Source organism: Pinus tabuliformis, chromosome 2_1, assembly GCF_031772625.1.
Source record: "Pinus tabuliformis cultivar Carrire ecotype Pingquan chromosome 2_1, CPIR1, whole genome shotgun sequence".
In the NCBI taxonomy this organism is placed as follows: domain Eukaryota; kingdom Viridiplantae; phylum Streptophyta; class Pinopsida; order Pinales; family Pinaceae; genus Pinus; species Pinus tabuliformis.
The window spans coordinates 554,092,131-554,236,309 of NC_142299.1; the positions used below are offsets into that span (position 1 = coordinate 554,092,131).

Consider the following 144,179-nt stretch of genomic DNA (forward strand, 5'->3'; position numbering starts at 1 on the left):
ACCCTCAGATTCATGATCCACCTGTTTAAGTTTCGAACCTCTTAAAATTTTTGTTATTTCAATGTGTCAATGGTGTGTCGGCGTAAAATCTTGGAGTGGGAGCACAGACGAGGTTCTTGAACCAGTATTGGGATTCTAATTCTCATTCTTGAATTCCTCTTGATTGTGTCAGTGGCGTGTCAGCGTAAAAGCAGGGAGAGGGAGGGGGTTGATGGCTCTAAATGTGCATATTCAGGTTATGAAAGGAGGGATTCGGGAGAGAGAGGGTTAGTGGCTTTCACTTATGCCAATCGACCTCTGCACATGCTCATAATGCACAAATTTTTAATGCTCATACTGAGGTTGTGGTGCGGTTGAATGTGTAATTTGTTAGTTCTTGTATCGATGTTGCGGAAATGAAAGTGAGGAGAATAAATTCCTCAATTGGTCTTGCGATTCAAACTCTGGCTATTGCTGTGAAAATCTAATGCGTAAAGACAATGAACTTGCGTTGTTGCATATATGATTTCTGATGCAAGTGAAGGAGGGAGGTGATGCTTTGTATTGATGACAGTCTTGATGGATGTATCATCCATGAAAACAATGGTGGCCTTGAAATTATTTACTTAGTGCATTGTACCATCCAGAAGAACCCTCCACGAAGATGTCGCGTCAGTGAACGGTAGAAGTGCTTCTTGAATTGCGGTTTAGATTCTAATTATATTCGTAAATTCCAAATGAAATGTGATTGAAACTCTAATTTGTGAATTCAAAATGAAATGCAGTATGTGATAGCTTGTTGAGGGATTGGATAATTTTTATGGTAGAGATGGGTAAAATAGATAGGCCACCAAGGTTAATATAGTTGTTTATCTGACCATTATCCTTCTCTTTCTTGATTTTCTCTAAATTAATCAGCTACCAAACAATTGTCTTAAAATTTTTAATTATCTCTTGGATATAAGCATACAATACCATTTCTAACATATGAAATGCGTGTGGACTACATGGAACTTAAAGGGTAGTAAACAAATTTGGGTGGAAAATAAGGCTTTTGAAAAGATAATTCTCATGCAAACTAAAGAGATTTCTATAAAACCCTCAAGAAGTAAAGAACGGTTCATCAATATGGAAATTATTAAAATCATCAATTTCGCTTATACAATCTAAATTGTATTAGTTTCTAGGAAATGGGTAACAAATTGGCAGTTATTTAGGTAGATAATGGGCAAGCCAATGATGGATAACTACCAGGAGCTTCACCCGTTAAGAGATTGGATGGTAAGAAAAAATATTAAAAACTGTTGCTAATATCTCCTCATTGGATGACAAATAAGGTTAGTGGAAAGATTGGAATATACAGTTGCATTATCCACATTTTCATAATTTATTTCCTAACTATTGTTTTCCTTTTAAGTATGTGCATTAAGAGAGAAATCTATTTCAGATTGAAGATCCTTGGGGTATTGCTGATTATAGTTTCAAACAAGGTTATATCTCTTGGATACAAAACCTAACACTACCACCAAAATCCACTGTTTGGAGGATGATTTGGCATACAAATGGAATTTCAAAGGTAAATAGATTTTTCTAGCTCCTAGTTCATGAAAAATTATTAAACTAAAAATATCCTTAAGCAAAGGCGTTAGGCCCTGCTAGATGTGCCTTGTTTCAAGAACATGAATCAATTCATCATGTCTTTCTTGAGTGTGACTATTCCATTAGAGTTTGTGAAGCGACATTTAAAGGTTTAAATGACATAATAAGTATGTCAAATTCTTGGAAAACAATGTTCACAACATGAAGTAGATCCTACAAAGGAGCATTCAAGAATAAAAAAATTATTCAAAAACTTTCTGTTTAGATTTAGCAAAATACCTATGCCTAGAAATGGATTATGCCATTTCTCATTACGAGCTAAATATCCCATTACGATAATGAAATCGAAGAGTGTGTTAGTTGAATATCATTCCAAAGGAAAATATGTCAAACTCTCATAAATGTTTCAATATAGATGAAGATGAATGGTTTGGGAAATTTCAAATTTAAGGTAAAAATCTATCCAAAGTAGTTTTTAGATCATATTGGTAACTTATGTTAGGATATTCCGACACATAGGATATAGTTAAGTTCAACTTGGTCTAGCATAGAGTTAGGTTAGAGTTAGGTAAAGTGTGTTTCTTTACCGTTGTACATTTTGTAACTTAGAATCCGACGGTCACGATATGTAGTGATCCGACGGTTCACTCTCACCTCGGTATTACCGACACTTGATCCGTGGCTTGACACCCGATTGGTCCATGAGTTCTATTTAAAGCGCATGGAGGGTCATTGTTTGGGTAATCCGTGCATGAGAGAAGCTTATGTAAATTTTCATTCTTTGATTAATAAATTGCCTGTAGTACCCACGTTGGGACAGGCCGTGGACTGTTTCCCTCCTTGCACTCTGAGGGTTTTAACCACGTCAAAAATACTGGTGTATTGATTTGAGATCTGGTTGTGAGAGGTGTCCTTTTGGTATTCTTTCTGTGGAACTTACCCTGTAAATTCCTACATGGTATCAGAGCTATTTGAGGGCCGCGTCCTTGGTGATCCAAATCTGAAGCCGGTAGAACTGCATGCGGCTGTCGTTTCCTAGATCTGTTGTTTCTGACTGCTTTCGGGCCGAGAAGACTGCTCTGTTGCATTCGGAGCATCTGTTCCAGTGAGGAACCCCTTTCGTTTCATGCGAAAAGGTTTCCGGTAGCCCTAGCTGCGTCATTTTTCAGATCGGGAGGTATACAGTGTTTTTTTTTGCAGTTTACTGTTAATTTCTCTCTGCTTATTTCGGTCTCAGTTTATTTAAACCGGATCTATACCTTTCATTTCTGCGTATGCTCTTTGCCCTGCGACTCTGTGCGATCTGGGCAAATCAGAAACAGAAAGGAAGGATTTTTCTCATGCGCATGCTCTTTTCCCTGCACCTTAGTGTGATCTCGGAAAATCAGAAACATTGAGAAAAATATTTAGTTTTTCGGCTAAAGCTAACCTTGAGATTTTTTTTAAAAATTTCTAGTTTTTTGGCTAAAGCTAACTTCGAGCCGCAAGGTTCGTTTTTTTTTTGCATATTCGTGTTGGGTTTTGTGTTTTGTGTTTTGTAGGGAAAAAGAGCTTTCTCAAGGCAAGCACGCAAACCGAGGCCCCCCCCCTCTCTCTCTCTCTCTCTCAAATTTTTTGTATAAATCAATTGGTTCAAAGCTATTTTTAGAGTGTAGAGGTCTTGGGTTCAAGTCTCCATTTTGTGGGGGCGGATTTTTTCATTCCCGCACATTCGCGCACTTTGCCGGCAACGTCAACAAGTTTTTTTTCAAAAAGCCATAACTTCTTCATCCGGAAGCCTTTTTCAGAGCTGTTTTTTTTAAAACCGCCTATTTTTTCGAGATCTATCCGTTGGTACACTTACTTTCAGCATCTTCAGCTTCAGTTTTTTTTTTTTAAATGGAAAGTTCATGCCAAGTCATTCTTGACAGCACTAACTATTTCCAATGGGTAGAATACATGGAAGATTTACTTAGAAGTAAAGGTCTCTTCAGAATAGCCACAAACCAAGAGAAGAAACCAACAGATGAAGACAAGGCGGCAAAATGGGAAAATAGACAAGATCAAGCACGTGGTTTGATAGGGATGTCTATTTCTCCTGATCTTAGATTCCACATTGCAGGACTTGAGACTCCTCATGAAGCATTAGAAAAACTTGCTAAAGTTTTTGGGATTAAAAATGAAATTAGATCCCATCAACTTGAAAATGACCTGCTTACTTTGGATCCTAATAAGCCAGCCCCTTCTCCCTTTCAGTCTCGAGTCAAACTTTCAGTCTCTTGTACTTCTCCTGAAGTTGATGCTACCTTATACCGTCAACTTGTCGGCAAACTCTTGTATTTAACCCATACTCGTCCTGATCTTTCCTTTGTTGTTGGCCTTGTTGCTCGTTTTATGCAAAACCCCCGTGAAAGTCATTGGAAAGCAGCTAAAAGAATACTTCGTTATGTTCGAGGTACAGTACAGTTTGGGATTCATTACATTGGGCTGGTGACCTTGATGATCGGAAGTCTACTGCCGGTTATGTCTTCACTCTTGGTTCAGGACCTATTACATGGGCTTGTAAGAAACAGGCTGCCATTTCTCTTTCGTCAGCAGAAGCAGAGTATCGTGGTGCCGTGGAAGCTAGTAAGGAAGCCTTGTGGCTTCGTCAGATCCTATCAGAGTTTGGCTTTGAGCAGCAGCATCCAACCACACTTTGGTGTGATAATCAAAGTGCCATTCAGCTATGCAAAGATCCAGTCCAGCATCAGCGCAGCAAACACATTGAACTACACATGCACTTCATCAGAAAGCTCATTCATGACCATGTTCTTGAAGTGCAATATTGTCCAACAGATGATCAGGTTGCAGACATCTTCACAAAGGCTCTCACAGAGGCGAAGTTCACTAAACTTCGATATATGCTTGGAGTTCAGGAAGTTGTCACTAAGGGGGGATAGGCTCTAGTGCCTCCTTCCTTCTCCTATTGTGTCATATTTGTAAATCCTTCAATCCTATCCCAAGTTGTTCTTAAGGGGGATGTTAGGATATTCCGACACATAGGATATAGTTAAGTTCAACTTGGTCTAGCATAGAGTTAGGTTAGAGTTAGGTAAAGTGTGTTTCTTTACCGTTGTACATTTTGTAACTTACAATCCGACGGTCACGATATGTAGTGATCCGACGGTTCACTCTCACCTCGGTATTACCGACACTTGATCCGTGGCTTGACACCCGATTGGTCCATGAGTTCTATTTAAAGCGCATGGAGGGTCATTGTTCGGGTAATCCGTGCATGAGAGAAGCTTATGTAAATTTTCATTCTTTGATTAATAAATTGCCTGTAGTACCCACGTTGGGACAGGCCGTGGACTGTTTCCCTCCTTGCACTCTGAGGGTTTTAACCACGTCAAAAATGCTGGTGTATTGATTTGAGATCTGGTTGTGAGCGGTGTCCTTTTGGTATTCTTTCTGTGGAACTTACCCTGTAAATTCCTACAACTTAAGTAAACTATATTTGAATTTGAAAATTGGATGAAGGCTTAGCTTTCTCATTTTATATTTTTTGATGGAACATCAAAGGGGAATCCTAAGGTGGCATGTCTATGTGGGTGGGGGAGAGGGGGAGTGTCATATTAACCCTAGAGAGATGATAAGATCTTGTTTCACTTAGGGATTAGGCATCACTTCCAATAATAAAGCATAGGAATATGCTCATTGGAAAGGGTTTAAAATCGCTAAAAGAATAAGAATGCATTCAATTATCATGATTTGTGACTCTAGTAGCATTATTAATCATATGAACAAATAACTAGTACCCCTAGGAAACTTTCTAATATCAATCTAGATTGATGTAGACAATTAGAAGGCATAAAAGTTCAATACTACCATGTCTTTTCCAAAAACATAATCAAGAGGAAAATTGATGGGAAAATTCCAATTCATAACAAAATTAGGGGATATTAAGGTTAATGTTGCATTATCCCACCAATTTATCCCCTAATTATTGTCAGTATGTTGATACATATTTTGTTGTTACTTCGACATATGGTTATTACCAATGGATTTTTGGTACACCACATGGCATGTAATCTCAGAAAAAACATCAAACACTTGAACATTAATGATAAGCAATAAGACTCTTGTGTCTACATACCATCAACATTGCTCTTGCATATTCTTATTTTTCCTCCCCACATAAATTTGGCTTGTCTTGGGATGTTCACATTTAAGTTTCAAGGTTGTGGAAAGTTTACACACATCTTAAGTTGTGTAAATGTTGTGACTGCCTTTCTTCTATTCTGCAATTTGTTTCTTTGTGCTCAAGACTTGTTAGGCGAGTTGCCTCCCTCGTAGAGAATTCAACTTTTGGATTCTAGGGGGGACTTAGGTTGATTTAGTGGTTATTGGGAAGTGTTTAATTGGGACATTGAGAGGTGCCTCTTGTTCCATTTTAGTGCTAGGGAAGGCACCAAGGTGTGTAGGAGTTGTGGAACACATAGGTTCTTATTCACAAGGCTCACAAATTATTGATAGCATACAACTATTATTTAGGGAAACATTTTGACTCTAGAGACCTTCAAGAATTTCAGAGAGCTTTACAAAGCCATAAAGAGCATATTAATTTGCAACTGAGCATCTCTCTTTAATCTAGAAACAAAAATTCATGAACTTGAGAGCCCAATTACAACAAACGTAGTATAAATCATATCATGGGGTCTTTAGTGGCTTTAAAAAAAAAATACCCGGCACTGGTAGTAGTCAAAAGTAGTTGCCTTTGGAATTTGACAATTAATTGTTCAAAAATGCAATTAGTTAATGGTATCAAATCCATGAATCTCAAAAATCTTTCCTAGAGAAGGGATCAAAGAGGAAGAAATCGTGTACTAGTTCAATTAAGAAAGGGAGCTTTTGAGCTAGGAGGTTGATACCAAAACGTGTAGGCTTGGAGGATGTTGATAGTCATTATGCAAATTGTTGAATTAAATATTTTTTAAGACTTTTATGAAGTAGGAATTTACTATAGAATACATATAGGGAAAATTTTAAGCATGGAAATTTATCTTAAAATTTAGAAATATTGGCGAATGTTATTAATCCCTAACATGCAAATTGTAAAATGTTTAGTGATATTTTTCTAAAAATATTCAAATTTCCAAAGATTCATTATATTGTCTCTATAAATATTTTGCGATTTAGAAGGTAAAATAATTTTATACTATAAAATTTAGGCGATTTTTTTTTAGAAAAAATGAAAATTGGCGAATATTTTTTTTGAAAAAAACATGGAAAATTAGCCCACCTACTAATATTAGTCCTTAAAATTTTCCTTGAATACATATAGTGTAAACAAGTATTGGGTGATTTTGGGTTAGGACAAGGTCTTTTTTGTTTTTGGCATGTAATAAGATCTTGTTTAGGCTACTTAACTAATCTTTTAGATATATATATGAATTTTATGAGGATGTAACCTATGTTGTAGTCTTTTATTTATACAAATTTGTTGAGTTACTCTTAAAAGATGATTATTTAAATAGTTAGTTATCATAAGATTAATCTATTAAGAATTAATAGCCAATAGTTAATTTAGAACAATAAAATTAAATTCATTGTATAACATGTAAACATGACTAAGTGCGGAAGGATTTGTTCATGGATAGATATAGTAGCTTAAAATAAAGTCATCAATAATCTATTTGTCAAATAATTCAAGAATAAATAACTTATATGCCTCTTTATAACTAACTGTTAGGAGTATATTTATGATGTAAATCGTAGCTTGAAGTGTAGTGTCCCCAAGGGAAATTCACTAACACAATTGTGTTCACACGCAACCATTACGATTACATAATAATTAACATTTAAAAATCATTAAATTAAAGAGTTAAAATTAATCATTATATTTGTGATAAAAATTTAGAACCACCATATTTATTGAACATTAAAGAGATATAATGAATATATATTTTTTTAACCTAATTATTATAAACTTCAAATCCCTTATAAACAATGATCACCAACATCAAAATCCATAATAAAAAAAGCATTCAAAAATTATTAAAAAAAAAAAACAAAAATTATATTTTGTTAAAATTAAAAAATCAAAATTTATACTCCTAAAATTTAGAATCAATCTTTTTACTAAATAATAAAAAGATATTATTATTATTATTATTATTATTTTTTCCAAAGTGGAAAAACCTACCAACTCAGGTGTCAAATCAACAATGAGGACAGCCATCTCTGGCTACTATCCGTGATTGCTGAATTTGACTCATCACCTGTAATAACCCGCTGCTATGCGTGATTGCTGAATTTGACTCATCACCTGTAATAACCCGCTGGTGGTCCGTAAGGGAGCAGGCTTCCACTCCTGCTAGATGCCTCTGGGTCTTGGACCGTTAACCTGTTTCTTTACGTCCAAGGAAGACAAGCAGAAGCAATTTTAGGGCATACTCCAGGCCAATAAATTGAAACTTAAAACTTTATATATAATAATTTAAAATATTAAAAACCATAAGAAAATAATTTAAAATATTAAAAGATAATAAATTGAAACTTAAAACTTTATATATATATAATAATTTAAAATATTAAAAACCATATAATTTTATAATCTCATTTTGACATCACGACATAATAAAGTCCATAATTTTAGAAACATTTTATTAATATTAATTAAAAAAATAAATTCTTATTCATATTCGCACTTATTTTTTCTTAATACTTAGTTTATTATCTTTTAAATAAAAGATTTAACGTGTTAATTTAGAAATCACTTTTTTAATGTATCTCTTTATTGGTTAGAAGGGACTTGTACAACTCCGAGAGAGCGTGAACGACACTATGTAGGATACTATAACCATCGAGAGATTATAAAAACTATATTTACTAGTTGTTTCGGATCGATCCTAAACCCTTCTCACGATTTTAAAATTTTGAATTGAGCCATACCCTACAGTATCATTATGCTTTTCTCAAAAGCGTATTCACTGCAAAAAAGCTTGACACTAGAGAGCCACGTAGGATTTGATAAAAGCTGGCCGTTAGGAAAAGCTAGAAAAGATGGCATGGTTCCCTATATATATCTCATGCCCCAATTTCATTGAGTTTATCTCGTTTTTCTCATGATTGAATGTGTAGCGCTCCCATTTTCCTTTCTTTGTGTGGGTATGCATGTCCGTTCCTTTTTCTGTGTGTGGGTATGCCTGTGTTTTTGTGCTGTATGTCATCTTTATTGTTGTGTTTATCTGTGGATTGTGTGTGAAATCAACGTCTGCGAGTGAGAACCAGAGAGAGCGCAGAAGAGGGGAAAAAGTTCTTCCACAAGATCCCTGGGCAGAGGTATTTCTAGGTTGTTCGATCGCTGAACCAAACCGGCCAAGACAATCTCCTTTCCTCTTCTGGTTGGATGGATGAGGTGAGGGATATCTGTGTCCGTTTGTAATTTGGTTTGATTTCTTAATAGCAATTGCCATACCTAATTCTCTCGTTTTTGTTTTGATGACCTTTCAGACTTTCTCGGTTAATGGTGCTTATGCATGGTGTGTGTGAGGCAAATTAACGTTTGTGAGTTAGAGCCAGAGACAGCCAGAGCAGAGAGGAAAAGGTCCCGAGGGAGAGTTACTGTTGGGTCACTAGATCGATGAACTGAAGAGGCCAAGACAATCTACATTCCTCTTCTGGTTGGATGGATGAGCTAAGGGAGATTTGGGTTTATTTGTTTAAATTTAATTTGATTTCTTAATATCAATAGCAGTTGCGATACCTAATTATTTGCAGAGTTTCTAGGTTAGGTGTGTTTTCTTGTTTATTTATTTTCTGATGGTGCTTTATTTGTTTATTTCTCTCTGCTATCAGATTATTTGGTAACATATAGAGACTGTGCAACCCGCAGAGTGAGCGTCACGGCTATGGAGCAATATCCCTAAGGTAACCTGCGTTTCCTTTTGAATATCTTTTTGCTTGTATTGTTACAGTTCATAACATTTACGGTATAAATTTGGGTGTGTTGCATTTTGGGCGTTTTTACAATCTTCAAATTCTGCTTGATTCGAAACCCATTAATTGCATTTTGGATATCTTCAAATAAAATTTATTCGCGTAAATTGGAACTGGGTTTACGAACATTTTATATGTAAGACGGGAGTAGGGTTTGCGATATTCCTCCACAAGTCACTTCCTCTATTAAATTATGGAATCTGAATGAGAAAGCTAAAGCGTAAAGCCAAAACGGAGAAGACTCAAACGTAGAAGATTTTCAAATCTATGAATAAATTAGAGCAGAGCATTGGTATTACGTTTACACTTTTCTTTTCTTTCTACAGCGTTTTCTACCTAGCCTTTTCAATTTTATCTCCGAATCCTTGGCTTCCTCAGACATGGCCGCACCGCCATTGTCTACACTGTTTTTATGCAAATCTAGAACAGTATTATCCCTCCATCGGAAGAGCCATGGCTTCGGGAATTGAACTTGAGACCTTTAACTCTCTTAAAAACCATTGTCTACACTATTTTTATGCAAATCTAGAACAGTATTATCGCTCCATCGAAGGAGCCAGGGAATTGAACCTGAGACCTTTAGCTCTCTAAAAAAACCACACTCGATTCGTGGAAACCACTCTCCATTCTGTTTATTCGTTTTAGCTGACGTGTACGGTGGACGGACATACGTGGCCGCACTGCCATCGTCTACACTGTTTTTATGCAAATCTAGAACAGCATTATCCCTCTATCGGAAGAAACATGGCGTTGGGAATTGAACTTGAGACCTTTAGCTCTCTTAAAAACCATTGTATATGCTTTTTTATGCAAATCTAGAACAGTATTATCCCTCCATCGGAGGAGCCAGGGAATTGAACCTATCGGAAGAAACATGGCGTTGGGAATTGAACTTGAGACCTTTAGCTCTCTTAAAAACCATTGTATACGCTTTTTTATGCAAATTTAGAACAGTATTATCCCTCCATCGGAGGAGCCAGGGAATTGAACCTGAGACCTTTAACTCTCTAAAAAAACCCACACTAGATTCATGGAAACCACTCTCCATTCTGTTTATTCATTTTAGTACGGCGGGCGGAAATACGTGGTACGGGTGAGTACGATGTGTTGGTTTATCTGCTTAATATTTGCCTGCCCATATTAATTAGTTCTGCAAGCCTGTTAGTTATCCTCATCTGGCAGCATTACTCCATCCAAAAAAACGGATCCGAATTGAACTCCTTGTTGGAATGTAAACCGTTTGTTCTCCCGTTGGTTGGATCTCTGGCCCCTTCCTTTAGTGCACTTTGGGTTTGACAAAAGGTAAACTGTATACTCTCAATCCGGTGGACAACATGCTGGAACAACGTGGTCATATTTCGGAATTTGTCGCTCCCTGTGGTTAATCTTTAATGCGTCCCTTCCTGGTGGTGTGTCCATATAATATAATATTAAAACTCCGTTTTAGCTGACTGTACCGTGTAGCATGGGTGCGTACAGTGTGTTGGTGTATTTTTATGTACGCTGACGTGTGCGGTAGGACCCAGGTCACACCATGTTTTTAATCGACTTAACTCTGGCATCAATGAAGAAGGTGTAGCGCACATGTTCAGACCTGTCCACTAGATTTTTAGTACCTGTCCACTAGATTTTTAGTAGTAGCTTTAAAATGAGTTGTTTTTAGTGTGATTTTTTGGATTTTCAGATGTTAGAATTTGTAGAAAAATTTGAGGTGAAATTTTAATTTATGTTATTTAAACTGATTTCTTGACTGTATATATGTATTTAGCACCCTCATAAACCCGTAAAGCACTTTAATTTTGCAAGGATTACCATCAAGCTTGCTATTCCAATAAATTCTTGCAAGATTTTAGAAAACTTAGACTGGAAAACCCACGAAAATAATTCCAAAAAATTACATTAAAAACCTTAAAAACACAAGTTATATTTTAAAATTTTAATTTCTTAAAAACACAAGTTATATTTTAAAATTTTAATTTCTTATAATCAGATTCATATGGTTAACTCATGCATTAATGTAGTGTATGTTCGTTAATTACTTACTTTTTCATTGAAAATAAATTACAAGTTATATTTTTAAGAATTAATTCTTTGTTAAGGCAATAATATCCCTGATTCTTATCATATTTATTTTTTATTAAAAATAAATTATTAATTATAATAGAAATTAATTTATATTAATATACAAAAAATTAATTATAATATATTATATATATATATATATATATATATATATATATGCACATATTAAAATGGAGAATATAGAGTAGCAATGTCATCTCTAATATAACATGATATAAAAATAAAGACCTGATTAATATAAATGAGAATTTAAATTGTAAAAAAAAAAATTAAAATGTATAAAGTAGTTAGATATGAAACTTTTAAATTAAATTGGATTAAAAAATTTTAAATAGTTTATATATATATATATATAATAGGTATAGAGTAATGTTAAAATCATTTTGAATTGAAGAAACTATAATAATAATAAACAGATTAAAACAATTATAAAATTATTCTGAATTAAAAATAAATATAATAATAATACAATTTTTTTTTTTTATAGAGAAATCTAAGTATTTTATAGATATGTTTTATAACTACACATTTAAAAAAGAGAAGTTAGAAAATGGAAAAGTATAAATATTTAAAAAAAATTATAAAAAAAAAAAATTATTATGACTTATAATATTTGAGTTTTCTAGATAAAAGTTATTTTTAAATTTTTTTTAGACAATGTTCAATTTTTTATTTTTTTAAGAAGTTATCAATTATAAAAGTAAATATATAATAAAATGTCATTTAAATCTATAATTTTAAATATATAGAATTTCTCTTTATCCATTATTTTTTAATTATCATCAAATTTAATAAAAAAAATAAGATTATCAATTTTGAAATAATATATATTTTAATAAATTAGGGATTAAGATTCTTAATTAATTGAAATTTGATTTCCCTCAGCACCAATTGGCATATTGATGTCGATATCCAAATACATTGTTTCTTTGTTTCTTTAAAAAAATAAGATCATCAATTTTGAAATAATATATACTTTAATAAATTAGGGATTAAGATTCTTAATTCTGAAATAAAAGAAAAATAATTAATAGATTTAATTTTTATCTATACATTTATAAAAGAAAACATAATTAATAAATTTAATTTTTATCTATACATTTATAAAAGAAAAATAATTAATAGATTTAATTTTTATCTTTAAATACATTGTTTCTTTAAATATTTGTTCCTTTCCTTCGATTATATAGATATCCAAATACATTGTTTCTTTAAATATTTGTTTCTTTAATCTTTCCTTAAAAAAATAAGATTATCAATTTTGAAATAATATATACTTTAATAAATTAGGGATTAAGATTCTTAATTCTCAAATAAAAGAAAAATAATCAATAGATTTAATTTTTATCTATACATTTATAAATATAACTAATTTTTATTTTTTTATTAATAAATATATTTATTATAATATTAATAAATAAATTATAATTTTTTCCCTTTTAATTAATTATCAATCATTTAATTATTAAATTACAGCCATATAAAAACAACTTTGACATCATGGTCTACTTTGGCTAATCAATTATAAACACTTCACATTTAATCATATATATATATATATATATATATATATATATATATATATATATATATATATATATATATATATATATATATATATATATATATATATATATATATATATTCCATTACTATTTTGTTTCCTTATCTTATCTTAGTCACTTCTATAGCTGTCTAGAATGTTTTTAGAGCACTTTTCCCATAATGTTGGGATGGTGTCTTAATTTATATATTTGAAATCAATGATTTTACATCTTCTTTCTAGAATGTTTTTCGAGCACTTTTCCCATAATGTTGGGATGGTGTCTTAATTTATATATTTGAAATCAATGATTTTACATCTTCTTTCTAGAATGTTTTTTGAGCACTTTTCCCATAATGGTGAGATGGTTTCTTAATTTATATATTTGAAATCAATGATTTTACATTTTTTTTAAATTAATAAATAATTAGTGATTAATGATTAAAAAATTAAAAATATAATTAAAAAATTAAGATAAATAATATTTGATAGTTTATTTATATAGTTAATTATTTATAATATATTATAATAATATTTTTATATTCCTTAATATAGATTAAGATATTATGATTATATTGACCTATTTAGGTGCATCTATAATTCGTTATAATAATTTGTATAAGAAAAATGCTAGTCCATAGTTATGTAATTCTATATAATAATTTGGTACAACAAAAATGTTGTCAAACTTGCAGTAAAGACAACCATCTCTAATTGTTATATATCAACATCATTAATAATAATAACTATCCATAATTATATTTTATATTAAATATTTCTTATTACAATATTATATATGGTTAGCAATTATTAATAATATATATTATTTTAAATTTCTATATTGATATTATTAATAATTACAATGAATAAATTAATGATTAAGTAAATTTAATATGTTAATTAAATTTATATTAAATAATTGATAAAAAAAAAATATTTTCTTTATTTCATTTTAATTTCTACGCATGTTATAAATTGAAATTAAAAAAAATATGTATTTCAATTAATAAAATAATTATGAATATAAAATACTTTTATACATTTATAAAATATTAATCACAACACACAAAATACATATAAAATAATAAAAAATATATATTATTAGTACTTAAAAATAAAATTATAATATCCAAACATGACACGAACGTAGCACAAAATATCATACAAACTTACCTTAGACCTATGACCTTTTCCATCAAGGATATGCACACCAAAACATAAGAGAAACTCCTCCACATCTTGTGCCAAATTCAACCTCCTTGCTAGCTACCTCAAGTTCATTATCTATCTCAAAGGTATACCTAATTTTATCTGCAATTTGGATGTGCTCTAAACCTCCAACATTTAACTCGTATTTATATGCACACACGTGGCTCCATGAATCTTTTCTTCAAGTATACTTTAGCCTAGGTTGACTTCTAATTCACTCCGTGTGAGTAACAAAAAAATTTTAGAATATAATTTTTTCAAGATAAAACCTCATCCAATCAAACTAATACCCAAGAAGTGCGATACAAGAATACTATGTCGTAAGATATATTAAAGGAAATTCTAGGGAAAATTAATTTGAAAATAGATGTTACCTCAACCTCACCTACAATTAATGAACAATTTCCTCTAGTAGATTCAACTACACCCAACACTTGAGCTCCATAAATAAAGAAAGGTTAAAATAAACACCTAGTAAGAAACCTAACCTAAGGCACGCTTGAGATAAACAAATATTTGAAGCCCTATGAAATTTTATGAGAGCAACCAAGAAAAAATTTAAAAGAAGGATGTTGGATTGTAGCAAGATTTAGCAGAGAGAACAATAACAAAGGGAGATTTAGTTAGAATGTTAGAACCAGAAAATAGGAAAACTTAATATCAACTATCCAAGTAGAATTTATGATCAACTTATTGCAATCCAATAGTTTGTACAATAATTGGTTGACCAGAGTGAGCAAATAACCACTCATGTAAATAAATTTCAAGATAAAATAATAGTTCAAGGGAATGGAAATATATCCAGTATAATTCCTAAGGCTCACAAAGAATTTTCCCAAGAAGAGGAAGAGTTACAACAAACATTATATCACATTGCCTGATATTTTTAATATTTTTCCAATATATTTATTATCCACATGCAGTCACATATAAACTCAATAATTTATAATTTGAGAATTCTTCTCCCAACAGGTAACTCAACCTTGAGAAAAGTATACCCATGATAATTAGGTTTTATAAGAGAAAAGTCTTAATCCCAACTACAATAGGTGGAGAGAGAGTGGCTTAGAGAAGGGAAGAGAGTAAAAGTAGAGTGTACCAATTTTATTGATTATTTCCATGGAATTGTTAATAAAGTGTAGCAATTAGAACATCAATTACTAGTTGATAAACAATTGTCATGGGACATATCACTCACTGACAAGGTACAATATTTGAAATATTTAAAATAATTTGATGCCCATGAAATTATATTCGTATGAAAATGGTCTATATTTGATCAACATATTCAAGTGATTGCACCAACTACTTATCAACCAACATTCAATTTGACTTCAATACCAACACCTGCAATAGCACAATCATATCAATCATCTTTCTCACACCATAAATTCAATTTCTTTGAGCTAAGCTTTTAGGATGTGGTATCTCCTTGGAACAACAACATTACAATTAGGAAATTGAAGCTGAATGTTACAACTAGTGGCCTAGGGAAGGGAATAGAAGAGGAATTCATATTTTAAATATTTCAGATGTAATTCGAGAAGTTCTCATTGCCCATGATACTAGATCTGCTAATTAGCCAACCATCCTTATGGAAAAACTTTGATTTCACTATAAGCATTTACATATTATTATTTATGGTGTATCAAATTTTTTACAATTTTTGTAAGACTCCAAATCTTCCCTTATTTGTCACAAAGAAGGAATTAAGGGTAGGGGAGATGTTGGAGGGGCTAGTAGACTTAGTTGACCATCCAAAATAATTCCAGAATTGATATTATAAAGTCGGTCACCTCTCTAGTCGAGTCAATAGTCTAAGTTAGATAGGCTGAATTGGTTTTGACAATTAAATATAAAGTGACACTTTGTTGGTTCTCTACTACATCATTTCTCTTCTATTCATCTGTTCCTTATCTTCATGTGATTACTTGTTTTCCTTTCTACTGCTAACCAATGATCATTGTCTAGTCTACATCATTTTATGGAATATTTTACTAAATTATAAAATGTTGTAAAATATTGGTGGTTCTTTTAATGAATTTTAAAATCTTGTAAAATATTAGTGAATCATTCAGTTAATTATAAAATCTTGTAAATTATTGGTGAATCTGTCATTCAATCATTACATCAAGTCATTTTTCCTTCTTATGGATTGATTCTCTAAAAGAAAAATAGTTATCCAATTACTTCGCTTCAAATAAACCAACATCTTTAGGACTTGGTGGTTCATTTCCATCTATATGTTATTCAACTACTTGGTGTGTAACTATTATAGTAACTATTGTGTTTTCTTCTTCAACCAAAATTCTAATAATTGTTAATCAATACACAATTTTTTGAAATTACACAAAAATCTCGATGAGATTGGCTAAAAGAGAAAATATGCAATTAAAGTTAATTTCCTACTTGATAAGAAAATCAATTAAAAAAACTCATATAAAGCCACAATTTTTTAGTTCAAAAAGACAACCCACAAAGAAAAATGTTCATTACTTAGTATAACATTTTACAAAATAAGCATCATCAAAGGATTTCAACTTCAAAAATGATAATACACTAAACAGTCTCTCAATCTCCACTAATTACATGTATTGATCCTTTAGCCTTTCCCTCAAAAGATAATTTCATTCAAGGAATGTTGTTCCCATGACAATAGATCCCCTACAATGAGCACATAGGAAGCTAGAGCATAGGTCATTTTTCCATACAAATATCCAAGTAGATATGCAAGACGCCTTCCATGTGATTTGCAAGTGAATGGTAATACAATATAAAAAATATATTTTTTGATCTTATTGACAAATTAATAAATATATTTTAGGAAAAACATTAAAATAAATTGAAATATAATAAAATAGATAAACTTGGATAAACTTGGACATGCATAAAAAACTTTAACGAAATAAAAGAAGAGTACAATGTTTCTTTGACAAAATTATAATATAATTACATTTATGCATCCTAAATTGTCCTTCATCTTTTCAAATAACAAGGTATCATCAAATGTACACACCCTTAGCATTGAGGATTTTCATGAGTACTCTGTCACAAAACCTCACAACATGCAAACATTAAATGACCCACAACTTTATTCCTTCTTAGTTATTCCCCATATGTTAGGTTTATTCAATAATACCTCATGTCATGTTCTCTTTTAGTCAGTCAATTATTTTGTATATTTTTCACAACTATGACATGTTTTATCTTTCTTCTCAAAGGGTTGTATCTAGTAGCAAAACTTTCAAGGATGGAAATTTATTTTAAAGCTTATAAACCTTGCCTAACATGAGTACTCCCTAATATCCATAATGTTAAATGTTTAATGATATTTTCGTAAAAATATTGAGAGTTCTAATTATTTTTAATTTAAAATAATTTTAAAGTATAAACTTTGAGCAAATAAATTAAAAAAATGTCAAAATTGACAACTATTTTTTATTTTTTATTTTGAAAAACCTTGGAATATTACCCCCAATAAATTTCTCTACTACATGGAAAATTATTAGTATTATTTACATTGGAACATTGTTTATTCTACCAAGATCTCATAGACTATCCGTCAATATTATCTCATTTTTCGATTTACTTAGTCATGTCCCTTCCTCGTCAAGGGTGATTTAACTCCCAGAGGACGATAACTCAACACGTTCCTTTTGTTATGCCTAACCATTTTAAGCATTAAATATGTTAATCGAGTACCCTACTAAATATATGTGGGATTTTACACTTTCTTAATTATATGGGTCTATAGCTATGCATAATCCTTTGCCATTTTCTCCTTGTTCACAATCACTAGCAAGGCCCTTTCATTCATGTAGAAAATTTCGACATATATATTTTGGTTTGTGTGGTCCTATGCATTTTAATTATGATAATGAAAATAAATGTACAGAATATAATGTTGATGATTACACCAGAATGCGTTGGTTGTACTTACTAAAAGGTAAATCTCAAGCTTTTAAAACGTTTAATAATTTTCATGTATGGATTGGATATGAAGCATAATCGCACATTGGCTCTCTTCATACCATTAATGGAATATAATGTAATCTAATGAATATGAAAAATATATCTGCAAGCACAGGATTCAACATAAGAGCATAGTTCCATACAATTCTCAACAAAACTAAGTAGTTGAAAGAATGAACAATACTCTATTGAATATAGTTCTCTCAATGAGGTTTTTTCAAAAACATAACATTGATGTTTTGGGATTATGTGATTCTATGTGCAATGTATGTGAAAAAATTATGTCCATCTCACACTCTTAGAAAAAGAGTCCTTGTAGAATATGGTATGGATGAAATCCTTTGGTAAGCCAGCACAATGTCTTCGGTTCCTCTATATTCGCTTACGTTTGTTATAGTATAACCATTCTTGCATATTGGGTATATTATTGTAAGTTTTTACTTCTTACTTTATGGTTGTGATGTATCATTAGTTAGTTATGGTTTCCTCAAAGGATTTCATGGTAATTTCTGCTTTTCAAAATGATTTCAAAATGAACTACCCTTCATAGATGGAGTTCCTTACGATATTGTACAATCTTTCTAGAATTTTCACTCTATGATTAAACCGTAACTTGATTCTCATCTCGATATTTTTTTTCTTTATACAAGCATATATGTACAATACTAATGTTATTTCGTTTACAAACAAGCATCGGTTTGAAGGGTGTCATCTATATTACTAAGGTTAGACTCTAGTTATCTCAAAACCTTCTATAATGTTCTTTGCCTAATTAATTCAAAGTGATTCCAATTCAAACAAAGGAATTCCTTTCTTGTGTGTGTAGGTTAGTCTATGACCAACTTGGGTTATCTTGTGACATTTTTTTGGGGTAAAAATTCATGCAAGTTTTTCCACGTATGCTCTAGCCTTCAAGTACTTATCAAAAGCTTCCTCTTTATAGGGTTGTGATTTCGGTTTCCATTTTCACTTGATGTTGGCTACAAGGAAATTTGATGTTGTTTGAGTTTAAATAAAACCCTTATATAGAGAGTTCTTTTCCCAAAATGTACGACACTCAAAAAAATGCATGTATATCGATTTCAATTCAATGAATTTACCCTCTCTTCGTTAATAAAAATATTTAATTTTGATAAAATAGTTTTGGTTGTCTTATGACCCCAATAGTGTAATTATTTCTTTTTATTCATTAGGACAATTTATACAATGTATTTACTTCTTATTATGTTTAATGAAGTGATTCCATCAAAATTTTACAATACTATAATGTATGTTTTATTTATATTATATGAGTACACATTAGATATTCATGTCAACTCTATATGATTACACAAAATATGTGGAATATAAAAAAATAAACAAACCCATATATGATTCCCAATATACTATGTTTCTCAAGTAAACATATAAGAAGAAGAAAATAAGGCTTCTTATTCAGGAAACAACATTAAATTTAACCCAATGCTTTTAAAATCAATGATAATTAGATGAAACTAGTCATTCTCAAACAAATGGTTCATTGAACAATAAAACTAGAACTATAAGAGTTTAACAGACAAACAAAAGTTTTAAGCAAAATAAACGCAAGATTTTTATCTTTAAAAATGCTTCAAATTCTTGGCCAAGGTATCAGATCTAAACAGAAGAGAAATTTCATCAACTTGAATGACTATATTTCTGAATAGAGGAAATATTTCTAAATGAATTACTTATCATTTAATGGTAGGATATTATGTATGTGAAGAGATAAGTTCTGGATTCATGAAATTGTAGCTTTGATTTCCAATAGTGGAGAAGAGAGTGAAAATTTAATATTTGAATATAAGAAATCAATATTAAATTAACTTCCATATCTCAACCTCCACCTCCACCTCCATCATCTAATCGCCCACATCCACCTCCTCATCATCATCATCGAAATCCTCCTCCTCCTCCTCCTCCAATTCCACCTTTTTCTACTCCTCCTCCTCCTCATCCACCACCACCTCCAACTCCTCCCCCACCTCCTCCAACCCCTCCTCCTCGTCCTCCTTCTCCTCCTCCACCTCCACCTCCACCTCCTCCACCACCTCCTCCTCCTCCTCTACTTCCTCCTCCTCCTTCTCCAGCTAACCCTCCACCTCCAACTTCACCTCCTCCTCCACCTCAACCTACACCTCCACCTTCACCTCATCCTCCACTCATCCTCCACCTCCACCTCCACCTCCACTTCCACATCCTCCTCCTATTCCTCCTCTTTGACCTCATCCGCCTCCTCTACACCCTTGTCATCCTCCTCCTTCACCTCTTCCTCCTCCACCTCCACCTATACCTCCACCACCTCCTACTCCACAACCACCTCCACCAACAACCCCTCATCCACCACCTCCTCCTCCTCCACCTACACTTTTTCCTCCCCCTTATCCACCTCCAACAACTCCTCCTCCTCCTCTGCTTCATCCTCCTCCTCCTCCTCCATCTTCATGTCCACCTCCTCCTCCTCGATCTCCACGTCCACCTCCTCCTCCACCATCTCCTCCTCCTTTTCCTCCACCTCCTCCACCACCTCAACGTCCACCTCCTCCTACTCCTCCTCCTCCACCTCCACATCCTCATCCACCACCACCTATGCCTCCTCATCCGAAAACTCAACACCCACCACCTTCTCCACCAACAACATGACCTCATCCTCTTCCTTCTCCTCCTTTAGCTCCACCACACCCTCCACCTCCTTCTCCTTCTCCACCTCCACCACCACTTGCACCTCCTCCTCCTCCTCTCCCTCCTCCTCCTCCTCTGTGTCCACCAACACCACCACCACCACCACCTCCCTCCCCTTCTCCTCCTCCTCCACCTCGACCTCCTCCTCATCCTTCATTAACAATGCCACCACCACTTCCACTGCCTCTTCCTCCACCTCTTCCTTCTCATCCTCCTCTTGTACATCCTCCACTACTAGCACCTCCTTCCATGCCTCCTCCTACTCCATCTCCTCCTCCACCTCCTCCTCTACCTTCTACCTCGCCTTCATTGCCACCGCCACCACCTTCGCTAAGAGGGAGCTTGGATTACATCACCCCTTATTAAAAAGGGGTGACAGTTGTGTTTTTCTATTTCATGTGTCATGCACTAGACCAAGACTAAATATAGTAAGTCTAGGTGAAGGCCATGAAGACACATATAAGCACAAAATTCTTGTATTTACTTTGGAAGAAATAACAGAGGATTGGGTAATCATCTGGCATCCCAGGCTCTTTGAGGATTTGTATGGAATCCAACTTGATAGTAGGAAAGAGGACCTATATTATTTTAGGCCTCGGAGCCAAAGATAAGAATATTCCTATAAGGTCATACTCAGTGAACACTTGGGTGGGTATGTACCTTGAGAGACAATGATTAACATGTCTATAATCATTGGTATTTCCAACATTGTGCTCTGAAATAATGAGAGATAGAGTTGTCAGTCAAGGACTTACTGTGGAAATAATTTTCATTACTATGATGCTATACATATGGGTTACCAATCTGATTCTTCTTATGATAAATTGTTCAGATTGAGAATGACCAAGTACCATTATAAATACCTTCGTAGTTAAGCAGGACTGTTGAAGAAAATGTAACTAGGTTCAGTATTTACAAAAGTAATTTGGATCTTTGTAGTTATCATGAGGTTTTAGTGTTTAGGGTTTAGGGTTTATAACACTTTGGTAAATGATTTTAATAAACACTTAAATAAAAGTTGCAAAAAGTTTTTTAAAATGTTATAAAATGCTTAGGATTCAGGCTTTAGGCTTCATGGTTTAGGGTTTATAACACCTCAGTAAATGCTTTTAATAAAATGCTTAGGATTCAGGATTTAGGATTTAGGGTTTAGGGTTTATAACACCTCAGTAAATGCTTTAAAATGTTGTAAAATACTTGGTGTTTATGGTTTAGAGTTAATGGTTTGAGGTTTATTATTTGGGGTTTAGGGTTTAGGATTTTGAATTTAGGGTTTATAACACTTTTGTAAAAGTTTTTAATAAACACTTAAATAAAATTTACAAAACACTTTTTAAAATGTTATAAAATGCTTAGCATTTATGGTTTAGGGTTTTTGGGTTTTTGGTTTAGGGTTTAGGGCTTGGGTTTGAGTGTGTAGGCTTTAGGGTTTGGGGTTTAGGGTTTGGGGTTGAGTGTGTAGGCTTTAGGGTTTGGGGTTTAGGGTTTAGGGTTTATGGTTTAGATTTTAAGGTTTATAACACTTTAGTAAATGCTTTTAATAAACACTTAAGTGAAAGTTACAAAACACTTTTTAAAATGTTATAAAATTATTAGGGTATAGGGTTTATGTTTTATGGTTTATAACACTTTAGTAAATTCTTTTAATAAACACTTAAATAAAAGTGAAAAAACCATTTTTAAATTGCTATAAAATGTTGAGGGTTTAGGGTTTGGGTTTTAGGGTTTCGGGTTTATGGTTTTAAGACTAGGGTTTAGGGTTTAGTGTTTAGGGTTTAGGGATTACAAAAATTTAGTAAATGATTTTACTAAACATTTAAATAAAATTTACAAAACACATTTTAAAATGGTCTAAAATACTTAGAGTTTAGGGCTTACAGTTTGGTGTTTAGGGTCATGGGTTTATGGTTTAGAGTTTAGGGATTAGGGTTTATAGCACTTTCATAAATGTTTTTAGTAAGTACTTAAATAAAAGTTACAAAACGTTTTTAAAATTGCTATAAAACGCATAGGGTTTAGGGTTTAGTGTTTAGATTTTAGGGTTTAGAATTTGGGGTTTTGGATTTAGGGTTTCGGGTTTAGGGTATAGCGTTTAGGGTTACACGGTTGCGGTTTAGGCTTTAGGGATTATGGTTTATAAAACTTTAGATGAAAGTTACAACACACTTTTCAAAATCTTATAAAATGCTTAGGGTTTAGTGTTTAGGATTTGGGGTTTAGGGTTTATGGTTTACGGTGTAGGGATGAACCACCCCACATAAGGAGGTATCCGATACTACTTATTACACATAATGCATTCATTCTATGGAGCCTCGAGGAGTTATGAAGAAAAATAAATGAAAGGAAAAACGTTTATGAAGAAGGGTATCTCATGTACCACATTTTTCTCCCTTCTACACTCACATACCTAGGTGTCGTCTTCCATTATTATAGATACTCGTAAAATTGTTAGGGTTTATTATTTAGGGATTAGGGTTTGGGGTTTGGGGTTCATTATTTAGGGATTATAACATTTTAGTAATTTCTTTTAATAAACACTTAAATAAAAGTTACAAATAGTTTTTAAAATGTTATAAAATTATTATTCTTTAGTGTTTAGGGTTTAGGGTTTATAACACTTTAGTAAATGTTTTTAACATACACATAAATAAAAGTTAAAAAACACTTTTGAAAGTGTTATAAATTTCTTAGGGTTTAGGCTTTATGGTTTATGGTTTGGGGTTTATGGTTTAGAGTTTAGAGTTTAGTTGGTAACACTTTAGTAAATTATTTTAATAAATACTTAAATAGAAGTTACAATATATGTCTTAAAATGTTATAAAATTGTTAGGGTTTAGCATTTAGGGTTTATGGTTTATGGTTTATAGTTTAGGGTTAACACTATAGTAAATTATTTTAATAAGCACTTAAATAAAAATTACAATTTTTTTTAAATGCTATAAAATGCTTAGGGTTTAGGTTTTAATGTTCATGGTTTAGGGTTTAGGGTTTAAGGTTTGGGGTTTAGGGTTTATGATTTAGGGTTAAGGTTTGGGGTTTAGAGGTTAGTGTTTAGGGTTTATAAGACCCTCGTAAATGCTTTCAATAAAAACTTAAATAGAAGTTTCAAAATAATTTTTAAAATGTTATAAAATGATTAGGGTTTAGGGTTTAGGGTTTGGAATTTAGGGTTTAGGGTTTAAATTTTGGGTTTCGGGTTAAGGTTTTGGGTTTAATGTTTAGGGTCTACAACATTTTGGTAAATTCTTTTAATAATCAGTTAAATGAAAGTTACAAAACAAGTTTTAAAATGTTATAAAATAGTTGGGTTTTAGGGTTTACAGTTTAGGGTTTAGGGTTTGGTGTTTGGGGTTTAGGGTTTATGGTTTAGGTTTTGGGGTTTAGGGTTTATGTTTTTGTGTTTAGAATTTAGGGTTTTGTGTTTATGGTTTATATTTTATAACACTTCACTAAATTCTTTTAATAAACACTTAAATCAAAGTTACAAAATCCTTCTTAAATTGTTATAAAATTCTTAGGCTTTATGGTTTAGGGTTTCGGGCTTGGGGTTTAGGTTTTGGGGTTTAGGTTTTAGGGTGTATGGTTTAAGGTTTATAAAATAAACAATTAACTAAACGTTACAAAATGCTTTTAAAAATGTTATAAAATGCCTATGGATTAGGGTTTAGGGTTTAGGGTTTATGTTTTATAACACCTTAGCAAATTATTTTAATAAACACATAAATAAAGGTTACAAAATTATTTTTATAGATCATAAAATGCTTAGTTTCTAGGGTTTAGGGTTTTGGGTTTTGGGTTTAGGGTTTAATGTTTAGGGTTTAGGGTTAATGGCTTATAACACCTTAGTAAATTATTTTAATAAAAACTTAAGTAAACAATTTAGGGTTATAACAATTTATTAAATGTTTTTAATAAGAACATAAAAAAAGTTACAAAACACTTGTTAAAATGTTATAAAATTATTAGGCTTTAGGGTTTAGGATTTAGAATTCTATAAAATGCTCATGGTTTAGGATTTAGGGTTTACAACAATTTAGTAAATGCTTTTATTAAACACTTTTAGAAAAGTAAGAAAACGCTTGTGCAAATGTTATAAAATACTTAGGGTTTAGGTTTTAGGGTTTAGGTTTTTGGGTTTAAAATGTTGTAAAACACTTACGGTTTAGGATTTAGGGTTTATAACATTCTAGTAAATTCTTTTAATATACAGTTGAAAAAAGTTACAAAAAGCTAGATAAAATGTCATTGAATTCTAGGGTTTAGGTTTAGGGTTTAAAATGTTATAAAATTCTTAAGGTTTAGGATTTAGGGTTCACAAGGCTTTAGGAAATTCTTTTTATAAACACTTACAAAAAGTTACAAAACTCTTTAGAAATGTTATAAATGCTTAGTGTTAAGGGTTTAGGGTTTAGGGTTTAGGTCTTATAACACTTCAATAAATTATTTTAATAAACGCTTAAAAAAAGTTACAAAACACTTTTTAAAATGTTACAAAATGCTCAACGTTTAGGGTTTAGGGTTTAGGGTTTATAAAAATTTAGTAAATCCTTTTAATAAACACATGGAAAAGAGTTACAAAACACTTGCTAAAAAGCTATAAAATTCTTAGGGTTTAGGTTTGAGGGATCCTTTAGTAAATTCTTTTAAGAAACACTTTAAAAAAGGTTACAAACTCTTGTTAAATTTTATAAAATTCTTAGGGTGTAGGTTTTAGGGTTTAGGGTTTATAACACTTTAGTAAATTCTTTTAACAAGCACTTAAAAAAAGTTACAAAACGCTTATTAAAATTATATAAAATGTTTAGGGTTTTAAAATGTTACAAAAGACATTCTAAATTCTAATAAAATGCTTAGGGTTTAGATTTTATAACAATTTAGTAAATTATTTAAATAAACACTTAAGAACAAGTTACAAACGCTTCTTAAAAAGTTGTAAAATACTTAGGGTTTAGGGTTTGGGGTTTAAAATGTTATAAAGTTTTAATGGTTTATGGTTTAGGTTGGGGGTGTGGGTATTAGGGTTCAGGGTTTTTTAGGGTTTAGGGTTTGGTGTGTAAGGTTAACGGTTTAGGGATTATGGGTTTGGGTTTATAGAAATTTAGTAAATGCTTTTAGTAAACACTTAATTAAAAGTTACAAAACACTTTTTAAAATGTTATAAAATCCTTAGGTTTTAGGGTTTGGGGTTTAGGGCTTAGGGTTTAGGTTTTGGGGTTTAAGGTTTAGAGTTTATAAGACCTTAGTAAATGCTTTCAAGATTTAGGGTTTAGAGTTTACAATTTATAAGACCTTAGTAAATGATTTTAGGGTTTATCCTTTAGGATTTAAGCGTTAGGATATAGGGTTTGGGGTTTGGGGTTTAGGTTTTATAACACTTTGGTAAATTCTTTTAATAAACACTTAAATAAAAGTTACCGAACACTTTCTGAAATGTTATAAAATTCTTAGTGTTTAGGGTTTATCGTTTGGGGTTTAGTATTTGGGATTTAGGGTTACAGGTTAAGGGTTTGGGTTTGAGCGTTTATGGTTTAGGGCTTATGGTTTATGATTTAGAACACTAATGTTACAAAATGATTTTTAAAATATAAAAAAAATAACATTTAGGGTTTAGGGTTTAGGTTTTAGGATTTATAACACTTTAGTAAATTATTTTAATAAACATCCAAATAAAAGTTCAAAATGATTTTTAAAATGTTATAAAATGATTAGGGTTTAGGTTTTAGTGTTTGAGGGATTAGGATTTCAGGTTTATGGTTTAAGGTTAATAAAATAAAAGTTATAGTTAAATAAAATTTACAAAACACTCTTTAAAATGTTATAAATTAATTAGGGTTTAGGTTTTAGGGATTAGGGTTTAATGTTACAAAACTCTTTTTAAAATGTTATGAAATGCTTAGGGTTTAGGTTTTAGGGTATAAAGTATAGGGTTTAGAGTTTGGGGTTTAGTGTTTAGGGTTTAAGGTTTATAACACTTTAGTAAATTGTTTTAATAAACACTTAAATAAAAGTTACAAAACACTTTTTGAAATGTTATAAAAGGCTTAGGGTTTAGCGTTTAGGGTTTAGGTTTTTCAGTTTAGGGTTTATAGTTTAGGGTTTAGCTTTTATGGTTTAGTGTTTATAGCACCTTAGTAAATTATTTTGATAAAAACTTAAATGAAAGTTACAAAAGTCTTTCTAGAATGCTATAAAATGCTTAGGGTTTAGGGTTTATAAAACTTTATTAAATTCTTATAAAAACACTTAAATAAAAGTTAAAAAACACTTTTTAAAATGTTATAAATTGCTTAGGGTTTAGGGTTAAGAGTCTAGGATTTATAAGGATTTAGTAAATCCTCTTAATAAACACTTAAATAAAAGTTAATTTTTTTTAAGATGTTATAAAATGCTTAGAGTTTAGGGTTTGGGGTTATGGTTTGGAATTTGGTGTTTAGGGTTTAGGGTTTAGGATTTAGGATTTATAACACTTTAGTAAATGATTTTAATAAACACTTAAATAGAAGTTACAATATGCTTTTTAAAATGTTATAAGATTATTAGGGTTTAGCGTTTAGGGTTTAGGGTTTATAGTTTAGGGCTTATGGTTTAGGGTTTAGAGTTTAGTGTTTAGCATTTAGGTTTTAGGGTTTAGGGTTTAGGGTTTAGGGTTTGTGGTTTATAGTTTAGGGTGCAGGGTTTTTAACACTTTAGTAAATTCTTTTAATACACACTTAAATAAAAATTACAAGATTCTTCTTAAAAGTTATAAAATCCTTACGGTTTAGGGTTTAATGTTCACGGTTCGGGGTTTAGGGTTTTGGGGCTATGGTTTGGGGTTTAGGGTTTGGGGTTTAGAGTCTAGGGTTTAGGGTTTATAAGACTTTATTAAATGCTTTTAATAAACACTTAAATAAAAGTTTCAAAATTATTTTTAAAATGTTATAAAATTACTAAGTTTTAGGGTTCATGGTTTGGGATTTAGGGTTTAGGGTTTAGGGTTTAAAGTTTAGGATTTTGGGCTTAGGTTTAGGGTTAAGTGTTTAGGGTCTACAAAATTTTGGTAAATGCTTTTAATAAACACTTAAATAATAATTACAAAACAGATTTTAAAATGTTATAAAAACTTTAGGGTTTAAGGTGTATGGTTTAGGGTATATTGTTTAAAGTTTATAACAATTTAGTAAATTGTTTTAATAAACACTTAAATAAAAGTTACAAAACGATTTTAAAAATGTTATAAAATGCATATGGTTTAGGGTTTAGTTTATAGGGTTTATGTTTTATTGTTTACGGTTTAGGTTTGGGGTTTAGGGTTTATAACACTAGTAAATTATTTTAATAAGTACTTAAATAAAAGTTACGAAACTCTTGTTAAAATGTTATAAAATTCTTTGGGTTTAGGGTTTAGGGCTTATAAAATATTATAAAATGTATTTTAAAACATTATAAAATTGTTAGTGTTTAGGGACAGGGTTTACGGTTAGGGTTTGGGATTTATAACACTTTGATAAATTCTTTTAATAAGAACATAAAAAAAAGTTACAAAACACTTGTTAAAATGTTATAAAATGATTAGCCTTTAGGGATTAAGACTTAAAATTCTATAAAATGCTCATGGTTTAGGGTTTAGGGTTTATAACACTTTAGTAAATGCTTTTAATAAAGACTTTAAAAAAAAGTAATAAAACACTTGTTCAAATGTTATAAAATACTTACGGTTTACAATTTAAGCTTTAGGATTTAGGGTTTTGAGTTTAAAATGTTATAAAATGCTTAAGACTTAGGGTTTAGTGTTTATAACATTTTAGTAAATTATTTTAATAAACCCTTCAAAAAAAATTACAAAAATCTTGTTAAAATGTCACTGAATGCTTATGGTTTAGGTTCGGGTTTTGGGGTTTAGGGTTTATGGTTTAAGTTTTGGGGTTTTGGGTTTAGTGTTTAGGGTTTAGGGTTTTGTGTTTATGGTTTAGGGTTTAGGGTTTAAGGTTTGGGTTTTGGGGTTTAGGGTTTATGGTTTAGGTTTTGGCATTTAGGGTTTATGATTTTGTGTTTAGGGTTTCAGGTTTTGTGTTTTTGGTTTAGGGTTTATAACAGTTTAGTAAATTATTTTAACAACACTTAAATAGAAGTTACAAAATTTCTCTTAAACTGTTATAAAATTCTTAGGGTTTACGACTTAGGGCTTAGGGTTTAGGGTTTAGGTTTTGGGGATTAGGTTTTAGGGTATATGGTTTAAGGTTTATAACAATTTAGTAAATTATTTTATTAAACACTTAAATAAACATTATGAAACACTTTTTAAAATGTTATAAAATGCCTATGCGTTAGGGTTTAGTTTATAGGGTTTAGGGTTTAGGGCTTAAGGTTTGGGGTTTTCGGCTTAGGGTCTACAACATTTTGGTAAATGCTTTTAATAAAAACTTAAATAAAACTTTCATTCTTTTCTTAAATGTTATAAAATGGCTAGGGTTTAGGGTTTAGGCTTTGGGGTTTTGGGTTTAGGGTGTAGTGTTTAGGTTTTTGGGTTTAGGGTTTATGTTTTTGTGTTTAGGGTTTAAGGTTCTGTGTTTATGGTTTATGGTCTATAACACTTTAGTAAATTCTTTTAATAAATGCATAAGTAAAACTTACAAACTTATTCTTAAAGTGTTATAAAATTCTTAGGGTTTATGGTTTAGGGTTTAGGGCTTGGGGTTTAGGATTTAGGGTTTATAACATTTTAGTAAATGCTTATAATAAGCACTTTAAAAAAAGTTACAAAAATATTGTTAAAATGTCATCCAATGTTTAGGGTTTAAATTTGGCGTTTGGGGTTTGGCATTTACAATTTACGTTTTGGGGTTTAGGGTTTATGTTTTCATGTTTAGGGTTTAGGGTTTTGTGTTTATGGTTTAGGGTTTATAACACTTTAGTAAATTATTTTAATAAAAACTTAAATAAAATTTACAAAATTCTTCTTAAACTGTTATAAAATTCTTAGGGTTTATGGTTTAGGGTTTAAGGCTTGAGGTTTAGGGTTTAGAGTTTACGTTTTGGGGTTTAGTTTTTAGGGTGTATGGTTTAAAATTTATACCAATTTAGTAAATTCTTTTAATAAACACTTAAATAAAAGTTACAAAGTTCTTTTAAAATTGTTATATAATGCTTGGTGTTTAGGGTTTAGTTTATAGGGTTTAGGGTCGATTGTTTAGGGTTAATGGTTTGTGGTTTAGGGTTTAGTGTTTATAAAAAATTATTAAGAGCTTTTAATAAACACTTAAAAAAGGTTACAAAACACTTGTTAAAAAGGTATTAAATGATTAGGGTTTAGGGTTTAGGTTTTATAACACCTTAGTGAATTATTTTAGTATACACTTAAATAAAAGTTACAAAGTTATTTTCAATAGATCATAAAATGTTTAGGTTTTAGGTTTTAGGGTTTGGGGTTTGGGGTTTGGGGTTTAGGGTTTTTTGTTTATAACATTTTAGTAAATTATTTTAACCAACACTTAAATAAAAGTTACAAAAATCGTGTTAAAATGTTATAAAATTCTTAGGGTTTAGGATTTAGGGTTATAACACTTTATTAAATGCTTTTCATAAACACTTAAATAAAAGATACAAAATTCTTCTTAAACTATTATAAAATTCTTAAGGTTTAGGGCTTGGGGTTTAGGGTATAGGTTTTGGGGATTAGGTTTTAGGGTATATGGTTTAAGGTTTATAACAATTTAGTAAATTATTTTAATAAACACTTAATTAAAACTTATCATTATCAAGGATATGATAATGAAAGTTTTTTGTGTGTTCTGGAATTCATAGACATAGAAACACAAATAAGAGCAAAGACAAACAAGTAAATACATTAGATAAAATAAAAACACAAACATTTAAAACCCTATCATCATGAAACATCCATTGTAACTAATTATAAATATATATTATTTAAAAATACTTACAAAATAATTTGATTCTCAAAGATGCATCGAATAATGACACTTACAAAAAAAAACCATGGTCATTTGCAAAAATAAATGAAATTTTGTTAAACTAAATGCTAATTCATATATAGTTTAATACACTCTCAATTAATTGGAAGTGTAATTCTTGGATATATATTTTATGTGTGTAAAATCATGATAAATGTGACTTGTATCAAGTCAATAGTCAATTTGGGCAATGACCATCCATACGACATATTCTAATGAAAGTCTTTCTAGTGTTCTAAAGTTTATACACAAAAAAGAACATAAACAATCAAACACATACATTACATAAAATGAAAACACAAACATTTAAAATTCTATTATCATAAAAATTCTATCTAATTATAAAAAATGGTTAATTAGAAAACAATGTTTATTGAATAGTCTCACAAAAATTAAAATTCATTCATGATGTTGTTGTCATTTGTAGGAAAAATAACATTTTATTAAATTCAACTACAAATTAAATGTCAACACTCTAGTATACAAATTCTACACATTGGAAAAATAATTATTGTATATGATATTGCATATGTGTGAAAATATTATACACATAAAATCATAAGAAACAACCAAAGGTGAACAGAGCACAACAAAAAAAAATACATAGCATAAACAAAAAGCACATAAATTTAAAATTATATGATCATAAACATCAATTTGTAAATTAATTTCTAAATTCTATGTTTATTTTTTTTGTATTTTATCAACATCACGAGCCACTTTTGATATATTTTTAAATGTTCATTGAATGATTGTGGTTTTAAAAAAATCATGGGCATAGTCACTTGTGATGTTGTGATTATTTGTATTGTTAAAAAGTATATATTGATTAAAAGCAATCACGAAAACATGTGATTTTCAATCTTACAAAAAATTGTGATGATGCTTACAAAGAAAATCCATAGCCATATATTTTTGGGATATTATAACAAGTTATAATTATGTACCATAAAAAATAAATTAACTAATTAATTAATTTATTTTTTTATTTGATGATATTAGGTTGATAGCTTCGTGTAATGTCTTTTGTTTGTAGATTTTATATTTGAGTTTAAATTTTAGTAAAAGGGTTAAAGAAATTTAGTACTCTCTTTAAATTTTATTTAAGTTTATTTCAAAATTTTTAAATTTTTGTTATTTATATTTCAATTTAATATCTCTATAAATATTAGGTGAAAGTCATTTTAATTCTTCTCGTTGCATATAATAATGTGATATAATTTTATTTTTATTCTTTTCCCCATTTTATTGTAAATTATTTTTCAAAATTTTAACAATGTAATTATTTTCTCTATATCTTAATACTAATACCTATTTTATATTATATTTTTGCACGGAGATGGAGATGAAGATTCAGAATTATAATTTCTTATTTTTTGTTTATTTATATGTAAATTATATTATTATTTCTAAGCAATAACAATTTTTATTAATAAGATTTCTATATTATTTTGAGGAGTGCCTTTTCCCTCTCTCTAAGACCTCAAGATAGCTATGGCTATGACTAACTGTGAGGAATTTCTAGTGTGATTATGGTTATTTTGTTATTATTTTTTTCTGCCTTCTTAAAGAAATTTACAAAAAAAATTGTGGAATGTAGTAAAAAATTATAAAATGGTGACAATTTGTCTAAATAAATTTATATTGGTAATGAATGAACAATGAAACTTTAAAGAAAATAAATAAATAATTAAATTGAACTTCCTTATCCCACAATGAAATTGGGTTGTACAACTTCTCTTCCTCATTGATCAAACCTTAAGCTCCTTTAATCTATGCCTCATGTAACAGTCGCCGTAGTACTTCAATGGTGATGTATTTAGGGCCAACTTGGTCCAATATCATGCTTCCCTCCAATAGTCAACATGTCTCCAATACTAAAATTTGCAACCTGGACCTCGGATTCAACTAGAAAATCAGCATCAATAGGAGGATACACATGCCTTTCTTTCCACCACATTCCTTTTCCTCTTGTCCTCAAGACCTAAGCTTCTTGAGATCTAGTTAGGGCACACCAACAACCCTAAATGGCTATTCCCAACTATGTTTACCTTCTCCAAACACATGCTCTTCTTTGAATTCCTTTCTAGACTTTTAGAACATTAGTTTGGGCATAAGGAACCTCCTAAAAATACCCTACAATTCTCTGTCTCACAACAAAAAGTGATCTGAGTTCTCTAGAAGGGAAGACACGAGTGTTTAGCTAAGTTTCTTCATGGAGTAACTATGGCTAAGCTAGAGATATTTTACAAGCCCTCTCAAACCTCCAAATTATGTCTGTAGATTGATGTTGTAGCAACACTTCCCTATGGCCTGAATAGAGATCCAAACACAACACAAACATAGCACAAAAAATCACTGAAACTTACCTTAGAACTTCAACATTGTTCATCAAGGATATCAACGCCGAAGCATAAGGGAAAATTCTCCACGTCTTGTCCCAAAGTCATCTTACTTTGTAGCTTGCGAGTTGCCTCAAGTTCACTATCTATCTGAAAGGTATACCTAATTTAATTTTCACTTTGGATGTGCTCAAAACCTCCAACAATTAACTTCCATTTATATGCACAAATGTGGCTCCACAAATTTTTCGTTGGGACATACTTTAGGCCAACAAGACAAATCAACCACCAACCACATATAAAAATTAATATCTCGTATTAGAGACCTCTATTTTGAGTGATTTTCACTATCGTTTTCTCCTCTAAGTGTCATATAACACCTCCAAGTATCAAATCAGTCAAACTCCAAGTGTTTTTTCCCACTTCATTTACTTGAAAAGCCCCTAGCTTGGGTTCCAATTCCACATCAATTTTTTTGTGCTTCTTCATCCAAACACCCATCACTAGGGCTTCAAGTACTTCCCAAGCTACTAAATCTCAACAAAATCTTTAGATATAGATCCACAAGAGATTTCCTATTAGACTACAATTGACCATATGTTTATGGAACTAAGTCAATAGGCTAACAAAATATTCCCAATTCCACCACAAGCTTGAGAAGGGTCGGGGGATATAATTTTACCCTTTTCAGACACTGAAAAATAAGAAGAAATGAAAGAAAAATTATGCACAAGACCATTTAAATTTTACATATAATTACCTACCATAGAATCTCCTAAGGAGATTGCAAGTTAAGACTCACAGTGTTCAAAACCGATTCAGGCATCAACATATAATACTTATTGACAAAAAATTATGATGGGTATTTAAGTACAAGGCCCACAATACCTATAGAAGTTAGACTCAATTTCGTGAGAAGTGTTGGAGCATACCCAAGAAAAGGGCAAAATAGTAAAGAAGCATAGAATTGCAACAATTTCTAGCATCATCTATTGGACGAGACACCTTGTAGTAACTTTGACATGTCAAAGATGTATTCATTGAAATAAAAAGATATAAAATGATGGTAGATCAGAAAATATAGGAACATCAACTATTCACTTCAACGAAAGTTAGCATAGAAAATGGAAGTTCGACACAAACATAGAACTGACGACAATTGAGTGAATGCAATGAGATAAAAAAATGAGCGCTAGACATCAAATTGACTTCTAATTCACCCTTTATGACTACCACAACAATTGAAGAATAAAATGATTATGAAGGTAAAAGGTCATCCAAGCAAGCTGATACTCAGGAAGTCCCATACAAGAATACTATGTCAGAAGATATATTAAAGGAAATTCTTGAGAAAATTAATTTATAAATAGATGTTACCTTAACCTCACCTGACAAACAAGTTCCTCTAGTAGAGTTAACTATAGGTAACACTTGAGCTCCATAAATAAAGAAAGGATAAAAGAAACATCTAGTAAGAAACTTGACCTAAGGCATGCTTGATATAAACAAATATCAAGCACTCCTTGAGACCGTTGTATCTATGAAGGAGAGATGATGGAGCACTCCTTGTGGCAAATGTACATGGGAAATTTTTCATTAGATGGAAAAGCCATGAAAGCTATTGATTTAGAACCAATTACCTATGTATGAGGATATGATGCAGTGATACATCGAGGATGGTGTAAAATATAAGGGGTGGTGTATGTAACACCCCTCCATTCTGTACTACATTATTGTAAACCTCAGACAAGTTCAAGCTAGGTATAATATCCTCCCTTGTGTGTTAAAGGTTTGTAGACCTAAGATGAGGAAAGCTAGGTTTGATACCCTCCTTTGTGGTTAAATAAATCCACACCTAAGCTGAGGAATTCTATGTAATATGTAATATGAAAAGAAAATGTATTATCAAATATTTCAATAAAATAAATCACTTGGAGGGTGGAGCACCAAGAGAGAAGAGATGCTTGCCAAATCCCATAAGGAATGGGATAGAGATGAATCTTTCATGATAAGCTTCGAGACATGATTCTATATAAGCTTCAATCGATTGGATATCCATCAGATGGATGGGAGATAAGTATTCATTGGACATAAAATCTTTGGGGGAGATAAAGCAATCTTTTATGCGGAAAAGCGTCGTGGGAGATAAAGACAAGCTTTTCTGGATCAGATCTAGAAATTAAAAAATCCATAAAGTGGGATGTTTTTAATGGTAACTAAATCATGAAAGAGGGTATTAATTACCGAGTGCATCGATCAATTGAGATAGTTAATCCTTGGCAAGATCTTTGGCTCGGGGGAATTAGAGGTGATTCATGGCTGGGTGGTGGTGATCCTCCCTCCAAGTGAGATCTAGTTGGTTTCATTTGCATGGAATGGTTGTATGTCACTCACTTTCCCTTCATGTGATTACTTTATTTGGTTAAATATCGGATATGTTATTAATCTTGGTTTATTTTATTTTCTATGCACATGAATGGGTATGATACAGAATGAATCTAATGGAAATATTCTTATGTCAGTGAAGGAGATTTTATTGTTATATAAAGCCTCTAGCTAACATGGAAGATAGTGGTAGATGATCATAGATTATCAAGTATAATGTAGGTAAGAGTAATATTTATGATGGAAATGATGGATTCTTACTATGCATGTGTTCTTAATGAATCCTTATGTAGCAGAAGGGCCTATTAAATGGATGAAAACACTTTTGAACAATCTGATTAAAGAGTAGATGTGAGGAAAGTGTTACATGTTATTATCTGAGTTAATTTATAAAGTTTTTGCACGCATTATAGTAACTAGGATTTATTATTGTGGAGACAAGTTATTGGCATAGAGGCATGCAGAGCAAGTACGAAGTAAATTATAATCGTATATCTAAGGGTAGAGGATATTGATACCATGCGGGGCTTGATGCTTGCATGCTAGGGTTCCTTTTTTTTTCCAACTGTTGTTGTATTTATCAAATCATTTGATGAAGAGGAATTAATGGGTCTATGGTATAAGGTTATCTCTTGAATGTGATGTGACCGTCCAACTAGAAGAAGAGGACAGGGAATATTAATTATAACTAAGGATTTTTTTTAAATTATGTGGAATTAGGGGTTATTTCCTGGTAGGCCATGGAGGTATGTTACATAAAAAAAAATTGCATGCATATTTCAAAAACAACAAAAAATCTTTGTGGAAAATTCTAGCAGTGAAATATGTCAATATTACTATGAATGTTCCAACATATTCCATGGCATTTAGATATACTCTATCAACCTAATCGTTAACTTATAACTATGGAAATGAGCATAATTATAGGCATATATAACGTGTGGTCGACCGACTTATGTACTAATTATTGCACTGCAAAAGGTGGATCATTAATTCTTATTGGAATTTTTATATTATGTTGTTCTATTTCATAGTTATAACATTCCAACCAAATCTCCATTTCATGTTCTTCTCTCTATTACCTGGTCCTATGCCTAAGATGAGCTTCTTTCAATGTTGAGTTTGTTTGGAGTCGATTTTTTATGTTGTTGTTTTTTATGAACTACCATCATTTTCTATAGTTTTGTTTCAATGAATACATATTCTCCATGTCCAAGAAATTGCAAGACGTCAAGCCCAAAACATTATTCTAGAAATTGTTCTAATTTTCTAGGCTTATTTTCTTTTCTACCCTTTATACGATATCCTCCAAAAAGTTTCATGCAATTGAGCATATATCCTATTGTTGTTGTGTGTCTTCTAGTTGAGTACCTAGAAATATTCCATTTCCATTTATTGTATATGTTTACGTCCCTATTATTTTCCAACTTCGTGAGTCTTTGCTTGCTATACTCTTATGAGATTATGTCACAAGTACTAAAAGGTCAGACTTAAATGGTTGTGTATAATTATGCTTCCCTTTCTTCTTCTTTTTCATCATCTAGAAGGACAAAAATTATATCCCCTTGTTCTTTTAAAGCTTGTGCTGGAATTTGGAATATTATGTTAGATTATTAACTGATCCTATATATATTTGGTTAATTGTAGGCTTATAAAAAATCCCTTGCAGGTCTACATCTAAAGAGTCAACATACCAAACTTGAATTATTTCTAGGGACAATTGAATGTGTGATGAGGGAGGATTCATTTTTTGTATGTGTTGAGGTACTTTCCATCTGTTGGAAGATTTTTAAAGATTTATGGAGGACTAACTAGGGCTTACTAGAAATTTCGCATTCATACCGGTTCATATTCAGCATTTCACCAATGTGTTTTTCCTAGTTCTATATTTTTCCCATCATGATCATTTGACCAATTTATTGTAGGATAGTGAGTTTAGTGTTAGAGACTCCCCTTACAAATAGGTCACATAACATAGGTCACTTTTCCATACAAATAGCCAAGTAGAACATATTTCTGTTTCCTAATAAATATTTTGAAATAAAATACAAATAGGTGAAAGCTATAACATAGGTCACTTTTCCATACAAATATCCAAGTAGAACATATTTCTGTTTCCTAATAAATATTTTGAAATAAAATACAAGATAAATAGTGGATTCGCTAAAAAGTGAAGAATCTCAAGTTATGCTAGAAAGTGAACTGGAAATTAAACTTTTTCTGTAAACCATTAGATATATAAAAAATTAATAATAATTACACAAAAGATGTGGAATACCCAAATAATAAACAAATCCATATATGATTCCTAATATCCTATGTTTCTCAAGTAAACTTAAAAAAAGAACATAAGGCTTCTTATTAAAGAAACAACGTTAAATTTAACCAAACACTTTTTAAATCAATGATAATTAGATGAAACCAATCATTCCCAAACAAATGGTTCCTTAAACAATAAAACGAGAACTAATATTGTTTAAGGGGCTAATAAAAAAAAAAAAAGAATCTTTTATTCTTAAAAAATGCTTCATATTCTTGGCCAAGATATTAATTATCATTTAATATTACGATATTATGTATGCGAAGAGATCTATTCTAGATTCACGAGATTTTAGCTTTCATTTCCACTAGTGGAGAATAGAGTGAAAATTTAATATTGGAATTTAAGAACAATAATTTTAGAAGACGAGAAAGGATTTCATTAGAATATCTCGTATGGATGGTCATTGTCCAAGTTTAACTAACCTTCATGGCCTATTTTTATCATAGGGTGAACTAAGGAATTTTTCATTGTACATATATAATAGAAAATGATCATTTTTAGTAGAAGAGTTGCAATAGGAGGTGATGTAGGTGTTACCTATCCTGAACAATGTGTGTTATTGAACAATTATCACCTTGTTAATGAAAATTATTATCTTTTCCATTGATTGTATATCTATTTTAGTATATTTTCTTATATTTTATTGCTTTCCTAAAATATATTTATTAATTTATCAATAACCATCAAAAAATTATATTTTGATGTTATAATATTATTCTCTTCCAAATCACGTGGAAGGTGTCTTGCGCATCTCGCCTTCATTCAAACGGATGCTTTCATTTTTAATGAGGTTAGCGAAACATTAATATGTGTATAATGGTTTCATTATATTTTTATTTGTATTCTTCAGATTATACTTCTAAAGAAATAAACGGGAATGCATTCAATATTTGCATAACATCAGTAAAATTCATTAAGACAAACTAGGAAAGCTACATAAATTAAATGAATCAAAGGGAAAATAAATTTGAATACATGATAACCATCAAAAAGGTTACCCCTTTATTTCTATTACATTTCATAGACTAAAAAAAAATAGACATTAATTAAATTATAACTTTATTTAAAATTATATTGTGATTATTTATAAAAAAAAAAGTGCATGCATATTTCAACAGCAACAACAAAAAATATTAGTGTAAAAGTTAAGCACTTAAATATGTCAATATGACTATGACTGTTCAAATAGATTCCATGGGGTTTAAATATATGTTATCAACTTAATAACTAAATTATAACTATGGAAGATCTATTCTTCTGATTAGCATAATTGTAGGCATATCTATTTTGCAATTTATAATCAATTTAAGTTAAAATAAAATATTAACATTAAATTAACAAACTAGGGAAGCCATATAAATTAAATGGATCCATATAAATTAAATGGATCGAAGTGAAAATAAAATCCAATCCATGATAATTATGAAAGGAGTACCCCATTATATCTATCACATTTTATAGATTAAAAGAAACATAAAAATTAACTAAATTATACTTTTATTACAAGTTATATTGTGATTATTTACAATAATATTTGTTTACATGCATATTTCAACAAAAAATAATCTTAGTGGAAAATTTTAGCAGTGAAATTTAGCCCTTGGATGAAATTAAATGGTTGAAATTTTGACTGAAATACTTGTTTGTATCATTGTGAATTATTAATAGTAGGCAAAAAATTATTTTATAAGAAACTTAGGTATGGAGGTCAGCAATGCCTTATTTTAAGGGAGACTTGGAAAAAATAAAATATCTCCTAAAATTAGGAGCTACTAATTTCCATTTACCCCAATTTTCAAGGACAAGGATTTATGGTAGCCATTTCCCCCCTCTCATTTGGTTTAAAATGGGCTCTTTATTTCAGTGACCCTTATATCATGGTATTGAGATTAATTTGTAGAGAACAACCCACATTTAAGTATTCAATAATCTTCTTTCCATTTTTTAAGTTTTCATACTAGGCTTGTGTATTTGCTTTACATTCCAATACCTAGAGCATGCTCTCCTTTCCCTCTTGAATTTTTTGTTTAATTTTTGGGAACTATAATAATTTTGGTGTTGGGATTTAAAAATTACACTCACGTTATTACAATTTTTGTATCTAATTGTTGGAGAAAAATATCTTTTATTTTTTAATTTTTAGGAGCCATGTGGGTGGGGTTGTCTTTAAGTTCATTGAATCAACCTCCAATGCTTTCATTTTTTTCTTGAAGTCTAACCTTTTCTAGAAAACCTTTCTCTTTTGTATTACTCTTGGAATTCATTTATAGTCTTCATTAATGCATATAAAACTTTAGGGGAGATTTTTTTTTTTCAGAAAGTTGAAATTTGAGGGTTCGAAACATTGGGTGTTGAATTTTTATCCAAACAGTAACTAAGGATGATTATCCAAAATATTAAGTTAGTTTTTTTATATTTTTTACCATTAGGTCCCCATAAAATAAAGAATAAATTCATAGAAGCAAGACTTCCCATCCTTATATAATGACCAAACAATCAATTAACGTTGACATTTACAGTCCATAATTTTTGTAAGTGATTTGCCTTAATTTCTAAAACAAGGTTGTTATTTAAACTAATTTCCTTGCACCTCATAAAATTAGGGTTTTATGGAAATGGTTTCACACATGTGTTTCGCTCATGGAACTATTTTTCAATCTCCCATAAAATTTCAATTTCTCCAATATACTTTCTTCTGATTTTTTAGGAAAAAATCACAATCAACTATTACATGAATAGTAAACTAAGATAGTGGTTTTTTTTGAATTTTTTTTGGTTTTGAAAATTTTTTGTTATTGCTTTTTCAATTGGTCTCTTTAAATTTCTCCAAAAAAAATGAAGCATTATGCTTAAGAGAAAATAGATGAAGAATATGATATGAATTAAAAAATTTAAAACCCATATGCCAATGGATAGAATATTCCTTCATCAATCCAACATGATCGGGTCCACCACCTAAGGACAAATTTTTGCCTAATTTCACTAGGGTACAAAGGCTATTGTAGAATAATTTTGCATAAGGGGTACTGAAAATGTGTATTTTAAGACTTTGAAAGCTCAATGGAATGCCTAAATTTTGAATTTAAATATATTGATAAATCTATTTTCTTAGGGCTTAAGAAACTTGATCCACCACTTACAAATGTATTGATTGGGCGTTAAATTGTTTGATCTAGTGCTCTTTTTGTTTACCTGAACACTCCCTCTCTGGTTGAAATATGAAACCAAGATCCATGCTAGCATCCATATGTATATATATATATATATATATATATATATATATATATATATATATATATATATATATATATATATATATAGAGAGAGAGAGAGAGAGAGAGAGAGATTAAAATTCTTATTCATCAGTGGTACATCATAGAATCCTTTCTCCATTGATGGTACATGATCATAATGGAAAAGCATTCAATGGAATCCATTGCTCTGAGTTACTGATTAAAAAAATTGGTAATGGCATGCATGATGGTGTTTATAAAGAGGATAATGCAAAGGCATATAGACAATAACATATAAAAATTATTTCTACTCTATTTTATCATATCAACGTAGGTATGGATAGAATATTAAATTAGCAATTATTGCTAAAGTTAGAAAAAATTGAAAATGCAAAAAATAAATATCCTTGAAAAATTCATATTAGAGGTTTTCTTTTCTTTTTTCTCATGTAGCCTAACAGACAAAAAAATCGCCTTTTTCTCATAATTCTTTCTAGCTAATTTGAGTCAATGAAAGATCACAATATTTCTTGAAATTGTATTGGTGGAGTGTAATGAAAAGGCCAATTCCTCCATAAGTAATATTGTACATTTATTTGCAAATAATATTTATATAATATTTATTCTATTAGAAATAATATTATTTATATCTAGTGTTTTATTTTTAATGATGGTCCCTGTGAAATATTGTAGTTCTTCAATATTCCTTTTCTTTGTTAAGGGTGATTCATAATACAATAATATTAAATTATAAATTAGATTCCCTAAATACAAAATGGTATATAATATATTTATATTAACAATATAAATTATTATTATAATCTTATTGATAATTAATATTAAAAAAATATTTTTGATTTATTATTGTCCTAAAATATTTATTAATTAGCGTAGCTAATTATTATAACATTCCGAGAATCATGATATCATGTATAAAAATATTATGCACAATATTTTATATTTTGTTAATATACCATGTAATAATAGAGTTTCTCTAATAATTTGAAAAAGGATTTGGTTATGCAAGATAATGATAATTTCAAGGATTGTTCCACTATGGACATGTCTAGGAATAAATTGAAGATAAGTAATCATTTCTAGGTTAGAGAAAAAAATAAGTGATTCACACCTCCATAGTAATGCTTGAGAACAACAAATTTTGGAGATTAGTTGGTCCATATTAGGAATTATAATTATTGAAACAAGAATATAATTTGAAGTAACAAAAAATTATGTTTGTTTCAATTTTCTTGGATTTTGTAATAGTGTGATACCTTTTTAGTTATAATGGAGTAATCACATTTGCTTTATCCTACAAAATCTCACACAAAAGTATGCTAAGAGTCATGTAAATTGTTTTTCTATTACATATTCAATTCAAAGTTTAACTAATTGGTACCAACTAAACCCTTTAACTTCATAAATTTGGTTCTCATATTCAACGAACAAAGTATCTCCATTGACAACATATACCAAAATCTAAAGGTGTCAAAAAGGAAAATTTAAATACTCTTATTGAAGTCTACTATCCATATTCAAGAAAGCCATAAAGTTATTGAGAACAAAGTGTTGTATGCACAATATAGGGTTATGTGTCATGTAGATTTGATTGAATTTATTGTTCCTCCACATTTGAGGTATGTTCTAAATTATTTATTATAACAAGGTTACTATATGCCAATTTCAAGCTAAAATTTAGGTAGAAATGGGTTCTATATTTTATGTTTTATGTTGAAACTACCAATTTTTTACTTTACAAGCAAATAAATATTATTTTAAAATTTAACTTTTAATTTTTTTTGCTTTCTCATCAACCATTCAGCCTTTATAACTTTGAAATTGTCAATCTTTTACCTCAAAAGAAATTAACTTTTGTTTTTAAATTTAACTTTTAATTTCTTACTTTGCATATTTTAAAATTTAAAGGTTAATTATTTTCGTTTTTTTATTTAAAGTTACTTTTCTTTTTGTTTTTAAATTTAACTTTTAATTTTTTACTTTGCATTTTAAAATTTTAGGGTTAATTATTTGGTTTTTTTTTTTTTTTAATTTAATGTTACTTTTCTTTTTGTGTGTAGACCTTTAACGAATCTAATTAATATTCCCTATTCTATATTTAGGTAATTTTTGCTTTTTGGGTAACTTTTTGCCTTTTTGGGCTGTTGTAATTAGTATTTCTTGGATTGAACCATAGCATTTAGTTAAGGGAGTTCTAGCACTTTCCACGGGGATCCGAGGAATCCGAATTCGAGCCGTTTATTCATAGCCGTTTCATCATTGTTCAACGCGGATTTCAAAATGGCAATCTGTCGCCAATTTTTTCAAGATGTGTTCAATTGTTTCAAGACGTGTTACATGAATCTGTTCGACCATAAGTCAGATTGAATATAAGTCAGATGATATATATGAAGGTCGTGTGTTCGACTCACAATGTTGTTGCCTCTGTATCTGTATCTTTGTTGGGAGAGCCTCATGTGTTGGATCCACAATGTTGTTGCCTCTGTATCTTTGTTTGGTCAGAATGAATATATAAAGGTCCTCCTCTGTTCGATCAACGCTTTTCTATATCTTTGTCGGGTCCTGTGTTCGATCCAAGCTCCTCTTTATCTTTGTTGGGAGAGCGGCTCTGTATCTTTGTTTGGAGAGCGTGTTCTGTCCATTCAATTTATCTTAACATTCTTGACGCATGCGTCTTCTTCTTCGATCTTTGTTTTACTTCTTCTTCGATCTGTGTTATTTTGTTTTAAAGTCTTGATTATAAAAAATTCCCTCAACTATGGATTTGGTTTATTGATAATTTTGTTTGCGGAATCCTTGTTTTAAAGTGTTGTTAATAGAAAAATTCAGCAACTATGCATATCGTTTTGGAAAATTTTGTTTGTACATTTTAAACCATACTTTGTTTTAAACTAGGGTTTATAATTTTTTCCGGCAACTATGGATAATTTTGTTTGCAAATTTGAAATCAGGCCTCTTTTTCCAGGGTTGTTTTAAAGTAAGGTTTATAATTCTTTTGTGCAACTATAGATATCGTTTGTGAATAATTCTGTTTGTAGACTTGAAACCATGCAACTATAGTTTGTGAATAATTGTCTTTGTACATTTGAAACTATGCATCTTCTTTGAAAATAAAGTAAGGTGTATATTTTCCTACAAATATGCATAGAGTTTATGGATAATTTTGTTTGCACATTTGAAATGTTGATCACTTGTTTATAATTTTTTTTCTGCAACTATAAGAAATACTTATTGATATTTTTGGTGTTCTATTATAGATTTGTTAACACATTGAAAACTTTCGTCATCAAGATTCAGCCTCAAGTACTATATAGGCTCAATTACTATATCAGGCCAAAGTGTGGACTGAATTTTTGGATTATGGTTAACAAGGCATCAATCATAGATACTTGTAGGCACAAAATCATGATCTGAAAATGGAGATTACAACCTTGACTTCATATAAATTCTTGTAAACATGCATCTCTTTGGGGGTTTGTCAAACTATAGATTCGAAAAGTTTTTTGGGTGGGTGATACACTTTGATGTCTTTTTTTTTAACTATATCTTAATATGAAAATGGATTCAACTTTTTTTTATTGGAATTGGAATTTGGTGCTAAAATTATATATTTTTGAAATTTTTAATATACAAATAAATTTAACTTTGTAAATTATATTTTGAAATATATTTTTAATATTTTCAAATATAAACATGTAGAAATAATGTAAGAATTTGAATTTGACACTTATATCATATATTTTTGAAATTTTTAATACACAAATAAATTTAAAATAGTTAGAATTTTTTTTATTTTTTTTTAAATATAAGAGGAAAATGTTGTGAGGTGTGTTTAATTTCTTTTAATGTTCACAGGTCTTTCAACTTTGATATTGAAAATCATAACTTCTGTTTTGTTATAATAGTTGAAATAGTTGAAATAGAATGAAGGTATCAAAATACATCTTAGTGTGCCAATACATTAGAAATACACAAATGCATTAGACGTACATCTTAGTTTGGTTGTGTTTTGTATCTGTAAGTATACTTAGGGGTTTCGAGAATTTATGTCTATGGCGATTGAGTTTTTACTTGATTTTATTTTTTTTATTATTCTATATAATTAATATATTGATTTTAAATAGTTTTGGAAATTACAATATGAGTTGTGTTACTTTTCTATAAAAATTTTACAAAAAAAATAAAAAATAATTAAATTGTTGTTTTCATAATTACTTATTTATATTGTAAATTGTTATACATGTTACTTGTTATGTTGTCATATATATATTGATATATATTATCACTATAAAGAATGAATCAATAAGTATCATAAATGAAGGGAATGAAATGATATGTAATTTTGATTTCTTTCTTAGGTTTTCTGAGGAGGCCAAGGGGGAGGTGGAGGTGGAGGTGTTGGACGAGGAGAGGTGAAGGTTTGTGGAGAGGTGGAGGTGGTTGTGGAGGAGGTGGAGGTGGAGCAGGAGGATATGGTGGAGGAGGAGGTGTAGGTGAAGAGGTGGTAGTGATGGTGGAGGTGGAGGAGGAGGGTGAGGTTGAGTGGTGGAAGTTAAGGAGTTGAGGAGCTGGAGGTGGAGGAGGAGAGGTGGCAAAGGTGGTGGAGGTATAGGAGAGGAGCGAAGTGTTTCGAGGAGGTGAGGTGGATGGAGGAGAGGAGGAGGAGAGAAGTGTGTGGTGGGTGAAGTGGTGGAAGAAGAGGAGAGGGTGGCAGAATCAGAGGTAACAGAGGATGGGGAGTGGAGGTGGAGGCAGAGGCAAAGGAGCAGGTGTGGAGGAGGTGGAGGAAAGGAGGTGGTGTGGTGAAGGTGGAGGTGGTTGAGGAGGAGGAGAGGAGGTGTTATTGGTGGTCAAGGTGGAGGTGGAGGTGGAGGAGGTGGAGGGGGAGGATGAGGTGGAGGATGAGGAGGATGTAGAGGTTCTGGAGGAGGTGGAGTTGGACATGGAGGAAGAGGAGGTAGTGAAGGGAGTTGTGGAGGTGGATGTGGAGGTGGTGGAGGAGGAGTAGGAGGAGGTGTAGAGGAGGGGGAGGAGGAGGAGGGTGAGGTGGAGGTGTACGGTGAGGTGGAGGTGTACGAGGAAAAGGAGAAGGAGGTGGTGGTGTAGGAGTTGAAGCTAGAGGGGAGGTGGAGATGGAGGTGGATAGAGGAGGTGGTGGTGGAGGTGGAGGAGCAGGAGGAGGTGGAGGTGGATTTGGTAGACGCGTGTAGTGGAGTCAGTAATGTGAAAGTGAAGGTGGAGGTGGAGGTAGAGGAAATGGTGGTGGATGTTAAGGAGGTGGAGGAGGTCGTTGGGGAGGTGGTGGAGGAGGTAGATTAGAAAGAGGAGGCAAAGGGGAGGCATAAGTGGTGGAATGGTTGAGGTGTAGGTGGAGGAAAAGGAGGCGGAGAGGTGGAGGTGGAGGTGGCAGGAAAGAGGTGGTTGAGGAGGAGGTGGAGGTGGAGGAGAAAAGAGAGTTGACAATAGAGTGTAGGGGGAGGGGGAGGCGTTGGAGGTGGTAGAGGAGGTGGAGGTGGAGGTGGTGGAGGAGGAGTGGTGTGGATGTGTAGGTGGTGGAGGAGAGGTGGTGGGTGAGGTGGAGGTGGAAGAGGTGGTAGTGATGGTGGAGGTGAGATGAGGTGGTGGAGGTTGAGGTGATGAAGAGTGGTGGAGGTTAAGGTGTGGAAGAGGAAGAGGTGGCAAAGGTGGTGGAGGTAGGAGGAGGAGGAGGACGGAGGCGGTGGAGGAGGTGGTGGAGGAGGAGGCGGAGGAGAGGGGGATGAGGCGGTGGGTGGAGGTGGAGGTGAGGGGGAGTATGAGGAGGAGTGTAGGTGGATGTGGATGTGGAGGATGAGGAGGAGGGGTGGAGGAGGAGGAGGAGAAGGAGGAGGTGGTGGTGGTGGAGGAGTTGAAGCTAGAGCTAGAGGAGGAGGTGTTGGATGGTGGAGGTGGAGGAGGAGGAGGTATAGGAGGTGGATATGGTGGAGGAGGAGGTGGAGGTGGAGGTGGAGGTAAAGGAGGTGGTGGTGGAGATGGAGGAGGAGGAGGAGTGGAGATGGTGGTGGTGGAGCAATAGTTTGAACATGGAGTGGAGGTGGAGGTAAAGGATGTGGTGGTGGGGTGGAGGTAGAGGAAGTAATGGTGGATGTGGAGGAGGTGGAGGAGTTGTTGGGGACAGTGGTGGAGGAGAAGGTAGATTCAGAGGACGAGGAAGAGGGGGAGGCATAGGTGGTGGAGGTGGTTGAGGTGTAGGTAGAGGATAATGAGGCAGAGAAGGTGGAGGTGGAGGTGGGGAAGAGGAGGTGGTGGAGGAGAGGTGAGGTGAGGAGGAGAAAGAGGAGTTGATGATGGAGGTGGAGGGGCAGGGGAGTAGTTGGAGGTGGTGGAGGAGTGGAGGTGGAGGTGGTTGAGGAGGATGTGGTTGGGATGTGTAGGTGTGGAGGAGAGGTGGTGGTGGAGGAGGTGGAGTGGTGGAAGATTTCGTGGGATGTGTAGGTGGTGGAGGAGGAGAAGGAGGAGAAAGTGGTGGAGGTGGAGGTGGTGGAGGAGGAGAAGGTGGTGGAGATGGACGTGGTTGAGGAGGTGGAGGTGAAGGAGAGGAGGTGGTGGATTAGGATGAGGAAGAGGAGGAGGAGGTGGAGGTATGCAACCTAATTTATGATTCATGTCTTAAATTCAACTGATTGATGTCTTAGGGGCATCAAATTATTTTAAACATTACAAATGTTGTACATTGTCGGCTAGTGATATGTAGCCTGACAATTTTTGACATACTCATAGTTGATGTTCTAATTGTTGCACTTTAATAACAATTCCATGAAAATAATCAATAACATTGACATCTTCTACTTTTACTCTCCTTCCTTCTCTAAACCACTATCATTCCTCCTAATGTAGTTTGCATTAATATTTTTCTCTTTTAAAACCTAATTCTCATGGGTAGACTTTTCTCGAGGTTGAGTTACCTGTCGTGAGAACGATTCTCAATTTACAAATTATTGAGTTTATATCTGATTGCATGTCGATGATAAACATATTGGGAAAATATTAAAAATATTGGGCTCTGTGATATAATGTTTGTTCTAACTCTTTCTTTTCTCTGGAAAATTCTTCGTGAGCCTTTTTAATTATAGTGGATATATTTTCATTCCCTTGAACTATGAGTTTATCTTGAAATTTATTATCACATCAGCAGTAATTTTTCTCACTCTGGTCGACCAATTGTTGTACAAACTATTGGATTGCAATAAGGGATCACTAATTCCACTTGGATTGTTGTTATTAAGTTTGTCTATAACATTCTAACTAAATCTCCATTTTTTAATTGTTGTCTCTGCTAAACTTGCTACAATCCAACATCCAATTTTCTAAGTATCATTATTCAATGCATCTTTAAGAATCAAATTATTTTATAATCATTTATAATCATTATATATTGATAATTAGTTACAAATACATGTTTTATGATGGTAGAACTTTAAATATTTGTGTTTTTATTTTATGTAATGTATTGGTTTGTTTGTTTGTGTTTGTATGTCTATAAATTATTGAACACAAAAAAACAATTAGACTAACTTTATACCAATAAATTATGTGATGATTTTAAGCATGCATAGTATCCAATGCAAGAATTACACTTCAAATGAATTGAATGCTTGCATAACTTATCTATGTTAAATTTAATAAAAGTTCACTTATTTTAGTAAATGACCATGACATCATGAATGACACTGTATTCTTTTTTGTAACCACCACTATTCAATGTGTGTATTTTAAAATGACAACTATTTATAATTAATATATTCTTGTTATTAATTACAATTTTATGTTTTATGGTAGAATTTCAAATTCTTTTGATTATAGTTTATCTTGTGTATATGTTATATAATTGTTTTAACCAAACATAAATATCATATATAGCAATTACACTTTAAATGAGTTGAATTTGGGCATTAACTTATTTTATGTGAAAATTGATATTCAACTTAATAACATCCATTTATTTCTACAAATGATCATAACTTCTATTAATTAACAAACATTTCAATAATAAAAATAACTATAATATCGCAAATGATTATGATGATAAAATTTTTGCAAGCACAATTACTCAATACATTTAAAATATATAACACAATACATTAAAAAATATATCGAGAAACGTTTATCATAATCTGCCAAAAATTTACACTTTATAAATTAATTAGCTGGAAATTGATGCTTTATAGGGATAGAATTTTCAAATGTGTTTTTTATTCTTTTATTATGGGTTTATTTTTGTGTTCTTTCTTTCCTTTTTCTGTAATGATTTTACACATAAATTTGAATCCACTATTTTTTAACTATCAGAAATACAAATTGGAGTTGAGTTCTTATCCTTTGATTTATATTTGTTTTAATTTAATAAATTAATTTTCAAAGAAAACGTATAATTCGTTTAAAAGATACACAACTATCTTTTTTAAACATGCTAAATATGTACTTTTCAAGGTTCTTATGTTTCCTCTAATTGCAAAAGTGAATTGTAATAAGCCTTGGCAAATTTCTATTAGTACCCTTTTAAATGAAGATGCTTCTAACAAGTAAAATTTGGTCAAATGATGTATCATAGCTGTGGCATATGACAGTGTAAATATTTATTTTTAGTAATATAAAGAAAATTGGTTTTTTGTGTTCTCATTCTTGAAAACTTATTAAAGGCTTACATTTGAGATTAGACTTATAATTCACAAGGAAAGAGTTATGTCCAAGAAGAGGCAAGATAAAAATGTAAAAAAATAAAGGTTCTCTTTTTGCTTGAGTTGAATTGTTGATTTTGTAGATGACCAAGGAAACACATCTCTCAAAATAAAAATTTCATGAGTGAAACTAACTTAAAAGGTTTTTTGGAGATAAAACGTGTTGGATAGAATATAAAAGGGATATTTGGAAAGAATTATTTTATCATACCCCAAATGTAGCAAGATGTTGTTAACGGTCAAGGAAAGGTAAATTGGAAAAGGACTACTATTTTTCTCCTAGGAAGTAGGAGTTACATCTTTGGGGGAACTACCTGGAATCATAGTTCTTTGTTGGGAGAAATGCAATAACCTTTAAACTATTTCCAGCAAGAAAATCTTAGATAATCTTGAATAAGTAATTTTAGTCTATGTGGGTTTCCCAACAAAAAAAAAGAATACACTTAATGTGTGCAATGATGCAAAAGTTATATAATAAATTAAAGAAGCTTGTTTGGATGAATATATATAAACACACACAGTAACCCTTATTCACCTGTAAAAATATAGTTTGTTGTAATATACTATAGAAAAGAGTTATTGTAGGTAAGAAAAATAAATTTATACATAGTTTAAATTGTAGAAAATTAAATGTATCCCTAGTTAGCTTGCTATATGCCAAAGGACAGGAATCATGCCAATTGGCCATGGAACAAGCAGTCTTCGGTAAATTAATAATAACACTAAAGTACAACCTTTCCAAACTCCCATGACAAGGGTCAACACAGCTCTTGCCTAATTTTTGTATTCTCTTCTTCAAATAAAATTATAGTAATAGTAAATTATATACAATCGTTATGTAGAAACAAAACATATAGAGTTGACAAGAATATCTAATGTGTACTCATAAAATATAAATAGAACAAATATTATAGTATTGTAAAAATTTGATGGAATCACTTCATTACACGTAGTAACAAGCAAATAAATTGCATGAATTTTTCTTAGGAATAAAAAGAAAGATTTACATTGTACTATTTCCTCATAATTAAATATTTTCATTAACAAAGAGATGGTAAATCCCTTGAATTTAAAATTGATATACATGGCTTGTTTTGAGTGTGGGCCCCTTTGGGAAAAGCCCTAGCTAGATAAGGGTTTTTATTTACACTCGAACAACATCAAATTTCCTGCAGCCAATAAGACCTTAGTAATTGTTTTAATAACACTTAAATAAAAGTTACAAACAATTTTTAAAATGTTATAAAATTCTTAGGGCTTAGTGTTTAGTATTTGGGCTTTAGGGCTTATGGATTAGTGTTTGGGTTTACGGTTAAGGTTTACGGTTTAGGGATGAACAACCCCACCTAGGGGGTTATCCACTACTACATATTACACATAATGCATTCATCCTGTGGAGCCTCAAGGAGTTATGAAGAAAAATAAAAAAAAAATAGGTTTATGAATAAGGATGGAAAAACAAAGGTCGAGGCATCTCATGTACCACAATTTTCTCCCTCCTACGCTCACATACCCAGGTGTGGTCTTCCCTTATTATAGATACTCATAGAATTCCAAAGGTTTATGGTTTAGGGATTAGGTTTGGGGTTTAGGGTTATAAAATTTTAGTAAATTATTTTATATTCATAATAAAATATAAAAGGAAAATCTAGCAAAAAATTACTTTTTACAAATTAGAGTTACCCTCAACCTCACCTCTACAACTACGAACAAGTTCCTCTATTAGAGTCAACTACACCCAACACTTGAGCTCCATAAATAAAGAAAGGGTAAAAAAACACCTAGTAAAAAATTTGACTTAAGGCATGCTTGAGATATACAAATATTGAGATGCCCAAAAATTTAATGAGATCAACCAAGAAAATCATTTAAAGAAGGGTGTTGGATAGTAGCAAGATTTATCAAAGACAACAATAACAAAGGGATATTTAGTTAGAATTGTTAGAACGAGTAAATAGAAACAACTTAATATCAATAATCCAACAAAAATATGAATATCCACTTATTGCAATATAATATTTGGTACAACAATTGGTTGACCAAAGTGAGCAAATAATTTCTCATGTAAATAAATTTCATGATAAAGTGATAGTTCAAGGGAGTGAAAATATATCCACTCAAATTGAAAAGGCTCACCAAGAATTTTTCCAAGAACAGGAAGAGATAGAAAAAAAATTATATCACAGAGCCTAATATTTTTAATATTTTCCCAATATATTTATCATCCACGTGCAATCAGATATAAACTAAATAATTTCTAATTTGAGAATTGTTCTCCCGACAAGTAGCTCAACCTCAAGAAAGGTCTACCCATGAGAATTAGGTTTTATGGGAGAAAAATATTAATCCCAACTACAATAGGAGAGAGATAGTGGTTTAGAGAAGGGAAGAGAGTAAAAGTATAATCTTCCAATTCCGTTAATTATTTTAATGGAATTGTTAATAAAGTGCAACAATTAGAACATCAATTAGTACTTCATCAACAATTGTCAGGGTACATATCACTAGCCAACAAGGTACAATATTTGAAATATTTCATATAATTTGATGCCCATGAAAGTATACTTGTATGAAAATGGTATATATTGGATCAACATCTTCAATTTCTTGCACCAACTTATCAACCAACATTCCATATGACTTCAACACCAGCACCTGCAATAGGATAATCATCTCGGTCATCTTTCTGACAACATAAATTCAATTTCTTTGAGGCAAGATTTTAGGATGTGGTCTCTCTTCCTAACAACATCACGCTCAGGAATTTGAAGTTGAATGTTCCAATAGGTCACCTAGGGAAGGGAAAATAAGAGGAGTTAACATTTTAAATACTGTAGATGTAATTCAAAAGGGTCTCACTGACCATGAAACTAGACTTGCTAATTAGCAAACCACCCTTATGGCCGAAAATTTATTTCATTTTAAGAATTTACATTTTTTAATTTATAGTGTGTGAAATTTTGTACAAATTTTGTAAGACTTCAAATCTTTCTTCCTTGTCACAAAGAAAGAATTAAGGGTAGGGCAGATGTTAGAGGGGCTAGTCAACTTAGTTGACCATCCCAAATAATTCAAGAATTGATATTAAAAATTCGACCAACTCTCTAGTCGAGTCAACAGTCTAAGTTAAATAGGCTAAATTGGTTTTGAAAATTAAATATAAAGTGACACTTTGTTGGTTCTTTGCTACATTGTTTCTCTTCTATTCCTATGTTCCTTATATTCATGTTATTTCTTGTTTTCCTTTCTACTAGTAACCAATGGTCATTGTGTAGTATATATCATTTTTTTTGAATATCTTACTAAAATATAAAATGTTGTAAAAATATTGGTGGTTCTTTCAATGAATTGTAAAATCTTGTAAAATATTAGTGAATCACTCAATTGATTATAAAATCATGTAAGTTATTGGTGAACCCTTCATTTAATATTTACATCAAGTTATTTTCCTTCTTATGGATTTATTCTCTAATAGAAAAATAGCTATCCAATTACTTCACTTGAAATAAACCAACATATGTAGGATTTGGTGGTTCATCACAATCTATAAGTTTTCAACTCCTTGATGTGTAACTATTATAGTAATTGTTTCGTTTTCTTCTTCAACCAATACACAATTTTTTGAAATTACACAAAAATGCTCAATCAGATTGAGCTAAAAACAAAATATGTAATGAGAGTTAATTTCCCATATGATAAAAAAATAAATTAACAGAAACTCATTTAAAGCCACAATTTTCGAATTCAAAAATACAACCCACAAAGAAAAATGTTCATTACTTAGTATAACATGTTACAAAACAAGTATCATCAAAGGATTTCAACTTCAAAAATGACAATGCACTAAACAGTCTCTCATCCTCCTCTAATTACATGTATTTCTCCTTTAGCCTTTCGCTCAAAAGTATAATTTGATTAAAGGGATATTTTTCCATGACAATAGATCCCGTACGATGATCACATAGAAAGCTATAACATAGGTCATTTTTCCATACAAATAGCCAAGTAGAACATATTTCTATTTCCTAATAAAAATTTTGAAATAAAATACAAGATAAACAATGGATTCTCTAAAAAGTGAAGAATCTTAGGTTATGCTAGAAAGTGAACTGGAAATTAAACTTTTCAGTAAACCATTAGATATATAAAAAATTAATAATAATTACACAAAAGATGTGGAATACCCAAATAATAAACAAATCCATATATGATTCCCAATATCCTATGTTTCTCATGTAAACCTAAAAAAAGAACATAAGGCTTCTTATTAAAGAAACAACGTTAACTTTAACCAAACACTTTTTAAATCAATGATGCTTGGATGAAACCAATCATTCCCAAACAAATGGTTCCTTAAACAATAAAATGAGAACTACAAATGTTTAAGGGACTAATAAAATTAAAAAAAATAAACACAATCTTTTATTCTTAAAAAATTATTCATATTCTTGGCCAAGATATTAATTATCATTTAATAGTAGGATATTATGTATGTGAAGAGATCTATTCTAGTTCACGAGATTTTAGCTTTCATTTCCACTAGTGGAGAATAGAGTGAAAATTTAATATTGGAATTTAAGAACAATAATCTTAGAAGACGAGAAAGGCTTTCATTAGAATATCTCTTATGTATGGTCATTGTCCAAATTTATTTACCCTTCATGGCCTATTTTTATCATAGGGAGAACTAAGGACCTTTTCATTGTACATATATAATAAAAATATGATCATTTTTAGTAGAAGAGTTGCAATAGGAGGTGATGTAGGTGTTACCTATCCTGAACAATGTGTGTTATTGAAAAATTATCTCCTTGTTAATGAAAATTATTATCTTTTCCATTGATTGTATATCTATTTTATTATATTTTATTGTTTTCCTAAAATATATTTATTAATTTATCAATAACCATCAAAAAATTATATTTTTATGTTATAATATTATTCTCTTCCAAATCACTTGGAAGGGGGGCTTTCAGTATTAGTGAGGTTAGTGAAACATTAATATGTGTATAATGGTTTCATTATATTTTTATTTGTATCCTTTAAAATATACTTCTAAAGAAATAAATGGGAATGCATTCAATATTTGCATAATATCAATAAAAGTCATTAAGACAAACTAGGAAAGCTATATAAATTAAATGAATCAAACAACAAATAAATTTGAATACATGATAACCATCAAAATGGTTACTCCTTTATTCCTATTAAATTTCATAGATTAAAAAAAAAATTGACATTAATTAAATTATAACTTTATTTAAAATTATATTGTGATTATTTATAAAAGTATTTTTTTGCATGCATACTTCAACAACAACAACAAAAAATCTTAGTGGAAAAGTTAAGTAGTTAAATATGTCAATATGACTATGAATGTTCAAATAGATTCCATGGGGTTTAAATATATGTCATCAACCTAATAACTAAATTATAACTATGGAAGATCTATTCTTCTGATTAGCATAATTGCAGGCATGTCTATTTTGGAATTTATAATCAATTTAAGTTAAAATAAAATATTAACATTAAATTAACAAACTAGGGAAGCAATGTAAATTAAATGGATCGAAGTGAAAATAAAATCCAATCCATGATAATCATGAAACGAGTACCCCATTATACCTATCACATTTTATAGATTAAAAGAAACATAAAAATTAACTAAATTATAATTTTATTACAAGTTATATTGTGATTATTTATAATTATATTTGTTTATATGCATATTTCAACAAAAAATAATCTTAGTGGAAACTTTTAGCAGTGAAATTTAGCCCTTGGATGAAATTAAATGGTTTCAAATTTTCATTGAAATACTTGTTTGTATCATAATGAATTATTAATAGTAGACACAAAATTATTTTATAAGAAACTTAGTTATGGAGGTTAGTACTACCTTATTTTAAGGGAGAAAAAGAAAAAATAAAACGGCTCCTAAAATTAGGTGCCACTAATTTCCATTTACCCCAATTTTCAAGGACAAGGATTTATGGTAGCCATTTATCCCCTCTCATTTGGTTTAAAATGGGCTCTTTATTTCAGTGACCCTTATATCATGGTATTGTGATTAATTTGCAAAGAACAACCCACATTTAAGTATTCAATAATCTTCTTTCCATTTTTTAAGTTTTCATACTAGGCTTGTGTATTTGATTTACATTCCAATACCTACGGCGTGCTCTCCTTTCCCTCTTGAATTTTTTGTTTAATTTTTGGGAACTATAATAATTTTTTTTTTTGAAAATCCCCAAAAATTGGTCTTTTTGTATTTAATTCTTGGAGAAAAATATCGTTTAGTTTTTAATTTGTAGCAGCCATGTGGGTGGGGTTGTCGTTAAGTTCGTTGAATCAACCTCCAATGCTTTCATTTTTTCTTGAAGTCCTTGAAAAATTGATAATAGAGGTTTTCTTTTCTTTTTTTCTCATGTAGCCTAACTGATAGAAAAAATGGCCTTTTTCTCATAATTCTTTCTAGCTGATTTGAGTCAATGAAAGATCACAATATTTGTCGAAATTGTATTGCTGGATTCTAATGAAAAGGCCAATTCCTCCATAAGTAAGACTGTACATTTATTTGCAAATAATATTTATATAATCTTTATTCTATTAGAAATAATATTATTTATATTTATTGTTTTATTCTTAATGATGGTCACTCCGAAATATTGTATTTCTTCAATATTCCTTTTCTTTGTTAGGGTGATTCATAATACAATAATATTAAATTATAAATTATATTCCCTAAATACAAAATGGTATATAATATATTTATATTAACTAATATAAAATATTATTATAATCTTATTGATAATTAATATTAAAAAAATTTTTTTAATTTATTATTGTGGTAAAATATTTATTAATTAGCGTAGCTAATTATTATAACATTTCAAGAATGAGGATATCATGTATAAAAATATTATGCACAATATTTTATATTTTGTTAATATACCATGTAATAATAGAGTTTCTCTAATAATTTGAAATAGGATTTGGTTATGCAAGATAATGATATTTTCAAGGATTGTTTCACTATGGACATGTCTAGGAATAAATTGAAGATAAGTAATCATTTCTAGGTTAGAGAAAGAAATAAGTGATTCACACCTCCATAGTAATGCTTGAGAACAACAAATTTTGGAGATTAGTTGGTCCATCTTAAGGATTATAATTATTGAAACAAGAATATAATTTGAAGTAACAAAAGATTGTGTTTGTTTCAATTTTCTTGGATTTTGTAATAGTGTGATACCTTTTGAGTTATAATGGAGTAATCACCTTTGTTTTATCATAGAAAATCTCACACAAAAGTGTGCTAAGAGTCATGTAAATTATTTTTCTATTACTTATTTAATTTAACTAATTGGTACTAAATTACTAATTTGTAACTAATTGGTACCAACTAAACCCGTTAACTTCATAAATTTGGTTCTCATATTCAACCAACGAAGTATCTCCATTGAAAACATATACCAAAATCTAAAAGTGTCAAAAGGAAAAATTTAAATACTCTTATTGAAGTCTACTATCCATATTCAAGAAAGTCATAAAGTTATTGAGAACAAAGTGTTGTATGCACAACTAGTTTATAGGGTTATATGTCAAGTAGATTTGATTGAATTTACTCTTCCTCCACATTTAAGGTATGTTCTAAATTATTTAGTATAAGAAGGTTACTATATGCCAATTTCAAGCTAAAATTTAGGTAGAAATGGATTCTATATTTTATGTTTTATGTTGAAACTACCAGTTTTTTACTTTAAAAGTAGATAAATATTATTTTAAAATTTAACTTTTAATTTTTTTTTGTTTTGCCATCAACCATTCAGTCTTTATAACTTTGAAATTGTCAATCTTTTACCTCAAAAAAAATTAACTTTTGTTTTTAAATTTAACTTTTAATTTCTTACTTTGATTTTTTTATTTAAAGTTACTTTTCTTTTCGTTTTTAAATTTAACTTTTAATTTTTTACTTTGCATTTTAAAATTTTAGAGTTAATTATTTTGCTTTGTTTTTTTAAGTTAACGTTAATTTTATTTTTGTGTAGAACTTTAACGAATCTAATTAATATTACATATTCTATATTTAGGTAACTTTTTATTAACTTTTTTCTTTTTGGTAACTCTTTGCCTTTTTGGGCTGTTGTAATTAGTATTTCTTAGATTCAACCATAGCATTTAGTTAAGGGAGTTCGAGCAGTTTCCAGGCGGATCTGAAGAATTCGAATTCGAGCCGTTTATTCATAACCGTTTCATCATTGTTGAAGACGGATTTCAAAATGGAAATCTGTGGCAAATTTTTTCAAGATGTGGTCAATTGTTTCAAGACGTGTTACATGAATCTATTCGACGATAAGTGAGATTGAATATAAGTCAGATGGAATATATGAAGGTGTGTGTTCCACTCACAATGTTGTTGCCTCTGTATGTGTATCTTTGTTGGGAGAGCCTCATGTGTTCGATCCACAATGTTGTTGCCTCTGTATCTTTGTTGAGAGGGCGTAGTGAATATATGAAGGTCGTGTGTTCCATCCACTTTCCTCTGTATCTTTGTTGGGTCAGACTGAATATATAAAGGTTCTCTGTTCGATCAACGCTTCTCTGTATCTTTGTCGGGTCCTGTATTCGATCCAAGCTCCTCTTTATCTTTGTTGCCAGAGCGGCTCTATATCTTTGTTTGGAGAGCGTGAGACTGCCTCAGACCGAATTTACGAAGGTCGTGTGTTCGATCCACGCTCAACGCAGCTAGCACTTCATAATTCCACTTCAAATCACGTTGGAGCTAAGGTAAGGAGGCCATTTCTGTCAATTCAATTTATCCTAATATTCTTGACGCATGCCTCTTCTTCCTCGATCTTTGTTTTAATTCATCTTCGATCTCTGTTATTTTTGTTTTAAATTCTTGATTATAAACAATTGGGGATATCCTTTATGGATAGTTTTGTTTCCACATTTGAAGCCATGTTTTATTCTGCAACTATGGATTTGGTTTATTGATAATTTTGTTTGCGGAATCCTCGTTTTAAATTGTTGTTAATAAAAAAAATTCAGCAACTATGCTTATCGTTTTGGAAAATTTTGTTTGCGCATTTAAAACCATGCATCTTTTTGGAGCCTTGTTTTAAACTAGGGTTTATAATTTCTTCCCGCAACTATAGATAACGAAATCATGACTCTTTTTCGAGCGGTGTTTTAAAGTAGGGTTTATAATTTTTTTGTGCAATTATAGATATCATTTGTGAATAATTCTATTTGTACATTTGAAACCATGCAACTATGGATATGGTTTGTGAATAATTCTCTTTGTACATTTGAAACTATGCATCTTCTTTGAGTTTTAAAGTAACGTGTATGATTTTTTAGTACAAATATGCATATGGATAATTTTGTTTGCACATTTGAAATGTTGACTACTTGTTTATAATACTTATTCATATTTTTCATGTTCTATTATACATTTGTTAACACATCGAAAAATGTGAGCACTTCGTCACTTCGTCATCAAGATTCGGTTAGGCACAAAATTATGATCTAAAAACTGAGATTACAACCTTGACTTCATAGAAATTCTTGGAAACATGCATTTCTTTGGGGTTTGTCAAACGAAGGATTCAAAAGTTTTTTGGGTGGGTGGGTGATATACTTTGATGTCTTTGTTTTTTTTTTACTATAATGAAAATGGATTCAACTTTTTTTTGGAATTGGAATTTGGTACTAAAATTCTATATTTTTGAAATTTTTAATATACAAATAAATTTAACTTTGCAAATTATATTTTTAAATATAAAAATGTATTTTTAATATTTTCAAATATAAACATGTAGAAATAATGTAAGAATTTGAATTCGACAGTGATATCATATATTTTTGAAATTTTTAATACACAAATAAATTTGAAATAGTTAGAATAGTTTTAAATTTTTTTAAATATAAGAGGAAAATGTTGTGAGGTGTGTTTAATTTTTTAATGTTCACAGCTCTCTTCAACTTTGATATTGAAAATCATAGCTTCTGTTTTGTTATAATAGTTGAAATAGAATGAACATATCAAAATACATCATAGTGTGCCAATACATTAGAAATACACCAATGCATTAGATGTACATCTTTGCAGCCAAGTTATTGAAGGAATACCAACAATAATCTTGTGTTTCAACCACCTTAATGTCATTTGGTCCAATGACTAGGAAGATATTTGTAGTTCCATTTGAGTCCACATAAGTGAGATTATAATATCATTATTATTGGTGTTCCACCTTACTTAGTGGAGGTTTTACCAAGCTTGGTTGTGTTTTGATTTTACTAAGTTTGGTTGTGTTTTGTGTCCCTAAGTTACTTAGGGGAGAATTTATGTCTATTGGTATTGAGTTTTTACTTGATTTTATTTTTTTAATATTTTTTATAATTAGTATATTGATCTTAAATAGTTTTGGAAATTAAGAATATGAGTTGTGTTACTTTTCTATAAAAATTTTACAAAAAAAATAAAAAATAATTAAATTGTTGTTTTCATAATTACTTATTTATATTGTAAATTGTTATACATGTTACTTGCTATGTTATTGTATATATATTGATATCTATTATCACTATAAAGAATGAATCAATAACTATCATAAATGAAGGGAATGAAATGATATGTAATTTTGATTTCTTTCTTAGGTTTTATGAGGAGGCCAAGGGGAGGTGGAGGTGGAGGTGTTGGACGAGGAGGAGGTGAAGGTGGTTGTGGAGGAGGTGGAGGTGGAGCAACAGGACATGGTGGAGGAGGAGGTGTAGGTGGAAGAGGTGGTAGTGATGGTGGAGGTGGAGGAGGAGGTGGTGGAGGTTGAGGTGGTGGAGGTTAAGGTGGTGGAGGAGCTGGAGGTGGAGGAGAGAGAAGGTGGTGGAGGTAGAGGAGGAGGGGGTGGAGGCGGTCGAGGAGGTGTGGAGGAGGGGGTAGAGGGAGGAGGAGGTGTGGAGGAGGAGGAGGGGGGTGTAGGTTGGGGAGGTGGAGGTGGAGGAGGAGGAGGAGGAGGAGGAGCAGGTGGTGGTGGTGGTGTTGGTGATGGTGGTGGAGGAAGAGGAGGAGGTGGCAGAAGCAGAGGTGACAGAGGAATGGGAGGTGCAGGTGGAGTTGGAGGCAAAGGTACAGGTGGTGGAGGAGGTGGAGGAAGAGGAAGTGGTGGTGGTGAAGGTGGAGGTGGAGTTGGAGGATAGGTGTTCGAGGAGGAGGAGGAGGAGGTGGTGTTCGTGGTCATGGTGGAGGTGGAGGTGGAGGTGGAGGTGGAGGTGGAGGAGGTGAGGGGAGGATGAGGTGGAGGATGAGGAGGATGTAGAGGTTCTGGAGGAGGTGGAGTTGGACATGGAGGAAGAGGAGGGTGTGAAGGAGAGCTGGTGGTGGAGGTGGAGGTGGTGGAGGAAGAGTAGGAGGAGGTGTAGGAGGAGGTGGAGGGGGAGGAGGAGGGGGAGGAGGAGGTTGAGGTGGAGGAGGATGAGGAGGAGGTGGAGGAGGAGTAGGAGAAGGAGAAGGAGGTGGTGGCGGAGGAGTTGAAACTAGAGCTAGAGGAGGAGGGGTGGATGGTGGAGGTGGAGGAGAGAAGGTATATGACGTGGATATGTTGGAGGGGGAGGTGGAGGTGGAGGTATAGGTAGAGGAGGTGGTGGTGGAGGTGGAGGAGAAGGAGGAGGTGGAGGTGGATTTGGTGGAGGTGGTGGTAGTGGATCAATAGTGTGAAATTGGAGTTGGAGGTGGAGGTAGAGGGTGTGGTGGTGGAGGTGGATGTAGAGGAAGTTGTGGCAGATGTTGAGGAGGTGGAGAGGTCATCGGGGAGGTGGTGGTGGAGGAGGAAGAGGGGGAGGCATTGGTGGTGAGGTGGTTGAGGTGTAGGTGGAGGAAAAGGAGGTGGAGGTGGAGGTGGCGGGAGAGGAGGTGGTTGAGGAGGAGCTGGAGGTGGAGGAGGAGAAAGAGGAGTTGGCAATGGACGTGGAGGGGAGGGGGAGGAGTTGGAGGTGGTAGAGGAGGTGGAGGTGGAGGTGGTGGAGGAGGCGGTGGTGTCGGATGTGTAGGTGGTGGAGGAGGAGGTGGTGGTGGTGGAGGTGGAGGTGAAGAGGTGGTAGTGATGGTGGAGGTGGAGGTTGAGGTGGTGGAAGTTGAGGTGGTGGAGGTTGAGGTGGTGGAAGAGGTGGTGGACGAGGAGGAGGAAGAGATGGCAAAGGTGGTGGAGGTGGCGGAGGCAGTGGAGGAGGTGATGGAGGAGGAAACGGAGGTGGTGGAGGAGGCTGTGGAGGAGGAGGAGGGTGTAGGTTTGGGAGGTGGTGGAGGAGGGGGTGGTGGTGGTGGAGGAGGAGGAGGAGGAGGAGTAGGTGGTGGTGGTGGTGATGATGGTGGTGGAGGAAGAGGAGGAGGTGGCAAAAGTAAAGGTGACAGAGAGGGGAGGTGCGGGTGGAGGCAAATGAAAAGGTGCAGGTGATGGAGGAGGTGGAGGAAGAGGAGGTGGTGGTGGTGAAGGTGGAGGTGGAGTTGGAGGATGAGGTGCTCGAGAGAGGAGGAGGAGGAGGTGGTGTTGGTGGTTGAGGTGAAGGTGGAGGTGGAGGTGGAGGTGGAGGAGGGGGAGGATGAGGAGGATGCAAAGTTTCTAGAGGAGGTGGAGTTGGACATGGAGGAAGAGGAGGTGGTGAAGGGTGTGTTGGAGGTGGAGGTGGAGGTGGTGGGGGAGGAGGAGGAGGAGGAGAGGTGGAGGAGGATGGGACGAGGAGGGGGTGGGATGGAGTGGAGGTGGAGGAGGACGAGGAGGGCGAGGAGGAGGTGTAGGTGGAGGTGGAGGTGGAGGAGGATGGGGAGAGATGGAGGAGGAGGAGGAGAAGGAGGTGGTGGTGGTGGAGGAGTTGAAGCTAGAGCTAGAAGAGGAGGGGTTGGATGGTGGAGGAGGATGAGGAGGAGGTATAGGAGGTGGATATTGTGGAGGAGGAGGTGGAGGTCGAGGTGGAGGTAAAGGAGGTGGTGGTGTGGAGGAGGAGGAGGAGGAGGAGGTGGAGGTGAGGTAGTGGTGGTGAGTCAATTTTGAAGGTGTAGGTGGAGGTAGAGGATGTGGTGGTGGAGGTGGAGGTAGAGAAGTAGTGGTGGATGTGGAGGAGGTGGAGGAGGTTGTTTGGGGAGGTGGTGGAGGAGGAGAAGGCAAATTTAGAAGAGGAGGCAGAGGGTAGGCAATAGGTTGGAATGATAAATATATTGGGAAAATATTAGAAATATTGAGCTCTGTGATATAATGTTTTTTCAAACTCTTTCTTTTCTTGGGAAAATTCTTCGTGAGCCTTTTGAATTATAGTGGATATATTTTCATTCCCTTGAACTATGAGTCTATCTTCAAATTTATTTTCATGAGTAGTTACTTTCTCACTCTGGTTGACCAATTGTTGTACAAACTTGGATTGTTGTTATTAAGTTTGTCTATTTCCTAGTTCTAACATTCTAACTAAATCTCCATTTATTAATTGTTGTCTCTACTAAAGTTTCCACAATCCAACATCCAATTTTGTAAGTGTCATTATTCAATGCATCTTTAAGAATCAAATTATTTTAAAATCATTTTTAATCATTATATATTGATAATTAGTTACAAATACATGTTTTATGATGGTAGAACTTTAGATATTTTTGTTTTTATTTTATGTAATGTATTGGTTTGTTTGTTTGTGTTTGTATGTCTATAAATTATTGAACACAAAAAAACAATTAGACTAACTTTATAACAATAAATTATGTGATGATTTTAAGCATGCATAGTATCCAATGCAAGAATTACACTTCAAATGAATTGAATTCTTGCATAACTTATCTATGTTAAATTTAATAAAAATTCACTTATTTTAGTAAATGGCCATGACATCATGAATGATAATGTATTCTTTTTTGTAATCACCACTATTCAATGTGTCTATTTTAAAATGACAAATATTTCTAATTAATATAATCTTATTATTAATTACAATTTTATGTTTTATGGTAGAATTTCAAATTCTTTTTTATTATATTTTTTTTTGTGTATGTTATATAATGGTTTTAACCAAACATAAATATCATATATAGCAATTACACTTTAAATGATATTCAACTTAATAACATCCCATTTATTTCTACAAATGATGATAACTTCTATTAATTAACACACATTTCAATAATAAAAAAACTATAATATCACAAATGATTATGATGATAAAATTTTTGCAAGCACAATTACTCAATACATTTAAAATATATACCACAATACATTTAAAAAATATACCAAGAAACTTTTATCATAATCTGCTAGAAATTTTATACTTTATAAATTAATTAGCTGGAAATTGATGCTTTATAGTGATAGAATTTTCAAATGTGTTTTTTATTCTTTTATTATGGGTTTATTTTTGTGTTCTTTATTTCCTTTTTCTGTAATGATTTTACACCACACATAATATCAATCTAACGACAAGAAAAGTTTGAATCCTCTATTTTAACTAACTTATGTTCATTTAATTTGTTTATTATTATTTTAATCAAAATATATTTCAGAAATACAAATGTGGAGTTGAGTTTTTATCCTTTTATTTATATTTGTGTTTAATTTAATAAATTAATTTTCAAAGAAAACGTATAATTCATTTAAAAGATATACAACTATCTTTTTTAAAAATGCTAAAAGATGTACTTTTCAAGGTTCTTATGTTCCTCTAATTGCAAAAGTGAATTGTAATAAGCCTTCACAAATTTCTATTAGTACCCTTTTAATTGAAGATGTTGCTAACAAGTCAAATAGGGTGAAATTATTACATGTGAGATTAGACTTATAATTCACAAGGAAAGAGTTATGTCCAAGAAGAGGCAAGATAAAAATGCAAAAAAATAAAGATTCTCTTTTTTGCTTCAGTTGAATTGTTGGTTTTGTATATGACCAAGAAAACACATCTCTCAAAATAAAAATTTCATGAGTGCAACTCACTTAAAAGGTTTTTTGGAGATAAAACGTGTTGGATAAAATATAAAGTGATATTGGGAAATAATTATTGTTATCATACCCCGAATGTAGCAAGATGCTGTTAAGGGTCAAGGAAAGGTAAATTGGAAAATGACTACTATTTGTTCTCCTAGGAAGTAGGAGTTATATCTTTGGGGGAACTACATGGAATCATAGTTCTTTGTTGGGAGAAATGCAATAACCTTCAAACTATTTCCAGCAAGAAAATCTTAGATAAGTATATTTTAGTCTATGTGGGTTCCCAACAAAAAAAGGAATACACTTGAATATGTGCAGTGATGCAAAAGGATATTATATAATAAATTAAAGAAGCTTGTTTGGATGAATATATATAAACACACACAGTAACCCTTATTCACCAGTAAAAATATAGTTTGTTGTAAGTTACTATAGAAAAGAATTATTGTAAGTAAGAAAAATAAATTTATACATAGTTTAACTTGTAGAAAAATAAATGTATCGCTAGTTTAGCTTGCTATAGGCCAAAGGACTGGAATCATGCCAATTGTCCATGGAACAAGAAGTCTTGGGTAAATTAATAATAACACCTAAAGTACAACCTTTCCAAACTCCCATGACAAGGGTTCAACACAGCTCTTGCCTAATTTATGTATTCTCTTCTTCAAATAAAATGATAGTAATAGGAAATTATATAAAATCGTTATGTAGAAACAAAATATATAGAGCCCACATGAATATCTAATGTGTACTCATAGATATAAATAGAAAAGATAGTATAGTATTGCAAGATTTTGATGGAATCACTTCATTACAGGTAGTAAAAAGTAAATAAATTGCATGATTGTTCTTAGGAATAAAAAGAAAGATTTACATTGTACTATTTCCTCATAATTAAATATTTTCATTAACAAAGAGATGGTAAATCCCTTGAATTTAAATTGATATACATGGCTTGTTTTGAGTGCGGGCCCTTTTGGGAAAAGCCCTAGCTAGATAAGGGTTTATTTACACTCGAACAACATCAAATTTCCTCGCAGCCAATAAGACCTTAGTAATTGTTTTAATAAACACTTAAATAAAAGCTACAAACACTTTTTGAAATGTTATAAAATTCTTAGGGTTTAGTGTTTAGTATTTGGGGTTTAGGGCTTATGGATTAGTGTTTGGGGTTTGCGGTTAAGGGTTTAGGGTTTAGGGATGAACAACCTAGCCTAGGGGGTGTATCCACTACTACATATTACATAATGCATTCATCCCGTGGAGCCCCAAGGAGTTATGAAGAAAAATAAATAAATGGAAATAGGTTTATGAAGAAGGATGGAAAAACAAATGTCAAGGCATCTCATGTACCACAATTTTCTCCCTCCTACACTCACATACCTAGGTGTGGTCTTCCCTTATTATAGATACTCATAGAATTCTTAGGGTTTATGGTTTAGTGATTAGGGTTTGGGGTTTAGGGTTTATAAAATTTTAGTAAATTATTTTAAGAAGCATTTAATAAAAGTTCCAAATAGTTTTTAAAATGTTATAAAATTCTTAGGTCTTAGGCTTTAGTGTGTACGGTTTAGGGTTTATAACACTTTAGTAAATGTTTTTAATATAAACTTAAATAACAGTTACAAAAAACTCTTTAAAATGTTATAAATGGAAGTTCAAAAGAGACATAGAACTGATGAGAGTTGAGTGAATGCAACAAAAAATAATGAAAACAAGTGTTAGACATCATATTGAATTACCAAGCAGATTGATATTCAAAAGGTCCCATACAAGAATACTATGTCATAATATATATTAAAGGAAATTCTAGCAAAAAATAATTTTACAAATAGACGTTACCTCAACCTCACCTACAACTAGCGAAGAAGTTCCTCTAGTAGAGTCAACTACACCCAACACTTGAGCTCCATAAATAAAGAAATGGTAAAAGAAACACCTAGTAAAAAGGTTGACTTAGGGTATGCTTGAGATACACAAATATTTGAAGCCCTAGAAAATTTTATGTGATCAACAAAGAAAAATTTTTAAAGAACGGTGTTGGATAGTAGCAAGATTTAGAAAAGACAACAATAACAAAGGGATATTTGGTTAGAATGTTAGAACGAGTAAATATAAAAACTTAATATCAATAATCCAAGTAGAATTAAATATCCACTTATTGCAATATAATATTTTGTACAACATTTGGTCGACCAGAGTGAGCAAATAATTTCTCATGTAAATAAATTTCAAGATAAAGTGATAGTTGAAGGGAGTGAAAATATATCCACTCAAATTGGAAGGGCTCACCAAGAATTTTTCCAAGAACAGGAAGAGCTAGAACAAAAATTATATCACAGAGCCTAATGTTTTCACTATTTTCCCAATATATTTATCATCCACATGCAATGAGATATAAACTAAATAATTTCTAATTTGAGAATTGTTCTCTCGACAGGTAGCTCAACCTCAAGAAAGTTCTACCCATGAGAATTAGGTTTTATGGGAGACAAATCTTAATCCCAACTACAACAGGATGAGAGATAATGGTTTAGAGAAGGGAAGAGAGTAAAAGTATAATCTTCCAATGCCATTAATTATTTTAATGGAATTGTTAATAAAGTGCAACAATTAGAACATCAATTAGTACTTCATCAACAATTGAGGTACATATCACTAGCCAGCAAGGTACAATATTTGAAATATTTCATATAATTTGATCCCCATGAAAGTATACTTGTATGAAAATGGTATATATTTGATGAACATCTTCAAGTTCTTGCACCAACCACTTATCAAACAACATTCCATATGACTTCAACACCAACACCTGCAATAGGATAATCATCTCGGTCATCTTTCTGACAACATAAATTCAATTTCTTCGATGCAAGATTTTAGGATGTGGTCTCTCCTCCGAACAACATTACGCTCGGGAATTTGAAGTTGAATGTTCCAATAGGTCACCTAGGGAAGGGAAAATAAGAGGAATTAACATTTTAAATATTTCAGATGTAATTCAGGAATTAACAAACAATACTTAAATATTTCATAGAGGACTATACTTAATGTTAGTTACATAAACAATACTTCAGAAAATGATCAGCATCAAGTATCCAACTAGACCAAGTGTCATGTTGGTGTTCACTCTCTTATATTTGTGATGGATAGTTGGATAACCCTATTATGTGTTTCTACCCTCAAGGGGAAGTTGTAGGTCCCATTCCAGCCCATTAGTCCATGTGTACAACTGTAGATGGTGGTAAATTTTATGGTTTAGGATTTAGGGTTTAGGGTTTTAGGTTTAATAAATTTATGGTTACTAAATTTTTATAAACCCTAAAACGTAAACCCTAAACCCCAAACCCTAAACCCTAAACCATAGGCATTTTATAAAATTTTTAAAAGCATTATGTAACTTTTATTTAAGTGTTTATTAATGGAATTTACCAAATTGTTATCAACCTTAAACCAAAAACCCTAAAACCTAAACTCCAAAAACTAAACCCTAAACCCGAAACACCAAGCCCTAAACCATAAACCTTAAGAATTTTATAACAGTTTATGAAGAATTTAGTAACTTTTATATAAGTGTTTATTGAAAGAATTTACTAAAGTTTTATAAACCTTAAACTATAAACACAAAATCCTAAACCCTAAAAACAAAAACATAAACCCTAGAACCCAAATCTTAAACCCTAAACCATAAACCCCAAACCCCAAACCCTGAACCCTAAACCATAAACCCTAATCCCTAACCATTTTGAAACATTTTAAAATTATTTGTAACTTTTATTTAATTATTTTAAAAACATTGACCAAAATATTGTAGACCCTAAACCTAAACCCAAAACCCCAAAACTTAAACCCTAAACCCTAAACCCTAATCATTTAATAACATTTTAAAAAGTATTGTGAAACTTCTATTTAAGTGTTTATTAAAAACATTTACTAAAGTCTTATAAACCCTAAACCCTAACCTCCAAACCCAAAACCCTAAACCCTAAACCCTAAACCCTAAACCTTAAACCCTAAACCCTAAACCGTGAACATTAAACCCTAAACCCTAAGAATTTTATAACATTTTAAAAAGCATTTTGTAATTTTTATTTAGGTTTTTTTTTAAGAATTCACTAAAGAGGTATAAACCTTCAACCCTAAAATGTAAACTAGAATTCCTAAACCCTAAACCCTAAACTCTAAACCCTAAACCCTAAACCCTAAACCCTAAACTCTAAACCCTAAACCCTAAACCATAAACCATAAATGCTAAACCCTAATAATTTTAAAAAAATTTAAAAAACATATTGCAACTTCTATTTAAGTGTTTATTAAAATCATTTAGTAGAGTGTTATAAACCCTAAACCCTAAACTCTAAACACCAAACACCAAACCATAAACCCTAAACCCTAAGCATTTTATAACATCTTAAATTTTTTTTAACTTTTATTTGATTGTTTATTAAGAGGATTTACTAATTTCTTATAAACCCTAGACTCTTAACCCTAAATAATCAGAAATTTATAACATTTTAAATGTGTTTTTTAGCTTTTATTTAAGTCTTTATTATAAGAAATTACTAAAGCCTTATATTCCCTAAACCCTAAGCATTTTATAGCATTCTAAAAATAGTTTTATAAATTTTACTTAAGTTTTTATCAAAACAATTTACTAAGGTGTTATAAGCCCTAAACCATAAAAACTAAACCCTAAACTAGAAATCTTAAATTGGAAAACCTAAACCCTAAATTCTAAACCTTAAGCCTTTTATAGCATTTCAAAAAGTGTTTTCTAACTTTTATTTAAGTGTTTATTAAAACAATTTACTAAAGTGTTATAAACCCTAAACCCTAAACACTATATCTTATACCATATAAACTTAACCCTAAGAATTTCATAACATTTTAAAAAGTGTTTTGTAACTTATTTTACATGTTTATTAAAAGAATTTACTAAAGTATATAAACTTTAAACCCTAATCCCTAAAACCTAAAATATGTCAACTCTATATGATTACACAAAATATGTGGAATATAAAAAAATAAACAAACCCATATATGATTCCCAATATACTATGTTTCTCAAGTAAACATATAAGAAGAAGAAAATAAGGCTTCTTATTCAGGAAACAGCATTAAATTTAACCCAATGCTTTTAAAATCAATGATAATTAGATGAAACTAGTCATTCTCAAACAAATGGTTCATTGAACAATAAAACTAGAACTATAAGAGTTTAACAGACAAACAAAAGTTTTAAGCAAAATAAACGCAAGATTTTTATCTTTAAAAATGCTTCAAATTCTTGGCCAAGGTATCAGATCTAAACAGAAGAGAAATTTCATCAACTTGAATGACTATATTTCTGAATAGAGGAAATATTTCTAAATGAATTACTTATCATTTAATGGTAGGATATTATGTATGTGAAGAGGTAAGTTCTAGATTCATGAAATTGTAGCTTTGATTTCCAATAGTGGAGAAGAGAGTGAAAATTTAATATTTGAATATAAGAAATCAATATTAAATTAACTTCCATATCTCAACCTCCACCTCCACCTCCATCATCTAATCGCCCACATCCACCTCCTCATCATCATCATCGAAATCCTCCTCCTCCTCCTCCTCCAATTCCACCTTTTTCTACTCCTCCTCCTCCTCATCCACCACCACCTCCAACTCATCCCCCACCTCCTCCAACCCCTCCTCCTCGTCCTCCTTCTCCTCCTCCACCTCCACCTCCACCTCCTCCACCACCTCCTCCTCCTCCTCTACTTCCTCCTCCTCCTTCTCCAGCTAACCCTCCACCTCCAACTTCACCTCCTCCTCCACCTCAACCTACACCTCCACCTTCACCTCATCCTCCACTCATCCTCCACCTCCACCTCCACCTCCACTTCCACATCCTCCTCCTATTCCTCCTCTTTGACCTCATCCGCCTCCTCTACACCCTTGTCATCCTCCTCCTTCACCTCTTCCTCCTCCACCTCCACCTATACCTCCACCACCTCCTACTCCACAACCACCTCCACCAACAACCCCTCATCCACCACCTCCTCCTCCTCCACCTACACTTTTTCCTCCCCCTTATCCACCTCCAACAACTCCTCCTCCTCCTCTGCTTCATCCTCCTCCTCCTCCTCCATCTTCATGTCCACCTCCTCCTCCTCGATCTCCACATCCACCTCCTCCTCCACCATCTCCTCCTCCTTTTCCTCCACCTCCTCCACCACCTCAACGTCCACCTCCTCCTACTCCTCCTCCTCCACCTCCACATCCTCATCCACCACCACCTATGCCTCCTCATCCGAAAACTCAACACCCACCACCTTCTCCACCAACAACATGACCTCATCCTCTTCCTTCTCCTCCTTTAGCTCCACCACACCCTCCACCTCCTTCTCCTTCTCCACCTCCACCACCACTTGCACCTCCTCCTCCTCCTCTCCCTCCTCCTCCTCCTCTGTGTCCACCAACACCACCACCACCACCACCTCCCTCCCCTTCTCCTCCTCCTCCACCTCGACCTCCTCCTCATCCTTCATTAACAATGCCACCACCACTTCCACTGCCTCTTCCTCCACCTCTTCCTTCTCATCCTCCTCTTGTACATCCTCCACTACTAGCACCTCCTTCCATGCCTCCTCCTACTCCATCTCCTCCTCCACCTCCTCCTCTACCTTCTACCTCGCCTTCATTGCCACCGCCACCACCTTCGCTAAGAGGGAGCTTGGATTACATCACCCCTTATTAAAAAGGGGTGACAGTTGTGTTTTTCTATTTCATGTGTCATGCACTAGACCAAGACTAAATATAGTAAGTCTAGGTGAAGGCCATGAAGACACATATAAGCACAAAATTCTTGTATTTACTTTGGAAGAAATAACAGAGGATTGGGTAATCATCTGGCATCCCAGGCTCTTTGAGGATTTGTATGGAATCCAACTTGATAGTAGGAAAGAGGACCTATATTATTTTAGGCCTCGGAGCCAAAGATAAGAATATTCCTATAAGGTCATACTCAGTGAACACTTGGGTGGGTATGTACCTTGAGAGACAATGATTAACATGTCTATAATCATTGGTCTTTCCAACATTGTGCTCTGAAATAATGAGAGATAGAGTTGTCAGTCAAGGACTTACTGTGGAAATAATTTTCATTACTATGATGCTATACATATGGGTTACCAATCTGATTCTTCTTATGATAAATTGTTCAGATTGAGAATGACCAAGTACCATTATAAATACCTTCGTAGTTAAGCAGGACTGTTGAAGAAAATGTAACTAGGTTCAGTATTTACAAAAGTAATTTGGATCTTTGTAGTTATCATGAGGTTTTAGTGTTTAGGGTTTATAACACTTTGGTAAATGATTTTAATAAACACTTAAATAAAAGTTGCAAAAAGTTTTTTAAAATGTTATAAAATGCTTAGGATTCAGGCTTTAGGCTTCATGGTTTACGGTTTATAACACCTCAGTAAATGCTTTTAATAAAATGCTTAGGATTCAGGATTTAGGATTTAGGGTTTAGGGTTTATAACACCTCAGTAAATGCTTTAAAATGTTGTAAAATACTTGGTGTTTATGGTTTAGAGTTAATGGTTTGAGGTTTATTATTTGGGGTTTAGGGTTTAGGATTTTGAATTTAGGGTTTGTAACACTTTTGTAAAAGTTTTTAATAAACACTTAAATAAAATTTACAAAACACTTTTTAAAATGTTATAAAATGCTTAGCATTTATGGTTTAGGGTTTTTGGGTTTTTGGTTTAGGGTTTAGGGCTTGGGTTTGAGTGTGTAGGCTTTAGGGTTTGGGGTTTAGGGTTTGGGGTTGAGTGTGTAGGCTTTAGGGTTTGGGGTTTAGGGTTTAGGGTTTATGGTTTAGATTTTAAGGTTTATAACACTTTAGTAAATGCTTTTAATAAACACTTAAGTGAAAGTTACAAAACACTTTTTAAAATGTTATAAAATTATTAGGGTATAGTGTTTATGTTTTATGGTTTATAACACTTTAGTAAATTGTTTTAATAAACACTTAAATAAAAGTGAAAAAACCATTTTTAAATTGCTATAAAATGTTGAGGGTTTAGGGTTTGGGTTTTAGGGTTTCGGGTTTATGGTTTTAAGACTAGGGTTTAGGGTTTAGTGTTTAGGGTTTAGGGATTACAAAAATTTAGTAAATGATTTTACTAAACATTTAAATAAAATTTACAAAACACATTTTAAAATGGTCTAAAATACTTAGAGTTTAGGGCTTACAGTTTGGTGTTTAGGGTCATGGGTTTATGGTTTAGAGTTTAGGGATTAGGGTTTATAGCACTTTCATAAATGTTTTTAGTAAGTACTTAAATAAAAGTTACAAAACGTTTTTAAAATTGCTATAAAACGCATAGGGTTTAGGGTTTAGTGTTTAGATTTTAGGGTTTAGAATTTGGGGTTTTGGATTTAGGGTTTCGGGTTTAGGGTATAGCGTTTAGGGTTACACGGTTGCGGTTTAGGCTTTAGGGATTATGGTTTATAAAACTTTAGATGAAAGTTACAACACACTTTTCAAAATCTTATAAAATGCTTAGGGTTTAGTGTTTAGGATTTGGGGTTTAGGGTTTATGGTTTACGGTGTAGGGATGAACCACCCCACATAAGGAGGTATCCGATACTACTTATTACACATAATGCATTCATTCTATGGAGCCTCGAGGAGTTATGAAGAAAAATAAATGAAAGGAAAAACGTTTATGAAGAAGGGTATCTCATGTACCACATTTTTCTCCCTTCTACACTCACATACCTAGGTGTCGTCTTCCATTATTATAGATACTCGTAAAATTGTTAGGGTTTATTATTTAGGGATTAGGGTTTGGGGTTTGGGGTTCATTATTTAGGGATTATAACATTTTAGTAATTTCTTTTAATAAACACTTAAATAAAAGTTACAAATAGTTTTTAAAATGTTATAAAATTATTATTCTTTAGTGTTTAGGGTTTAGGGTTTATAACACTTTAGTAAATGTTTTTAACATACACATAAATAAAAGTTAAAAAACACTTTTGAAAGTGTTATAAATTTCTTAGGGTTTAGGCTTTATGGTTTATGGTTTGGGGTTTATGGTTTAGAGTTTAGAGTTTAGGGTTGGTAACACTTTAGTAAATTATTTTAATAAATACTTACATAGAAGTTACAATATATGTCTTAAAATGTTATAAAATTGTTAGGGTTTAGCATTTAGGGTTTATGGTTTATGGTTTATAGTTTAGGGTTAACACTATAGTAAATTATTTTAATAAGCACTTAAATAAAAATTACAATTTTTTTTAAATGCTATAAAATGCTTAGGGTTTAGGTTTTAATGTTCATGGTTTAGGGTTTAGGGTTTAAGGTTTGGGGTTTAGGGTTTATGATTTAGGGTTAAGGTTTGGGGTTTAGAGGTTAGTGTTTAGGGTTTATAAGACCCTCGTAAATGCTTTCAATAAAAACTTAAATAGAAGTTTCAAAATAATTTTTAAAATGTTATAAAATGATTAGGGTTTAGGGTTTAGGGTTTGGAATTTAGGGTTTAGGGTTTAAATTTTGGGTTTCGGGTTAAGGTTTTGGGTTTAATGTTTAGGGTCTACAACATTTTGGTAAATTCTTTTAATAATCAGTTAAATGAAAGTTACAAAACAAGTTTTAAAATGTTATAAAATAGTTGGGTTTTAGGGTTTACAGTTTAGGGTTTAGGGTTTGGTGTTTGGGGTTTAGGGTTTATGGTTTAGGTTTTGGGGTTTAGGATTTATGTTTTTGTGTTTAGAATTTAGGGTTTTGTGTTTATGGTTTATATTTTATAACACTTCACTAAATTCTTTTAATAAACACTTAAATCAAAGTTACAAAATCCTTCTTAAATTGTTATAAAATTCTTAGGCTTTATGGTTTAGGGTTTCGGGCTTGGGGTTTAGGTTTTAGGGTGTATGGTTTAAGGTTTATAAAATAAACAATTAACTAAACGTTACAAAATGCTTTTAAAAATGTTATAAAATGCCTATGGATTAGGGTTTAGGGTTTAGGGTTTATGTTTTATAACACCTTAGCAAATTATTTTAATAAACACATAAATAAAGGTTACAAAATTATTTTTATAGATCATAAAATGCTTAGTTTCTAGGGTTTAGGGTTTTGGGTTTTGGGTTTAGGGTTTAATGTTTAGGGTTTAGGGTTAATGGCTTATAACACCTTAGTAAATTATTTTAATAAAAACTTAAGTAAACAATTTAGGGTTATAACAATTTATTAAATGTTTTTAATAAGAACATAAAAAAAGTTACAAAACACTTGTTAAAATGTTATAAAATTATTAGGCTTTAGGGCTTAGGATTTAGAATTCTATAAAATGCTCATGGTTTAGGATTTAGGGTTTACAACAATTTAGTAAATGCTTTTATTAAACACTTTTAGAAAAGTAAGAAAACGCTTGTGCAAATGTTATAAAATACTTAGGGTTTAGGTTTTTGGGTTTAAAATGTTGTAAAACACTTACGGTTTAGGATTTAGGGTTTATAACATTCTAGTAAATTCTTTTAATATACAGTTGAAAAAAGTTACAAAAAGCTAGATAAAATGTCATTGAATTCTAGGGTTTAGGTTTAGGGTTTAAAATGTTATAAAATTCTTAAGGTTTAGGATTTAGGGTTCACAAGGCTTTAGGAAATTCTTTTTATAAACACTTACAAAAAGTTACAAAACTCTTTAGAAATGTTATAAATGCTTAGTGTTAAGGGTTTAGGGTTTAGGGTTTAGGTCTTATAACACTTCAATAAATTATTTTAATAAACGCTTAAAAAAAGTTACAAAACACTTTTTAAAATGTTACAAAATGCTCAACGTTTAGGGTTTAGGGTTTAGGGTTTATAAAAATTTAGTAAATCCTTTTAATAAACACATGGAAAAGAGTTACAAAACACTTGCTAAAAAGCTATAAAATTCTTAGGGTTTAGGTTTGAGGGATCCTTTAGTAAATTCTTTTAAGAAACACTTTAAAAAAGGTTACAAACTCTTGTTAAATTTTATAAAATTCTTAGGGTGTAGGTTTTAGGGTTTAGGGTTTATAACACTTTAGTAAATTCTTTTAACAAGCACTTAAAAAAAGTTACAAAACGCTTATTAAAATTATATAAAATGTTTAGGGTTTTAAAATGTTACAAAAGACATTCTAAATTCTAATAAAATGCTTAGGGTTTAGATTTTATAACAATTTAGTAAATTATTTAAATAAACACTTAAGAACAAGTTACAAACGCTTCTTAAAAAGTTGTAAAATACTTAGGGTTTAGGGTTTGGGGTTTAAAATGTTATAAAGTTTTAATGGTTTATGGTTTAGGTTGGGGGTGTGGGTATTAGGGTTCAGGGTTTTTTAGGGTTTAGGGTTTGGTGTGTAAGGTTAACAGTTTAGGGATTATGGGTTTGGGTTTATAGAAATTTAGTAAATGCTTTTAGTAAACACTTAATTAAAAGTTACAAAACACTTTTTAAAATGTTATAAAATCCTTAGGTTTTAGGGTTTGGGGTTTAGGGCTTAGGGTTTAGGTTTAGAGTTTATAAGACCTTAGTAAATGCTTTCAAGATTTAGGGTTTAGAGTTTACAATTTATAACACCTTAGTAAATGATTTTAGGGTTTATCCTTTAGGATTTAAGCGTTAGGATATAGGGTTTGGGGTTTGGGGTTTAGGTTTTATAACACTTTGGTAAATTCTTTTAATAAACACTTAAATAAAAGTTACTGAACACTTTCTGAAATGTTATAAAATTCTTAGTGTTTAGGGTTTATCGTTTGGGGTTTAGTATTTGGGATTTAGGGTTACAGGTTAAGGGTTTGGGTTTGAGCGTTTATGGTTTAGGGCTTATGGTTTATGATTTAGAACACTAATGTTACAAAATGATTTTTAAAATATAAAAAAAATAACATTTAGGGTTTAGGGTTTAGGTTTTAGGATTTATAACACTTTAGTAAATTATTTTAATAAACATCCAAATAAAAGTTCAAAATGATTTTTAAAATGTTATAAAATGATTAGGGTTTAGGTTTTAGTGTTTGAGGGATTAGGATTTCAGGTTTATGGTTTAAGGTTAATAAAATAAAAGTTATAGTTAAATAAAATTTACAAAACACTCTTTAAAATGTTATAAATTAATTAGGGTTTAGGTTTTAGGGATTAGGGTTTAATGTTACAAAACTCTTTTTAAAATGTTATGAAATGCTTAGGGTTTAGGTTTTAGGGTATAAAGTATAGGGTTTAGAGTTTGGGGTTTAGTGTTTAGGGTTTAAGGTTTATAACACTTTAGTAAATTGTTTTAATAAACACTTAAATAAAAGTTACAAAACACTTTTTGAAATGTTATAAAAGACTTAGGGTTTAGCGTTTAGGGTTTAGGTTTTTCAGTTTAGGGTTTATAGTTTAGGGTTTAGCTTTTATGTTTTAGTGTTTATAGCACCTTAGTAAATTATTTTGATAAAAACTTAAATGAAAGTTACAAAAGTCTTTCTAGAATGCTATAAAATGCTTAGGGTTTAGGGTTTATAAAACTTTATTAAATTCTTATAATAAACACTTAAATAAAAGTTAAAAACACTTTTTAAAATGTTATAAATTGCTTAGGGTTTAGGGTTAAGAGTCTAGGATTTATAAGGATTTAGTAAATCCTCTTAATAAACACTTAAATAAAAGTTAATTTTTTTTAAGATGTTATAAAATGCTTAGAGTTTAGGGTTTGGGGTTATGGTTTGGAATATGGTGTTTAGGGTTTAGGGTTTAGGATTTAGGATTTATAACACTTTAGTAAATGATTTTAATAAACACTTAAATAGAAGTTACAATATGCTTTTTAAAATGTTTTAAGATTATTAGGGTTTAGCGTTTAGGGTTTAGGGTTTATAGTTTAGGGCTTATGGTTTAGGGTTTAGAGTTTAGTGTTTAGCATTTAGGTTTTAGGGTTTAGGGTTTAGGGTTTAGGGTTTGTGGTTTATAGTTTAGGGTGCAGGGTTTTTAACACTTTAGTAAATTCTTTTAATACACACTTAAATAAAAATTACAAGATTCTTCTTAAAAGTTATAAAATCCTTACGGTTTAGGTTTAATGTTCACGGTTCGGGGTTTAGGGTTTAAGGTTTAGGGTTTTGGGGCTATGGTTTGGGGTTTAGGGTTTGGGGTTTAGAGTCTAGGGTTTAGGGTTTATAAGACTTTATTAAATGATTTTAATAAACACTTAAATAAAAGTTTCAAAATTATTTTTAAAATGTTATAAAATTACTAAGTTTTAGGGTTCATGGTTTGGGATTTAGGGTTTAGGGTTTAGGGTTTAAAGTTTAGGATTTTGGGCTTAGGTTTAGGGTTAAGTGTTTAGGGTCTACAAAATTTTGGTAAATGCTTTTAATAAACACTTAAATAATAATTACAAAATAGATTTTAAAATGTTATAAAAACTTTAGGGTTTAAGGTGTATGGTTTAGGGTATATTGTTTAAAGTTTATAACAATTTAGTAAATTGTTTTAATAAACACTTAAATAAAAGTTACAAAACGATTTTAAAAATGTTATAAAATGCATATGGTTTAGGGTTTAGTTTATAGGGTTTATGTTTTATTGTTTACGGTTTAGGTTTGGGGTTTAGGGTTTATAACACTAGTAAATTATTTTAATAAGTACTTAAATAAAAGTTACGAAACTCTTGTTAAAATGTTATAAAATTCTTTGGGTTTAGGGTTTAGGGCTTATAAAATATTATAAAATGTATTTTAAAACATTATAAAATTGTTAGTGTTTAGGGACAGGGTTTACGGTTAGGGTTTGGGATTTATAACACTTTGATAAATTCTTTTAATAAGAACATAAAAAAAAGTTACAAAACACTTGTTAAAATGTTATAAAATGATTAGCCTTTAGGGATTAAGACTTAAAATTCTATAAAATGCTCATGGTTTAGGGTTTAGGGTTTATAACACTTTAGTAAATGCTTTTAATAAAGACTTTAAAAAAAAGTAATAGAACACTTATTCAAATGTTATAAAATACTTACGGTTTACAATTTAAGCTTTAGGATTTAGGGTTTTGAGTTTAAAATGTTATAAAATGCTTAAGACTTAGGGTTTAGTGTTTATAACATTTTAGTAAATTATTTTAATAAACCCTTCAAAAAAAATTACAAAAATCTTGTTAAAATGTCACTGAATGCTGATGGTTTAGGTTCGGGTTTTGGGGTTTAGGGTTTATGGTTTAAGTTTTGGGGTTTTGGGTTTAGTGTTTAGGGTTTAGGGTTTTGTGTTTATGGTTTAGGGTTTAGGGTTTAAGGTTTGAGTTTTGGGGTTTAGGGTTTATTGTTTAGGTTTTGGCATTTAGGGTTTATGATTTTGTGTTTAGGGTTTCAGGTTTTGTGTTTTTGGTTTAGGGTTTATAACAGTTTAGTAAATTATTTTAACAACACTTAAATAGAAGTTACAAAATTTCTCTTAAACTGTTATAAAATTCTTAGGGTTTACGACTTAGGGCTTAGGGTTTAGGGTTTAGGTTTTGGGGATTAGGTTTTAGGGTATATGGTTTAAGGTTTATAACAATTTAGTAAATTATTTTATTAAACACTTAAATAAACATTATGAAACACTTTTTAAAATGTTATAAAATGCCTATGCGTTAGGGTTTAGTTTATAGGGTTTAGGGTTTAGGGCTTAAGGTTTGGGGTTTTCGGCTTAGGGTCTACAACATTTTGGTAAATGCTTTTAATAAAAACTTAAATAAAACTTTCATTCTTTTCTTAAATGTTATAAAATGGCTAGGGTTTAGGGTTTAGGCTTTGGGGTTTTGGGTTTAGGGTGTAGTGTTTAGGTTTTTGGGTTTAGGGTTTATGTTTTTGTGTTTAGGGTTTAAGGTTCTGTGTTTATGGTTTATGGTCTATAACACTTTAGTAAATTCTTTTAATAAATGCATAAGTAAAACTTACAAACTTATTCTTAAAGTGTTATAAAATTCTTAGGGTTTATGGTTTAGGGTTTAGGGCTTGGGGTTTAGGATTTAGGGTTTATAACATTTTAGTAAATGCTTATAATAAGCACTTTAAAAAAAGTTACAAAAATATTGTTAAAATGTCATCCAATGTTTAGGGTTTAAATTTGGCGTTTGGGGTTTGGCATTTACAATTTACGTTTTGGGGTTTAGGGTTTATGTTTTCATGTTTAGGGTTTATGGTTTTGTGTTTATGGTTTAGGGTTTATAACACTTTAGTAAATTATTTTAATAAAAACTTAAATAAAATTTACAAAATTCTTCTTAAACTGTTATAAAATTCTTAGGGTTTATGGTTTAGGGTTTAAGGCTTGAGGTTTAGGGTTTAGAGTTTAGGTTTTGGGGTTTAGGTTTTAGGGTGTATGGTTTAAGATTTATAACAATTTAGTAAATTCTTTTAATAAACACTTAAATAAAAGTTACAAAGTTCTTTTAAAATTGTTATATAATGCTTGGTGTTTAGGGTTTAGTTTATAGGGTTTAGGGTCGATTGTTTAGGGTTAATGGTTTGTGGTTTAGGGTTTAGTGTTTATAAAAATTATTAAGAGCTTTTAATAAACACTTAAAAAAGGTTACAAAACACTTGTTAAAAAGGTATTAAATGATTAGGGTTTAGGGTTTAGGGTTTAGGTTTTATAACACCTTAGTGAATTATTTTAGTATACACTTAAATAAAAGTTACAAAGTTATTTTCAATAGATCATAAAATGTTTAGGTTTTAGGTTTTAGGGTTTGGGGTTTGGGGTTTGGGGTTTAGGGTTTTTTGTTTATAACATATTAGTAAATTATTTTAACCAACACTTAAATAAAAGTTACAAAAATCGTGTTAAAATGTTATAAAATTCTTAGGGTTTAGGATTTAGGGTTATAACACTTTATTAAATGCTTTTCATAAACACTTAAATAAAAGATACAAAATTCTTCTTAAACTATTATAAAATTCTTAAGGTTTAGGGCTTGGGGTTTAGGGTATAGGTTTTGGGGATTAGGTTTTAGGGTATATGGTTTAAGGTTTATAACAATTTAGTAAATTATTTTAATAAACACTTAATTAAAACTTATCATTATCAAGGATATGATAATGAAAGTTTTTTGTGTGTTCTGGAATTCATAGACATAGAAACACAAATAAGAGCAAAGACAAACAAGTAAATACATTAGATAAAATAAAAACACAAACATTTAAAACCCTATCATAATGAAACATCCATTGTAACTAATTATAAATATATATTATTTAAAAATACTTACAAAATAATTTGATTCTCAAAGATGCATCGAATAATGACACTTACAAAAAAAAACCATGGTCATTTGCAAAAATAAATGAAATTTTGTTAAACTAAATGCTAATTCATATATAGTTTAATACACTCTCAATTAATTGGAAGTGTAATTCTTGGATATATATTTTATGTGTGTAAAATCATGATAAATGTGACTTGTATCAAGTCAATAGTCAATTTGGGCAATGACCATCCATACGACATATTCTAATGAAAGTCTTTCTAGTGTTCTAAAGTTTATACACAAAAAAGAACATAAACAATCAAACACATACATTACATAAAATGAAAACACAAACATTTAAAATTCTATTATCATAAAAATTCTATCTAATTATAAAAAATGGTTAATTAGAAAACAATGTTTATTGAATAGCCTCACAAAAATTAAAATTCATTCATGATGTTGTTGTCATTTGTAGGAAAAATAACATTTTATTAAATTCAACTACAAATTAAATGTCAACACTCTAGTATACAAATTCTACACATTGGAAAAATAATTATTGTATATGATATTGCATATGTGTGAAAATATTATACACATAAAATCATAAGAAACAACCAAAGGTGAACAGAGCACAACAAAAAAAAATACATAGCATAAACAAAAAGCACATAAATTTAAAATTATATGATCATAAACATCAATTTGTAAATTAATTTCTAAATTCTATGTTTATTTTTTTTGTATTTTATCAACATCACGAGCCACTTTTGATATATTTTTAAATGTTCATTGAATGATTGTGGTTTTAAAAAAATCATGGGCATAGTCACTTGTGATGTTGTGATTATTTGTATTGTTAAAAAGTATATATTTTACAAGCCCTCTCAAACCTCCAAATTATGTATGTAGATTGATGTTGTAGCAACACTTCCCTATGGCCTGAATAGAGATCCAAACACAACACAAACATAGCACAAAAAATCAGTGAAACTTACCTTAGAACTTCAACATTGTTAATCAAGGATATCAACGCCGAAGCATAAGGGAAAATTCTCCACGTCTTGTCCCAAAGTCATCTTACTTTGTAGCTTGCGAGTTGCCTCAAGTTCACTATCTATCTGAAAGGTATACCTAATTTAATTTTCACTTTGGATGTGCTCAAAACCTCCAACAATTAACTTCCATTTATATGCACAAATGTGGCTCCACAAATTTTTCGTTGGGACATACTTTAGGCCAACAAGACAAATCAACCACCAACCACATATAAAAATTAATATCTCGTATTAGAGACCTCTATTTTGAGTGATTTTCACTATCGTTTTCTCCTCTAAGTGTCATATAACACCTCCAAGTATCAAATCAGTCAAACTCCAAGTGTTTTTCCCACTTCATTTACTTGAAAAGCCCCTAGCTTGGGTTCCAATTCCACATGAATTTTTTTGTGCTTCTCCATCCAAATACCAATTACTAGGGCTTCAAGTACTTCCCTAGCTACTAAATCTCAACAAACTCTTTATATATAGATCCACAAGATATTTGCTATTAGACTACAATTGACCATATGTTTATAGAACTAAGTCAATAGGCTAACAAAATATTCCCAATTCCACCACAAGTTTGCGAAGTGTCGGGGGATATAATTTTACCCTTTTTAGACACTGAAAAAGAAGAAGAAAGGAAAGCAAAATTATACACAAAGCCATTTACATTTTACATATAAGTACCTATCATAGAATCTCCTAAGCAAATTGCAAGTTAAGACTCACAGTGTTTGAAACAGATTCAGACATCAACATATAAAACCAATTGGCAAGAAATTCTGATGGTATTTAATTAAAACCCCACAATACCTATAAAAGTTAGACTCAATTTCGTGAGAAGTGTTGGAGCATACCCAAGAAAAGGGTAAAATAGAAAATAAGCATATTATTGCAACAATTTATAGCATCATCTATTGGACGAGACACCTTGTAGTAAGTTGTACATGTCAAATATGTATTCATTGAAATAAAAAGATGGTAGATCAGAAAATATAGGAACATCAACTATTCACTTCAACGAAAGTTAACATAGAAAATGGAAGTTCGACACAAACATAGAACTGACGACAATTGAGTGAATGCAATGAGATAAAAAAATGAGCGCTAGACATCAAATTGACTTCTAATTCACCCTTTATGACTACCACAACAATTGCAGAATAAAATGATTATGAAGGTAAAAGGTCATCCAAGCAAGCTGATACTCAGGAAGTCCCATACAAGAATACTATGTCAGAAGATATATTAAAGGAAATTCTTGAGAAAATTAATTTATAAATAGATGTTACCTTAACCTCACCTAGAACTGACAAACAAGTTCCTCTAGTAGAGTTAACTATAGGTAACACTTGAGCTCCATAAATAAAGAAAGGATAAAAGAAACATCTAGTAAGAAACTTGACCTAAGGCATGCTTGATATAAACAAATATTTGAAGACCCAGAAAATTCTATGAGACCAACCAAGAAAAAATTTAAAAGAAGGATGTTGGATAGTAGCCAGATTTCGTAGAGACAACAACAATAAAGGTAGATTTAGTTAGAATGTTACAAACAAGAAATAGAAAAACTTAATATCAAAAATCGAAGAAGAATTGATGATTCACACATGTAAATAAATTTCAGGATAATGCGATAGTTCAAGGGAATGAAAATATCCACTATAATTCGAAAGGCCCACCAAGAATTTTCCTAAGAAAAGGAAGAGTTAGAAGAGACATTATATCACAGAGCCCAATGTTTTTAATATTTTCCCAAAATATTTATCACAAAAATGTGATCAAATATAAACTCATTAATTTCTAATTTTAGAATTGTACTCCCGACAAGTAACTCAACCTTGAGCAAAGTCTACCCATGAGAATTACGTTTTATAGGAGAAAAATATTAATCCCAAGTACAACACGAGTAGAGACAATGGTTTAGAGAAGGAATTGTTAATAAAGTGCAACTATATTGATTATTTTCATGGACTTAGTAATAAAGAGCAACTATTAGGACATCAAATACTAGTTGATCAATAATTGTTAAAACACATATCACTAGCCAACAAGGTACAATGTTTGAAATATTTAAAAGCATTTGGTGCCCTTGAAAGTATAGTTGTATGGAAATTGTAAGGTGTCTAGACAACATAAGGAAATGTTGCGTGATCCAAACAAGAATTCATAAATAGATAACTCAACTTTGGTAAAGGGTTATTTAATGTTAAGAATGAACTAACACGTCAATACCTTGAGATCATAAACACTTACAACTACAAGGAGTGTAGGATCGTAAGTAGTAAATTTTCCTTATGTATAACTATAGGGAATTATGTATGGTCAACTCATTTTTGAGGCATAAATAATGCAAGAGTAAAATATACGAGGCGAACTAATGATATCATGAATATTAAACTTCAACAACTACAGGTTAATAATCTACTTTAGAACATTAATAAGAAGGTATGATTGATATGAAAATATGCATGAATCCAATAAAATTCATCTAATATTGTAACCAAATGACATCTGGAATTGACTTACACATGACATAAAAAAGTCCTTAATTACATAGATGAACCATGAAAAATGAATGTTGGTATGATAGTAACATGGTGGAGAAATATGTTGATAAAGTTTATGTCATGTAGGTGATACCATAAGGATGGTATTATAGGCTGTACCACACCTAGACTATGTACAATAGTACATATGCGACCGTATGACTACATATGCTACAAGGTTTTAAAATGAAATGTGTATTGGTATGTATAGCATACCTTGTGTGTAGGGTATACAATAGTAATTGTATGGATGTATGGCTGGGTAAAGAAACCTCAAGATTACCTAGAAAAAGGAAAGTAAGTCTGGTATAAGTAACTATGGTTAATCGCAGTTTGGCGTACATACAATTATGATGAATATATATTATGATGTGAAATAATATGTTATAACTTTGCAGGCACATTAATGTGGAAAATATGCTAATTGATGTATTGTATGTAGAGAGACAAGCAATAGCCGCTTTAATAATAACAAATTATCATATTTATCATAGTTAAACTTTGCATCGATAAATTCTCACAAATGGTTTGAAAAGAATGTGTGACAGGTAGCTATGGAAGGAGAGATGTTGGGAGCACTCCTTGAGACAATTGTATCTATGGAAGGAGAGATGATGGGAGCACTCCTTGTGGCAAATGTACATGGGAAATTTTTCATTAGATGGAAAAGCCATGAAAGCTATTGATTTAGAAACCAATTACCTATGTATGAGGATATGATGCAGTGATACATCGAGGATGGTGTAAAATATAAGGGGTGGTGTATGTAACACCCCTCCATTCTATACTAAATTATTGTAAACCTCAGACAAGTTCAAGCTAGGTATAATATCCTCCCTTGTGTGTTAAAGGTTGTAGACCTAAGATGAGGAAAGCTAGGTTTGATACCCTCCTTTGTGGGTTAAATAATTCCACACCTAAGCTGAGGAATTCTATGTAATATGTAATATGAAAAGCAAATGTATTATCAAATATTTCAATAAAATAAATCACTTGGAGGGTGGAGCACCAAGAGAGAAGAGATGCTTGCCAAATCCCATAAGGAATGGGATAGAGATGAATCTTTCATGATAAGCTTCGAGATATGATTCTAGATAAGCTTCAATCGATTGGATATCAATCGGATTGATGGGAGATAAATATTCATTGGACATAAAATCTTTGGGGGAGATAAAGGCAATCTTTTATGCGGAAAAGCGTCGTGGGAGATAAAGACAAGCTTTTCTGGATCAGATCTAGAAAATCAAAAAATCCATAAAGTGGGATGTTTTTAATGGTAACTAAATCATGAAAGAGGGTATTAATTACCGAGTGCATCGATCAATTGAGATAGTTAATCCTTGGCAAGATCTTCGGCTCGGGGGGAATTAGAGGTGATTCATGGCTGGGTGGTGGTGATCCTCCCTCCAAGTGAGATCTAGTTGGTTTCATTTGCATGGAATGGTTGTATGTCACTCACTTTCCCTTCATGTGATTACTTTATTTGGTTAAATATCATATATGTTATTAATCTTGGTTTATTTTATTTTCTATGCACATGAATGGGTATGATACAGAATGAATCTAATGGAAATATTCTTATGTCAGTGAAGGAGATTTTATTGTTATATAAAGCCTCTAGCTAACATGGAAGATAGTGGTAGATGATCATAGATTATCATAGTATAATGTAGGTAAGAGTAATATTTATGATGGAAATGATGGATTCTTACGATGCATGTGTTCTTAATGAATCCTTATGTAGCAGAAGGGCCTATTAAATGGATGAAAACACTTTTGAACAATCTGATTAAAGAGTAGATGTGAGGAAAGTGTTACATGTTATTATCTGAGTTAATTTATAAAGTTTTTGCACGCATTATAGTAACTAGGATTTATTATTGTGGAGACAAGTTATTGGCATAGAGGCATGCAGAGCAAGTACGAAGTAAATTATAATCGTATATCTAAGGGTCGAGGATATTGATACCATGCGGGGCTTGATGCTTGCATGCTAGGGTTCCTTTTTTTTTCCAACTGTTGTTGTATTTATCAAATCATTTGATGAAGAGGAATTAATGGGTCTATGGTATAAGGTTATCTCTTGAATGTGATGTGACCGTCCAACTAGAAGAAGAGGACAGGGAATATTAATTATAACTAAGGATTTTTTTTAAATTATGTGGAATTAGGGGTTATTTCCTGGTAGGCCATGGAGGTATGTTACATAAAAAAAAATTGCATGCATATTTCAAAAACAACAAAAAATCTTTGTTGAAAATTCTAGCAGTGAAATATGTCAATATTACTATGAATGTTCCAACATATTCCATGGCATTTAGATATACTCTATCAACCTAATAGTTAACTTATAACTATGGAAATGAGCATAATTATAGGCATATATAACGTGTGGTCGACCGACTTATGTACTAATTATTGCACTGCAAAAGGTGGATCATTAATTCTTATTGGAATTTTTATATTATGTTGTTCTATTTCATAGTTATAACATTCCAACCAAATCTCCATTTCATGTTCTTCTCTCTATTACCTGGTCCTATGCCTAAGATGAGCTTCTTTCAATGTTGAGTTTGTTTGGAGTCGATTTTTTATGTTGTTGTTTTTTATGAACTACCATCATTTTCTATAGTTTTGTTTCAATGAATACATATTCTCCATGTCCAAGCAATTGCAAGACGTCAAGCCCAAAACATTATTCTAGAAATTGTTGTAATTTTCTAGGCTTATTTTCTTTTCTACCCTTTATACGATATCCTCCAAAAAGTTTCATGCAATTGAGCATATATCCTATTGTTGTTGTGTGTCTTCTAGTTGAGTACCTAGAAATATTCCATTTCCATTTATTGTATATGTTTACGTCCCTATTATTTTCCAACTTCGTGAGTCTTTGCTTGCTATACTGTTATGAGATTATGTCACAAGTCCTAAAAGGTCAGACTTAAATGGTTGTGTATAATTATGCTTCCCTTTCTTCTTCTTTTTCATCATCTAGAAGGACAAAAATTATATCCCCTTGTTCTTTTCAAGCTTGTGCTGGAATTTGGAATATTATGTTAGATTATTAACTGATCCTATATATATTTGGTTAATTGTAGGCTTATAAAAAATCCCTTGCAGGTCTACATCTAAAGAGTCAACATACCAAACTTGAATTATTTCTAGGGACAATTGAATGTGTGATGAGGGAGGATTCATTTTTTGTATGTGTTGAGGTACTTTCCATCTGTTGGAAGATTTTTAAAGATTTATGGAGGACTAACTAGGACTTACTATAAATTTCGCATTCATACCGGTTCATATTCAGCATGTCACCAATGTGTTTTTCCTAGTTCTATATTTTTCCCATCATGATCATTTGACCAATTTATTGTAGGATAGTGAGTTTAGTGTTAGAGACTCCCCTTACAAATAGGTCACAAATAAGTAGAACATATTTCTGTTTCCTAATAAATATTTTGAAATAAAATACAAATAGGTGAAAGCTATAACATAGGTCACTTTTCCATACAAATATCCAAGTAGAACATATTTCTGTTTCCTAATAAATATTTTGAAATAAAATACAAGATAAATAGTGGATTCGCTAAAAAGTGAAGAATCTCAAGTTATGCTAGAAAGTGAACTGGAAATTAAACTTTTTCTGTAAACCATTAGATATATAAAAAATTAATAATAATTACACAAAAGATGTGGAATACCCAAATAATAAACAAATCCATATATGATTCCTAATATCCTATGTTTCTCAAGTAAACTTAAAAAAAGAACATAAGGCTTCTTATTAAAGAAACAACGTTAAATTTAACCAAACACTTTTTAAATCAATGATAATTAGATGAAACCAATCATTCCCAAACAAATGGTTCCTTAAACAATAAAACGAGAACTAATATTGTTTAAGGGGCTAATAAAAAAAAAAAACAGAATCTTTTATTCTTAAAAAATGCTTCATATTCTTGGCCAAGATATTAATTATCATTTAATATTACGATATTATGTATGCGAAGAGATCTATTCTAGATTCACGAGATTTTAGCTTTCATTTCCACTAGTGGAGAATAGAGTGAAAATTTAATATTGGAATTTAAGAACAATAATTTTAGAAGACGAGAAAGGATTTCATTAGAATATCTCGTATGGATGGTCATTGTCCAAGTTTAACTAACCTTCATGGCCTATTTTTATCATAGGGTGAACTAAGGAATTTTTCATTGTACATATATAATAGAAAATGATCATTTTTAGTAGAAGAGTTGCAATAGGAGGTGATGTAGGTGTTACCTATCCTAAACAATGTGTGTTATTGAACAATTATCACCTTGTTAATGAAAATTATTATCTTTTCCATTGATTGTATATCTATTTTAGTATATTTTCTTATATTTTATTGCTTTCCTAAAATATATTTATTAATTTATCAATAACCATCAAAAAATTATATTTTGATGTTATAATATTATTCTCTTCCAAATCACGTGGAAGGTGTCTTGCGCATCTCGCCTTCATTCAAACGGATGCTTTCATTATTAATGAGGTTAGTGAAACATTAATATGTGTATAATGGTTTCATTATATTTTTATTTGTATTCTTCATATTATACTTCTAAAGAAATAAACGGGAATGCATTCAATATTTGCATAACATCAGTAAAATTCATTAAGACAAACTAGGAAAGCTACATAAATTAAATGAATCAAAGGGAAAATAAATTTGAATACATGATAACCATCAAAAAGGTTACCCCTTTATTTCTATTACATTTCATAGACTAAAAAAAAATAGACATTAATTAAATTATAACTTTATTTAAAATTATATTGTGATTATTTATAAAAAAAAAATTGCATGCATATTTCAACAGCAACAAAAAAAATATTAGTGTAAAAGTTAAGCAGTTAAATATGTCAATATGACTATGACTGTTCAAATAGATTCCATGGGGTTTAAATATATGTTATCAACTTAATAACTAAATTATAACTATGGAAGATCTATTCTTATGATTAGCATAATTGTAGGCATATCTATTTTGCAATTTATAATCAATTTAAGTTAAAATAAAATATTAACATTAAATTAACAAACTAGGGAAGCCATATAAATTAAATGGATCCATATAAATTAAATGGATCCAAGTGAAAATAAAATCCAATCCATGATAATTATGAAAGGAGTACCCCATTATATCTATCACATTTTATAGATTAAAAGAAACATAAAAATTAACTAAATTATACTTTTATTACAAGTTATATTGTGATTATTTACAATAATATTTCTTTACATGCATATTTCAACAAAAAATAATCTTAGTGGAAAATTTTAGCAGTGAAATTTAGCCCTTGGATGAAATTAAATGGTTTGAAATTTTGACTGAAATACTTGTTTGTATCATAGTGAATTATTAATAGTAGGCAAAAAATTATTTTATAAGAAACTTAGGTATGGAGGTTAGCAATGCCTTATTTTAAGGGAGACTTGGAAAAAATAAAATATCTCCTAAAATTAGGAGCTACTAATTTCCATTTACCCCAATTTTCAAGGACAAGGATTTATGGTAGCCATTTCTCCCCTCTCATTTGGTTTAAAATGGGCTCTTTATTTCAGTGACCCTTATATCATGGTATTGAGATTAATTTGCAGAGAACAACCCACATTTAAGTATTCAATAATCTTCTTTCCATTTTTTAAGTTTTCATACTAGGCTTGTGTATTTGCTTTACATTCCAATACCTAGAGCATGCTCTCCTTTCCCTCTTGAATTTTTTGTTTAATTTTTGGGAACTATAATAATTTTGGTGTTGGGATTTAAAAATTATACTCACGTTATTACAATTTTTGTATCTAATTGTTGGAGAAAAATATCTTTTATTTTTTAATTTTTAGGAGCCATGTGGGTGGGGTTGTCTTTAAGTTCATTGAATCAACCTCCATTGCTTTCATTTTTTTCTTGAAGTCTAACCTTTTCTAGAACACCTTTCTCTTTTGTATTACTCTTGGAATTCATTTATAGTCTTCATTAATGCATATAAAACTTTAGGGGAGATTTTTTTTTTCAAAAAGTTGAAATTTGAGGGTTCGAAACATTGGGTGTTGAATTTTTATCCAAACAGTAACTAAGGATGATTATCCAAAATATTAAGTTAGTTTTTTTATATTTTTTACCATTAGGTCCCCATAAAATAAAGAATAAATTCATAGAAGCAAGACTTCCCATCCTTATATAATGACCAAACAATCAATTAACCTTGACATTTACAGTCCATAATTTTTGTAAGTGATTTGCCTTAATTTCTAAAACAAGGTTGTTATTTAAACTAATTTCCTTGCACCTCATAAAATTAGGGTTTTATGGAAATGGTTTCACACATGTGTTTCGCTCATGGAACTATTTTTCAATCTCCCATAAAATTTCAATTTCTCCAATATACTTTCTTCTGATTTTGTAGGAAAAAATCACGGAGATTAATATTCATGGTTTTATGGTTATTTATGTACTAAATGTAACTTCAGTAAACTTTATATCCACAACTTTCCATTAATTAGATCGGTTCTAAAGGGTTATGCTATTGACTAATCAACTATTACATGAATAGTAAACTAAGATAGTGGTTTTTTTTGAATTTTTTTTGGTTTTGAAAATTTTTTGTTATTGCTTTTTCAATTGGTCTCTTTAAATTTCTCCAAAAAAAATGAAGCATTATGCTTAAGAGAAAATAGATGAAGAATATGATATGAATTAAAAAATTTAAAACCCATATGCCAATGGATAGAATATTCCTTCATCAATCCAACATGATCGGGTCCACCACCTAAGGACAAATTTTTGCCTAATTTCACTAGGGTACAAAGGCTATTGTAGAATAATTTTGCATAAGGGGTACTGAAAATGTGTATTTTAAGACTTTGAAAGCTCAATGGAATGCCTAAATTTTGAATTTAAATATATTGATAAATCTATTTTCTTAGGGCTTAAGAAACTTGATCCACCACTTACAAATGTATTGATTGGGCGTTAAATTGTTTGATCTAGTGCTCTTTTTGTTTACCTGAACACTCCCTCTCTGGTTGAAATATGAAACTAAGATCCATGCTAGCATCCATATGTATATGTATATATATATATATATATATATATATATATATATATATATATAGAGAGAGAGAGAGAGAGAGAGAGAGAGAGAGATTAAAATTCTTATTCATCAGTGGTACATCATAGAATCCTTTCTCCATTGATGGTACATGATCATAATGGAAAAGCATTCAATGGAATCCATTGGCATGCATGATGGTGTTTATAAAGAGGATAATACAAAGGCATATAGACAATAACATATAAAAATTATTTCTACTCTATTTTATCATATCAACGTAGGTATGGATAGAATATTAAATTAGCAATTATTGCTAAAGTTAGAAAAAATTGAAAATGCAAAAAATAAATATCCTTGAAAAATTGATATTAGAGGTTTTCTTTTCTTTTTTCTCATGTAGCCTAACAGACAAAAAAATCGCTTTTTTCTCATAATTCTTTCTGGCTAATTTGAGTCAATGAAAGATCACAATATTTCTTGAAATTGTATTGGTGGAGTGTAATGAAAAGGCCAATTCCTCCATAAGTAATATTGTACATTTATTTGCAAATAATATTTATATAATATTTATTCTATTAGAAATAATATTATTTATATCTAGTGTTTTATTTTTAATGATGGTCCCTGTGAAATATTGTAGTTCTTCAATATTCCTTTTCTTTGTTAAGGGTGATTCATAATACAATAATATTAAATTATAAATTAGATTCCCTAAATACAAAATGGTATATAATATATTTATATTAACTAATATAAATTATTATTATAATCTTATTGATAATTAATATTAAAAAAATATTTTTGATTTATTATTGTCCTAAAATATTTATTAATTAGCGTAGCTAATTATTATAACATTCCAAGAATCATGATATCATGTATAAAAATATTATGCACAATATTTTATATTTTGTTAATATACCATGTAATAATAGAGTTTCTCTAATAATTTGAAAAAGGATTTGGTTATGCAAGATAATGATAATTTCAAGGATTGTTCCACTATGGACATGTCTAGGAATAAATTGAAGATAAGTAATCATTTCTAGGTTAGAGAAAAAAATAAGTGATTCACACCTCCATAGTAATGCTTGAGAACAACAAATTTTGGAGATTAGTTGGTCCATATTAGGAATTATAATTATTGAAACAAGAATATAATTTGAAGTAACAAAAAATTATGTTTGTTTCAATTTTCTTGGATTTTGTAATAGTGTGATACCTTTTTAGTTATAATGGAGTAATCACATTTGCTTTATCCTACAAAATCTCACACAAAAGTATGCTAAGAGTCATGTAAATTGTTTTTCTATTACATATTCAATTCAAAGTTTAACTAATTGGTACCAACTAAACCCTTTAACTTCATAAATTTGGTTCTCATATTCAACGAACGAAGTATCTCCATTGACAACATATACCAAAATCTAAAGGTGTCAAAAGGAAAATTTAAATACTCTTATTGAAGTCTACTATCCATATTCAAGAAAGCCATAAAGTTATTGAGAACAAAGTGTTGTATGCACAATATAGGGTTATGTGTCATGTAGATTTGATTGAATTTATTGTTCCTCCACATTTGAGGTATGTTCTAAATTATTTATTATAACAAGGTTACTATATGCCAATTTCAAGCTAAAATTTAGGTAGAAATGGGTTCTATATTTTATGTTTTATGTTGAAACTACCAATTTTTTACTTTACAAGCAAATAAATATTATTTTAAAATTTAACTTTTAATTTTTTTTGCTTTGTCATCAACCATTCAGCCTTTATAACTTTGAAATTGTAAATCTCTTACCTCAAAAGAAATTAACTTTTGTTTTTAAATTTAACTTTTAATTTCTTACTTTGCATATTTTAAAATTTAAAGGTTAATTATTTTCGTTTTTTTATTTAAAGTTACTTTTATTTTTGTTTTTAAATTTAACTTTTAATTTTTTACTTTGCATTTTAAAATTTTAGGGTTAATTATTTGGTTTTTTTTTTTTTTTAATTTAATGTTACTTTTCTTTTTGTGTGTAGACCTTTAATGAATCTAATTAATATTCCCTATTCTATATTTAGGTAATTTTTGCTTTTTGGGTAACTTTTTGCCTTTTTGAGCTGTTGTAATTAGTATTTCTTGGATTGAACCATAGCATTTAGTTAAGGGAGTTATAGCTTTCCACGGGGATTCGAGGGGATCCGAGGAATCCGAATTCGAGCCGTTTATTCATAGCCGTTTCATCATTGTTCAACGCGGATTTCAAAATGGCAATCTGTCGCCAATTTTTTCAAGATGTGTTCAATTGTTTCAAGACGTGTTACATGAATCTGTTCGACCATAGGTCAGATTGAATATAAGTCAGATGATATATATGAAGGTCGTGTGTTCGACTCACAATGTTGTTGCCTCTGTATCTGTATCTTTGTTGTATCTGTATCTTTGTTGGGAGAGCCTCATGTGTTGGATCCACAATGTTGTTGCCTCTGTATCTTTGTTTGGTCAGAATGAATATATAAAGGTCCTCTGTTCGATCAACGCTTTTCTATATCTTTGTCGGGTCCTGTGTTCGATCCAAGCTCCTCTTTCTCTTTGTTGGGAGAGCGGCTCTGTATCTTTGTTTGGAGAGCGTGAGACTGCCTCAGACCGAATATATGAAGATCGTGTGTTCGATCCACATGAAGATCGTGTGTTCGATCCACGCTCACCACAGCTAGCACTTCATAATTCCACTTCAAATCACGTTGGAGGTAAGGAGGCCATTTCTGTCCATTCAATTTATCTTAACATTCTTGACGCATGCGTCTTCTTCTTCGATCTTTGTTTTACTTCTTCTTCGATCTGTGTTATTTTTGTTTTAAAGTCTTGATTATAAAAAATTCCCTCAACTATGGATTTGGTTTATTGATAATTTTGTTTGCGGAATCCTTGTTTTAAAGTGTTGTTAATAGAAAAATTCAGCAACTATGCATATCGTTTTGGAAAATTTTGTTTGTACATTTTAAACCATACTTTGTTTTAAACTAGGGTTTATAATTTTTTCCGGCAACTATGGATAACTTTGTTTGCAAATTTGAAATCAGGCCTCTTTTTCCAGGGTTGTTTTAAAGTAAGGTTTATAATTCTTTTGTGGCACTATAGATATCGTTTGTGAATAATTCTGTTTGTAGACTTGAAACCATGCAACTATAGTTTGTGAATAATTCTCTTTGTACATTTGAAACTATGCATCTTCTTTGAAAATAAAGTAAGGTGTATATTTTCCTACAAATATGCATAGAGTTTATGGATAATTTTGTTTGCACATTTGAAATGTTGATCACTTGTTTATAATTTTTTTTCTGCAACTATAAGAAATACTTATTGATATTTTTGGTGTTCTATTATAGATTTGTTAACACATTGAAAACTGTGAGCACTTCGTCATCAAGATTCAGCCTCAAGTACTATATAGGCTCAATTACTATATCAGGCCAACAGTGTGGACTGAATTTTTGGATTATGGTTAACAAGGCATCAATCATAGATACTTGTAGGCACAAAATCATGATCTGAAAACGGAGATTACAACCTTGACTTCATATAAATTCTTGTAAACATGCATCTCTTTGGGGGTTTGTCAAACTATAGATTCGAAAAGTTTTTTGGGTGGGTGATACACTTTGATGTCTTTTTTTTTTAACTATATCTTAATATGAAAATGGATTCAACTTTTTTTTATTGGAATTGGAATTTGGTGCTAAAATTATATATTTTTGAAATTTTTAATATACAAATAAATTTAACTTTGTAAATTATATTTTGAAATGTATTTTTAATATTTTCAAATATAAACATGTAGAAATAATGTAAGAATTTGAATTTGACACTTATATCATATATTTTTGAAATTTTTAATACACAAATAAATTTAAAATAGTTAGAATTATTTTTATTTTTTTTAAATATAAGAGGAAAATGTTGTGAGGTGTGTTTAATTTCTTTTAATGTTCACAGGTCTTTCAACTTTGATATTGAAAATCATAACTTCTGTTTTGTTATAATAGTTGAAATAGTTGAAATAGAATGAAGGTATCAAAATACATCTTAGTGTGCCAATACATTAGAAATACACAAATGCATTAGACGTACATCTTAGCGGCCAAGGTATTGAAGGAATACCAACAGTAATCTTGTGTTTCAACCACCTTAACATCATTTGGTCCAATGACTAGGAAGATATTTGTAATTCCATTTGAGTCCACATATGTGAGATTATAATATCATTATTATTGGTGTTCCACCTTACTTAGTGGAGGTTTTACGAAGATTGGTTGTGTTTGGTTTTACGAAGTTTGGTTGTGTTTTGTATCTGTAAGTTACTTAGGGGTTTCGAGAATTTATGTCTATGGGGATTGAGTTTTTACTTGATTTTATTTTTTTAATATTCTATATAATTAATATATTGATTTTAAATAGTTTTGTAAATTAAGAATATGAGTTGTGTTAGTTTTCTATAAAAATTTTACAAAAAAAATAAAAAATAATTAAATTGTTGTTTTCATAATTACTTATTTATATTGTAAATTGTTATACATGTTACTTGTTATGTTGTCATATATATATTGATATATATTATCACTATAAAGAATGAATCAATAAGTATCATAAATGAAGGGAATGAAATGATATGTAATTTTGATTTCTTTCTTAGGTTTTCTGAGGAGGCCAAGGGGGAGGTGGAGGTGGAGGTGTTGGACGAGGAGGAGGTGAAGGTGGTTGTGGAGGAGAGGAGGTGGTTATGGAGGAGGTGGAGGTGGAGCAGGAGGATATGGTGGAGGAGGAGGTGTAGGTGGAAGAGGTGGTAGTGATGGTGGAGGTGGAGGAGGAGGTGGTGGAGGTTGAAGTGGTGGAAGTTAAGGTGGTGGAGGAGCTGGAGGTGGAGGAGGAGGAGGTGGCAAAGGTGGTGGAGGTAGAGGAGGAGGACGCGAAGGTGTTCGAGGAGGTGGTGGAGGAGGAGACAGAGGTGGTGGAGGAGGTTGTGGAGGAGGAAGAGGTGGTGTACATTGGGGAGATGGTGGAGGAGGAGGAGGAGGAGGAGCAGGTGGTGGTGGTGGTGATCGTGGTGGAAGAAGAGGAGGAGGTGGCAGAATCAGAGGTAACAGAGGATGGGGAGGTGGAGGTGGAGGCAGAGGCAAAGGAGCAAGTGGTGGAGGAGGTGGAGGAAGAGGAGGTGGTGGTGGTGAAGGTGGAGGTGGAGTTGGAGGATGAGGTGTTCGAGGAGGAGGAGGAGGAGGAGGTGTTGTTGGTGGTCAAGGTGGAGGTGGAGGTGGAGGAGGTGGAAGGGGAGGATGAGGTGGAGGATGAGGAGGATGTAGAGGTTCTGGAGGAGGTGGAGTTGGACATGGAGGAAGAGGAGGTAGTGAAGGGAGTTGTGGAGGTGGATGTGGAGGTGGTGGAGGAGGTGTAGGAGGAGGGGGAGGAGGAGGAGGAGGTGGAGGTGGAGGTGTACGGTGGAGGTGGAGGTGTACGAGGAGAAGGAGAAGGAGGTGGTGGTGTAGGAGTTGAAGCTAGAGGGGGAGGTGGAGATGGAGGTGGAGGTAGAGGAGGTGGTGGTGGAGGTGGAGGAGCAGGAGGAGGTGGAGGTGGATTTGGTAGACGCGGTGGTAGTGGAGTCAATAATGTGAAAGTGAAGGTGGAGGTGGAGGTAGAGGAAATGGTGGTGGATGTTAAGGAGGTGGAGGAGGTCGTTGGGGAGGTGGTGGTGGTGGTGGAGGAGGTAGATTAGAAAGAGGAGGCAAAGGGGGAGGCATAAGTGGTGGAGGTGGTTGAGGTGTAGGTGGAGGAAAAGGAGGCGGAGGAGGTGGAGGTGGAGGTGGAGGTGGAGGAGGAGAAAGAGGAGTTGACAATAGAGGTGTAGGGGGAGGGGGAGGCGTTGGAGGTGGTAGAGGAGGTGGAGGTGGAGGTGGTGGAGGAGGAGGTGGTGTGGGATGTGTAGGTGGTGGAGGAGGAGGTGGTGGTGGTGGAGGTGGAGGTGGAAGAGGTGGTAGTGATGGTGGAGGTGGAGGATGAGGTGGTGGAGGTTGAGGTGATGGAAGAGGTGGTGGAGGTTAAGGTGGTGGAGGAGGAGGAAGAGGTGGCAAAGGTGGTGGAGGTAGAGGAGGAGGAGGAGGCGGAGGCGGTGGAGGAGGTGGTGGAGGAGGAGGCGGAGGAGGAGGGGGATGAGGCGGTGGGGTGGAGGTGGAGGTGGAGGGGGACGAGTAGGTGGAGGAGGAGGTGTAGGTGGATGTGGATGTGGAGGAGGATGAGGAGGAGGTGGAGGAGGAGGAGGAGAAGGAGGAGGTGGTGGTGGTGGAGGAGTTGAAGCTAGAGCTAGAGGAGGAGGTGTTGGATGGTGGAGGTGGAGGAGGAGGAGGTATAGGAGGTGGATATGGTGGAGGAGGAGGTGGAGGTGGAGGTGGAGGTAAAGGAGGTGGTGGTGGAGATGGAGGAGGAGGAGGAGGTGGAGGAGGAGGTGGAGATGGTGGTGGTGGAGACAATAGTTTGAACATGGAGGTGGAGGTGGAGGTAAAGGATGTGGTGGTGGGGGTGGAGGTAGAGGAAGTAATGGTGGATGTGGAGGAGGTTGTTGGGGAGGCGGTGGTGGAGGAGAAGGTAGATTTAGAGGACGAGGAAGAGGGGGAGGCATAGGTGGTGGAGGTGGTTGAGGTGTAGGTAGAGGATAATGAGGCAGAGAAGGTGGAGGTGGAGGTGGAGGTGGGGGAAGAGGAGGTGGTGGAGGAGGAGGTGGAGGTGGAGGAGGAGAAAGAGGAGTTGATGATGGAGGTGGAGGGGCAGGGGGAGTAGTTGGAGGTGGTGGAGGAGGTGGAGGTGGAGGTGGTTGAGGAGGATGTGGCGTGGGATGTGTAGGTGGTGGAGGAGGAGGTGGTGGTGGAGGAGGTGGAGGTGGTGGTGGAAGATTTCGTGGGGGATGTGTAGGTGGTGGAGGAGGAGAAGGAGGAGAAAGTGGTGGAGGTGGAGGTGGTGGAGGAGGAGAAGGTGGTGGAGATGGACGTGGTTGAGGAGGTGGAGGTGAAGGAGAGGAGGTGGTGGATTAGGATGAGGAAGAGGAGGAGGAGGTGGAGGTATGCAACCTAATTTATGATTCATGTCTTAAATTCAACTGATTGATGTCTTAGGGGCATCAAATTATTTTAAATATTACAAATGTTGTACATTGTCGGCTAGTGATATGTAGCTTGACAATTGTTGACATACTCATAGTTGATGTTCTAATTGTTGCACTTTAATAACAATTCCATGAAAATAATCAATAACATTGACATCTTCTACTTTTACTCTCCTCCCTTCTCTAAACCACTATCATTCCTCCTGATGTAGTTTGCATTAATATTTTTCTCTTTTAAAACCTAATTCTCATGGGTAGACTTTTCTCGAGGTTGAGTTACCTGTCGTGAGAACGATTCTCAATTTACAAATTATTGAGTTTATATCTGATTGCATATTGATGATAAATATATTGGGAAAATATTAAAAATATTGGGCTCTGTGATATAATGTTTGTTCTAACTCTTTCTTTTCTTGGGAAAATTCTTCATGAGCCTTTTGAATTATAGTGGATATATTTTCATTCCCTTGAACTATGAGTCTATCTTGAAATTTATTTTCATCAGCAGTAATTTTCTCACTCTGGTCGACCAATTGTTGTACAAACTATTGGATTGCAATAAGTAGATCATTAATTCCACTTGGATTGTTGTTATTAAGTTTGTCTATTTCCTGGTTTTAACATTCCAACTAAATCTCCATTTTTTAATTGTTGTCTCTGCTAAACTTGCTACAATCCAACATCCAATTTTGTAAGTATCATTATTCAATGCATCTTTAAGAATCAAATTATTTTATAATCATTTTATAATCATTATATATTGACAATTAGTTACAAATACATGTTTTATGACGGTATAACTTTAAATATTTGTGTTTTTATTTTATGTAATGTATTGGTTTGTTTGTTTGTGTTTGTATGTCTATAAATTATTGAACACAAAAAAACAATTAGACTAACTTTATACCAATAAATTATGTGATGATTTTAAGCATGCATAGTATCCAATGCAAGAATTACACTTCAAATGAATTGAGTGCTTGCATAACTTATCTATGTTAAATTTAATAAAAGTTCACTTATTTTAGTAAATGACCATGACATCATGAATGACAATGTATTCTTTTTTGTAACCACCACTATTCAATGTGTGTATTTTAAAATGACAACTATTTATAATTAATATATTCTTGTTATTAATTACAATTTTATGTTTTATGGTAGAATTTCAAATTCTTTTGATTATAGTTTATCTTGTGTATATGTTATATAATTGTTTTAACCAAACATAAATATCATATATAGCAATTACACTTTAAATGAGTTGAATTTGGGCATTAACTTATTTTATGTGAAAATTGATATTCAACTTAATAACATCCCATTTATTTCTACAAATGATCATAACTTCTATTAATTAACACACATTTCAATAATAAAAATAACTATAATATCGCAAATGATTATGATGATAAAATTTTTGCAAGCACAATTACTCAATACATTTAAAATATATAACACAATACATTTAAAAAATATATCGAGAAACGTTTATCATAATCTGCCAGAAATTTTACACTTTATAAATTAATTAGCTGGAAATTGATGCTTTATAGGGATAGAATTTTCAAATGTGTTTTTTATTCTTTTATTATGGGTTTATTTTTTGTGTTCTTTCTTTCCTTTCTCTGTAATGATTTTACACATAAATTTGAATCCTCTATTATAACTAACTGATGTTCATTTAATTTCTTTACAATTATTTTAATCAAAATATATTTCAGAAATACAAATGTGGAGTTGAGTTCTTATCCTTTGATTTATATTTGTGTTTAATTTAATAAATTAATTTTCAAAGAAAAAGTATAATTCATTTAAAAGATACACAACTATCTTTTTTAAACATGCTAAATATGTACTTTTCAAGGTTCTTATGTTTCCTCTAATTGCAAAAGTGAATTGTAATAAGCCTTGGCAAATTTCTATTAGTACCCTTTTAAATGAAGATGCTTCTAACAAGTAAAATTTGGTCAAATGATGTATCATAGCTGTGGCATATGACAATGTAAATATTTATTTTTAGTAATATAAAAGAAAATTTGGTTTTTTGTGTTCTCATTCTTGAAAACTTATTAAAGGCTTACATTTGAGATTAGACTTATAATTCACAAGGAAAGAGTTATGTCCAAGAAGAGGCAAGATAAAAATGTAAAAAAATAAAGGTTCTCTTTTTTGCTTGAGTTGAATTGTTGGTTTTGTAGATGACCAAGGAAACACATCTCTCAAAATAAAAATTTCATGAGTGCAACTAACTTAAAAGGTTTTTTGGAGATAAAACGTGTTGGATAGAATATAAAAGGGATATTTGGAAAGAATTATTGTTATCATACCCAAAATGTAGCAAGATGTTGTTAACGGTCAAGGAAAGGTAAATTGGAAAAGGACTACTATTTGTTCTCCTAGGAAGTAGGAGTTACATCTTTGGGGGAACTACCTGGAATCATAGTTCTTTGTTGGGAGAAATGCAATAACCTTTAAACTATTTCCAGCAAGAAAATCTTAGATAATCTTAGATAAGTATATTTTAGTCTATGTGGGTTTCCCAACAAAAAAAAGGAATACACTTGAATGTGTGCAATGATGCAAAAGTTATATAATAAATTAAAGAAGCTTGTTTGGATGAATATATATAAACACACACAGTAACCCTTATTCACCTGTAAAAATATAGTTTGTTGTAATATACTATAGAAAAGAGTTATTGTAGGTAAGAAAAATAAATTTATACATAGTTTAACTTGTAGAAAAATAAATGTATCCCTAGGTTAGCTTGCTATATGCCAAAGGACAGGAATCATGCCAATTGGCCATGGAACAAGCAGTCTTCGGTAAATTAATAATAACACCTAAAGTACAACCTTTCCAAACTCCCATGACAAGGGTTCAACACAGCTCTTGCCTAATTTTTGTATTCTCTTCTTCAAATAAAATTATAGTAATAGTAAATTATATACAATCGTTATGTAGAAACAAAACATATAGAGTTGACATGAATATCTAATGTGTACTCATAAAATATAAATAGAACAAATATTATAGTATTGTAAAATTTTGATGGAATCACTTCATTACACGTAGTAACAAGCAAATAATTTGCATGAATTGTTCTTAGGAATAAAAAGAAAGATTTACATTGTACTATTTCCTCATAATTAAATATTTTCATTAACAAAGAGATGGTAAATCCCTTGAATTTAAATTGATATACATGGCTTGTTTTGAGTGTGGGCCCCTTTGGGAAAAGCCCTAGCTAGATAAGGGTTTTATTTACACTCGAACAACATCAAATTTCCTCGCAGCCAATAAGACCTTAGTAATTGTTTTAATAAACACTTAAATAAAAGTTACAAACAATTTTTAAAATGTTATAAAATTCTTAGGGCTTAGTGTTTAGTATTTGGGATTTAGGGCTTATGGATTAGTGTTTGGGGTTTACGGTTAAGGGTTTACGGTTTAGGGATGAACAACCCCACCTTAGGGGGGGTATCCACTACTACATATTACACATAATGCATTCATCCTGTGGAGCCTCAAGGAGTTATGAAGAAAAATAAATAAAAGGAAATAGGTTTATGAATAAGGATGGAAAAACAAAGGTCGAGGCATCTCATGTACCACAATTTTCTCCCTCCTACGCTCACATACCCAGGTGTGGTCTTCCCTTATTATAGATACTCATAGAATTCCTAAGGTTTATGGTTTAGGGATTAGGGTTTGGGGTTTAGGGTTTATAAAATTTTAGTAAATTATTTTAATAAGCACTTAAATAAAAGTTCCAAATAGTTTTTAAAATGTTATAAAATTCTTAGGCTTTGGTGTTTAGGGTTTAGGGTTTATAACACTTCAGTAAATGTTTTTAATATAAACTTAAATAAGAGTTACAAAACACTCTTTAAAATGTTATAAATGGAAGTTCGAAAGAGACATAGAACTGATGAGAGTTGAGTGAATGCAACAAAAAATAAAGAAAAAAAGTGTTAGATATCATATTGAATTACCAAGTAGATTGATATTGAAAAGGTCCCATACAAGAATAGTATGTCATAATATATATTAAAGGAAATTCTAGCAAAAATTAATTTACAAATAGACGTTACCTCAACCTCACCTACAACTAGCGAACAAGTTCCTCTAGTAGAGTCAACTACACCCAACACTTGAGCTCCATAAATAAAGAAAGGGTAAAAGAAACACCTAGTAAAAAATTTGACTTAAGGCATGCTTGAGATACACAAATATTTTATGCCCTAGAAAATTTTATGAGATCAACCAAGAAAATCTTTTAAAGAAGGGTGTTGGATAGTAGCAAGATTTATCAAAGACAACAATAACAAAGGGATATTTAGTTAGAATGTTAGAACGAGTAAATAGAACAACTTAATATCAATAATCCAACAAAAATTGAATATCCACTTATTGCAATATAATATTTTGTACAACAATTGGTTGACCAAAGTGAGCAAATAATTTCTCATGTAAATAAATTTCATGATAAAGTGATAGTTCAAGGGAGTGAAAATATATCCACTCAAATTGAAAAGGCTCACCAAGAATTTTTCCAAGAACAGGAAGAGATAGAAAAAAAATTATATCACAGAGCCTAATATTTTTAATATTTTCCCAATATATTTATCATCCACGTGCAATCAGATATAAACTAAATAATTTCTAATTTGAGAATTGTTCTCCCGACAAGTAGCTCAACCTCAAGAAAGGTCTACCCATGAGAATTAGGTTTTATGGGAGAAAAATATTAATCCCAACTACAATAGGAGGAGAGATAGTGGTTTAGAGAAGGGAAGAGAGTAAAAGTATAATTTTCCAATTCCGTTAATTATTTTAATGGAATTGTTAATAAAGTGCAACAATTAGAACATCAATTAGTACTTCATCAACAATTGTCAGGGTACATATCACTAGCCAACAAGGTACAATATTTGAAATATTTCATATAATTTGATGCCCATGAAAGTATACTTGTATGAAAATGGTATATATTGGATCAACATCTTCAATTTCTTGCACCAACTTATCAACCAACATTCCATATGACTTCAACACCAACACCTGCAATAGGATAATCATCTCGGTCATCTTTCTGACAACATAAATTCAATTTCTTTGAGGCAAGATTTTAGGATGTGGTCTCTCTTCCTAACAACATCACGCTCAGGAATTTGAAGTTGAATGTTCCAATAGGTCACCTAGGGAAGGGAAAATAAGAGGAGTTAACATTTTAAATACTGTAGATGTAATTCAAAAGGGTCTCACTGACCATGAAACTAGACTTGCTAATTAGCAAACCACCCTTATGGCCGAACTTTTATTTCATTTTAAGAATTTAAATTTTTTAATTTATAGTGTGTGAAATTTTGTACAAATTTTGTAAGACTTCAAATCTTTCTTCCTTGTCACAAAGAAAGAATTAAGGGTAGGGCAGATGTTAGAGGGGCTAGTCAACTTAGTTGACCATCCCAAATAATTCAAGAATTGATATTAAAAATTCGACCAACTCTCTAGTCGAGTCAACAGTCTAAGTTAAATAGGCTAAATTGGTTTTGAAAATTAAATATAAAGTGACACTTTGTTGGTTCTTTGCTACATTGTTTCTCTTCTATTCCTATGTTCCTTATATTCATGTTATTTCTTGTTTTCCTTTCTACTAGTAACCAATGGTCATTGTGTAGTATATATCATTTTTTTGGAATATCTTACTAAAATATAAAATGTTGTAAAATATTGGTGGTTCTTTCAATGAATTGTAAAATCTTGTAAAATATTAGTGAATCACTCAATTGATTATAAAATCATGTAAGTTATTGGTGAACCCTTCATTTAATATTTACATCAAGTTATTTTTCCTTCTTATGGATTTATTCTCTAATAGAAAAATAGCTATCCAATTACTTCACTTGAAATAAACCAACATATGTAGGATTTGGTGGTTCATCACCATCTATAAGTTTTTCAACTCCTTGATGTGTAACTATTATAGTAATTGTTTCGTTTTCTTCTTCAACCAATACACAATTTTTTGAAATTACACAAAATTCTCAACGAGATTGAGCTAAAAACAAAATATGTAATGAGAGTTAATTTCCCATATGATAAAAAATTAAATTAACAGAAACTCATTTAAAGCCACAATTTTCGAATTCAAAAATACAACCCACAAAGAAAAATGTTCATTACTTAGTATAACATGTTACAAAACAAGTATCATCAAAGGATTTCAACTTCAAAAATGACAATGCACTAAACAGTCTCTCATCCTCCTCTAATTACATGTATTTCTCCTTTAGCCTTTCGCTCAAAAGTATAATTTGATTAAAGGGATATTTTTTCCATGACAATAGATCCCATACGATGATCACATAGAAAGCTATAACATAGGTCATTTTTCCATACAAATAGCCAAGTAGAACATATTTCTATTTCCTAATAAAAATTTTGAAATAAAATACAAGATAAACAATGGATTCTCTAAAAAGTGAAGAATCTTAGGTTATGCTAGAAAGTGAACTGGAAATTAAACTTTTCAGTAAACCATTAGATATATAAAAAATTAATAATAATTACACAAAAGATGTGGAATACCCAAATAATAAACAAATCCATATATGATTCCCAATATCCTATGTTTCTCATGTAAACCTAAAAAAAGAACATAAGGCTTCTTATTAAAGAAACAACGTTAACTTTAACCAAACACTTTTTAAATCAATGATGCTTGGATGAAACCAATCATTCCCAAACAAATGGTTCCTTAAACAATAAAATGAGAACTACAAATGTTTAAGGGACTAATAAAATTAAAAAAAATAAACACAATCTTTTATTCTTAAAAAATTATTCATATTCTTGGCCAAGATATTAATTATCATTTAATAGTAGGATATTATGTGTGTGAAGAGATCTATTCTAGGTTCACGAGATTTTAGCTTTCATTTCCACTAGTGGAGAATAGAGTGAAAATTTAATATTGGAATTTAAGAACAATAATCTTAGAAGACGAGAAAGGCTTTCATTAGAATATCTCTTATGGATGGTCATTGTCCAAATTTATTACCCTTCATGGCCTATTTTTATCATAGGGAGAACTAAGGACCTTTTCATTGTACATATATAATAAAAATATGATCATTTTTAGTAGAAGAGTTGCAATAGGAGGTGATGTAGGTGTTACCTATCCTGAACAATGTGTGTTATTGAAAAATTATCTCCTTGTTAATGAAAATTATTATCTTTTCCATTGATTGTATATCTATTTTATTATATTTTATTGTTTTCCTAAAATATATTTATTAATTTATCAATAACCATCAAAAAATTATATTTTTATGTTATAATATTATTCTCTTCCAAATCACTTGGAAGGTGTCTTGCGCATCTCACCTTCATTCAAAGGGGGGCTTTCAGTATTAGTGAGGTTAGTGAAACATTAATATGTGTATAATGGTTTCATTATATTTTTATTTGTATCCTTTAAAATATACTTCTAAAGAAATAAATGGGAATGCATTCAATATTTGCATAATATCAATAAAAGTCATTAAGACAAACTAGGAAAGCTATATAAATTAAATGAATCAAACAACAAATAAATTTGAATACATGATAACCATCAAAATGGTTACTCCTTTATTCCTATTAAATTTCATAGATTAAAAAAAAAGACATTAATTAAATTATAACTTTATTTAAAATTATATTGTGATTATTTATAAAAATATTTTTTTGCATGCATACTTCAACAACAACAACAAAAAATCTTAGTGGAAAAGTTAAGTAGTTAAATATGTCAATATGACTATGAATGTTCAAATAGATTCCATGGGGTTTAAATATATGTCATCAACCTAATAACTAAATTATAACTATGGAAGATCTATTCTTCTGATTAGCATAATTGCAGGCATATCTATTTTGGAATTTATAATCAATTTAAGTTAAAATAAAATATTAACATTAAATTAACAAACTAGGGAAGCAATGTAAATTAAATGGATCGAAGTGAAAATAAAATCCAATCCATGATAATCATGAAACGAGTACCCCATTATACCTATCACATTTTATAGATTAAAAGAAACATAAAAATTAACTAAATTATAATTTTATTACAAGTTATATTGTGATTATTTATAATTATATTTGTTTATATGCATATTTCAACAAAAAATAATCTTAGTGGAAACTTTTAGCAGTGAAATTTAGCCCTTGGATGAAATTAAATGGTTTCAAATTTTCATTGAAATACTTGTTTGTATCATAATGAATTATTAATAGTAGACACAAAATTATTTTATAAGAAACTTAGTTATGGAGGTTAGTACTACCTTATTTTAAGGGAGAAAAAGAAAAAATAAAACGGCTCCTAAAATTAGGTGCCACTAATTTCCATTTACCCCAATTTTCAAGGACAAGGATTTATGGTAGCCATTTATCCCCTCTCATTTGGTTTAAAATGGGCTCTTTATTTCAGTGACCCTTATATCATGGTATTGTGATTAATTTGCAAAGAACAACCCACATTTAAGTATTCAATAATCTTCTTTCCATTTTTTAAGTTTTCATACTAGGCTTGTGTATTTGATTTACATTCCAATACCTAGTGCGTGCTCTCCTTTCCCTCTTGAATTTTTTGTTTAATATAACTATAATTTTTTTTTTGGAAAATCCCCAAAATTGGTCTTTTTGTATTTAATTCTTGGAGAAAAATATCGTTTAGTTTTTAATTTGTAGCAGCCATGTGGGTGGGGTTGTCGTTAAGTTCGTTGAATCAACCTCCAATGCTTTCATTTTTTTCTTGAAGTCCTTGAAAAATTGATAATAGAGGTTTTCTTTTCTTTTTTTCTCATGTAGCCTAACTGATAGAAAAAATGGCCTTTTTCTCATAATTCTTTCTAGCTGATTTGAGTCAATGAAAGATCACAATATTTTTCGAAATTGTATTGCTGGATTCTAATGAAAAGGCCAATTCCTCCATAAGTAAGACTGTACATTTATTTGCAAATAATATTTATATAATCTTTATTCTATTAGAAATAATATTATTTATATTTATTGTTTTATTCTTAATGATGGTCACTCCGAAATATTGTATTTCTTCAATATTCCTTTTCTTTGTTAAGGGTGATTCATAATACAATAATATTAAATTATAAATTATATTCCCTAAATACAAAATGGTATATAATATATTTATATTAACTAATATAATTTATTATTATAATATTATTGATAATTAATATTAAAAAAATATTTTTAATTTATTATTGTGGTAAAATATTTATTAATTAGCGTAGCTAATTATTATAAGATTTCAAGAATGAGGATATCATGTATAAAAATATTATGCACAATATTTTATATTTTGTTAATATACCATGTAATAATAGAGTTTCTCTAATAATTTGAAATAGGATTTGGTTATGCAAGATAATGATATTTTCAAGGATTGTTTCACTATGGACATGTCTAGGAATAAATTGAAGATAAGTAATCATTTCTAGGTTAGAGAAAGAAATAAGTGATTCACACCTCCATAGTAATGCTTGAGAACAACAAATTTTGGAGATTAGTTGGTCCATCTTAAGGATTATAATTATTGAAACAAGAATATAATTTGAAGTAACAAAAAATTATGTTTGTTTCAATTTTCTTGGATTTTGTAATAGTGTGATACCTTTTTAGTTATAATGGAGTAATCACCTTTGTTTTATCATAGAAAATCTCACACAAAAGTGTGCTAAGAGTCATGTAATATATTTTTCTATTACTTATTCAATTTAAAGTTTAACTAATTGGTACCAACTAAACCCGTTAACTTCATAAATTTGGTTCTCATATTCAACCAACGAAGTATCTCCATTGAAAACATATACCAAAATCTAAAAGTGTCAAAAGGAAAAATTTAAATACTCTTATTGAAGTCTACTATCCATATTCAAGAAAGTCATAAAGTTATTGAGAACAAAGTGTTGTATGCACAACTAGTTTATAGGGTTATATGTCAAGTAGATTTGATTGAATTTACTCTTCCTCCACATTTAAGGTATGTTCTAAATTATTTAGTATAAGAAGGTTACTATATGCCAATTTCAAGCTAAAATTTAGGTAGAAATGGATTCTATATTTTATGTTTTATGTTGAAACTACTAGTTTTTTACTTTAAAAGTAGATAAATATTATTTTAAAATTTAACTTTTAATTTTTTTTTGTTTTGCCATCAACCATTCAGTCTTTATAACTTTGAAATTGTCAATCTTTTACCTCAAAAGAAATTAACTTTTGTTTTTAAATTTAACTTTTAATTTCTTACTTTGCCTATTTTAAAATTTAAAAGTTAATTATTTTGATTTTTTTATTTAAAGTTACTTTTCTTTTCGTTTTTAAATTTAACTTTTAATTTTTTACTTTGCATTTTAAAATTTTAGAGTTAATTATTTTGCTTTGTTTTTTTTAATTTAACGTTAATTTTATTTTTGTGTGTAGACCTTTAACGAATCTAATTAATATTACATATTCTATATTTAGGTTACTTTTTTCTTAACTTTTTTTTTTTGGTTAACTCTTTGCTTTTTTGGGCTGTTGTAATTAGTATTTCTTAGATTCAACCATAGCATTTAGTTAAGGGAGTTCGAGCAGTTTCCAGGCGGATCTGAAGAATTCGAATTCGAGCCGTTTATTCATAACCGTTTCATCATTGTTCAAGACGGATTTCAAAATGGAAATCTGTGGCAATTTTTTTCAAGATGTGGTCAATTGTTTCAAGACGTGTTACATGAATCTATTCGATGATAAGTGAGATTGAATATAAGTGAGATGGAATATATGAAGGTCGTGTGTTCGACTCACAATGTTGTTGCCTCTGTATCTTTGTTGGGAGAGCCTCATGTGTTCGATCCACAATGTTGTTGCCTCTGTATCTTTGTTGGGAGAGCCTCATGTGTTCGATCCACAATGTTGTTGCCTCTGTATCTTTGTTGAGAGGGCGTAGTGAATATATGAAGGTCGTGTGTTCCATCCACTTTCCTCTGTATCTTTGTTGGGTCAGACTGAATATATAAAGGTTCTCTGTTCGATCAACGCTTCTCTGTATCTTTGTCGGGTCCTGTATTCGATCCAAGCTCCTCTTTATCTTTGTTGCCAGAGCGGCTCTATATCTTTGTTTGGAGAGCGTGAGACTGCCTCAGACCGAATTTATGAAGGTCGTGTGTTCGATCCACGCTCAACGCAGCTAGCACTTCATAATTCCACTTCAAATCACGTTGGAGCTAAAGTAAGGAGGCCATTTCTGTCCATTCAATTTATCTTAATATTCTTGATGCATGCCTCTTCTTCCTCGATCTTTGTTTTAATTCATCTTCGATCTCTGTTATTTTTGTTTTAAATTCTTGATTATAAACAATTCGCGATATCCTTTATGGATAGTTTTGTTTCCACATTTGAAGCCATGTTTTATTCTGCAACTATGGATTTGGTTTATTGATAATTTTGTTTGCGGAATCCTTGTTTTAAATTGTTGTTAATAAAAAAAATTCAGCAACTATGCTTATCGTTTTGGAAAATTTTGTTTGCGCATTTAAAACCATGCATCTTTTTGGAGCCTTGTTTTAAACTAGGGTTTATAATTTCTTCCCGTAACTATAGATAATTTTTTTGCAAATTTGAAATCATGACTCTTTTTCGAGCGTTGTTTTAAAGTAGGGTTTATAATTTTTTTGTGCAATTATAGATATCATTTGTGAATAATTCTATTTGTACATTTGAAACCATGCAACTATGGATATGGTTTGTGAATAATTCTCTTTGTACATTTGAAACTATGCATCTTCTTTGAGTTTTAAAGTAACGTGTATAATTTTTTAGTACAAATATGCATAGTTTTTATAGATAATTTTGTTTGCACATTTGAAACCTTGAGTACTTGTTTATAATTCTTTTTCTGCAACTATAGGAAATACTTATTCATATTTTTCATGTTCTATTATACATTTGTTAACACATCGAAAAATGTGAGCACTTCGTCATCAAGATTCGGCTAGGCACAAACTTATGATCTAAAAACTGAGATTACAACCTTGACTTCATAGAAATTCTTGGAAACATGCATCTCTTTGGGGTTTGTCAAACGAAGGATTCGAAAAGTTTTTTGGGTGGGTGATATACTTTGATGTCTTTGTTTTTTTTTACTATATCTTAATATGAAAATGGATTCAACTTTTTTTTATTGGAATTGGAATTTGGTACTAAAATTATATATTTTTGAAATTTTTAATATACAAATAAATTTAACTTTGCAAATTATATTTTTAAATATAAAAATGTATTTTTAATATTTTCAAATATAAACATGTAGAAATAATGTAAGAATTTGAATTTGACACTGATATCATATATTTTTGAAATTTTTAATACACAAATAAATTTGAAATAGTTAGAATAGTTTTAATTTTTTTTAAATATACGAGGAAAATGTTGTGAGGTGTGTTTAATTTTTTTAATGTTCACAGCTCTCTTCAACTTTGATATTGAAAATCATAACTTCTGTTTTGTTATAATAGTTGAAATAGAATGAACGTATCAAAATACATCATAGTGTGCCAATACATTAAAAATACACCAATGCATTAGATGTACATCTTAGCAGCCAAGTTATTGAAGGAATACCAACAATAATCTTGTGTTTCAACCACCTTAATGTCATTTGGTCCAATGACTAGGAAGATATTTGTAGTTCCATTTGAGTCCACATAAGTGAGATTATAATATCATTATTATTGGTGTTCCACCTTACTTAGTGGAGGTTTTACGAAGCTTGGTTGTGTTTTGATTTTACTAAGTTTGGTTGTGTTTTGTGTCCCTAAGTTACTTAGGGGAGAATTTATGTCTATGGGTATTGAGTTTTTACTTGATTTTATTTTTTTAATATTTTTTATAATTAGTATATTGATCTTAAATAGTTTTGGAAATTAAGAATATGAGTTGTGTTACTTTTCTATAAAAATTTTACAAAAAAAATAAAAAATAATTAAATTGTTGTTTTCATAATTACTTATTTATATTGTAAATTGTTATACATGTTACTTGTTATGTTATTGTATATATATTGATATCTATTATCACTATAAAGAATGAATCAATAAGTATCATAAATGAAGGGAATGAAATGATATGTAATTTTGATTTCTTTCTTAGGTTTTATGAGGAGGCCAAGGGGGAGGTGGAGGTGGAGGTGTTGGACGAGGAGGAGGTGAAGGTGGTTGTGGAGGAGGTGGAGGTGGAGCAAGAGGACATGGTGGAGGAGGAGGTGTAGGTGGAAGAGGTGGTAGTGATGGTGGAGGTGGAGGAGGAGGTGGTGGAGGTTGAGGTGGTGGAGGTTAAGGTGGTGGAGGAGCTGGAGGTGGAGGAGGAGGAGAAGGTGGTGGAGGTAGAGGAGGAGGGGGTGGAGGCGGTCGAGGAGGTGGCGGAAGAGGGGGTAGAGGTGGTGGAGGAGGTTGTGGAGGAGGAGGAGGGGGTGTAGGTTGGGGAGGTGGAGGAGGAGGAGGAGAAGGTGGTGGTGGTGGTGTTGGTGATGGTGGTGGAGGAAGAGGAGGAGGTGGCAGAAGCAGAGGTGACAGAGGAATGGGAGGTGCAGGTGGAGTTGGAGGCAAAGGTACAGGTGGTGGAGGAGGTGGAGGAAGAGGAAGTGGTGGTGGTGAAGGTGGAGGTGGAGTTGGAGGATGAGGTGTTCGAGGAGGAGGAGGAGGAGGAGGTGGTGTTCGTGGTCATGGTGGAGGTGGAGGTGGAGGAGGTGGAGGGGGAGGATGAGGTGGAGGATGAGGAGGATGTAGAGGTTCTGGAGGAGGTGGAGTTGGACATGGAGGAAGAGGAGGTGGTGAAGGGAGAGCTGGAGGTGGAGGTGGAGGTGGTGGAGGAGGAGTAGGAGGAGGTGTAGGAGGAGGGGGTGGAGGAGGTGGAGGGGGAGGAGGAGGGGGGGAGGAGGTTGAGGTGGAGGAGGATGAGGAGGAGGTGGAGGAGGAGGAGGAGAAGGAGAAGGAGGTGGTGGCAGAGGAGTTGAAACTAGAGCTAGAGGAGGAGGGGGTGGATGGTGGAGGTGGAGGAGGAGAAGGTATAGGACGTCGATATGTTGGAGGGGGAGGTGGAGGTGGAGGTGGAGGTAGAGGAGGTGGTGGTGGAGGTGGAGGAGAAGGAGGAGGTGGAGGTGGTGGTAGTGGAGTCAATAGTGTGAAATTGGAGGTGGAGGTGGAGGTAGAGGGTGTGGTGGTGGAGGTGGATGTAGAGGAAGTTGTGGCAGATGTTGAGGAGGTGGAGGAGGTCATTGGGGAGGTGGTGGTGGAGGAGGAAGAGGGGGAGGCATTGGTGGTGGAGGTGGTTGAGGTGTAGGTGGAGGAAAAGGAGGTGGAGGTGGAGGTGGCGGGAGAGGAGGTGGTTGAGGAGGAGCTGGAGGTGGAGGAGGAGAAAGAGGAGTTGGCAATGGAGGTGGAGGGGGAGGGGGAGGAGTTGGAGGTGGTAGAGGAGGTGGAGGTGGAGGTGGTGGAGGAGGCGGTGGTGGAGGATGTGTAGGTGGTGGAGGAGGAGGTGGTGGTGGTGGAGGTGGAGGTGGAAGAGGTGGTAGTGATGGTGGAGGTGGAGGATGAGGTGGTGGAAGTTGAGGTGGTGGAGGAGGAGGAGGAAGAGATGGCAAAGGTGGTGGAGGTAAGGAGGAGGAGGCGGAGGCAGTGGAGGAGGTGATGAAGGAGGACACGGAGGTGGTGGAGGAGGAGGAGGGGGTGTAGGTTTGGGAGGTGGTGGAGAAGGGGTGGTGGTGGTGGAGGAGGAGGAGGAGGAGGAGTAGGTGGTGGTGGTGGTGATGATGGTGGTGGAGGAAGAGGAGGAGGTGGAAAAAGTAGAGGTGACAGAGGAGGGGGAGGTGGGGGTGGAGGCAAATGAAAAGGTGCAGGTGATGGAGGAGGTGGAGGAAGAGGAGGTTGTGGTGGTGAAGGTGGAGGTGGAGTTGGAGGATGAGGTGCTCGAGGAGGAGGAGGAGGAGGTGGTGTTGGTGGTTGAGGTGGAGGTGGAGGAGGGGGAGGATGAGGAGGATGCAAAGTTTCTAGAGGAGGTGGAGTTGGACATGGAGGAAGAGGAGGTGGTGAAGGGTGAGTTGGAGGTGGAGGTGGAGGTGGTGGGGGAGGAGGAGGAGGAGGAGGAGGTGGGGTGGAGGTGGAGGTGGAGGAGGATGAGGAGGGCGAGGAGGAGGTGTAGGTGGAGGTGGAGGTGGAGGAGGATGGGGAGGAGATGGAGGAGGAGGAGGAGAAGGAGGTGGTGGTGGTGGAGGAGTTGAAGCTAGAGCTAGAAGAGGAGGGGTTGGATGGTGGAGGAGGATGAGGAGGAGGTATAGGAGGTGGATATTGTGGAGGAGGAGGTGGAGATGGAGGTGGAGGTAAAGGAGGTGGTGGTGGTGGAGGAGGAGGAGGAGGAGGAGGTGGAGGTGGAGGTGGTGGTGGTGGAGTCAATAATTTGAAGGTGTAGGTGGAGGTAGAGGATGTGGTGGTGGAGGTGGAGGTAGAGGAAGTAGTGGTGGATGTGGAGGAGGTGGAGGAGGTGGAGGAGGTTGTTGGGGAGGCAGTGGTGGAGGAGAAGGCAGATTCAGAAGAGGAGGCAGAGGGGGAGGCATAGGTGGTGGAGGTGGTTTAAGTGTAGGTGGAGGATAATGAGGCATAGGAGGTGGAGGTGGAGGTGGGGGAAGAGAAGCTAGTGGAGGAGGAGAAAGAGGAGTTGACGATGGAGGTGGAGGGGGAGGGGGAGGAGTTGGAGGTGGTGGAGGAGGTGGAGGTGGAGGTGGTTCAGGAGGAGGTGGCGCGGGATGTGTAGGTGGTGGAGGAGGAGGTGGTGGTGGAGGATTTCGTGGGGGATGTGTAGGTGGTGAAGGAGGAGAAGGAGGAGGAGTTGGTGGAGGAGGAGAAGGTGGTGGAGATGGACGTGGTTGAGGAGGTGGAGGTGAAGGAGAGGAGGAGGTGGATTAGGATGAGAAGGAGGAGGAGGAGGAGGTAGAGGTATGAAACCTAATTTATGATTCATGTCTCAAATTCAAATATTAATTTGTCACTCTCTTCTCCATTGTTGAAAATGAAAGCTACAATATCATGAATCCAGAACATATCTCTTGACATACATAATATCCTACCATTAAATTATAAGTAATACATTTAGGAATATCTATCATGAATCCAGAACATATCTCTTGACATACATAATATCCTACCATTAAATTATAAGTAATACATTTAGGAATATTTCCCCTATGCACAAATATAGTCATTCAAGTACATGGAATTTCTTTAATGTTTAGATCTAATATCTTGGCCAAGAATTTGAAGCATTTTTCAAGATTTTTTTTTTTAACTTTTATTAGTCCCTTAAACACTTATAGTTCTCGTTTTATTGTTAAATGAACCATTTCTTTGGGAATTCCTCGTTTCATCTAATTATCGTTTATTTAAAATGTATTGGGTTAAAGTTAACATTATTTCTTGAATAAGAAGCCATATGTTCTTTTTTTTTTTAGGTTTCCTTGAGAAACATAGTATATTAGGAATAATATATGGCTTTTTATATTATTATTTGGGTATTCCACATATTTTGTGTAATTATTATTGATTTTTTATATATTTAATGGTTTAAGCAAAAAAAAAAAATTCTAGTTCACTTTCTTGCATGACCTAAGATTCTTCAGTTTTTAGAGAATCCACTGTTTATCTCGTATTTTGTCTCAAAATATTTATGAGTAAAGGGAAATATGTTCTTGGCTATTTGTATGGAAAAATGACCTATGCGCTAGATTCCTATGTGTTCATTGTGCGAGATCTATTATCATGGGAACAACATTCCTTTAATGAAATTATACTTTTGAGGGAAATGCTAAAGGAGCAATACATGTAATTAGCGGAGGATGAGAGAATCTCTAGTGTATTATCATTTTTGAAGTTGAAATAATTTGATGATACTTATTTTTTAACATGTTATACTAAGTAATGAACAATTTTCTTTGTGGGATGTATTTTTGAACTCGAAAATTGCGGCTTTATATGAGTTTGTGTTAATTGATTTTTTTATCATATAGGAAATTAACTTTCATTACATATTTTTTCTTTTACTCAATCTCATTGAGCATTTTGTGTAATTCCAAAAAATTGTGTATTCATCAACAATTATAGAGTTTTGATTGAAGAAGAAATCACTAGTTACTATAATATTTACACACCAAGGAGTTGAAAAACTTATATAGATGGTGATGAACCACGAAATCCTAAAGATTTTGTTTTATTTGAAGTGAAGTAATTGGATAACTATTTTTCTATTAGTGAATCAATGCATAAGAAGGAAAAGAAAACTTGATGTAAATATTTAATGAGGGAACCAATAGTTTACAAGATTTTATAATTAACTAAATGAATCACTAAGATCTTACAAGATTTTCAAATTCATTGAAAGAACCACCAATATTTTACAACATTTTATATTTTAGTAAAATATTCCAGAAAAACGATATATAATATACAATGAACATTTGTTACTAGTAGAAAGGAAAACAAGAAATCACATGAAGATAAGGAACATAGGAATAGAAGAGAAGCAATGTAGCAGAGAACTAAAAAAGTGTTAGAATTTATGTTGTAAGAAAGATGATCGAGATGATTGTGCTATTATATGTGTTGGTGTTGAAGTCATATGGAATGTTGTTTGATAAGTAGTTGGTGCAAGCACTTGAAGATGTTGATCAAATATAAACTATTTTCATACAAATATACTTTCAGGGGCATCAAATTATTTTAAATATTACAAATATTGTACCATGTCGGCTAGTGATATGTACCCTGGCAATTGTTGATCTACTGGTATTTGATGTTCTAATTGTTTCACATTATTAACAATTCCATGAAAATAATCAATAACATTGTCATATTCTACTTTTACTCTCCTCCCTTCTCTAAACCACTGTCTCTCCTCCTGATGTAGTTGGCATTAAGATTTTTCTCTTTTAAAACCTAGTTCTCATGGGTAGACTTTTCTTGAGGTTGAGTTACCTGTCGCGAGAACAATTCTCAAATTAGAAATTATTGAGTTTATATCTCATTGCATGTCGATGATAAATATATTGGGAAAATATTAGAAATATTGAGCTCTGTGATATAATGTTTTTTCAAACTCTTTCTTTTCTTGGGAAAATTCTTCGTGAGCCTTTTGAATTATAGTGGATATATTTTCATTCCCTTGAACTATGAGTCTATCTTGAAATTTATTTTCATGAGCAGTTACTTTCTCACTCTGGTCGACCAATTGTTGTACAAACTATTGGATTGCAATAAGTGGTCATTAATGCCACTTGGATTGTTGTTATTAAGTTTGTCTATTTCCTAGTTCTAACATTCTAACTAAATCTCCATTTATTAATTGTTGTCTCTGGTAAAGTTGCCACAATCCAACATCCAATTTTGTAAGTGTCATTATTCAATGCTTCTTTAAGAATCAAATTATTTTAAAATCATTTTTAATCATTATATATTGATAATTAGTTACAAATACATGTTTTATGATGGTAGAACTTTAGATATTTTTGTTTTTATTTTATGTAATGTATTGGTTTGTTTGTTTGTGTTTGTATGTCTATAAATTATTGAACACAAAAAAACAATTAGACTAACTTTATAACAATAAATTATGTGATGATTTTAAGCATGCATAGTATCCAATGCAAGAATTACACTTCAAATGAATTGAATTCTTGCATAACTTATCTATGTTAAATTTAATAAAAGTTCACTTATTTTAGTAAATGGCCATGACATCATGAATGACAATGTATTCTTTTTTGTAGTCACCACTATTCAATGTGTGTATTTTAAAATGACAAATATTTCTAATTAATATAATCTTATTATTAATTACAATTTTATGTTTTATGGTAGAATTTCAAATTCTTTTTTATTATATTTTTTTTGTGTATATGTTATATAATGGTTTTAACCAAACATAAATATCATATATAGCAATTACACTTTAAATGAGTTGAATTTGGGCATTAACTTATTTTATGTGAAAATTGATATTCAACTTAATAACATCCCATTTATTTCTACAAATGATCATAACTTCTATTAATTAGCACACATTTCAATAATAAAAATAACTATAATATCACAAATGATTATGATGATAAAATTTTTGCAAGCACAATTACTCAATACATTTAAAATATATACCACAATACATTTAAAAAATATACCAAGAAACTTTTATCATAATCTCTAGAAATTTTATACTTTATAAATTAATTAGCTGGAAATTGATGCTTTATAGTGATAGAATTTTCAAATGTGTTTTTTATTCTTTTATTATGGGTTTATTTTTTGTGTTCTTTATTTCCTTTTTCTGTAATGATTTTACACACACATAATATCAATCTAACGACAAGAAAAGTTTGAATCCTCTATTTTAACTAACTTATGTTCATTTAATTTGTTTATGATTATTTTAATCAAAATATATTTCAGAAATACAAATGTGGAGTTGAGTTTTTATCCTTTGATTTATATTTGTGTTTAATTTAATAAATTAATTTTCAAAGAAAACGTATAATTCATTTAAAAGATATACAACTATCTTTTTTAAACATGCTAAAGATGTACTTTTCAAGGTTCTTATGTTTCCTCTAATTGCAAAAGTGAATTGTAATAAGCCTTCACAAATTTCTATTAGTACCCTTTTAATTGAAGATGTTGCTAACAAGTCAAATAGGGTGAAATTATTACATGTGAGATTAGACTTATAATTCACAAGGAAAGGGTTATGTCCAAGAAGAGGCAAGATAAAAATGAAAAAAAATAAAGATTCTCTTTTTTGCTTGAGTTGAATTGTTGGTTTTGTAGATGACCAAGAAAACACATCTCTCAAAATAAAAATTTCATGAGTGCAACTCACTTAAAAGGTTTTTTGGAGATAAAACGTGTTGGATAAAATATAAAGTGATATTGGGAAATAATTATTGTTATCATACCCCGAATGTAGCAAGATGCTGTTAAGGGTCAAGGAAAGGTAAATTGGAAAATGACTACTATTTGTTCTCCTAGGAAGTAGGAGTTACATCTTTGGGGGAACTACTTGGAATCATAGTTCTTTGTTGGGAGAAATGCAATAACCTTCAAACTATTTCCAGCAAGAAAATCTTAGATAAGTATATTTTAGTCTATGTGGGTTTCCCAACAAAAAAAGGAATACACTTGAATGTGTGCAGTGATGCAAAAGGATATTATATAATAAATTAAAGAAGCTTGTTTGGATGAATATATATAAACACACACAATAACCCTTATTCACCTGTAAAAATATAGTTTGTTGTAAGATACTATAGAAAAGAATTATTGTAAGTAAGAAAAATAAATTTATACATAGTTTAACTTGTAGAAAAATAAATGTATCGCTAGTTTAGCTTGCTATAGGCCAAAGGACTGGAATCATGCCAATTGGCCATGGAACAAGAAGTCTTGGGTAAATTAATAATAACACCTAAAGTACAACCTTTCCAAACTCCCATGACAAGGGTTCAACACAGCTCTTGCCTAATTTATGTATTCTCTTCTTCAAATAAAATGATAGTAATAGGAAATTATATAAAATCGTTATGTAGAAACAAAATATATAGAGCTCACATGAATATCTAATGTGTACTCATAGAATATAAATAGAAAAGATAGTATAGTATTGCAAGATTTTGATGGAATCACTTCATTACAGGTAGTAAAAAGTAAATAAATTGCATGAATTGTTCTTAGGAATAAAAAGAAAGATTTACATTGTACTATTTCCTCATAATTAAATATTTTCATTAACAAAGAGATGGTAAATCCTTTGAATTTAAATTGATATACATGGCTTGTTTTGAGTGTGGGCCCTTTTGGGAAAAGCCCTAGCTAGATAAGGGTTTATTTACACTCGAACAACATCAAATTTCCTCGCAGCCAATAAGACCTTAGTAATTGTTTTAATAAACACTTAAATAAAAGCTACAAACATTTTTTGAAATGTTATAAAATTCTTAGGGTTTAGTGTTTAGTATTTGGGGTTTAGGGCTTATGGATTAGTGTTTGGGGTTTACGGTTTAGGGTTTAGGGTTTAGGGATGAACAACCCAGCCTAGGGGGTGTATCCACTACTACATATTACACATAATGCATTCATCCTGTGGAGCCCCAAGGAGTTATGAAGAAAAATAAATAAAAGGAAATAGGTTTATGAAGAAGGATGGAAAAACAAAGGTCAAGGCATCTCATGTACCACAATTTTCTCCCTCCTACACTCACATACCCAGGTGTGGTCTTCCCTTATTATAGATACTCATAGAATTCTTAGGGTTTATGGTTTAGTGATTAGCGTTTGGGGTTTAGGGTTTATAAAATTTTAGTAAATTATTTTAAGAAGCACTTAAATAAAAGTTCCAAATAGTTTTTAAAATGTTATAAAATTCTTAGGCTTTAGTGTGTACGGTTTAGGGTTTATAACACTTTAGTAAATTTTTTTAATATAAACTTAAATAAAAGTTACAAAAAACTCTTTAAAATGTTATAAATGGAAGTTCGAAAGAGACATAGAACTGATGAGAGTTGAGTGAATGCAACAAAAAATAATGAAAACAAGTGTTAGACATCATATTGAATTACCAAGCAGATTGATATTCAAAAGGTCCCATACAAGAATACTATGTCATAATATATATTAAAGGAAATTCTAGCAAAAAATAATTTTACAAATAGACGTTACCTCAACCTTACCTACAACTAGCGAAGAAGTTCCTCTAGTAGAGTCAACTACACCCAACACTTGAGCTCCATAAATAAAGAAAGGGTAAAAGAAACACCTAGTAAAAAGGTTGACTTAGGGTATGCTTGAGATACACAAATATTTGAAGCCCTAGAAATTTTATGTGATCAACCAAGAATTTTTTTAAAGAACGGTGTTGGATAGTAGCAAGATTTAGAAAAGACAACAATAACAAAGGGATATTTAGTTAGAATGTTAGAACGAGTAAATATAAAAACTTAATATCAATAATCCAAGTAGAATTAAATATCCACTTATTGCAATATAATATTTTGTACAACATTTGGTCGACCAGAGTGAGCAAATAATTTCTCATGTAAATAAATTTCAAGATAAAGTTATAGTTGAAGGGAGTGAAAATATATCCACTCAAATTGGAAGGGCTCACCAAGAATTTTTCCAAGAACAGGAAGAGCTAGAACAAAAATTATATCACAGAGCCTAATATTTTTACTATTTTCCCAATATATTTATCATCCACATGCAATCAGATATAAACTAAATAATTTCTAATTTGAGAATTGTTCTCTCGACAGGTAGCTCAACCTCAAGAAAGTTCTACCCATGAGAATTAGGTTTTATGGGAGACAAATCTTAATCCCAACTACAACAGGATGAGAGATAATGGTTTAGAGAAGGGAAGAGAGTAAAAGTATAATCTTCCAATGCCATTAATTATTTTAATGGAATTGTTAATAAAGTGCAACAATTAGAACATCAATTAGTACTTCATCAACAATTGTCAAGGTACATATCACTAGCCAACAAGGTACAATATTTGAAATATTTCATATAATTTGATCCCCATGAAAGTATACTTGTATGAAAATGGTATATATTTGATCAACATCTTCAAGTTCTTGCACCAACCACTTATCAAACAACATTCCATATGACTTCAACACCAACACCTGCAATAGGATAATCATCTCGGTCATCTTTCTGACAACATAAATTCAATTTCTTCGATGCAAGATTTTAGGATGTGGTCTCTCCTCCGAACAACATCACGCTCGGGAATTTGAAGTTGAATGTTCCAATAGGTCACCTAGGGAAGGGAAAATAAGAGGAATTAACATTTTAAATATTTCAGATGTAATTCAGGAATTAACAAACAATACTTAAATATTTCATAGAGGACTATACTTAATGTTAGTTACACAAACAATACTTCAGAAAATGATCAGCATCAAGTATCCAACTAGACCAAGTGTCATGTTGGTGTTCACTCTCTTATATTTGTGATGTATAGTTGGATAACCCTATTATGTGTTTCTAACCCTCAAGGGGAAGTTGTAGGTCCCATTCCAGCCCATTAGTCCATGTGTACAACTGTAGATGGTGGTAAATTTTATGGTTTAGGATTTAGGGTTTAGGGTTTTAGGTTTAATAAATTTAGGGTTACTAAATTTTTATAAACCCTAAAACGTAAACCCTAAACCCCAAACCCTAAACCCTAAACCATAGGCATTTTATAAGATTTTTAAAAGCATTATGTAACTTTTATTTAAGTGTTTATTAATGGAATTTACCAAATTGTTATCAACCTTAAACCAGAAACCCTAAAACCTAAACTCCAAAAACTAAACCCTAAACACCAAGCCCTAAACCATAAACCTTAAGAATATTATAACAGTTTATGAAGAATTTAGTAACTTTTATATAAGTGTTTATTGAAAGAATTTACTAAAGTTTTATAAACCTTAAACTATAAAAACAAAATCCTAAACCCTAAAAACAAAAACATAAACCCTAGAACCCAAATCTTAAACCCTAAACCCTAAACCCCAAACCCCAAACCCTAAACCCTAAACCATACACCCTAATCCCTAACCATTTTGAAACATTTTAAAAATTATTTGTAACTTTTATTTAATTATTTTAAAAACATTGACCAAAAGATTGTAGACCCTAAACCTAAACCCAAAACCCCAAAACTTAAACCCTAAACCCTAAATCCCAAACCCTAAACCCTAAACCCTAATCATTTAATAACATTTTAAAAAGTATTCTGAAACTTCTATTTAAGTGTTTATTAAAAACATTTACTAAAGTCTTATAAACCCTAAACCCTAACCTCCAAACCCAAAACCCTAAACCATAAACCCTAAACCCTAAACCTTAAACCCTAAACCCTAAACCGTGAACATTAAACCCTAAACCCTAAGAATTTTATAACATTTTAAAAATCATTTTGTAATTTTTATTTAGGTTTTTTTTTTAAGAATTCACTAAAGAGGTATAAACCTTCAACCCTAAAATGTAAACTAGAATTCCTAAACCCTAAACCCTAAACTCTAAACCTGAAACCCTAAACCCTAAACCCTAAACACTAAACCCTAAACCCTAAACCATAAACCATAAATGCTAAACCCTAATAATTTTATAAAATTTAAAAAAACATATTGCAACTTCTATTTAAGTGTTTATTAAAATCATTTAGTAGAGTGTTATAAACCCTAAACCCTAAACCCTAAACTCTAAACACCAAACACCAAACCGTAAACCCTAAACCCTAAGCATTTTATAGCATTCTAAAAACAGTTTTGTAAATTTTACTTAAGTTTTTATCAAAACAATTTACTAAGGTGTTATAAACCCTAAACCATAAAAACTAAACCCTAAACTAGAAATCTTAAATTGGAAAACCTAAACCCTAAATGCTAAACCTTAAGCCTTTTATAGCATTTCAAAAAGTGTTTTCTAACTTTTATTTAAGTGTTTATTAAAACAATTTACTAAATTGTTATAAACCCTAAACCCTAAACACTATATCTTATACCATATAACCTTAACCCTAAGAATTTCATAACATTTTAAAAAGTGTTTTGTAACTTATTTTACATGTTTATTAAAAGAATTTACTAAAGTGTTATAAACTTTAAACCCTAATCCCTAAAACCTAAACCCTAATTAATTTATATCATTTTAAAGAGTGTTTTGTAACTTTTATTTAAGTGTATATTAAAAACATTTACTAAAGTGTTATAAACCCTAAACGCTAAATGCTAAAGCCTGAGAATTTTATAAAATTTTAAAAACTATTTCTAAATTTTATTTAAGTGCTTATTAAAAGAATTTAATATAATGTTGTAAACCCTAAATCATAGACCCTAAATGCCAAACCCTAATCCCTAAACCATAAACCCTAAGAATTTATGACTATCTATAATAAGGGAAGACCGTACCTATGTATGTGATTGTGGGAGAGAGAAAAATGTAGTACATGAGATACCCCAACCTTTGTTTTTCTACCCTTCTTCATAAACATTTTTCCCTTTTTTATTTTTCTTCATAACTCCTCGAGGCTCCATGGGATGAACGTATTATTTGTAATATGTAGCAGCGTATACCCCGTTAAGGTCGGGTGGTTCATCCCTACACCCTAAAGCCTAAAGCCTAAACCCTTAACCCTAAAACCCAAACCTTAAACCATAAACCCTAAACCCCAAATCCTAAACATTATACCCTTAGCATTTTATAACATTTTAAAAAGTGTTTTGTAACTTTTATTTAAGCATTTACTAAAAAAATTTACTAAAGTGATATAAACCCTAAACCGTAAACTCTAAACCATAATCTCGTGACCCTAATCCCTAAACTCTAAACCCCAAACCCTAATTAATTTAAAACATTTAAAAGGTGTTTTGTAAATTTTATTTAAATGCTTATTAAAAGCATTTACTGAAGTTTTATAATCCCTAAAGCCTAAACTCTAAACTGTAAAACCTAGGCTTAAAACCCTAAACCCTAAACTGTAAAACCCGAACCCTAAACCCTCAAAATTTTATAGCATTTTAAAAATGGTTTTGTAACTTTCATTTAAGCATTTATTAAAAGAATTTACTAAAGTGTTATAAACCATAAGCTCTAAACCCTAAATCCTAAATCTACACCCTAAAACCTATACCCTAATCATTTTATAAAATTTTAAAAAGTGTTTAGTAACTTTTATTTAAGTGTTTACTAAAAGCATTTACTAAAGTGTTATAAACCTTAAAAGCTAAACCTTAAACCCTAAGCCGTAAACAACGAAACCCTAAACCCTAAACCCTAAACATTTTATAAACCTTAAACACTCTACTCTAAACCCTAAACCCCAAACCCTAATCCATACAACCTAAACCACAAACCCTAAACCCTAAACCCCAAACCCGAAACTCTAAACCGTAAATGTTAAGCATTTCATAACATTTTAAAAAGATTTTTGTAAATTTTATTTAAGTGTTTATTAAAAGCTTTTACAAAAGTGTTATAAACCCTAAACCTTAAAATCTAATCCCCAAATCCCAAACCCTAAACCATAAATCCTAAGAATTTTATAACATTTTGAAAACCATTTTGTATCTTTTATTTAAGTGTTTATTAAAATCATTTACTAAAGTTTTATAAACCCTAAAACCTAAACCCTAAACCCTAAACCTAAACTCAAAATCAAAACCGAAAACCCTAATACCTAACCGTATTATAACAACTTAAAAAGCGTTTTGAAACTTTTATTTGAGTCTTTATTAAACGCATTTACTAAGGTCTTATAAACCTTGAACCCTAAATCCCAAAGTCCAAAGCGTAAACACTAAATCCTAAGCATTTTATATCATTTTAAAAATAATTTGGAACTTTTATTTAGGCCTTGATTAAAACGATTTACTAAAGTCTTATAAACCATAAACCCTAAACGCTAAACCACCCTAAACCCTAAACCCCAAACTCTAAACGCAAAATCCTAAACCCTAATCATTTTATCACAATTTAAAAATGATTTTGTAACTTTTATTAATATGTTTATCAAAATAATTTACAAAAGCATTATAAACCCTAAATAGTAAAATAATTTACAAAAGCATTATAAACCCCAAACGTGAAACCCTAAACCTTAAATTCTAAACTCTAAGCATTTTATAACATTTTAAAAAGTGTTTTGTAACTTTTAAATTAGTGTTTATTAAAATCATTTATTGAACCATTATAAACCCTAAACCTTAAACTCGAAACCCGAAAACCCAAACCCCAAACCCTAATTACTAATCATTTTATAAAATTTTAAAAAGCGTTTTGTAGCTTTCATCTCAGTGTTTATTAATTTTTTTTTCTAAATTATTATAAACCCTAAACCCTAAGTATTTTACAACATTTTGAAAAGTGTTTTCTAACTTTTATTTAAATTTTTATTAAAATAATTCACAAAACTGTTATAAACCCTAAAACCTAAGCGCTAAACAGAGAACCCAAAAGCCTAAACCCTATACCCTAAACATTAATCATTTTATAACATTTTAAAAATCATTTTGTAGCTTTTATTTAAGTGTTTATTAGAATAATTTACTAAAGTGTTTTAATACCTAAACCCTAAGCCCCAAACACCACACCTCAAAACCTAAAACCTAAACCCTATGTATTTTATAATATTTTAAAAAGTGTTTTATAAATTTTATTTAGGTGTTCATTAAAAGTATCTACTAAAGTGTTATAAACCCTAAAACCTAAACCATAAGAATTTTACAACATTTTAAAAAGTATTTTGTAACTTTTATTTAAGTATTTATTAAAAGCATTTATTAAAGTGTTATAAACCTTAAACCATAAACATGAAACCCTAAACCCTAAACCCCCAAACCATAAAACCTAAACCATAATCATTTTATAACATTTCAAAAAGCATGTTAAACTTTTGTTTAAGTGTTTATTAAAAGAACTTACTAAAGTGTCCCTCAAACCTAAACCCTAAGCATTTTATAGCATTTTAGCAAGTGTTTTGTAGCGGAGGAGGAATAGGGGGGTGAGGGAGGAGGCAAAGGTAGAAGAGAGAGGGAGAGGAAGGGGAAAGGAGGAGAGGTGAAGGTGGAGGTGGGGAAGGAGGGAGGAGGTGAAGGAGGAGGCGGGGGACAAGGGGAGGAGGAGAGGTGAAGGTGAAAGCAGGGAAGGAGGAGGTAGTGGAGGAGTGGATGAGAGGTAGAGGTGTAGGAGGGGGAGGTGATTGCAGAGGGAGGCAAGGGAAATACGAGGAAGGAGGAGGGGATGGTGGACATGGGGGTGACAAGGAGGAGGCAGGGGGAGTGACGAGGAGGAGGCAGGGGAGTGACGAGGAGGAGGAGGAGAATGAGGAGTGGGGGGAGGTAGAGGTAGAGGTGAATGATGAGGGGAATAGGTAGAGGAAGGGGTGGGGATGGATGGGGAGGTAGAGGAGGAAATAGAGGAGGAGGAGGGGGAGGATGGGGAGGTGGAGGAGGCAGGGAAGGAGGATGAGGGGGAGGTGATGAGGGATTGTGGGGAAGACATAGAGGGGGAGGAGAGGGAGGAGGAAGAGAATGTGAGGGGAAAGAGGTGGAGGGGCAGGAGTGGGAGGAGCGAGAACTAGAGGGGGAGGCAGAGGCATGGCATGGGGGGAGGAGGTGGGGGAGGAGAGAAAGGAAGAGGGGGGTGAGGACGGGGGGCAGGAGATGGGGGAGGAGGTCGAGGGGGTGAGATGGAGAATTAGGGAGGTGAGCCGAGGGTTAGGGAGGAGGCGAAGGAAGGGGGTGAGCATGGGAGATGAGGGGTAGAGGGAGTATGTGGAGGCATGAGAGGAGGTGGAGGGCGACGGGGAGGGGGTCATGGGTGTGGGTGGAATGGGGTGTGGGAGATGATTTAAATTTTCAAAAAATAGGCTAGGTTGATAATAAAAAAAGCTTTTTTAATTTGTTTAAATGAGTGAAACCTCAGTATTTTCAAGACCAAAATTCAAATGAGTGGAATTTTCTTACTTTTTATTTTTGGGTATCAAAATTGTTAGTATTTTAAAATTTTGTTTTGAAATTTTAATTTATTTTAAAATCTATTTAAATAATAAAATATTATTTGGTCAATAAAATTGTATATTTTTAGAGAATTAAATAATTGAGAGAAAGTTAAATTACTATGAAAACACTTTAGTAGTTGCCAACTCCACTTCAGATTCCTTTAAAAGGACCCACTCCATTGATGGCTCCTTTCAAAACATAAGCCACTACCTAAATCATGACACAATGATGAGATAATGATCGTTTTCAAATTGGTTTAAAAAAATCCACTCCATCCATACAATGCTATTACACCGTTATCCATCACTATCACAATAAAGCAACCTGTAAATACCATAGGTGTTCTAAAAAAGGATTAGACAATTGCCGAAAATTACATGATAGGGTTTCACGGGGAGGGGATTTCTTTGTGAAACGGTTGTTGAAGAAATGAGACTTACATACCTTGAAAACTTTTTCCCTATTTGAGATTTCTCTTTGAAATGGTTGTTTAATATATCTGTTGTAAGAAACCACATATGTCGATTGACACATATATTTTATTTCTCATGCATATGTTTTATTGTAGGAGGATGCATGCACTTCGTTAAATTCCATAGCAAGTTTTTCATTCCCGACTTTGGCTTTGATATTGGATGCTACAACTAATGGAAAACACTTGGTGAATAGAGTTTAATTATTTATTCCACAGAGTCATTGCCACTTTTTCACTTCACTATTTTTATTTGTTGGGTTTTTTTTAACTTCCCATCTCATAGAGCCCAAAGGCTCATTCTACAATCCACTATGATGTGTAAGCCTGTCCTTCCCTCATCATAGTTGAATTTTGCTCGTGTAGACCCCAATAGATTTTTTAAAACAATCTAAAAAAAAAAGTTAGATAACTATTAAAAACATTTAAATAATGTCAACTCAAAAAAAATTACACCTCAAGAAATTGGACCTTACTGTGCTCATGTTAAATCCATATCTAAGATGGATATATACTTGTAGTTTACTCAATTTCACATCCATTCTAACGTTTACCATTTTATCAAGATTTTTGAATTTGAGATTTCTTAGTTACTACATATTCATTATTTACTTTAGCAATTGAACTACTCTATCCATCACTGATGAAACTAACCCTAAAAAAAAATCATTTATTTTCAACAAAGAAGTTCAACTAAATTTAAATAGAAAAAGTTCCAATCATTTTTCCTAAACACTATAACATTAGCTTGATTAACAACATTTTGTTAATATTATTTAAAAATTAAATATAATTAATTTCAAAAAATTATATATTTCAATATTAATTAAATTTTAAAAATTAAATATGTATTATATTAAAAATGCACATTAGAATGTCTTATAGTTATTTCCCATTCATAAAAGAAAAATGTTTTACATTCATAAAAAATATTTTCAATAGAAAAAGGATTTCCATCCTTTATTTCATAATTTATACAAAAAAAGTTAGATAACTATTAAAAACATTTAAATAATGTCAACTCAAAAAAAAATACACCTCAAGAAATTGGACCTTACTGTGCTCATGTTAAATCCATATCTAAGATGGATATATACTTGTAGTTTACTCAATTTCACATCCATTCTAACGTTTACCATTTTATCAAGATTTTTGAATTTGAGATTTCTTAGTTACTACATATTCATTATTTACTTTAGCAATTGAGCTACTCTATCCATCACTGATGAAACTAACCCTAAAAAAAAATCATTTATTTTCAACAAAGAAGTTCAACTAAATTTAAATAGAAAAAGTTCCAATCATTTTTCCTAAACACTATAACATTAGCTTGATTAAGAACATTTTGTTAATATTATTTAAAAATTAAATATAATTAATTTCAAAAAATTATATATTTCAATATTAATTAAATTTTAAAAATTAAATATGTATTATATTAAAAATGCACATTAGAATGTCTTATAGTTATTTCCCATTCATAAAAGAAAAATGTTTTACATTCATAAAAAATATTTTCAATAGAAAAAGGATTTCCATCCTTTATTTCATAATTTATACATCTGTTATTTTATATATAAAAAATTGTTTTAGATTAATAGACATAGAAACACAAATAAGAGCAAAGACAAACAAGTAAATACATTACATAAAATAAAAACACAAACATTTAAAACCCTATCATCATGAAACATCCATTGTAACTAATTATAAATATATATTAATTAAAAATACTTATAAAATAATTTGATTCTCAAAGATGCATTGAATAATGATACTTACAAAAAAAACCATGGTCATTTGCAAAAATAAATGAAATTTTGTTAAACTAAATGCTAATTTCAACATATATAGTTTAATACACATTCAATTAATTGGAAGTGTAATTCTTGGATATTATATTTTGTGTGTAAAATCATGATAAATGTGACTTGTATCAAGTCAATAGTCAATTTGGGCAATGACCATCCATACGACATATTCTAATGAAAGTCTTTCTAGTGTTCTAAAGTTTATACACAAAAAAGAACATAAACAATCAAACACATACATTACATAAAATGAAAACACAAACATTTAAAATTCTATTATCATAAAAATTCTATCTAATTATAAAAAATGATTAATTAGAAAACAATGTTTATTGAATAGTCTCACAAAAATTAAAATTCATTCATGATGTTGTTGTCATTTGTAGGAAAAATAACATTTTATTAAATTCAACTACAAATTAAATGTCAACACTCTAGTATACAAATTCTACACAATGGAAAAATAATTATTGTATATGATATTGCATATGTGTGAAAATATTATACACATACAATCATAAGAAACAACCAAAGGTGAACAGAGCACAACAAAAAAAATACATAGCATAAACAAAAAGCACATAAATTTAAATTATATGATCATAAACATCAATTTGTAAATTAATTTCTAAATTCTATGTTTATTTTGTTTGTATTTTATCAACATCACGAGCCACTTTTGAGATATTTTTAAATGTTTATTGAATGATTGTGGTTTTAAAAAAATCATGGGCATAGTCACTTGTGATGTTGTGATTATTTGTATTGTTAAAAAGTATATATTGATTAAAAGCAATCATGAAAGCATGTGATTTTCAATCTTACAAAAAATTGTGATGATGCTTACAAAGAAAATAAATAGCCATATATTTTTGGGATATTATAACAAGTTATAATTATGTACCATAAAAAATTAATTAACTAATAAATTAATTTATTTTTTTAAGTGGCATTGTTCATTCATTATTAATATCAGTTTATACATTCGTTTTAGAAAAAAATATAACCTTCAAAAAAACCATCTAAAATACAATTATAATTAAATTTAAAATTAGTTATTTATTACTGAATTATAATATTTATTACTAAATTATAATTAAAAAAACATTTACCGTAATAGAAAATTATGTATACTAGTTAAAATAATGAGAATATATATATCTATATAAATTTTAAAAAATTATATATATAAAATTGACAATAGTTTATAGAACACTTTATACTACAACTTTATAAAATAATAATTAATCACATGTTAAAACGAATTCAGGTTGCCAATAATAACCGATTCTCGTGAGGGTGACACACAATTAAAATCAATTCATGTTGCCAACAATAACCAATTACCGATTGTGGTGAGGGTGAGGTACAATATGTATGCGAACCAACAAGGCGAGGTACAATACGTATGCTGGACTTTTATGAGGTGTAAATAAATATTTACATATATCTTGTGGATTTTTACTGACGTTTACTTTACTCAACACTCTCCCAACGTATAGAGTGAGGACCACAACATCATTACCTTAGCTTTTTCGTAATAGATAGAGTCAAGGACCACATTTTCTGGAACACAAAGGAAAGCTTTTTCTGAATAGCTCAATCGCTCAACGGCCCAGTCGTCAATCATTGCCTCATCTGTCAGAAAATTCAAAAGCTCCACAACGCGCTGATTTTAAACAATTAAATAAAATTGCCGAAGGAATTTCGGTGGAATCAAGAAATGAGGCACGAATTGGAATTTTCCACTTTCGGGACAGTTTACTTGGCCCTGGTCATTATGGAGAATGCGTTTTGAGCCATTGAAAGTGAGTTTCCCCCTACTATTATCTTTTTTTGTTTTATTAAATATTATATTAACAATTTGTTTCACGAATCCCATTATAATAACTTTTTTTATTTGATGATATTAGGTTGATAGCTTCGTGTAATGTTTTCGTTTGTAGATTTTATGTTTGAGTTTAAATTTTAGTAAAAGGTTAAAGAAAATTTAGTACTCTCTTTAAATTTTATTTAAGTTTATTTCAAAATTTTTGGAATTTTTGTTATTTATATTTTCAATTTAATATCTCTATAAATATTAGGTGAAAGTCATTTTAATTCTTCTCATTGCATATAATAATGTGCTATAATTTATTTTATTCTTTTCCCATTTTATTGTAAATTATTTTTCAAAATTTTAACAATGTAATTATTTTTCTCTATATCTTAATACTAATACCTATTTTATATTTTTTGTTGCACGGAGATGGAGAATGAAGATGATCCAGAATTATAATTTCTTATTTTTTGTTTATTTATATGTAAATTATATTATTATTTCTAAGCAATAACAATTTTTATTAATAAGATTTCTTTTACTATTTTCCCAATATATTTATCATCCACATGCAATCAGATATAAACTAAATAATTTCTAATTTGAGAATTGTTCTCTCGACAGGTAGCTCAACCTCAAGAAAGTTCTACCCATGAGAATTAGGTTTTATGGGAGACAAATCTTAATCCCAACTACAACAGGATGAGAGATAATGGTTTAGAGAAGGGAAGAGAGTAAAAGTATAATCTTCCAATGCCATTAATTATTTTAATGGAATTGTTAATAAAGTGCAACAATTAGAACATCAATTAGTACTTCATCAACAATTGTCAAGGTACATATCACTAGCCAACAAGGTACAATATTTGAAATATTTCATATAATTTGGTCCCCATGAAAGTATAATTGTATGAAAATGGTATATATTTGATCAACATCTTCAAGTTCTTGCACCAACCACTTATCAAACAACATTCCATATGACTTCAACACCAACACATGCAATAGGATAATCATCTCGGTCATCTTTTCTGACAACATAAATTCAATTTCTTCGATGCAAGATTTTAGGATGTGGTCTCTCCTCCGAACAACATCACGCTCGGGAATTTGAAGTTGAATGTTCCAATAGGTCACCTAGGGAAGGGAAAATAAGAGGAATTAACATTTTAAATATTTCAGATGTAATTCAGGAATTAACAAACAATACTTAAATATTTCATAGAGGACTATACTTAATGTTAGTTACACAAACAATACTTCAGAAAATGATCAGCATCAAGTATCCAACTAGACCAAGTGTCGTGTTGGTGTTCACTCTCTTATATTTGTGATGTATAGTTGGATAACCCTATTATGTGTTTCTAACCCTCAAGGGGAAGTTGTAGGTCCCATTCCAGCCCATTAGTCCATGTGTACAACTGTAGATGGTGGTAAATTTTATGGTTTAGGATTTAGGGTTTAGGGTTTTAGGTTTAATAAATTTAGGGTTACTAAATTTTTATAAACCCTAAAACGTAAACCCTAAACCCCAAACCCTAAAGCCTAAACCATAGGCATTTTATAAGATTTTTAAAAGCATTATGTAACTTTTATTTAAGTGTTTATTAATGGAATTTACCAAATTGTTATCAACCTTAAACCAGAAACCCTAAAACCTAAACTCCAAAAACTAAACCCTAAACCCTAAACACCAAGCCCTAAACCATAAACCTTAAGAATATTATAACAGTTTATGAAGAATTTAGTAACTTTTATATAAGTGTTTATTGAAAGAATTTACTAAAGTTTTATAAACCTTAAACTATAAAAACAAAATCCTAAACCCTAAAAACAAAAACATAAACCCTAGAACCCAAATCTTAAACCCTAAACCCTAAACCCCAAACCCCAAACCCTAAACCCTAAACCATACACCCTAATCCCTAACCATTTTTAAACATTTTAAAAATTATTTGTAACTTTTATTTAATTATTTTAAAAACATTGACCAAAAGATTGTAGACCCTAAACCTAAACCCAAAACCCCAAAACTTAAACCCTAAACCCTAAATCCCAAACCCTAAACCCTAAACCCTAAAAATTTAATAACATTTTAAAAAGTATTCTGAAACTTCTATTTAAGTGTTTATTAAAAACATTTACTAAAGTCTTATAAACCCTAAACCCTAACCTCCAAACCCAAAACCCTAAACCATAAACCCTAAACCCTAAACCTTAAACCCTAAACCCTAAACCGTGAACATTAAACCCTAAACCCTAAGAATTTTATAACATTTTAAAAATCATTTTGTAATTTTTATTTAGGTTTTTTTTTAAGAATTCACTAAAGAGGTATAAACCTTCAACCCTAAAATGTAAACTAGAATTCCTAAACCCTAAACCCTAAACTCTAAACCTGAAACCCTAAACCCTAAACCCTAAACACTAAACCCTAAACCCTAAACCATAAACCATAAATGCTAAACCCTAATAATTTTATAAAATTTAAAAAAACATATTGCAACTTCTATTTAAGTGTTTATTAAAATCATTTAGTAGAGTGTTATAAACCCTAAACCCTAAACTCTAAACACCAAACACCAAACCGTAAACCCTAAACCCTAAGCATTTTATAGCATTCTAAAAACAGTTTTGTAAATTTTACTTAAGTTTTTATCAAAACAATTTACTAAGGTGTTATAAACCCTAAACCATAAAAACTAAACCCTAAACTAGAAATCTTAAATTGGAAAACCTAAACCCTAAATGCTAAACCTTAAGCCTTTTATAGCATTTCAAAAAGTGTTTTCTAACTTTTATTTAAGTGTTTATTAAAACAATTTACTAAATTGTTATAAACCCTAAACCCTAAACACTATATCTTATACCATATAACCTTAACCCTAAGAATTTCATAACATTTTAAAAAGCGTTTTGTAACTTATTTTACATGTTTATTAAAAGAATTTACTAAAGTGTTATAAACTTTAAACCCTAATCCCTAAAACCTAAACCCTAATTAATTTATATCATTTTAAAGAGTGTTTTGTAACTTTTATTTAAGTGTATATTAAAAACATTTACTAAAGTGTTATAAACCCTAAACGCTAAATGCTAAAGCCTGAGAATTTTATAAAATTTTAAAAACTATTTCTAAATTTTATTTAAGTGCTTATTAAAAGAATTTAATATAATGTTGTAAACCCTAAATCATAGACCCTAAATGCCAAACCCTAATCCCTAAACCATAAACCCTAAGAATTTATGACTATCTATAATAAGGGAAGACCGTACCTATGTATGTGATTGTGGGAGAGAGAAAAATGTAGTACATGAGATACCCCAACCTTTGTTTTTCTACCCTTCTTCATAAACATTTTTCCCTTTTTTATTTTTCTTCATAACTCCTCGAGGCTCCATGGGATGAACGTATTATTTGTAATATGTAGCAGCGTATACCCCGTTAAGGTCGGGTGGTTCATCCCTACACCCTAAAGCCTAAAGCCTAAACCCTTAACCCTAAAACCCAAACCTTAAACCATAAACCCTAAACCCCAAATCCTAAACATTATACCCTTAGCATTTTATAACATTTTAAAAAGTGTTTTGTAACTTTTATTTAAGCATTTACTAAAAAATTTTACTAAGGTGATATAAACCCTAAACCGTAAACTCTAAACCATAATCTCGTGACCCTAACCCCTAAACTCTAAACCCCAAACCCTAATTAATTTAAAACATTTAAAAGGTGTTTTGTAAATTTTATTTAAATGCTTATTAAAAGCATTTACTGAAGTTTTATAATCCCTAAAGCCTAAACTCTAAACTGTAAAACCTAGGCTTAAAACCCTAAACCCTAAACTGTAAAACCGAACCCTAAACCCTCAAAATTTTATAGCATTTTAAAAATGGTTTTGTAACTTTCATTTAAGCATTTATTAAAAGAATTTACTAAAGTGTTATAAACCATAAGCTCTAAACCCTAAATCCTAAATCTACACCCTAAAACCTATACCCTAATCATTTTATAAAATTTTAAAAAGTGTTTAGTAACTTTTATTTAAGTGTTTACTAAAAGCATTTACTAAAGTGTTATAAACCTTAAAAGCTAAACCTTAAACCCTAAGCCGTAAACAACGAAACCCTAAACCCTAAACCCTAAACATTTTATAAACCTTAAACACTCTACTCTAAACCCTAAACCCCAAACCCTAATCCATACAACCTAAACCACAAACCCTAAACCCTAAACCCGAAACCCAAAACTCTAAACCGTAAATGTTAAGCATTTCATAACATTTTAAAAAGATTTTTGTAAATTTTATTTAAGTGTTTATTAAAAGCTTTTACAAAAGTGTTATAAACCCTAAACCTTAAAATCTAATCCCCAAATCCCAAACCATAAACCGTAAATCCTAAGAATTTTATAACATTTTGAAAACCATTTTGTATCTTTTATTTAAGTGTTTATTAAAATCATTTACTAAAGTTTTATAAACCCTAAAACCTAAACCCTAAACCCTAAACCTAAACTCAAAATCAAAACCGAAAACCCTAATACCTAACCGTATTATAACAACTTAAAAAGCGTTTTGAAACTTTTATTTGAGTCTTTATTAAACGCATTTACTAAGGTCTTATAAACCTTGAACCCTAAATCCCAAAGTCCAAAGCGTAAACACTAAATCCTAAGCATTTTATATCATTTTAAAAATAATTTGGAACTTTTATTTAGGCCTTGATTAAAACGATTTACTAAAGTCTTATAAACCATAAACCCTAAACGCTAAACCACCCTAAACCCTAAACCCCAAACTCTAAACGCAAATCCTAAACCCTAATCATTTTATCACAATTTAAAAATGATTTTGTAACTTTTATTAATATGTTTATCAAAATAATTTACAAAAGCATTATAAACCCTAAATAGTAAAATAATTTACAAAAGCATTATAAACCCCGAACGTGAAACCCTAAACCTTAAATTCTAAACTCTAAGCATTTTATAACATTTTAAAAAGTGTTTTGTAACTTTTAAATTAGTGTTTATTAAAATCATTTATTGAACCATTATAAACCCTAAACCTTAAACTCGAAACCCGAAAACCCAAACCCCAAACCCTAATTACTAATCATTTTATAAAATTTTAAAAAGCGTTTTGTAGCTTTCATCTCAATGTTTATTAATTTTTTTTCTAAATTATTATAAACCCTAAACCCTAAGTATTTTACAACATTTTGAAAAGTGTTTTCTAACTTTTATTTAAATTTTTATTAAAATAATTCACAAAACTGTTATAAACCCTAAAACCTAAGCGCTAAACAGAGAACCCAAAAGCCTAAACCCTATACCCTAAACATTAATCATTTTATAACATTTTAAAAATCATTTTGTAGCTTTTATTTAAGTGTTTATTAGAATAATTTACTAAAGTGTTTTAATACCTAAACCCTAAGCCCCAAATTCCACACCTCAAAACCAAAAACCTAAACCCTATGTATTTTATAATATTTTAAAAAGTGTTTTATAAATTTTATTTAGGTGTTCATTAAAAGTATCTACTAAAGTGTTATAAACCCTAAAACCTAAACCATAAGAATTTTACAACATTTTAAAAAGTATTTTGTAACTTTTATTTAAGTATTTATTAAAAGCATTTATTAAAGTGTTATAAACCTTAAACCATAAACATGAAACCATAAACCCTAAACCCCCAAACCATAAAACCTAAACCATAATCATTTTATAACATTTCAAAAAGCATGTTAAACTTTCGTTTAAGTGTTTATTAAAAGAACTTACTAAAGTGTCCCTCAAACCTAAACCCTAAGCATTTTATAGCATTTTAGCAAGTGTTTTGTAGCGGAGGAGGAATAGGGGGGTGAGGGAGGAGGCAAAGGTAGAAGAGAGAGGGAGAGGAAGGGGAAAGGAGGAGAGGTGGTGGAGGTGGGGAAGGGAGGGAGGAGGTGAAGGAGGAGGCGGGGGACAAGGGGAGGAGGAGAGGTGAAGGTGAAAGCAGGGAAGGAGGAGGTAAGGAGGAGGTAGTGAGGAGTGGATGAGAGGTAGAGGTGTAGGAGGGGGAGGTGATTGCAGAGGGAGGCAAGGCAAATACGAGGAAGGAGGAGGGGATGGTGGACATGGGGTGACAAGGACGAGGCAGGGGGAGTAACGAGGAGGAGGCAGGGGAGTGACGAGGAGGAGGAGGAGAATGAGGAGTGGGGGAGGTAGAGGTAGAGGTGAATGATGAGGGGAATAGGTAGAGGAAGGGGTGGGGATGGATGGGGAGGTAGAGGAGGAAATAGAGGAGGAGGAGGGGAGGATGGGGAGGTGGAGCAGGCAGGGAAGGAGGATGATGGGGAGGTGATGAGGGATTGTGGGGAAGACATAGAGGGGGAGGAGAGGGAGGAGGAAGAGAATGTGAGGGAAAGAGGTGGAGGGGCAGGAGTGGGAGGAGCGAGAACTAGAGGGGGAGGCAGAGGCATGGCATGGGGGGAGGAGGTGGGGGAGGAGAGAAAGGAAGAGGGGGTGAGGACGGGGGGCAGGAGATGGGGGAGGAGGTTGAGGGGTGAGATGGAGAATTAGGGAGGTGAGCCGAGGGTTAGGGAGGAGGCGAAGGAAGGGGTGAGCATGGGAGATGAGGGGTAGAGGGAGTATGTGGAGGCATGAGAGGAGGTGGAGGGCGACGGGGAGGGGGTCATGGGTGTGGGTGGAATGGGGTGTGGGAGATGATTTAAATTTTCAAAAAATAGGCTAGGTTGATAATAATAAAAGCTTTTTTATTTTGTTTAAATGAGTGAAACCTCAGTATTTTCAAGACCAAAATTCAAATGAGTGGAATTTTCTTACTTTTTATTTTTGGGTATCAAAATTGTTAGTATTTTAAAATTTTGTTTTGAAATTTTAATTTATTTTAAAATCTATTTAAATAATAAAATATTATTTGGTCAATTAGAGAATTAAATAATTGAGATAAAGTTAAATTACTATGAAAACACTTTAGTAGTTGCCAACTCCACTTCAGATTCCTTTAAAAGGACCCACTCCATTGATGGCTCCTTTCAAAACATAAGCCACTACCTAAATCATGACACAATGATGAGATAATGATCGTTTTCAAATTGGTTTAAAAAAATCCACTCCATCCATACAATGCTATTACACCGTTATCCATCACTATCACAATAAAGCAACCTGTAAATACCATAGGTGTTCTAAAAAAGGATTAGACAATTGCCGAAAATTACATGATAGGGTTTCACGGGGAGGGGAGTTCTTTGTGAAACGGTTGTTGAAGAAATGAGACTTACATACCTTGAAAACTTTTTCCCTATTTGAGATTTCTCTTTGAAATGGTTGTTTAATATATCTGTTGTAAGAAACCACATATGTCGATTGACACATATATTTTATTTCTCATGCATATGTTTTATTGTAGGAGGATGCATGCACTTCGTTAAATTCCATAGCAAGTTTTTCATTCCCGACTTTGGCTTTGATATTGGATGCTACAACTAATCGAAAACACTTGGTGAATAGAGTTTAATTATTTATTCCACAGAGTCATTGCCACTTTTTCACTTCACTATTTTTATTTGTTGGGTTTTTTTTAACTTCCCATCTCATAGAGCCCAAAGGCTCATTCTACAATCCACTATGATGTGTAAGCCTGTCCTTCCCTCATCATAGTTGAATTTTGCTCGTGTAGACCCCAATAGATTTTTTAAAACAATCTAAAAAAAAAGTTAGATAACTATTAAAAACATTTAAATAATGTCAACTCAAAAAAAATTACACCTCAAGAAATTGGACCTTACTGTGCTCATGTTAAATCCATATCTAAGATGGATATATACTTGTAGTTTACTCAATTTCACATCCATTCTAACGTTTACCATTTTATCAAGATTTTTGAATTTGAGATTTCTTAGTTACTACATATTCTTTATTTACTTTAGCAATTGAACTACTCTATCCATCACTGATGAAACTAACCCTAAAAAAAAATCATTTATTTTCAACAAAGAAGTTCAACTAAATTTAAATAGAAAAAGTTCCAATCATTTTTCCGAAACACTATAACATGAGCTTGATTAACAACATTTTGTTAATATTATTTAAAAATTAAATATAATTAATTTCAAAAAATTATATATTTCAATATTAATTAAATTTTAAAAATTAAATATGTATTATATTAAAAATGCACATTAGAATGTCTTATAGTTATTTCCCATTCATAAAAGAAAAATGTTTTACATTCATAAAAAATATTTTCAATAGAAAAAGGATTTCCATCCTTTATTTCATAATTTATACAAAAAAAGTTAGATAACTATTAAAAACATTTAAATAATGTCAACTCAAAAAAAAATACACCTCAAGAAATTGGACCTTAGTGTGCTCATGTTAAATCCATATCTAAGATGGATATATACTTGTAGTTTACTCAATTTCACATCCATTCTAACGTTTACCATTTTATCAAGATTTTTGAATTTGAGATTTCTTAGTTACTACATATTCATTATTTACTTTAGCAATTGAGCTACTCTATCCATCACTGATGAAACTAACCCTAAAAAAAAATCATTTATTTTCAACAAAGAAGTTCAACTAAATTTAAATAGAAAAAGTTCCAATCATTTTTCCTAAACACTATAACATTAGCTTGATTAAGAACATTTTGTTAATATTATTTAAAAATTAAATATAATTAATTTTAAAAAATTATATATTTCAATATTAATTAAATTTTAAAAATTAAATATGTATTGTATTAAAAATGCACATTAGAATGTCTTATAGTTATTTCCCATTCATAAAAGAAAAATGTTTTACATTCATAAAAAATATTTTCAATAGAAAAAGGATTTCCATCCTTTATTTCATAATTTATACAAAAAAAGTTAGATAACTATTAAAAACATTTAAATAATGTCAACTCAAAAAAAAATACACCTCAAGAAATTGGACCTTACTGTGCTCATGTTAAATCCATATCTAAGATGGATATATACTTGTAGTTTACTCAATTTCACATCCATTCTAACGTTTACCATTTTATCAAGATTTTTGAATTTGAGATTTCTTAGTTACTACATATTCATTATTTACTTTAGCAATTGAGCTACTCTATCCATCACTGATGAAACTAACCCTAAAAAAAAATCATTTATTTTCAACAAAGAAGTTCAACTAAATTTAAATAGAAAAAGTTCCAATCATTTTTCCTAAACACTATAACATTAGCTTGATTAAGAACATTTTGTTAATATTATTTAAAAATTAAATATAATTAATTTCAAAAAATTATATATTTCAATATTAATTAAATTTTAAAAATTAAATATGTATTATATTAAAAATGCACATTAGAATGTCTTATAGTTATTTCCCATTCATAAAAGAAAAATGTTTTACATTCATAAAAAATATTTTCAATAGAAAAAGGATTTCCATCCTTTATTTCATAATTTATACATCTGTTATTTTATATATAAAAAATTGTTTTAGATTAATAGACATAGAAACACAAATAAGAGCAAAGACAAACAAGTAAATACATTACATAAAATAAAAACACAAACATTTAAAACCCTATCATCATGAAACATCCATTGTAACTAGTTATAAATATATATTATTTAAAAATACTTACAAAATAATTTGATTCTCAAAGATGCATCGAATAATGACACTTACAAAAAAAACCATGGTCATTTGCAAAAATAAATGAAATTTTGTTAAACTAAATGCTAATTCATATATAGTTTAATACACATTCAATTAATTGGAAGTGTAATTCTTGGATATATATTTTATGTGTGTAAAATCATGATAAATGTGACTTGTATCAAGTCAATAGTCAATTTGGGCAATGACCATCCATACGACATATTCTAATGAAAGTCTTTCTAGTGTTCTAAAGTTTATACACAAAAAAGAACATAAACAATCAAACACATACATTACATAAAATGAAAACACAAACATTTAAAATTCTATTATCATAAAAAATCTATCTAATTATAAAAAATGATTAATTAGAAAACAATGTTTATTGAATAGTCTCACAAAAATTAAAATTCATTCATGATGTTGTTGTCATTTGTAGGAAAAATAACATTTTATTAAATTCAACTACAAATTAAATGTCAACACTCTAGTATACAAATTCTACACAATGGAAAAATAATTATTGTATATGATATTGCATATGTGTGAAAATATTATACACATACAATCATAAGAAACAACCAAAGGTGAACAGAGCACAACAAAAAAAAATACATAGCATAAACAAAAAGCACATAAATTTAAAATTATATGATCATAAACATCAATTTGTAAATTAATTTCTAAATTCTATGTTTATTTTGTTTGTATTTTATCAACATCACGAGCCACTTTTGAGATATTTTTAAATGTTCATTGAATGATTGTGGTTTTAAAAAAAATCATGGTCATAGTCACTTGTGATGTTGTGATTATTTGTATTGTTGAAAAGTATATATTGATTAAAAGCAATCATGAAAACATGTGATTTTCAATCTTACAAAAAATTGTGATGATGCTTACAAAGAAAATAAATAGCCATATATTTTTGGGATATTATAACAAGTTATAATTATGTACCATAAAAAATTAATTAACTAATAAATTAATTTATTTTTTTAAGTGGCATTGTTCATTCATTATTAATATCAGTTTATTTAAAGAAATTATTAAATTATTAAATTTATTGTTATGTTGGAAATGTTTTTATATTAAAAGTTTAAATTAATTACAATAAAATTTTAAAATTCATGGTTTCTCTATATATATAAACTTTACTTTAAAATATTACTATTTCAAACGTCAAAGAAGATATACATTCGTTTTAGAAAAAAATATAACCTTCAAAAAACCATCTAAAATACAATTATAATTAAATTTAAAATTAGTTATTTATTACTGAATTATAATATTTATTACTAAATTATAATTAAAAAAACATTTACCGTAATAGAAAATTATATATACTAGTTAAAATAATGAGAATATATATATCTATATAAATTTTAAAAAATTATATATATAAAATTGACAATAGTTTATAGAACACTTTATACTACAACTTTATAAAATAATAATTAATCACATGTTAAAACGAATTCAGGTTGCCAATAATAACCGATTCTGGTGAGGGTGACACACAATTAAAATCAATTCATGTTGCCAACAATAACCAATTACCGATTGTGGTGAGGGTGAGGTACAATATGTATGCGAACCAACAAGGCGAGGTACAATACGTATGCTGGACTTTTACGAGGTGTAAATAAATATTTACATATATCTTGTGGATTTTTACTGACGTTTACTTTCCTCAACACTCTCCCAACGTATAGAGTGAGGACCACAACATCATTACCTTAGCTTTTTCGTAACGGATAGAGTCAGGACCACATTTTCTGGACCACAAAGGAAAGCTTTTTCTGAATAGCTCAATCGCTCAACGGCCCAGTCGTCAATCATTGCCTCATCTGTCAGAAAATTCAAAAGCTCCACAACGCGCTGATTTTAAACAATTAAATAAAATTGCCGAAGGAATTTCGGTGGAATCAAGAAATGAGGCACGAATTGGAATTTTCCACTTTCGGGACAGTTTACTTGCCCCTGGTCATTATGGAGAATGCGTTTTGAGCCATTGAAAGTGAGTTTCCCCCTACTATTATCTTTTTTTGTTTTATTAAATATTATATTAACAATTTGTTTCACGAATCCCATTATAATAACTTTTTTTATTTGATGATATTAGGTTGATAGCTTCGTGTAATGTTTTCGTTTGTAGATTTTATGTTTGAGTTTAAATTTTAGTAAAAGGTTAAAGAAAATTTAGTACTCTCTTTAAATTTTATTTAAGTTTATTTCAAAATTTTTGGAATTTTTGTTATTTATATTTTCAATTTAATATCTCTATAAATATTAGGTGAAAGTCATTTTAATTCTTCTCATTGCATATAATAATGTGCTATAATTTATTTTATTCTTTTCCCATTTTATTGTAAATTATTTTTCAAAATTTTAACAATGTAATTATTTTTCTCTATATCTTAATACTAATACCTATTTTCTAATGTTTTTGCAGGGAGATGGAGAATGAAGATGATTCAGAATTATAATTTCTTATTTTTTGTTTATTTATATGTAAATTATATTATTATTTCTAAACAATAACAATTTTTATTAATAAGATTTCTATTTATTTTGAGGGAGTGCCTTTTCCCTCTCTCTAAGACCTCAAGATAGCTATGGCTATGACTATCTGTGAGGAATGTCTAGTGTGATTATGGTTATTTTGTTATTATTTTTTTTCTGTCTTCTTAAAGAAATTTACAAAAAAAGATTGTGGAATGTAGTAAAAATTATAAAA

General features: G+C 31.4%; 1 long non-coding RNA gene across 1 annotated transcript; it reads left to right on the forward strand.

Moving 5' to 3' along the window:
• Positions 1–8,670: 8,670 nt before the first annotated feature.
• Positions 8,671–85,400, forward strand: LOC149201573 (uncharacterized). The gene is made up of 3 exons (XR_016253447.1): positions 8,671–8,959; positions 9,055–9,471; positions 85,355–85,400. It is a non-coding gene; the product is annotated as an uncharacterized LOC149201573 (long non-coding RNA).
• The last annotated feature ends 58,779 nt before the right edge of the window (positions 85,401–144,179 follow it).